At 49.0% G+C, this 144,179-nt stretch overlaps 1 protein-coding gene across 1 annotated transcript; it reads right to left on the bottom strand.

Annotated features, from left to right (window-relative positions):
• Nucleotides 1-5,950: 5,950 nt before the first annotated feature.
• EPHB1 (EPH receptor B1) lies at nt 5,951-118,471 on the bottom strand. The gene is made up of 13 exons (XM_040636595.1): nt 118,411-118,471; nt 117,991-118,326; nt 96,178-96,302; nt 89,742-89,904; nt 86,055-86,163; nt 85,156-85,220; nt 72,977-73,099; nt 60,910-61,157; nt 52,825-53,040; nt 19,338-19,487; nt 12,712-12,905; nt 10,724-10,879; nt 5,951-7,401 (listed from the first exon to the last, which is right to left on the bottom strand). The coding sequence occupies exons 1-13, from the start codon at nt 118,469-118,471 to the stop codon at nt 7,293-7,295; spliced, it is 2,055 nt and encodes a 684-aa protein (XP_040492529.1). The 3' UTR covers nt 5,951-7,292.
• Between the last annotated feature and the right edge of the window lie 25,708 nt (nt 118,472-144,179).

The following is a 144,179-nucleotide window of genomic DNA, read 5'->3' on the forward strand; positions in this document are numbered from 1 at the left end:
CAAGGCCCATGGGTCCAACCGTGGCTCTTCCGCCGTCTGCACAAGAGGCTGTGGGAACTAAGTGGCCGGCAGACTGTGGGGAGGCTGGACAGGGAGCCAGAGTTCTGCTAGGAGCTCATGCCGTCCTCCTTTCGTTCATCCTCCAAATCCAACTGGACTGCTGCTTGTTCTAAGCCGCTTCTCACTCCGGGTGTTTCCTGCCGTCCAGGGCCCACTCTCTCTCTCTCCATGGATTCTGGCTCAGTAGCTGTCAAACATACCCAAGTCTTTCCCACTAAAAAAACAACAAAACAGCAACCAACAAGAGGGGAAGAAGTCCAGCTACCTCCTGAGTTTCTTCTCCCCTTTGAAGTCAAGCATCTTGAGAGGTTGGGATGTCCCCTCTTTCCTCAATCCAGCTAGTATCTTCTGTTGCATCTGCCCCCGCCAAGGGCACCCATGACCTCCTGCAGCTAAGCACATGGGCAATTTTCAACCCCCACCTCATATTAGCCCTCCTTGGCAGCACTGGGCCCTAGGGCCACTGTCTCCCCCTGAAAGGTTTTCCTTTGGCTCCACGGACCCTGCACACTCCTGGCTTTCCCTTATTCTCTGCAGTGGCTCTATCCTGATGCTTCCATGAGCCTCCCTTTGCCTGGACATCTTTTAAATCTGGCTGTTTCTCAGGGTTCCATGGGGGCCCACTTCTCTCCTCGCTCTTACATTCTCATGCAGTAAAAACTTCCACTCCCACAGCTTTAATGGCCATCTGGATAAAGGATGACTCCCAAATCTGTGTCGTCAGCCCAGATCGCTCTGCTGAATTATAGACCCCTGTATCCAACGGCCCATGGGCAATTCAGATTCATATTGTTCTCCCCCACCCTCAATTTCTTCCTCCTTTGTATCCCTTATTTCAGCGAATGGCGTACAAAGCCACTCAGTGGCCCAAACCAGAACCTTGGGATGTCATCCTTGACTCTGCCCTCCCTCTCCACTGACAGCCGATCCACCTGCATCTTCTATTGATCTTACCTTCCTCAGGTTTCTTGAATCAGCCCATCCCCACTGCTACTTCATGCCTTCACCCAGGCTACCATCATCCTTTGCCTACATTGTCGCATTAGCCTCCTAACTAGTCTCCCAGAACTGAGTCTAGTGCCCCCCACTCCAATTTCCATTTTGTGGCCGAGTGATTTATATAAAATATACTTCCCTTGCTTCAACCCACTTTCCACCATTGCATTCAGAAAGATATCCAGATTCCTCATGCCTTCACGATCTACCCCTGTCGACCCCTCCAGACACCTGCATCCAGCACCCTGTTCTCCAGCCTTGTTGAATAGCCTGTCATCCCACATACATGCCACCTCCTCTGTGGCTTTGGAACTTTGGTCCATGCTGTTCCCTCCACCTAGAAGACCAGTTCCACCACTCACATCTCCTTTCCCCAGCTGATAAGTGCTTTCACCTGAGCTCCTCAGGTTCCAGTTTAGCAGACCCCCCTCAGGGATGCCTTCTTTCATTGCCCCTAGGACAATGGCAGTGTGTACTTTGTGTTCCCATAGCCCTATTTCCCTGTTGAAGTTATGTACAAAGTTGCGTTCTGCTATACAGATCGTAGCTGGAACTTGTCATCTATTCTGTGTCAGAAAGCCATTTCCAGAGCTACCATCATTCCTAATGTGCATGCAAATATGAATTTAAACTGCAGAAAAGAATACCGTAGAGAAGAGAATCTCTATATTGTAAGAGAACAAACTAGCAAGGGCTCAGTATCTCACTATCTTGGAAGTGGTTTATCTGTCCATAATTTTGTTTTCTTAATTCAACTTTTTTCCTCTCTTTGGGAAAGAGTGGCTACAGGAATCTTGGAAGAAGGGTGGATTTAGAAAGGCAAAACCGCTCTTGGAAGAAAGTCCCAGTGTTCAGGGAGTGGTAAAAGACACAAACAAAGTTTTCCATTGCAAGGGTAGTCCCGCCATCCTTTCTGCCCAGCTGGATAGCAACCTGGCAAGACAGGAGCCCTGGTTCGACTTTCAGAAGGATGGGCTGCTCACTGCCTTTTATTGACCTTCTTATTTTCTTCCATTGTACCAAGGACAGGGCTGCGTACATCGCTGTGTCCCCGGTGGGGACCGTGCACAGTGACTGACACTCGGTGGGTTGCTGCTTTCCCCGGCCGGTCCTCTGGGGAAGACTGTGACACCGTGTGAAAGGTGCAGACAGCGTTGAAGAAGAGTGTGTTAAACTTCACAAAACTAAAATTAGAATAGCCTACAATTGATAGCAGTTAAGAATAAGTGAGAAAGATTGCAACTAAATACCTAGGGATTAATTTCTTTAAAAGCATGCTGTTTAAGGTCATGACTTCTGTAGGTAAATTAATGATATGTAAAACTTTCTCAACTCAAATTTATTTAAACCACCAAATATGTATTGGGCACCTGCCATGTGTTAGGCAGTGTGTTGGGTGCTTGGTATAGAGGTGACTAGGACATGACCTGAGTCTACTCTCACTCTGGGGATTGCCAGAAGTTTCTGGCAGAGAACGACTGCTGTGTGTCAAGTCATGACTCCTAGCAACACGGTAACCCATCAAGGGCCTGCAATAACAAGGTCAGCCCAGGAGGGATGCAGGGGTTGGGTAAAGGAGCAGAGAGCTCTCCTTTTCTCTCAGGTGTGTCATGGAGGTCCATCCACCACTGCCCAAAGTTATCCATCCCACCCACCCTTCAATGGGACCTGCAGAACACATCAAGCCCCACCTGCCCACCACCAGGGCTGGCACTCTCTCAGAGGGACTGAGAGTTGGTTCTCAGACCCCTGTGCACGTGTTCTCATTTGGAAATCGATAGTCTCAAGAGATTCCCTGGTGGTGAACATAGTTGCCATTTGACCTCAATCAACTTGAATGACCTTCCGGTGTGATCCAGCCACCCCTCCCCCTTTGGATGACCTTTCTGTGGCTTCAGTGATTCCCCTCTCCCACCACCGACCCCCAGCCCTATTGATATCTTAGACAATACAAAACCGTTGGCTACGTTCGAAAATGACCCTGAAACTTCTATACGAACTGCAAGGCATCTCAATGAACGCGAAGCTCCCTGTCATATGGATCTTAAGCGTGCTTCGAGCCTTCCTGGTGGCCGAGAACCCTGGATGTTACCTGTTTGCTGCTAATCACGCCCTTCCTCAGCTGGGGCCAAAGCCGTTATTATCTCTGAAATGATAACGAGGTTCCCAGGCTAGCTCACAAAGGCCTTCTTAGAGCAAAACCCAGCTGTTAGAATCCTGCACTTTTTACTGGCACATGGTAGATTCTCACCCTCCCGCCCCCAGTATTCCTGGCGTTCCGTTCCTCAATCCTCACTGGTTTCCGTTCTTTTCCCGAAGGCGTGGCCAAGGGTAACTTCTGCCCTTACTTGACTTCCATGATACTTGGGGACCTCAGCAATTTCCATGACCCTAGGGGACCTCACTGACCCAGCTCTACGCATAAGTTGGTGGGCGGCGGGGGCATGGGGAGGTGGTGGGTGAGAGCAGGCGTCTGAGTTTGGTGGTATAGGAGCCTGTTTGGCATCTCTGAGCTCCAGTGATTTCCAGATGATACAACAAACATCTACTTTCCTCATCCCGTCTTCCTTTATAGGGGAGGGCAGGGAGAGAGCACAGAGAACTGTGTCATAGTCTCTAAGGCTTTCCCACAAATCGCCTCCATTCCCATAACCCCTGAGCCAGGAGCACTGACGAAACATCGCCCACCTGTTCCCTGTGCAGTCCTCACGCACATGACCCTTGGTGGCTGCGGGCGTGCCTGGCAGAGAGCCCCTCTCTGTAAGCCATATCCCGGGCTGCACAGCACGGCCGTAGATTCCCTGTCCTTAGCCCGGCTCAGAGGGCCACAGGCCACCACCACGAAGCAAAGTGTGCTTTTAAGACCCAATCTAAAGTGGAATTGATCCTCTGACAGATGCTGACGTAGCATGTCTAACTGAAATTCAGAGGCCTGGGCTGTCACTGCCAGTGAGCATTCTCCTCGGGGGGCTCTTTTGAGGGTGTGGGTAAAGCCTCCTGGTGCCAGACTGTCAACGGGCACAGACACCCACACAGAGACCAGCCTCTGCATCACTTCGTGCCCAAGAGGGCGAGGGTTCGTCCCTCTCTTTCTGGGTAGCTCGAGAACTTTAATAACTAACACCCCCAGAGTCTAGAACTTTACATGGATTACTAATTCCAGGAAGGCTGGTTAGTGCAGTGTCTCGGTTCCCAAAGTGTGGTCCCTGGACCAGTGTCAGCACCACCTGGCAATCTGCGAGAAGGGCACATCCTTGGACTCCACTCCGGATCTACTGAGTCAGGAAACTCACTGGCTGGGCCCAGGGACGTGTGTGTCAACACAGCCTCCAGGTGACGCTAATGCACGCTCAAGTGCGGGACCCACTGGGATAGTGGGCAAGAACACGGAGCCAGGTTGCCGGAGTCGAAATCCTGACTCCACCATCGTGTGATGCAGGAAAGGTCTTGTCTCTGTTTCTACATCTGAAAACCGGGGGCAGTAAAGTAGCTGCTGCTACTTTATACGATGCTTGTGAGGAAGAGAGTTCACAGATGTGTGGGACTGACACTGTGCTTGACAGAGAGAGCCTGCCCAGGAGGGTCAGACAGGCCTCATCGAAGGTGGTAACTACTCTCGGATTGGACACAAGAGGCCATGGAGGCTCAGAGAGGTTGAGGACTGACCCCGTGCCGCAGAGGGAAGGCACGGTGCCCCACTCTCTAGAGACACACTGCATTCTGGGCTGTGGGGTGGGGCAGCCTGGCAGGTGAAGCTGTGCGGGGTATCTGCAGAGAGGGGGGTACGTCCAGAGCTCGGTCACGCCCCTCCCACCGAGAACTATGCCTTGCGGTGGCCTGGCCTTGGCTCTGCTGACCGCTCATGCGTTCCCTGTGTGCACTCTGGATTCTCTCTCTCACACTGTCTCCTTTGTGGGATCTTACGGTGAAACCCAACCCAAGGGCGTGACATGACCTTCACCTTGACCTGGCTTTGTTGTCAGCCCGAAGCGGGGCTGGCCCTGGTGGAGGCACAGTGAGGATTTCGGGTTAAGGATGCTGCCTGAGAAATTTGGTGACAAGTTAAAATTCATTCCTGTGGAAAATTAAGAGTAGATTAGCCTAACTGCCTAGACTTGTAAGACACTTCATGGATTGAGGTCTTTGGGGTAATTAGCAAATTGTGCATGGAATTGGCAAACTATTAATAAGGGGAAGCTTTCTCTTCTACCTGCTACACGGCTGGGTTGGGGCCCTTTGCAACCATATGCAAATCTGCTGAGATAGTTCTGTCCATCTCGTCTTGTCCCCCAGGGGTTAAGCACAAGGGTGATGCGTTCAGATGGGGCCCGCCTGCGTCAGAGCTGTCCTCCTAGGCCCAGGAGCCTCTCTGAAGGGGCTTCAGGAGGTAAGACCTCCCCCCGTACAGTGTTACCTAGGACTAGGGGAAAAGGCTCATCTCACCTTCAATTTGTATTCAATAAGCTACATGGGAGCTGTGGCTCCTTCTACTGCCGCCCGCCCTCCCCTCCAACTGCATGTTCACAGACATACCACAAGCAAGCAGTCTAAAATAGGCTTTAGTGGCTTTTACAAAATTGGCCCGGATATGAACTTCTCCAATGCAGTATGCAAACTGAAATCAGGGCTGATAGTCTATTATTGGTGACTGTTTATATTTATCGACTTCGTAAGCTGCATTCTTGAGGCTTCAGAGCCTCATATTTATTCCGTTCTTCCTTTGGGCCACATCAGCGAGAGCAATTCTAATATATTCTGCTTCGTGGGAGTCACAAGGTTGGGACGTATTCCTTCCCTCCCATACGAGGGGAAGAAGGACAACAGTTAGGGATTCTCCTGAACTCGGGAATGGACCCGCTGGGGTCTGAGAACACACACTCTGACACCATCTATGTAAACCCAGACATGCTTCTGCTCATTTTAATTAGACAGGTAAAATTAGCAAGGAGAGTAAGAGAAAAGGAGAAATTAAAAATATTTAAATGTTAGGTGGAATTTACAAAAGCGAACTGAACAATGGGGTACAAGAAGGAATGCAGAGAAACACAGACACATTTGAAACATTCCTTGGATGCCACACGGCTTAAGCCAGTCCACAGATCAGGTAAGAATTCTCCCTTGCCATCTCTTGAATTGCAGATTCCAGGGATGTGGAAGAACATTCTCCAGAAACACTTTCCTTCTCCTTCTCTTCAGATGTTACCAAGAATAATCAGTCAGTATCATTCTAGAATGGCCCACACTGCCTCCAATTCAAACCGCTCACCTGTTTCCTGTCTGAATTTGCAAGCTCCTGAGAGTTTTTCCCCCTTTCGTTTTATTTTTCTCCCTGCTTTCTCTCCCCATTGAGCCCATAGGCCAACGGGGCCAACCAGAACACCAACCCAACAACACGTTCCAGCCCCTTTGGATTTTCCGGGGGCAAAGACTTCCCAGTTCTTCTTTCTTGTTTGCATCTGTTACGAACAAGCACAGTCATTTTAGAACACAGACACACATGTGTGTGCTCTTGCACACGGAAACAGGGTTTGTTTTTGTTTTTTTTTTCCAATTTGTGGTTTCTTTTTCCTTTTTGCAGAAAATGCAAACAAAAGAAAAACAAGGTTTTCAATTGAAGGTACATCTCTTCTTCAATATGAAGACATTAATTGAATTGGTTGGATCCCCCATGCAGTGGTCAGCAAAGTCCTTTGGCAACTGACAGAACGACATCTGGAGACTCAGGAGCTGGGGTTTGTTTGAAGGAACTTCCCTACACGAGTCATGAGCAAAGGGAAATGGATGTGGGAGAAGGGAGAGGGCTCGTGGGGAGGAGTACAAAAGGAGAAAAGAAAAGAATGTCATTGGTGAGGAAGAAAATGGAAAACTGCCTGTTTCTTCCCTCTACCTCCTTCCCTTTCTTCCTGTGGATGGGTGACTCCAGCACCCCGAGGGTGGGAGCCGAGTTTACTCTTGGTTCCCCCGATGCATACTGTTTTGTCTTCACTTCCGTTGAACATCACCTGTTTGTATTTTTATTATCACAGATTTGGTTTCCCACGGCATCTGAAACATGCTCTGTCACTGAGAAATGAAGGCTGCCTATTAAGAACAGGTCCAGTTTCTTCTTCACTGATGTAATGCATTTCTCAGCCGAGAAGCCAATCTTTCCAGAACATTCCACAGTGGTCGACCTCTGGTTCCCTCTTGAGACTGGTCCTTTTCCTTCCTCTCCTCCCCCCAGAAAATGAGAGTTCTCATGCCATTGCTGTTGGTGACTGACTCATCTGGACCCTCATAGAATGAATGCTGTTCAGGATCTTCTTCTGATGACCTGCCAAAGTGACCCCTATTCTCAGGAGGTCTCTAGGAGGGAGAAAGCCACACACAAAAAGTGCTTTAGTGTTAGGGCAGCTTTTCACGGGTCAAAACTCATCACAGAAGGCAAGCTCTTGATATAGCTGGGTAGACAAATAAAAGTGTTTAAAATCCAACACTCAAGTTTACCCAAGTCTTTGGCAAGCGCCTACCTAGATATTTTCTTGCTCAATCTCACTTGCTTCATGCAGTGGCCCTCGTCCCCGACGGCCCCTCCAACTTAGACTATCCTGGAAGTCGTGTACCCTGTTCTTCACCTATGGGTTCTGAAGCAGTCCCTTCCTTGTGTCCCTGACCCTAGGTGGACTAGAACTTTTCTCTGTGTTGTTTTAACACTCCATGCACACACTATACGGGGCTTTAGTTATGCTGTGGAGCTTTCTGCCTAAATTAGTGATCACCCACTGAGATCGAAAAGATGTGGGGTTTGCTGGGTTTTCTGATGTTTTTCCCCTGAGTTTCCATTTTCTGCCTCTGTTTGAATTTTAATGTCATGAATTTTTAAGAAGGGTGATCTCAAAATAACTTTCAAATATCTGCCCAAGCAGGAATTCAAGTAATATGTTTAGGATAGGGGTTTGAATTGGATTCATCTTTAAGCTGTGAGTCTTACTATGATCAAGTTCATGGCTTATATTTAATTTTGGAGAGACCCATGCATCTTTCCCTAGTTAGTAATAATTATGATAACAATAATATATAGCATTGCTCGAGTACTTCTCATGTGCTGTATACTATCTCATTTATACCTAATGAAGCATTTCACGAATATTGACAAACCACTCAGAGTCAACAATAATAATTTAGCAGTAATTGTTTCTCACGTGCCTCCTGTAGGCAGGCAACAGGCTAAGTGCTTTGTTGCACTATTCCATTAAGCTCTCACCACAAACCAATGAGATGGGTGCAATGATTATTTGCTCATTATGGACAAGGCAAGCAGGGCTCAGAGAAGTCAGGTAACATGCTCAAGATCCCACAAGAGATCACTGGTAGTGGAGCTGGGTTCGAATTCAAGACTACCAGGTTCTTAGCCACCCTTGCAGAGCTGTGCTCAGAACTCTTCTAAGGTCCTGACTGTATTCCCCCCCAAATGCCCCTCCCTAGCATAGCAGATGACTCCCCACGAGGAGGCTCCTGGGCTCCCCTCAACTCCCCCTTTCAGCTGGTGGACAATCCCCTCGGGGCTGCAGCTGGCTCAGACTGTCGAATTGTCCATGTCTTTTCAGCAAACACTTCGGAGAGGCATGCTTGAATTTCGAATTCACAAATTATCCTGCAATCTATTTTATTTAGTTGTTCATGTTCTTTCCCCATCTTTTATCTCTCAAGAAACGAACTAAATTGCTCCAATAGTGTGTGGACATTTTTTACTTTGAACTAAATCCTTTAATTTTTCCTTTTCCAGACTGAGGAAATTACTCCATTTGATTCCTTCAGTCATGGGGGATTAGGGGGTGATGGCCCCATACTCAGCCATATCACAGTGGGGAAGCAGGGGTAGCCCCATCAGCGTGAGCACCCACTTCTGTCCCTGAATCCAGGCTCTCCAATCATCTGGGACAGCCATGCTAGCTCTGCAAGATGGGGAAGCTGGTTTCCCACTGCTAAGTGCTGCTGCTTCTTTTTTTTTTGTTGTTTTTGGTGGAGCCTGACAATAATTCATAGTGGCAGGGAGTGCCCTTTTTAGGCATCAACAGAAAAATGAACCCACATTTAAAAACCGAATTCTGATGTTTCATGGATCCTAGGCAAGATGCACATTCAAGCCGTCTTCCTGGAGAAAGTGGAGGTTCCATCATTTCTGGCAAGAATCAACCTCAGAGAGGTAGAGTGGGGGACTCCAGGAAGACGGACTGCAAAGCAGTAGTCCAGGACAGAAGCTGTTCCTTCGGGGTTCAGCCTCTGGGGCTGGATGGGACCACCCCTCTCCCTGGGGACCTAGCAGCTGGCCCACCGCAGGAGGAGATCCCAGCGCCTAGCCCAGTGCCCGAGACATAACCCGTGACCCGTAAGTGTTTGCCAATTGCCTGGAGGACTGACCGATCCTCTAACTTGGGAAGTGTGTGTCACAGGCCACCAACCCCCCATGCTGTCCATGCACGTTGTGGGCCGGGCGGTCGATGAGGTCCCCTCTAGCAGGTTGTGTGTACTCAAAATTCGACCCTTGCCAACCTCAGTCTGGTGGGTCCCAGGCTAGGCTGCACGAGAATCACCCGGGGAGTTTAAACACCCTGACGCCCAGGTCTCAGCTCGTTCCAATCCAACCAGCAGACCTAGGAGTGGAAGTCAGGCATCGGCATTTTTTTAAAGATTCCCAGATCACTCCGGGGTGCCACAAAGTACGGGCACCCCTAGGGCGGACTGGTAGGAGGAGATGCAAGTGGCCTTCAGGAAAGTAGGCTTTCACCCCTGCTTTGCCACTTGCGAGCACTGAGGCTTCAGGCACTAACTCACCTGCCTTCCCAATCTGTGGAACGGAAGGGGCGGGACTAGATCATTATTTCCCAAACCACCGTGCCACGAAACTCTGGCCCTCAAAAATACGGTTCCACAGTATTTAATAATTTTAAATGGGTTTCTTTCTTTCGGGATTTCTCATGGTCTTTACAATGCTAATATGTGTAGCAAATCTCCAAGAGGGCGATAAAGTGTGCAATATTTCCCAAATTTATTTGACCAGGGGACCTTTTTTCCAAGGAGAACCTATTAACATTTCCCAGAACGGGTGCTGCTCAGAACATTCTTGGGGAAACGATGGACTAATGGATGTTTAAGACCCTTTCTGGCTCTCATCTTATTTGAATAATTTTAGTTTTTGTGTTCCTCCATCCTCCTGTGGGAGCTGCAGACTGGTAAATAATTGGTGGGGGATGGAAACGTCTGCTTGTTCACAAGCGCTATCTAAGGAGGGTTCCGAGCTCCCCACACGTCTGGGATGGCTGCTGAATCAGAGCAGTGCCTCTTCCCGCTATGCTGCTTGAAGTGCGGGCTGGCTGTGCTCTCTCCACCGGGATGCTCTTTTTGATGGGTTAAGTTTAAAAACTTAAACGGAGGAGAGACTCTTGATGATTAGGCAAATGACATATGGCTGTGACTTGGAAGAACTCTCATTTGGGGCCACGATGGCTCTCAGCCTCGCCGCCCAAGCCGGGCATCTTTCCAGGGCACTTCCCCACCAGGCCCGGGTCTACACAGAAATGGAGCTCTGGGGGTGGGGCCAGAGATCAAGACGGGTACCATGAGCCACAGCAGGGACGGAGCTTGGTCCCCACCCACAGGCGGCACGGAGGCGATGCCCATCACTTACTCTGATGTCATCTGGGTGACCAGCTGGAGGGAGGTGAAGCCGGCGGTGAGGAAGCTGTCCCTGTACTGGACCATTTTGATGGCACTGAGCCAGTCATCCACGGTGGTAAAGGCCGTGAAGTCTGGAATGGAGCGGTCTAGCAGGGGCTGGGAAGGCCTGTGTGGGAGAGAGAGAGACAGCAGCAGGTGACCCCACAGCGGCAGAGGTGCGTGCACAGAGCCACACTCGGGGCAGACAGCCGACTTCATGCAGGATGAGGATTCCTGCCTGACAGGATGCGGATGACAGGAGAGCCCGGCGCGGACCCTTCTTTCCTTACAGAATTCTGAGTTGGCATGACTTCTGAGGCGAGGTGGCAAGTACCCTTGCCTACGGGCCCGGCCACACATCAGCCGGCCCGGACAGACAGACTGACGCAGCACGCAGTCTGGAGGGAAGGGAAGGCCGTAACTCCTTTGTAAACTGGAATCGAAGAGCTTCACAGTCCAAAGATACTGTTCTTTTAAAAATATATAAAGTTCACTATAACCTTTTCAAATCTATTGGTAACATTTTTTTTTTCCTAGTTCCATCCTCAGCTAATTGAAATAAATGCAACAGAGCAGCCCTCTGTTGACCTCTGGCACGTTCTCAAAGCAGACACCCTGCTACCTAACCCACAAAGCAGGGTGCCACCTTGACATATCCCTCAACCCCCAACACCCCTGTGCAGTCCTTCACCAAGAATTAAAGATTTGACCTCCAAAATCTCTTAACCTCTTTCTGCACCATTACTCCGACTTAAGACCCTATCTCCTCTGTCATCACTGCTGCAACATTCTCCTGCCTGTCTTCTTCCTGCATGTTCCTTCCCCTCGACATAAGGTCCACACTGGAGCCTGGTGTTCTTTGAAAATGCAAGTGCATCACGTGCATAACCCTGACCCTGACTCCGATTCATGCCAAACCCTTCCGTGGGTGCTCGCTGCTCTGAAAATCAAGCCCAGAAGTCGTAGCAGGGCCTACAGGCTCTGCGCGTCTGGCCCTTGCCCACCTCGCCAGCATCAGCCCTGACCCAGTCCCCTCACAGACTGGACTCTGAACACACTGGCCCTGTCCTTCCCACCCTTGAGGCTCTGCATATGCTGTTCCTTGGCCTGGGACACCTATCCCTCTCCTCCCATCTTCCTTTCATTCAGTTCATGTGTTCTCTCCCTTCAGTGCTCAGCTGGAAAGAACACTCCTCAGGGCTGCCTCCCCGATACCAGGTAAGGTGTGTACCCATGCTCTCCAACACCACACGCCTCCCCGCCAAGCTGGCTACCAAGGTCTCAAGTTTGCATTTCTTTGGGTGACCATCTGGGTTTGTCCCTCCTAAAAGATTCTAAGCTCCGTGCGGGCAGGAACCATGTCTGTCTTGTTCATTCTATACTGCTAGCAATGGGCATGGTGCTTAGCATCTAATTGCCCAGTAAACTTTGGTTGAAAAGATCAATTAGTCAGTCAGCTAACACGGCAATGTAGAGAGTAACGTACAGCTGACAGTTGCTAACAGGAATCCAAAGTTGTTCTGTGCATTTGCTCACAACAAATCCAGTGGCTTTGGTGGGCCAAAGTTCCAAGTCTGCAGCTCTACCTGGTATGGTGAACAGAAAGGGTGCCTTCTGGAAACCGGATCTCCCAGAAGTGGGGCCTCATTACCACTCCTATCCCATACACTCAGTTGTTACAGAGCCCAGCACCCAGTCTATCTGAAGCCAGCAGAAGGTGGAAACCCAGACGGGTATCTTGCTATCTGTCCATAGCCCATGCTGGAAGTGGGGAATGCTTTAGGGAAGTGGAAAAGAAAAAGGAAAGGAGAAGTCTTAGAGTTTCTTCCATTAGTGGATAAGCTTAGCCACCTCGCTCTTGCTGTCAATAGATGAAAAGGGTAGCAGCCTTGCTATTGGGCCTGCCCCTGGCTGTGTGACCACCCACCCCTAGGAACAACCCTGTTCCACGAGACTCACACGGCGGTGATGGTTGCCACAGTCTTGAGACTTGCCGGGTTTCGGATCATCTTGTCCAGGGTGTTGACAATCTCTGCAAAGCGGGGCCGGCTGTTACGGTCCTTCTGCCAACAGTCCAGCATGAGCTGGTGTAGGGCAGCTGGACAGTCCATGGGTGGGGGCAGCCGGTAGTCCTGCTCAATGGCATTGATGACCTGCGGGGACGTACACAGAAACAGGCATGACGGCGCGAAGAGACACCAGCCAGTCATTCACAAATTAGCCCCTAAGGATGGAGCCTCCCGGATTCAGGTGCTCTCAGTGTGTGCTCATGTATCTCGCACCACAATGGACTGTATGTGCACTTGGCCTTTCCCCCTAGACTGTGGGCTCCTTGAGAGTAGGGACCATGTCTTACTGTTCCCTCGTGTCCCCACACCTGCAGCAAGACCTGACACACCCCGGATCTCTGGCAATGCTTACTGAGGAATGATCTGCTGAACGGCTTGAGCTTCTTCTCTCTTTAAGAGGACATCAGGCTCCATTCTGCCTTGGTGGCGGCTGGTGGCACTGGGGGTGATGAAGCACTGGCATGTGGGAAACCTAGTGAGTTTGCCAGGTCTAAAGGATACCCTCCAAAGCCTGAGGTGGCCTAGTCCTTACGCTGCTAGGGGAAGGAAGCAATCAGCATTTGACAGACAGCCTACTCCATGGCAGGGCCCTTCTAGGTGCTTCCCATGCACTGTTTGCCTTCAACTTCATGATGCAGCAGCACGAGCTGGGCTGAAGATAATTTGGCTACACAAACTGGTTAAGTACAATGACAATGGTCAAAATAACAACGTGAGCTAAAATGAATATAATCCAATCAGGTTTTGGTAATTTGCACAGACTCCAGGGGACAATTTTGTTAAGATTTCCAGATCTTTAAGTACTTTTGCCTGCTTTTTGTATGTTGTAAGAGTTGTTTTTCTTTTTTTTTTTTTTTACACTTTCCTTCTTAATTTCCAATTCATTTAAATCAATTATGCCTCCTCTGTGCTTTTCGTCATCGCGAAAATAATTGTAAACCGCCCAGTGCTATACGTGTGAATACATTATGGTACCCTCCTACCACACTGGGAGGCCTGGAATGCAATGAGTGCCTTGAAGTGATGTTGCAAAAATGTACCTATTGAAATGGAAATGTACTCACATTGTAATATTAGGTAAAAGAGCAGGCTGCATAACTACAGGTATAGGATAGTCTTGCTTTTGTTAAAAACAAAAATCAAAACAAAACAAAAAACAGTAATTATACCCATGCATACAAAAGACCTTGGAAAGATACATACCACGGTGTTAATGATAGCTGCCTCTGGGCAGGTAGACACGTGAGTGCTCTTTATGTTTCTCTTTTTGCTTGTTTGTGTTTTTATTTTCTATCATAATTATACATTGATTTTATAGTAAAATAAACAGCTCAAGCATCTTGAACAACAAAAGAAATAATTTGGAGTTCAGGGATTTTCAGGTGTTTTCGCCTCTACTTTAAAAAATGTCAGATTCATTTCAATTGATTATTCTTTTTTTTTTTTTACCTTGTAGATCAGTCAGAAATTGAATATTTTCAATCAGTATATTTTTACAAATTCTATGCCCAGTATATGGGACATGAAGTGTGGGATGTGATAATATGACCTGAAGTCATTACAGATAATCAAGGTGTATTATTCCTTCTATTCTAGGTGGTGGAAGAGCAAACAAGCACACGAACCGTACCAGTATCCGCACTGCACACCAACTGGGGACTGGCAACATCCGCTTTTGAATAATATGTTGCACCACCGACACATTTTTACCTTCGACAAACTCTCGTCGATCAAATGACCTGCTCTCCTCTCAGGAGGGCATTACAGCCCATCTTCCCCAGGAGGAAGCAGAGGCAAACAGTGAAGTAACCTGCTTGAGGACCCACAGCTAGGAAATGGTAGGATTGAGAAGACATCGCAGGGCTGTCTGATTCAAGTCTGGAATACCCTGAAGCCCACTTTCCCTAAGCCTCCGTGGGGCTGCCATTGTAATCTCAGCCTGGAGAGCAGTCCTGGGAGCTGTTCCATGTCTTTGTGGCAGCAAACAGGGGTATGGAGCTAAACCAAGTAATCCGTGAGGAAGTGTGGCCGGGCATCCTTCCCATCAGCCTGGCTCATCAATTGGCACCTTTTCCCAGCTCCTTCTAGGCAGCCAGACTGAGGGGCCCTGTCACAGAGCTCCTACTCACTGTGGAGACAAGTGGGATTACCCATTGAATGGCTTCTTTTGGGTTCCTTAAGGACAAGCTGGGTAGGGCCGGCAGGAGAGGCTAGTGTCGGTACTCAGTTTCTCATGGGGCTAGGGGTGGTCCCCAAAGTCTTCCAGTGCAGGGCAGCTTATGTTCCCCTAAACTGCTGGCATCTTCGCTCAAATTATTTGATTCCAGAGCCCAAAATAGTACGTATTTCCTCTGGCAAGTTTTCTTCCCATCTGCCTGTGGCAGGAAGGAGCGCTGGAGTCAGGGCCTTTCCGCAGGAGGCACAGCTCCATGGTGTGCCCCGCTGACCCACGCACTCCTGGCAGAGTCCCACGAGCCTGGGGGACCTGTGCATGCACTGGCTCTTCGGTCTGTGAGCTCTGGGTCAAATGCAACTTAGCTACACCTCGCTCGTCTCCTCCGCATGCCACTTCAGTGGACATGTTGAAGACTGTCCTGACATTTGTTTTTGTATTTCCTCTGTTTGTTGGGAGACTTTCTTTTTAAGAGGACATCTGAACCACTGATCCCTCCTCCCTGTAGGTCAGCCAGGAGGCAAGGCCCACACACGGTGCTGGTGACAGTACGGCATCGTAGCCAAGGGCAAAGACACCAGAGGCCTGGGTTCAAATCCTAGCTTCACTTCTTATTAGCTCCAGAAACTTGGGAGAGTCACTTGACTTCTGGAAGTTGCACAGATGGGTTATTAAAAAGATTACGTGACATAATGAGATGGCGTCGAGCAGCACACACATGAACAGTAGAAGGCATCTCTGCATCAGATGGAGGCTGTCATTCCTGCCACATCCACTACAGTAGATGTCTCCGCAAAGGGGGTTACTGTCCTACTGCTGGTCACTTGGAAGCCTAGGAAGATAGTGTTTGAGAAGCTCCAAGCACATAGTTGGGGGTTAATTAATGCCGGATCCCTATTTCTCACCTTCCAGGATAGAGGATAGCCACACTCATGTTTACAAAATGGGACTTTATGCCATTTGCTATTTCTTCTAGATAATTTTGTTGTTATTACTTGGGTTGATATTCTGGAAGCATTGATGCCTCTTGTACATAGAAAAAAAAAAGCCTTTACCCTCCACCCCAAAGAAAAAATTACCTAGGTCATTAATTGCTCTATCTGCTCAAGTCTTTCACGGAAGTGCTGTGCCTTTGGAGAAGGATCTGGATGTTTTCCAAGTTTCCTGAGTATATAACTTATAATCAAATTAAAACATCATTATTTCGGATAGGCCAGTGATGGGTATTAAGGAGGGCACGTATTGCATGGTGCACTGGGTGTTATACGCAAGTAATGAATCATGGAACTTTACATCAAAAACCGGGGATGTACTGTATGGTGACTAACATAACATAATAAAAAATTATTATTAAAAAAATCATTATTTCAAAAAAAGAACTGCGGTCCTCTAACGGGGTTGGGGATCATTCTCTGTCATGCCTGCGTTGCTAGCAGATGTGGAAAACAGGGAGGAGACACGGAGAAGCACCTTCCATCTGGCCAGCTGATGGCTGTAAACACCAGTGACCACGTTTGAATTGTATGGAAAGATATGGCTCGAGGTTGGGGGCATAAGGTGCTCTTCTGAGCAGACTTGAAAATGGGAGTGAGTCCTGGGTCCCTTTCCTCGGTAACAGGATGGGATAAACGGTTGTTGAAAACCCTGGAGATCAGAATGAGATCAGATGGCATCTCCAGAGAGAAGCGAGAGCGAGGGTGTGGTGGTAAGAGAACCAGTTGAGGCCACTGTCACCCGAGCAGAGCAGACTGCTGGCTCACTTGGAATGGTCTGCAACAACTCTTTGGGCCTCTGAAGGCCAGCACAAGCCAGTGCCCTGGGCCCTAGGGGGCTGGGCAGAGAGTGGGGAGGGGCTGCCTTTGCTCCCCTGGACCTGGAAAAGCAGGTGGGGACAGGGGCAGGTGGTCTGACCCCAGTGCCTTAGAGGAAGTGACTGGAGCTGAGCTGAGCTGAGATGAGTGGGGCCCCTCCCCGGGCCCTCCCGTCCTCAGTGGGCTACCGGCTGCGCCCAGACATGTCTTTCCCATTAGTGAGTCCGGCGGCACCTGCTCCCCCTTCCACAGGGGAGAGTGAAGTAGAGAAGCTCAGAGCCCTGGCGGAACCAGGGCAGAGGGGGTTAAGTTGAGCTCTGATGTTCCAGTAAAACCGCAGCTCCTCTCCACAGACACTGCCACTCTCATTATCTCTGTCAATCAGATCCAAGCAGCAGAACTTCCAAGTTCTCTCCCTGGCTGACAAACTCTCTGTACATGTTCAAAGACCTTCCTGGGCTCCGGAAGCCCAATTACCAGCACTCCGACTTGCCTCTGCAATTCCCTTTCTTAAAGCCTTTCAATTGTCATCTGTAGAATCCTTTACTGCCCCCACCCCCGTGGTTTCTGACAAGTAGCCACAGCCCCTCCTGGCTCTCTCTCAGGCCCGGCCTTTTCCAAGGGGGCGAAAGGCACCCCCACCTTCCACTGAAAGCAGAACTGCACTTGGGGCAATGTTTAGGGGCTTCGTGTGGGAGAAATACAACGAAACTGGAATGAACAGCTACTTTGCACATGTTCCTGTTCCCTTTGAGACCCAGCTCAACGTCGAATATCTGGAAAGTCTTCCTTACCTCGCCCTCCCAAACGGTCCCACAGCCCATTGTATGCGCCGCCGGACTGTGAACACCCAGAAACAGAAGCGGCAAGCACAATGCTTAGCAGCGCTGAGTGTTCGCTGAATGAAGGATTTGGGAATTCTGGAAGTCTAGTATCAGAAATTCCATTTGTTTTCAGCCTAGGTGAATTCATTTGCTGCGAATATCTTGAATGTCAAATCTCGCTTGTCAGACAATTTCATAATCCATTCTATGTGTGCTGAATTGTCCTTAATAGGATTAAAGTCTCAGGGAAGGGCCTGCGTGTTTCTGGAACCCATTTATTACTCCTCTCGCTGACGGTCTGGATGCAGCCGGGGTGCAGGTGATTTCCAGAATGCAGCCTCGGCATCAATTCTGACACTTTCTGCTTTGACACGCTACAGGGGCGGGGGCGAGGCGTGGATAATCTTAGGTGAGAGGGGACGCAGACGCCTCACACGGCCCTGGGACCTGGTTAGCCATGCAGCCCTGTCGCCCGCCCCGGGCTGACGCCGCCGCCCCCCACCCCCAGGGTGCGCTGCCACAGCAGGAGCCCGGCTGCTCCCCACCCTGCCATCGGGAAAGCTTTCCCGAGCTCCCAGACTGCCACCTTTCCTAATCTGAGCACCTGCCATGGCTCCAGACCTCGGGCTGGCCACAGGGCTCGCTGAGGCCAGAGGTCTCAAGTTCGCAGTACCTCAGAGCCGCCCGAGCAGGGAGCTGCGCGTGGTGCAGCCGTTGCCCAGTGAAGCAGATCCGGACGCGGATGGCCCTGCCTCTTCTTGCCGCTAGGTTGGGAAATTAATATCCGCCCCCAAGGAGATGGGCACGGGAAGCGGAACAGAGGAATGCAGGCTTTGCAATCCTCTCGGCTCCAGGGGGAGGGCATGTATTGAAAAAACAAAAGCCAAAAGGTCCAGGGGAACAGCCCAGGATCAAAGGCAGTGTGGAAATCTAGATACGACTTTCACTCGGGGCCTTAAACAAGGCAAATCGTCCTCAAAAGTCTCCCTCACCTTTTAATAGTTATGAAGCAAAGGGTCCCATCTGGAACACCTCTGCTTAAAGCATCTCAGACGACCCTTCTCTGTCCTCCCTGCCTCTGCCTTGGAGGGCAGCCTGGAGGGGTGCTGGTCACCTGCACTCGGACAGGGCCCCACTCCCGCCGGCTATCGGGACCTGGCCAGCTTCGGGAAGCCTGCTCAGCTCCTCCTTCGCCGATAGGTGACAGAGGCCCCCCCAAAGAGTAGACTCTCAGGAAAGAAGGACCCTTTACAATTCCTCCCTGTAAAGCAGAGGGGTGCGAGCTACGCAGAAGCTGCAGCTGGCGCAAGGCCCCACATCCGTCAGAGCAGACAGCACCGCCCCCTGTCACCCTCAGCGGGACAACACACAGGCTGGGGGCTCTGAGGCAGGGCCCAATCTCCTGCTTTATTTGGGCCTGCTCTAGTTCATGGTCCACAGCCTCTCAGAACCAGCCCCGGGGCTCCTGGGCCGGCCCAGGCACCTTTACGGGCTCCTGTGGGGGTCCTGGGATTGTCACATCTCCATGCTGGACTCTCTGATTAGCTGAAACACTGGTGCCGAGGGGCTCCTTGTACTCCTTGCTTGGACGCCTCAAGTTCGGGTTGTAAGGCCCTGAGCTGACACCAGATAGGAGGGGCTGGCATGCCCCTGTCTGTGGGAACCCTCGGGTGGGGGTTTGTGGCGACCAGGTACCACCGACACTCACATCTTGGTTGGACATATCCCAATAGGGTCTCTCTCCAAATGACATGACTTCCCACATGACAATCCCGTAGCTCCAGACATCGCTGGCAGACGTGAACTTGCGGTAGGCGATGGCCTCTGGAGCTGTCCATCTCACGGGGATCTTCCCTCCCTGGAAGACAGAGAAGCTCATCAGCCCAGCTGTCAGGTTTCTAGGTGAAGGCGGGAGCAAATGAACTGGGCATGCACATCCTTTCCACTCGCCCGCCCTCACGTCCTGTGAATGAGGGCAGCCAGGATAGCCTGCCCCGCACGGCAAGCCTCCATTATGCACCCGCGTGCAGGGGCTCAAGGAGGATCTGTGTGGCCCGTGCTGGTCTCACACCACTGCTGAGGTGACAGCTGTACCGAAGCTTCGTTGGTCCCCAATAATGTTACCGTTAGGGGTGGGGTGGGAGAGGGAGTGGAAATGTCATACACGCACCCCAACATGCAATTCTGTAGTACCCAAGATCGGCCACGTGAGCCTCGAGACGTGAGTTACAGCTGGCTTTGCTTCACAGTTGTCATACTCACAACACTGAGCCAAGGGGAAGCAAAACAAATACAAGGAAGAAAGTGATAAGCGGTTCTTCCTGCGGGCCTCCTACAAGATCACTCTGTGCTGCCGCCTGCCCCACTCTCCTCGTGTTCCACCTGCCAGGGGGGAAAGATATTCCTCACCCTGCAGCTTGTGGCCAGCCCTGGGCTGCACTGGGTTGAAAGGCCCAGTGCTCAGGTCTCCGTAGGCGCTGGCTTCTTTCCCTGACTGTCAGTGGGGGCTGATATTCAGAGGCTGGAGTTAACACTTTTTGCTCCTATGTCTGCTTTTCCTTCTTGCCCTCCAACCTTTCACTGGATGCTTCCAACCCAGCTCTCTGCTTGGCCCTCAGCTTGTCTGCCAGACCTTGGCCTGTTTCGAGTAGCTAAGGGATTGATATCCATCCATTCATCCATTCGCTCCGTCAACACTAGGCAGTGAGCACTGCTTTGTGCCGGGCCGTTTTTGACGAGCTGGTGTCCCAGAGATGAGCCAGCCATGGTCTCTGCCCTCAGGCTGCACAGGGAGTGGGGAGGCAGACAAGACAACAGACACTTAAAACGTGTTGTTAACAAGATGGAAAGTGAGGAGTGTGCAGCCGCGGTGTTCTGAGAGCCAGAGTAGACTCCCTAACACAGATAGCGGGTGGGGGAGGTGGCCAACAGCAGAGGGCCAGCGTCCTGCAGGGGTAAGAGCACCTGGAGCCTTTGGTTGGGTCTGGATGCCAGGACTGCCCCTATCAACCTATGTGACCTCGGGTAAGTTACCTAACCTCTCTGTGCCACTCTTTCTCATCAGCAAAATGGGGGAACAATCACACCTATGTAGTCTGATCGTTGTGAGGATTCTGTGGGGTCCTATCCACACAGTGCTCGGGACAGGGCCTGGCGTGCTGCACACGTGTGAACTGTCACTCCCCTCTATGCTCAGTCCCAGGGGACAAGCAGAAGTTAACCTGGCAAAGAGGGGGGAGGAGGGAAGCCCAGGCAGGGAGGAGCGTGCGCAGGGGCTGGGTGAGAGCAAGGGGGAGCCCGGCATGGCAGCAGTTGGCAGTCCCCAGGGGGCGTGAGGGGTGGAGGCAGAGAGCAGGGCGCGCTCTGCGGGCACCGATGCCACTCCGCTCCTCAGGGTGAAGTGGGGGCCCTCGCCAACGCTGCCCTCCACAGTTCATCAGTCTCTAGAACAAATGTGGTCCCCATCTTCATGTCTTCCTGCCAAGTAGCAGGCTCTCCCTCCCCAGCCTTTCTCGCTGACTGGGCTCTGCCTGCAGGATACAGGAGGCTCCCTCCCTCCCCTCCGCATCTGCCTCATGCCTCCGCCCGAAGGAGGCTATTTTTACTGACCACTCTCACGATCTGTTCCAATCACCAGAGATGCATGTTGGACTTTGGCAAAAATACCTTTAAAATGTGTAAGTGGTTAATCTGAGTGCGAGTGACAGAAAAAGGAGCAAGCGGCAAAGTGTATTTCTGTCTGGTTTCCTGGCCAGGGCCTGGGAGGGGTAACGGTGCCCTGCCCAGCCAGGACCTCCCCAGGTGCACATCCAGCTTCCTGCACAGAAGCCAGTCCTGATTTCCCCCAGGACGACAGCAGGCTTTTGTGGTGGGAGACGTCCTCCTTCAAATGCCAGCAGCATGACAAATGACAAATGCCTGGAGGGCAGGCCTGGGCCTCTGCGGCACCCGGGGGCTTTGTTCTCCCCATCCCCCAGAACAGCAGTAAGTTCACTGGCTTTATCTACAAGGTGCCCATGGCTGGGAAGGGAGTTGGAAAATTCAGCCAGTGAACCAGGAGTCATCAAACACCTGGAAGCCAGTGCCCACCATTCGGGTGGACCTGGCACCCGGAGGGGGCCTGGGCCCAGGGGAGGGGTTTCTGCTCTCTCAGAATACCTGGGTTAAGTGAGGCAAGAGAGAGCAGGAGTTTAATTGATGTGACTGTGTGTGTGTGAGAGAGAGAGGGAATGTGACTGTGTGTGTGTGTGTGTGAGAGAGAGGGAATGTGACTGTGTGTGTGTGAGAGAGAGAGAGAGGGAATGTGACTGTGTGCGTGAGAGAGAGAGGGGATATGGCTGTGTGTGTGAGAAAGAGAGAGGGGGAACGGGGCTGTACGAGTGAGTACTTATCAGTATGTGTGAGAGCAGAGTGGGAGACAGAGAGAAAGCTTGGCTGTGTAGGTCTGTGGGTAAGAGAGTTCGGGCTTATCTTCTGTGCGTATGACGTGAAGTGGCTCCCCTGAATTTCAAAGAGGTGGTTTGGGAGTCTGAAGGTGTCCTCTCTGCCAAGTCTGGAGCGGACCCCAGGGGCTGCCGGTGACAGCTGTTGAGTTGCTCCCTCTTGCATGTAAAGTGGAGGAGCTGGGCCTGCTGGCAAAGCGCCTGGGCCCTCCTGCCACCTTGCGCTGCCAGGCCTCACTGAACACTGAGTGTGGCCTGTCATGGCCACCTCCCCCCAGCCCCCCAGTCCCAGCAGGGAGCAGAGCCTTCCAGAAGAGCTGCCCTGGACAGACAGCTGACGGCTTGTCACGCGAGCTCTCCCACTTAGCCAAGAGAGCAGGCTATGCTGACCTCCAAGGCAAATAAGAGGAAGGGAAAGCAAGGGGGGCACAGGGATGGGTGCTTTCCTTCCTGGGAATTTTAAACCGTTCCTCTCAGCTTTTCAAGCATCATGTCATCGGTGTTGCCTTCTGATGCTCAGAGGTAATTATGGTGATGATTATTTAACTTGTCTTTGGTTATGTGAAAGGACAACTATTAATTTAGAGTGTAGTGCCCAAGCCCCACGGAGGGAGATCGGAAGAAAGAAGTTAGTGGAATGGGGATACAGCAGGCAGGGGTCTGCTAGTGAGGACAGTTCTCCCGCTGGAAGAGAAGTCTGGACCAGAAGGCCCAAGGCCAAGGCATTCATTTGATTGCAAAGTGCTCTAGGAGTCCCCGGCTCTCACCAAAGCAGGCATGAGGGAGGAGCACAGAGAAAGAGCGATTGGGAAAGAACATGAGGGAAGAATTCTCAGGGGTTGAGGAATGGATGAGGCTCACTGGGAAGGAATCTGCATCCACGTGGGCAAAGAGAAGCCGATTTGGAAATTGGGTATTTCAAAATGTGACCAAGTAAGATGAGATCATACTGGATTGGGGCGTCAGGAGAGCACTGACCCCAGCACAGGGTTTCTCCGAGACACCAGACGACTGCCACCCCCAGGGACACAGAGGCAGTCTGCATTCTGCAGGGATCCAGTTTCCCCAGAGCTGCCACGGGGTCACTCCTGGGATGTAGGGGAGGGAGAAGGGAAGAGGAGGGAGGAGCAGCTCACCACCATCAGGGCCCTCCGTCCCCACAGGACCTCATACACGGACCTTCCACGGAAAGCTTTGCACTGGATGGTTGTGCTGCTCAGAAATTCTTCAGAAGTTTGAAATCCACTGCTTCGGAATAATCATGCCTTAACTCTGGTAAAAGATAAGCTATAAAGTGTGTGTGTGTAATTTGATGAACTAAGAGAAGATATTCGGCAGTGGATTAACCCACCCCCACCCCCACACCTGCCTGCTGTGGCCACAGGTAGAAGGTCTCAGTGTAGAGGTACTTGGGTCCCTCAGCCGCAGCCCGCCTGCAGCGAACGTGGAGGCGGCACCCATGCTGCCCTGCACCCCGGCGCAGAGGGCAGTCGGCGATGAGACTCGGCTCCACTCTCAAGGATCAATGGCCAGCCCCAGTGCCCCCAGCCAGCGCACTCTCTCGTCACAGTGAGATTAAACGGCGCAGCTCGTAGAGTTCGTTCTAAAACCCAGTCAATTGTGGGGTTTTACAGGCCAAAGTCTGAGCAGAGCACAAATTCCCCTTGCGGAAGACTTATCCTAGTGATGCCCATAAAAGTAACCCTTCTGTGGGCGAGAGGCATTGGCACAGTACTTTTCCCTGCCATCCTGTGTGAGATGAAGTCTCAGTGGGGAGACAGCAGGAACCCAGACACTCATGAATACTGAGCATGGTGATAAAAGACTTGTTCATCAAATATTGGGATCATGCTGCATGAGGAATCCCCCTGAAGTCTGGAAGCGATAGGTTTATGACTGAAAGCATCGTGCAGTATCTCTGAATTTCACAATAAACAACTCTCCAAAAGGTTTACAACATAAAAAACGTATTGGGGCTGTTGTGAAGCTCCCACATGATGTATGTGTAAACCACTCAGGGTATTATTGTTACCATTAACCAAGATTTATTGGGTTGTATGTGTTGGATCGTATCCCCCCCAAAAGAAATAGGTTCAAGTTCTAACCTCCTGTACCAGTGAATGTGACCTTATTTGGAAACTGGGTATTTCAGAATGTAACCAAGTAAGATGAGATCATACTGGATTGGGGGGTGGACCCAACATCCGATCACTGATATCCAAAGAAGGCCACATGAAGACACAGAGATGGATAGGAGGGACTAACGTATGAAGACGGAGGCAGAGACTGGAATGACGTACCTGCGAGCCAAGGAATGCAAGGATGGACTGCAACAGCCGGAAACTAAGAGAAAGGCTTGGAACAGACTGCTCCCTAGAGCCTTGGGAGGGAGCACGATGCAGCCAGCACCTTGGTTTTACACTTCTAGCTTCCAGGATAGCAAGAGAATAAATTCCTGTTGTTAGGAGCCACCCAGTTTGTGATACTTTGTAACAGCAGTCACAGGAAACTAACACATCGAGTATAGGAACATCTACCAAGCCCGAGCTTAAAAACACGGCCCTGGGCTCCCAGGAGGCAGAGCTACCACCTAGGAGCTACCACTGCTAGGAGGCAGTGGGACTTGGGACTGAGAGATGCCTCTACCATTTAGACTGAAGCCAGGCAGATAAACCCCGGGCCCTCTGTGACATTGCCTGGTGCTGCTGATACCCAGGCCTGTGTACGCGTTGAAGGACTGCCCTTCGCTCAGCCACGTGAGCGCTGCGTGGTGAGGACTTCAGGAGGCAGCTCCGTGGCACTTCCCATGCTGTGGTACTGAGGACAACCGTCAGAAGGCAGCCCCGATCATGATGCTTGTTCTACTGGCTGGAGAGGCACGGCCCGCCTGCAGGACAGTCCCCCCTCACTTTACCGGAGAGTCCGCAGACCCGGCTTGGCTACTCCAGGCCTGGGAGCCACGTCTGGGTTGTACGGCAAGAGCTCAAGGCAGCGTCAATACCCATATTCTTGGCAGACCCAGAAAACCTAGCCTGGTGGTTCTCCAACCTGGCTGCCCACTGGAATCACCCTGGAGAGGATTGTTTTGTTTTGTTTTGTTTTTTCCTTTCTTTCTTTTTTTAAATGCCAGGGGGTATTCTAATTTATTTAGGGTCCCTGGTTGTGGTGGAGCCTAAGCACTGGTGGGTTTTAACATTTCAACACGATTCAGGTGATTCTAATGTGCAGTCATTAGTCACAGCCACTGGCCTGGAGCAGTGGTTCTTAAATTTGAGTGTACATAGGAATCTGGAAGTCTTATTAAAACACACATCACAGAACCCTAATCCAGACTTTTGAATTTACCAGTTCTGGGGTAGGGTTTGGGAATTTACATTTCTAACAAATTCTCAGTGTGGTTCCCACAATTCGAGAACCATGGCATAGACCAGCCAGCATAAATCATGGATTGAGTGAGGTCTCATCTTGATTACCAACTCTGGGCATTGTAAATGGCTGGGTTGAGAAGGATTCTGAGACTTCATCTGGGCTCAGCAAGGAAGAGGGCCATGACTGATGAGCGATGTCTGCCACGGGTGAGGGAATGAATGGCCATATATATGGCAAGTATTTGCCAACACTGCACTAAGATCTCAAAATGCTGGGGGGGAGAAAGACAGCAAGCTGGTTTCACCAAAGTTTCCATCAGGTATAGCTGTGGCCTAAGGGAAATGCAGGGCGAATTGCCGTGAAGTTTCCATTGCACGGAAAGTGTCCCTCCGGAGTGGCCTTTGGACACTCCCTGTGGAGCAGTGACCATCCTGACCCATGCAGCTGGCCAGCCTGGGTGAAGCACCCGCCCATGAGAGGGGGTCTGTGCAGCCCTCTGTCGAACAGTTCAGACACAGATGGCCCTGTCCTCAGGGTGCATCCATGCGACGTGCCCTTCTCCTGTTCCCAGTCACTGTCCACCGCCCTGGACCACGAGGTCTAACGTGGCTTTAACCATTAAATTAAGAAGGTATCTTAGAACGAACATCTCTATTTAAAGGCGCTCTGAAAGTACATTGACCCATTTCCCCCAACCTAATCAGCAAAGCGATTTTTCCGGATAAGACCGGTATCAGCCAGGAAGGAAAAGCAGGTTCTGCCTCAAAGGTTATCTTTCTTGAGTGTTACCAGTTTGTAACAGCCAGTGGAAATGGCTTCTGGCTGCAGAATTGCAATTGAGTCTATATAATAAAGAGGCTGTTCCTAGTTCCCCAGGATGCCAGGAATTTGCATGAAAACGGTCTCTCCATCTTCTGAGAGAGTTCATCTGGCCCTGCTGCTTATTTCTTTCCAGAAGCCACAATCTTGATGGTGACACTGTAATTTATTACCATGCTAAGGATTATGATGCAACATAGAGAGAGTCCGAACTTCAGGTGGGAAACAGGCTGCAGGAACAGGTGAGCTTGTGGAGAGGATGGTCTTATTTGTCATGCAAATGACACAAATAACAGAGAAAAGGGCTGGGAGAAAAGACAACCCAAAAAGACACACTGCGTTGGCTGCAGACAAAATTGTTTCTAAATAGAATGTTTTTCAAAGCTTTTCTTGAAGCATTAGTTGCTCCTCCGAAATGAATGACACAATGTATTTCATACTAGTAATAAAATATGTGATTTGAATAACTACAAATGGAGAGATTTACGGGCAGTGGGGTCCTTGCTACCTCTCCCCCGAGCTTTGTGAGCGCAGAAACCCTTCTGCGAGATGCTGCGAAAGGTAATTGCAGCCCAAACACCATTTTCCAGCAGCCAGAGAAAGGCCTATTTGGACATAAATTAACTAAAAATATGCGATGATAGTGTGTGTTTCATGTGTGGAGAACAGAAAGGCCACTCGGTGACGTTTCCCAGCTGGAAAAAAAAAAATCCTGTTCAACCAAACAGACGCCGTCTCTCTACTACGGCAGCAGGGCAAACAGCTGTCTGTTACTACTCACCCTCGAAATAGCCACTGATGGCTGGGATGTGGGCAGGCATTCTTCTTCTTATTTTTGTCACACAGCACTTCTTGAGTTTATAATTAAAAAGAAAGGGTGGAGAGACACGGCTAAATAATTCACTGGCTGCCTTAATGCTCTTGACAAGAAGCCATGGGTACCCTCTCCGGGCCAAGGTAGGGAACAATACCACTTCTGCCCTGAAGAGGGCACTGTCCAGGGACTCCTGAAGCGGTAATCTGCTCCGGGATGGTGCAGGCTTGGTCTCTCCTGGTGCAATCCCAGAAGCTTGGGCCTTGCTATCAACGCTCCTGAAAAGCCCGCCTCTGGAGTGACCAGTTGGATTAAGTGGCCCAGTGGGCTGTAGATTCTCCGCACTTGGCCTTCCCAGAGGGTGGGCTGCTGGTACCCTAGGGAGGGAGCCAGTCCTCATCAAGGACCTGGTGAGCAAGAATCAATCTGCCATTTCTCTGAAAGGAAAACAGCCCAGCTCTCAAGGTGGGGTGGGGACGGTGGGCCTCTGGGCCCTTTGGCTGACAGGGTTGTCAGGGAGGATCAGGAAACGGGGTGGGGGGGCAGGGTTGAGGAGGGGGCTAGGCAGCCACCCTGAAATCTACCTTTCACTTTCCTGCGCCATGTCCAGTACATATCCATGGCTTCTCTGCAAAAGGCAAGAATTGTGCTTTTTTTTGGAGCCCCACTCCCACCCCCACTGCTTTACTGCTGCCCACTCCTAGCCCCAGGCCCACCCTCAGAGGCCACAGTTCTCTCCTTTCCCAGGCACTGACCCCTGGGCTTTCCCACTTGTCCCCATGTCCCTGTGGCTCTGTCTCTGTCAATAACCCGTGAGGGCCATCCCACCTTTGCTCCTGTGTCTCCCCCATGAGTTCAGGCACCACACCCTTCTTGCATTGCATGGGCCAGGCCTGCACCTCCCATGGCAACGTGGCTTCTGCACGGACATCGCAGAGACCTCTGTCCAGCCATGTGGGAAGCCTGTGGGGTTTATTCCATTGTCCTCACTGAGTTGACTACCGCCTTTAATGTTTTCCCTCCTCTTCACATGATGTAAGCATCGAACAGACTGTCCATGGCAGCCCATTTTAATAGATATGCTGGGTATACTCCTTATTCACAGCGTAATCTTTGGTACCTTACCAATGTCCACTAGCTACACTTCTAGTCTCTCTTCCTGTCCCCACCCTCCAACAGCTATTTTAAAATAATCAGTCACATTAAATAGCTTAAGCTCTTCTGGCCTTCTGAACCACACTCCCTTCTTGGCACGGCTTCTCTCTCAAACAATCCCAGCAGTTATAACCAAGTCACTTAACCACTCTGTCTTACTGTCTCCACCTGCCAATAGGGATAATAATGCTTAATTATCTCAGAGGGGTGTATGAGGAGCTGTTAGCTGATGCTGGCAGGGTGTGAGATGTGCAGCGAGGCTGCTCTGCCTGCCTCCAGGCATCAGCCCTGTTCCCTGGGCCACACAGCCTCCTCTGGTGGGCGTGACGGGTGGCCAGGGAGGGCGGAGCCAGCTCCCAAGACCCTTCCCGGAGGCCAGCTCCTTCCCATGTACCTTGCACAGGAGTGACGTGAAGCAGGTATTCTGAAGTTCATTTACAAGCACTGGCAGCTGGCGAGGAGAGGAGGGCAGCCTGGGTCCACGCCTGATCCGAGGTGGGAAGGGCACCTGAATCTGGGTCCTCCCACTCTAAATCTTGTGCTCAGAGCGATAAAGGTATAAATGGAGGCGTGGAGGACAGGTGGCATCTTTTCTCTCTCAAATGCGGAGAAAAAGGATAGACTTCTGTTTACTTTCGTACGGCATGGAGCCCTGGACTCTCAGCCAGGGGTCCGATCCCATCTGCACTGTTCCTACCCCAGACTGCCCAAGTCCAGTAAGCTTCGGGATACAAAAGACCATGTGAGTGCACTGCACTTTTGGGTCTGGGCAACTTTGCTGAGAGATAAGACTATTAAAGTGTATTTCAGAGTGAAATGGGAAAAAGACATTTATTGCTTTCTTTTTAAAATAAAGCATTCACAAGAGAGGGAGTGTATAGGCCAGGAATAAGTTAGGAAGACTGATGGGACTCAGTGTGAGGGAGGGAATAGGGAAATGGGAGAACTCTCACCAACTGTGGCCGGAGGTAAATTGGCAAAATGTTTTGGGGAAATAAACTTTTTCTACCAAAATTTAAAATCTGCAATTCTTAACATCACCATGAGAGGCAGATAAACAACAAGGACACAGGAGCAGTTATGTAACGTATGATGCGTAACCTGGGTCTAATCAGACAAACCTAGAATGAGGGAGGTTTTATTATTTTTTAAAAAAGGATGGTATTATTTAAAAAAGTCAATATCATACAAAACAAAGGAAGACTGTGAAAATACCCCAGGTTAAAAAACTCTAAATGAACATGACACCAAAATGCACTGAGACTGAGACTGGAGGCTGTACCAGGAGGAAAAGGTGCTACAAAGGATATTTTGGGGTCAGCTAACAAAATTAGAATACAGACAGTAAAGTATTTTATCCATATCAAATGACTGAAGCTGACAGCTGTGCTGTAGTTATGTAAGAGGACGTCCCTCTTCTCAGGAAATGCAGAAGGTTGAACAAAAGTATACGGGGGTACAGAACCATGAGGAAGCCAACATTTCCTCCAAGAATTTAGAAAAAAAAAACTTTTATTTTTGGGGGGGGGAGCAGACAAATGATAAAGAAATGGAGGTGAAGTGATAATAATAGGCAAAGAATCTGAAAAAAAGGTATGAGTGTATTATTCTTATTCTTAGAATTTTTATTTAAGCTTGAAAGTATTTAAACTATGTAAAATGTACAAATTCGTTAGCCCAGGGATTTCTGTTCTTGGAATTTATTGTACAGAGATATCCATACGGGTGTGCAGAGACATCCGTGTAAGAATATTCACTGAAACTCTGTTTGAAATGATAGAACATCAGAAGCTACCAGGATGGCCATCCAAAGAGAGCTAGTTAGTTTCCACGGTTCCTTCATACAAAGGATGTCCGAGACACTGACAAGGGCGGCAGTGAAAAGTCTCCAAAGGCATGAACTAAGGTACTAAGAGAGGAAAAGGTCACGTTCATGACATGTTCTTAAGTAAGACAGCAAGTCGATGAAGAGGTGGTCTGTATAGGATGAGACCATTTTGAGGACCATGAAAGATACACACCCTCACACCGAACTATTACTAATAGTGACTTCCAGGAATCGGGAAGGGAAAGTCTGTTTCACTTTGTCCTTTAAGCACACTTTTATTTTTCGATGTTTATAAGCATTGCTTTTATACATAAAACCATAATAAAATTTAAAAAATAAGGCATTCTAGAAACTTCTCTTTTCAGATGGGCTGACCTTCCAAGTTGGGAGTATAAGCTCCCTTCTCTTTGGCTGCTCTGGGATCAGTCCTCCTCCAGATGTGGGTGGAAGGAGCGGAGTTATGGTAGCCAAAAGTCTGGTGAGTGGGGCTGGTGATAACAGCCACTAAGAGCCAGAGAGAAGGGCTCAAGTCCAGGGTTGGAGGGGCAGAGACCAAGGGGTCTCTTCCCACGGTGAAGAACCCAGCTGCCGTGGACCACCATGTTGCTCTCTGGGTACACCATTTCCCTACTTGGTATCTCAGATCACCAGAGACGTATTGTCACTCACTAATTAATTTCTTAAGTCACTTCACAAACAGTTACTGAGCAGCACATGCGAGCACGGGGATGCTGTGAAAGAAGAGGGGGGCAGGCCAGTGGCAGGGAGAGAGGAATGCAGGGCTGGCTAGAACATGAAGAGTGCGCGGAGGCAGTCGTGGTGGGGACTGACCTGCAACCAGGTGCAGGTTGGGAGAGCGGTGTTGAGGGCACAGCAGAGGCTGGACCTTGGGCCCAGGTGCCCATGGCTGTTCCCAGTCTCACACCCTTTGGCCTCGGATGCTGTTAGCACGCATAGGTCTGCTTGGCAGAACCCTTGCCTGGGGTATGCTGGGCTCTCCAGCTGATTGAGACTTTGGCCAATGCTGCCGGCATCTTCTCTGTCCTCGGACTGGTGACTGATCGATTTTCTGATACGCTTGAGGATTTACACTACATTTCCCCATTCCTTAGATAACCAACTCCTGGAGTTGTTCCCACATTCCCAGACCTAATTTCCCCCAACCTGCTGGTCTAGACCCCTGGTCTTTGCCTCCCTGCCCAGGAATAACTTTACCATATGGCTGTCCCAAAGGCAGCTGGGTTCTTCACAGTGGGAAAAGAGACCCCTCAGTTTCTGCTCCTCCAACCTTGCCCTTGAGCCTTTCCCTGTGGCTTTTAGTGGCTGTTACCACCAGCCCCACTCACTGGACTTGGGGCCTTCCTAATCTTGCCACAGCTTTGAAGCTCTGCCTAGAACTGTGGGGTCTCTGTTCCAGAATTCTCTGTAATTGTGAGAGTCATGGCAGGACCTCCTGCTGAAGTCCAAAACACCTCCTTTCTAGAGGGTTCAGAATCCATTCTATCTGGGAGCCACTACCATCCCCGCAAAAAGTCCCCAGTTACTACTTCCCCAGATTCATGGTTTCCCAAGGCCTAGAACCCATACTCACCATTTTGTGGGAGCCCAAAAGGTTCAGGAGATAACCCTCAAACACAAGTCAAGAGATGTCCTGGAAGGTTCCCAAAATCTATGGCCTGGGCATGTGATAAAAAGAAGCCTTCTTATCTGGTCTTGTTGGAGAACCTCCTGGAGGTTCTATACCCTGTAGGAACATTTCAATATTTCCCAAGGCCTTTAAGACTTTCACATTTCTCGGCCTTTCAGGGCTGTGTTTTCCTGCCTGTGGCAAAGGATGGTGTGATTAGGACACGTGAAGGGCAAGACATCCTAGCTCTGGAGCAGAGCAGGCACGAAGGCAGAGAAGTAGGAACTAATGAGCCAGCGTTAATTGTGGACAGAGAGGAGCTTATCTGTTTCCCCCTTCTTCGGTCCCCCCGTCAAATAAATCAGACTGTTTACATCGAAAGTGTGGGCAGAGTGGATAGTGATGGAATAAGACCAGGTCTGCAAGGCAACAGTCTAAAACAGGAATTGGGAACAGATGAGAATCTTAACGTTTTTAGCCAAAGGTCCTTCCAAACTTTCCCAGGCAAAAATCAAAGAGAATGGGATCTTCGGAATGTCATGGGGCTGACTTTCCAAGTAGAATGAAGGAACATTTAATCAGTGACAAGTGTGACATGGTGGCTGGAGCTGGAAAACATCATTCTGCAGCTATAATAATAAAGATTAGTTCAGATAAGAATCATCAATGGATGCTAAAACTAGGGGGGAAATTTCCACAAAGAGTAGGATGTTTGCACAGCCTGTCTTCCCACAGATTGCTTATCAGTTACCAGAGGAAAAAAATGTAATATCTACTGTGTGCAAATACACAGTGGAGAAGTGGGACGAAACCCTGACCAGGTGATCAAAATCCATACCGCCAATGAAGGCCGCATGGACCTCAGATGCCTAGAGGTGTGACAACCTAGGAAGCACACAACATCACTTACGTAGGATGGTAGCCAAGAACGTAGAACCCGAAGCTAATTATGAGGAACACCAGAAAAGCCCCAAAGGAAGATTGTTCTAGTAACGAAAAAAATAAGTGACTGTGTTCCTAAAAAAAAAAAAAAAAGTCAGTGTCATGAAACAAAGAAAGACAGTGGAATTGTTCCAGACTGAAGGAGATTGAACAGATACAACAACTAATTGTGAGACCTGACTCTAGGCTGTAGGACCTGGAGGGCATTCACTTCTAGGAGAGATTGGTTTTGACAAATTAAAATCGTATCCATTTTTTTGAGATCTTATTCAAATAAAAAAGTTTGAAAAAACCTTCTTCTTAGATGATTGGGTATCTAAAGGAGTTCTCTGACCAAACTGGCATTTCCTTTGAAGTTGTTCTTACAGAGAAGCCAGAGAAGAGAGCCTCAATGGTTCTATCATGGTTTCAATGCAGACAGTTAAAAAAAAAAAAAAAAAGTAATATGGACAGCATCCTAGCTTGAAAAGTCCTAAAATGTAATACAGTTTCCCTGGGATCTTCTTTAAAGACCAATATTTGGCATGGTCTGCAGACTCTCTTGCAGGCCTGGAACAAGTATGATCAGGGACAGAAATATCGACCACATAAAATAACCTATTATCATCACAACTGATTGCCTATAGTTTCCAAATACGATATTCGTTGTGGCAGAACCCTTGTTTGAAAGGAAAGCTTGGAAAAAGCTCCATATCTAAAATGGAGAAAACAGAAGCTACTGTGGTTGGAGCAGGGCTGTGGTCTGCAGCCCCGCTCTGCCTCCCCATCACCCAGCGGTGCCCTGACCACCCTTCCAAGTCACCTACTGTGAAGTCCTATGCACTGAACTATCTGTCAATGGACCTTTCAGACTGAGTAATGCTACATGATTTGAAATGTCATGAAAATATTGAAAAACTCCTATTAGTGTCGGACTTGGAGAGAAGAGCACTGGCCACATGGGCAGAGAGGCATTCTGGAGACTCATATGCAAGAGGTGACACCACATTTTTCCTTTCCTTTAATTCACAGATACGTACCCACATAATTGTTTTCATTTTGATCTTATTAAAGACCCTAAACATTTCCCCTGTCTCACAAATGGCTGGGCCTGCTGATGGTTCAAGCACTGATTATGCCTAAAAGGAGTGCATGCTTCCTGAAAGTGACTGAATGGGCTCTAATTTCCTAATCCAGGCTTTTCTGCTACAATGTCATATATACATTTCCTCATATTCTGCCAAAGGGCACAATAAAATAACAGAGCCTATGACAAAAAAATGACATTTGGAGAAGACCATTCAAAATGTAACAAAAACACGACACTCCTAATAAAAATGGCAGCGTGGGTAAATTACAACCTGCATTTGCACCAGCCTGTTCGTCCTTGCTTCTGCAGCCTAAGCCCTGGATTTTGTGTTTCCTTGTAGGAGATACAGGTCCTGGGGGATGGGGAGGGGCACTCACGGCCCATAGAGATGTTTCATCAATGTTACCAATCTGATCCGGAGGGTAGACGTGTTTGCCCCCAAATTAAAATTTAACACAAAGGAAAAAGTTTCCACAGTTTCCACACCTTCAGATTCACCAGGTCACAGAGTGGAAAAGACAGCGGTTCTGGAAACCACTAACCTAACTACTATTTGCATAAAAGAAAGGTCTTTCAGTCAATGTTCAACTTTTTTCTTAAGGTCTTATTATGCTAAGGCTTTCTCTTCCATTGTAAGAAACCTTGTCCCTGATTGCTTCAAGACCTAAATACCCTGGGGCGTCTGGGTGGCTCAGGTCAGGATCTCCCGTCCTGAGATCAAGCTCCACGTGGGGCTCTGCGCATAGCATGGAGTCTGCTTAAGATTCTCTTCCTCTCCCTGCCTGCTCCCTTGTTGCACTCTCTCTCTCGCTCTCAAATAAATAAGGAAATAAATAAAATCTTAAAAAAAAAAAAGAAGTAAATATCCTTGGGAAAGATCATATGAAACCACAGGACTTCCACATGATGACATCGTCACCCCATTTACCAATGACTGAGTGAGTTTGTATTGAGGGAACAGGCCCTATAACAGAAAAGGCTATGTCTCCACTCCCATTTTTTAAAAAGATTTTGTTTATTTACTTGAGAGAGAGAGAGAGAGAGAGAGAGAGAGCACAAGCAGGGGAAGGGGCAGAGGGAGAAGCAGGCTCCCCATGAGCAGGGAGCCCAATGCGGGGCTCATTCCCAAGACCCTGGGATCATGACCCGAGCCGAAGGCAGATGCTTAACTGACTGAGCCACTCAGGCGTCCCTGTCCACTCCCATTTTCATGAGGCACCTCGAGTTGGTGAGAGCAGACGGACATTTGTCCAGTATCCGCCAGGCACCAGCTGCTCTGTTGGGCACTACTGAATTTCATCCAACTTTCACAATCATACTGAGAGGTAGGTTTTTATCCCCATTTTACAGGTTGGAAAGCTGAGGCTCCTGAAGTAAATACCTCACACAGGTTATACAGTGTGTTAGTAGCAAAGCCAGAGGGTTTTGATCCCATTGCTATCCAAGTTTCTGTTCTTTGTATTACACTGGTTAGATTTTAGATTAAAATCCTGCCACTTGCGTTATTAACTGAATGGTACTAGTTCATACACTGCTAATTATATTTGGCATGTCATGTATTGTTGGAACAGATTCCTGCCCCTCCCCTTCCCTGGCCCCAAATCAGGGAAAAAATGTGTTTTACTGAAATCAAGAATAATTTATTCTATTTCATCAGCTTTTATGATAACTTTTGTTACATTTTTATAGGACTTTAGAAATTTATTAAATCACCTTCAACACAATATTTTTCCTTTGATCTTTACAATAATGTGATATAGACCAAGTATAATATACTATTCCCATTCGTCAGATAATGGAACGGGGCCTCAGAGAGGCTTACCCCAAGTTAATAATTGCCAGAGCCAGGACCCAAGCCATGTTTTCTGGCTCAAAATTCATCCTTGTCCTTATAACTGCTGTGGGGACGACCCTTCAGAATTACGTGCTGTGAAGTCCTGTGCATTGAAATTGTCATTAGAGCTACTGGGCCGAATTATGCTATGTGATTTGAAATTTGATGAAAACATTGAAAAATAAAACAAGGAAAGGATGACTTTAGTGTGTTTGTACTGAAGATAATGATTACTGGTAGGATAATGGGTATGAAAAGCCAATACAAATAAACAACCAAAAAAACTCTGAATAATGGATTTTTAAATGATAGTGTCTTATTTATTTTCTAAAATAACTTCCTAATACTGAGAATTACTGTAGAATACTAATTATCATTTTAAGATAATAGAACCATATTGTTTAATAGGAAAAAGTAATTTAGGAGGCACACCGGCCCATCTCCCTGTAGGGTTCCCCCCTCCCCCCGTTTTCACCCAGCCCCTCCCTCTTCTACCCCAGCACTTCCTGGCCAAACCTTTGCTCTTTTAATTGCTCCAGGTAAAATATCTAACCATAAAACCATTTAATACCATTTTATTAGTGATGTTGGTTTAAAAGCCCATGAGCTCACATCGTTTGGCAATTTGGGGTGGAGTCGCCCTGGATTTCCTGCCATCTTCTAGGATCCCTGGGGTAGGCCAAATTTCTTTCCAAAGGAGAAATTTCAAAAAATTCTGAAGCCTAAAGTCGGGGCCCCAAGGTCGCTCTGGGCTAAGTCATGGGTCAGAGCCCTGGGGCGCGCGCCCAAAATATGCACCTGGGATAGACATGAAGTAAGAAAATGTGCATGGACAAAAGCAGGCCCCCTTGACCCATCTGGTGAGAAGCAGCAAGATGTGAAGTTGCAGGCCCACCCCAGGCACAGCTGGGCTGAGGCTTTGCATTTTCGTGGAGAATTCTCACATGATAAATGAAGAGAAGGTCAGCCTTGCTCTGGTCAGCTGGGTCCCCTCGCTCCCCTCTCCCCACTGCTCAGCTCCTTGGCCACAAGAGAATAAAGGAATGAAGCCCTGACAGGTCACTCTGAAAAGGTAGCCAATGCCGACCAAGAAAAGAGCTATTTGCCTCCAACAAAGCAAAGAGCCGGCCACGGAGGAGAGGCGAGCAGCTTGCAACTCACTAGCCGAATCCATGACTTTGGACTCTTCTTTTTCTTTTCATCAAACACCCAGATGGCATGTATTCTCTAGGTGGCAATATTAGTCGAGGTCTATGTGCATCTTTTCATGGAGAATCTCCTTTTCCTTTTTCTTACTCTCTCACTTTCTCCCAGGGAAAGGGTTTACTTGAATGCTTTTGGGGGAGGATTAAAATAAAATCTTCACCTCCACAATCCGCCCCCCCTGCTCCCTGCAGCTAGACTATTTGTGGAGCGAGTTAGTGAGTGGCCTTCCATCAGGCGTCCTCCCAGTCTTCCCTCCTCACTCTGCTCGCTCTTCTTTCTCTCTCCCTTATACTCCCACTCTCACTTCCTTTCACCTCTGCACCTGTAAACTGTACTGGATGAGAGTGTCTTGGCTGCCTTCAGATTTCGAATTCCGCTTTCCCAGAGGAACTGTAATACGCTCGCCCTTGACAGTGCTACGGGGTCTTTAGAAAATCACTCTTGCTTCTGTGTGCTCTCGAAGGCCTGGTTTCCCTTTCCAGGATAAACACCTCACGTTAGGGAGATTTGCTAGACCCACAGGCCTCTTTGGTGAGGCGGCTCTGTCCTGCGAAGGACTCACAGGCCAAGCCCTATTAGAAGGCCCTATTAGGCTGGGGCACCTCCCCCCTCCGAATCAACTTGTCTAACAATGGTAGGACTCCTGAAGAACTAGAGGGAGGTTTGCAAAGACTCCCAGAATCTCAGGGCTGGTCAGGGCTTTTGAAACTTGAGCAGTCCCTGGTACTTAAGCCTTAGAACCACAGGTCTTTGAAGGCAGTGTTCCTGCAAAGACGCACCACGTCCCAGTGAACTCAACAACCAAGGATTATAATGTCTTTTTTTTTTTTTTTACCTTTTTCTTAATTGTCATGCAATAAGATTCTCCTGAATCTGGGTAAATTCCAGATGTACATTCAAGACCCTTCATGTCGTGTCCTACATTCCATCCTTTCTAGTCTGACTGCCCACCTGTCCAGAGATAGGGGTAGAGTTGTTCTCTTAGGACTCACAGGAGCTTGCTAGGGCTGCTGTTAACACAGCACCATAAACTGGGTGGCTTAAAACAATAGAAATTTATTGTCTCACAGTTCTGTAGGCTAGAAGTCTGAAATCAAGGCATTGGCAGGGCCTGTCTCCCTCTGAAATCGGTAGGGGAGATTCCTTCCTTGCCTTTTCTAGCTTGCGGTGTCTGCTGGAGATCCTTGCCCTTCCTGGGGTTGGAGATTCATCCCTCCAATCTCCCCTCTGTCATTACATGGCCATCTCCTCCCTGTGTGCCTCTGTCTAAATTTCCCCCATCTTATAAGAACACTGATGATTGGTTTTAAGGTCCACCTTCATCCGGTATGACCTCATCTTAACTGAATTACATCTGCAAAGACCCTATTTCCAAGTAAGGTCCCATTCACCAGTATGGGGGCGGGGGAGGTTAGGGCTCCAATATCTTTTTGGGGGGAATACAATTCATCTGATAACAGGGCCCTTCTAGGACTAACATAGCAAGATTTTACTGGCGAGCACACCCCCTTCCCAACACCAGCCAGATCAGCCTGTTCAGTGAGCACACCAGCTACTTTTTTACCTTTTCAGTTCTGATCAGGCTATTACTTCTTTCTGGAAAACCCTCAGCCCTTGAGCCCTCATAATAACCTTATCCATTTACCCATCCATCCACTGAGTCACTGAGTACCTTTTATGTGCCCAGTTTTACTGCTTAGCTCCTATCTAACTCATCTGGGCGTCTACTCCATCCCCCTTTCACCTCGGCTGAAAGACAGCTCTTTCCTCTAAGCTTAGGGCTCCACACTTTTACTTACTAAGCACCGAATCAGGAAAATAAGCCTACCTCTTACTGAATGATTTACAGATACTACTGCCAATCAACATATTAAAAATAAGTAAAGTTTATTTCCTTCTCTAGCACAGGTCCTTGCCTCTTGCCAGAAATCAATGACCCTTGATTGATTGGCTCATTGACTTCTTGACTGACTCTCATTGGAACCTCTGTTGAGAAGGTGAAGGCTGGCTCACTACCTCTGCTGGGAGTGCTTCACACCAGGCACCCTCACAGTTCAATACTGCATTTCTGCACAGGGCTCCCCAGCCCAATCCCTGAAGACAGTGGTGACTGGGGTCTTATTTCTGGTTCTTCCTCTCTTCCTAGAATCCCAGAGTTCACAGGTTGGATCAAAGCTACTGTGGGCCCACCTGGGTGGTTCACACAGTCCCTACTCCTCGGTGCTGTCTCACCCCTGCTTGCCATTTCCCCAACACCCTGCAGCTATTCCTACAGGAGCATTGTTCCTCCTTGGCCAACAGCCTCCTCTCTTCCACACTCTGTCCTTGCTGTGTCCAGCTTGGGGACAGTCCCCATGAGACAGTCCCCAAGAGGCCCTGGTCATACAGTCTGCCAAATTCTCTCCTCTCTATCCTTGGGTTTCAGCCCAAGGGTTACTTCCTTGGGGTCCAAGGATACATACTTGATACGTACTTCCCCACAGTATGTAATTATAATTACATGGCTAATTGCTTGATTAGCTGTTTCATGTCCTTTTTTTTTTTTTGCCAGGAAGGAAATGCAAGGAGCTGGGGAACTGTGTGTGTGGTTAACTGCTGTGCTTTGCACATACTAAGTGCTTCACTAAAATGTGGTGGCTGGGAGAATAGCTATTGGAGGCACTGCATGGGCCCCTCCTCTGTGATGACAGGCATGGTGACAGGCCCAGAGGGCAGAAGGCTTGGCCTGCCTGGCCCGGCACACCAGGCTCAAAGCAGAGAGATGCGCTCCCAAGAAACCTGACTCGTGCCTCACTCCAGCCCTCGGGGGCTCTGAAATCCCATCCCGATCTCACTCGTGCTAATAATATACTGGCCTTACTAATAATAATTATGCTGAGTCTTTTTCAAAAGGGCATCTCAGTCAGGGCCTGATATCCCTAACTGAGCATCTGGTGACAAAGTGACCCGGGAGAGATATCAGAGCAAGGAGGAGGCAGGACTCCCGGAAGAAGAATTATCTGAGCTGCAGACCTTGGGGTAGAATGGCATTTGAATGATTCCTCCTTTGGCTTAATTAATGCTATGGAAGAATTTCCAGGGGACCAGGACTCGGTTTTATTCTGGCTGCAATTAAAGGGTCTCCCCTCCTCCCCTTGCTTGTCTTCATTCCTCTCTACTTTCCATCCACCCAAGAGATAGCCTGTTACCCAAGCTTGATGATTGAAAGAAGAGCGAGGAATCATAATTTGAAAACGGCCTCGTGAGGGAAGACGTGGATCAGACAGGGAGGAGAGAAGCAGGATTTAAATGTAAAAACCGCCTGGAACTGTGGGGGGAAGCAGGGCTGCACCTGGGGCCGCGGGACTGAGAGCCGACAAACCTGCCTCTTTCAGAAGGTCAAAGGTGCCCGCCTGCGCTGACACTTGTCAGACAGACGGATACCCACCTAGCAGCAGAGTCGTCAAGCTGGCTCTGCCAAGTGCAGCCAGAGGGGCTTTCTCCTGCAGCCCCGCAGGAAGGATTATCTTCAAGATAATTTCCTGCTTTCTTCGCACTTTTTAAGTATTAGGTATATTGTAAGAAAAAAACAATCTAGAACAGTATGATAGGACTGAACCCACTCCTCAGCGGTAACAAAGGAAAGCGCCCAGCCATCTATCACCCTGCACCGGCTTAAGTTTGTGTCTGCGTGTGTCTGCCCCTGGGGAGTCCAGGGTGTGTACGGCATTTCTCTGTGTGTCTCCGACTGCGCCTTTGTGCATCTCTGTGTGTATACCGCGCTACCTGCGTGTGCGTGATGCGTGTGTGTGCGCATGCGCGTGCACGTGTGCCTTCCCTGTGCGTGCTGCTGATGGGAGCCGCTCAGCACGGGCTGTAGGAAAATTCAGTCTTCCTTGTCCTCACCACAGAGACGCCTAGCCCGTTTGTCCCCCGGGAGGGCTGTGAGTGGCACTGCTGGCCCCTGGTGGCGCAGCCAGTCTCGGCAGCCCGGGCAGGGAGACCCCTGTGCTCCCAGCTCTGCCCTCGGCCCCCTGCTGTTCCAGGGCACAGTGAGGCAGGCCCACCACTCCTCTGGCCTCTGTTAAGGAGAAGGAGGCTCAGACTGTTCACAGCACCACTTCTGAGCACGTCGGGCTCAGAGCCTGGCATGAGGCTGAGGCTTTGATCCCCTCCATCTTTTCTCTGTGGATTCCCCCTTTGAAAGACTCCGGCCAGTTCCCTAGAGAGATAGGAACTCTCCATCCCAGACTTGGGTGATCCCCTCGGGCGCCCTGAACTATCTCCCTTCCTTAAGTGCTTATTTACTTATAAAAGATGGGGGCTAAACAAACACAATGCAAGAAAACCCCCTCTGGGTTCAACCCCGCTTCATGCGCAGCCATGTCACTGATGACCATGACGGTGAATATGACTGAGCTGTTAATTTACATGATTTCTATTCTATGGAATGGAAGAATGTCCAGACCTAGGGTAATCATAGATCTGACTCCAACTCTTTAATACCAACTGCAGGATCTCTAGGGCCGATTTAATACCTTTTGTTTCGTTTTGTGTTTCTTCCAAAGCAGCTGATGAATGGGAGAGGGGTCCAGGCTTCAGGAACTGGGAACTGCTAAGTGGCAGGGTCAGAGTGAGGGTCTTGAGCCCTGGAAGCAGGTGCTGGCGGGGGGCTCTGTGGTGGGGAGCTCTGCCGGAACCGTGCCTTCCCCGCCTCCTCAGACAAAGGTGACACTGGGCCAGAGGGATAGGGGCTCCAGACTATGCAGAGACACAGTGTCTACATGTGGCCCTGGGGTCTTCACACTCCCCTGGCGTTGGGGTGGGAGGGAGAGCTCCAAGATGAAGGAAATACATTTCGTTTTCCAGTCTAACAAGATGAGGACTCTGTCAGACTGGCTTGGCTTTTTGAAAAGTAACTGACATTTCTTGCAATGCAAGTATGTGAAGTAAACGTATGCGCCCTCAAGTAACCTCGCGCCTTGGCTGTCCAAGCGCGGTCGCAGAGTGGTGGCAGCAGCATTATCGGGTGCCTGCGTGCATGCGCTTCCTGGGCCCCGCCTCAGACCTCAGATCCGAAACCCTGGAGGTGGGGCCCGGAAATCTGTGCTTTCACAAGCTCTCCGGAGCTTCTGGTGCACAGTGAGTGTGGACACCGCCGTGGTAAGGGACACAGTAACTCGGCAGCCTTTCCTCCTGCTCTCTCCTGAGAAGTTTTCTTCAAAATCCTTCCACGGTGATCGCATCCCAAGGGCCCTTAATTGTCTTTTTTGAGTGTCACCTTTTCCTGGGATTCTGGAGACTCTCTGCTTTATTGTTTTCTGTTTTGGAGTGACTAAGAATAGGGAAAGTTAGAGGATTTTTTTTACCAGTCATCCTTGAGGATGTCCGTCTGTGTGTGTCTTCCATGGGGTCTGGGTCCTGAGAGCATGGAAAGCACTCATGGCAGCAAGCACAAGGGTCACATAAGCTGTGACCAGGGCAGGACCTGGACTGGGGATTGTTTCCGGTTTACCACATGGGGTCTTTATTTTTTTTTAAGATTTTATTTATTTATTTGACAGAGAGAGAGAGAGAGACAGCCAGTGAGAGAGGGAATACAAGCAGGGGGAGTGGGAGAGGAAGAAGCAGGCTCCCAGCAGAGCAGGGAGCCCGATGCGGGGCTCGATCCCAGGACCCCGGGATCACACCTGAGCTGAAGGCAGACGCTTAACTACTGAACCACCCAGGCGCCCCCACACATGGGGGTCTTACGAATGTCACAAATTCTCACAAACCCCATTTGGTGGATGAGGAGACCTAAGGCCACATTTACAGAGCACAGTTTGAATGCAAGTCCTGCATTCTTCCTATCATGCCAAAGAACTATTCTGCCATGCCAGAGAGCAAGAAAGTTCTAGAGAGGGTCTTTTTGCCCTTTCCCAGCTGACATTGCTGAAGGTAGGACTCAAATGGGCAGCATAATGTCATAGAATAAAGGTAAAATTCTCTGTGAAAGCAAAGGCCCTACAGATTTCAGCATGGAACCAATTGTGGCTGGAACAGATGCTGTTCCCCAGAAACACAGGGAGGATGGAGGCTGCAGCCTAGACAGTAATTCATGGGAATAATGGGGGCAGAGGAGACAAGGTCCTGCCTCCATCATGACCTGGGGTGACTGAAATTCATCACAGGGGAACAAGGGCCTCTGCAGAGCACATGAGGGGCAGGACTGATTTTCTCCAGCAGGTTGAGGATGAGCCATGGGGCCAGGTGCTCACAGGGATTGCCCTCCAGGAGAGGCTGTCCCTTGTCCCATGGCGAGGATGGACCCTCCAAGCCGAGGGCCCAAAGCAGTGCCGGAAAGGAGTCTGACACAGATGGGGCAGATTCTAGAGGAAGTGCAACAGCCGAGCTGTCCTGAGCTAGTCCAGGCAGTCAGTGTGGGGAAGGAGGGGCACAGCAGGCGCCGCAGCAGGTACAAAAGTTCTGGCAAGGGGACAACCATCGTGGAAGGACAAAGGTGATCCCCTCGGGCGCCCTGAGAAGTCGTCTTGAGAAGATGGCTTCTGTCTCCAGCCGGGAGGGGCAGATGCCCAAGGAACAGCTCTGTTTGAGGTTTACAGAGGAGGCAGAGGGGGCAGAGAATGCCAGCAGACATTAGAAGAGAGAAAACAAGGAGAAGGAGGGACTGGCGGGCTTGGAAGGCAGAAAGAATCAGAAGCTGCAGAAACACAGGATGTGGGAGGAGCCCGGGCCTGAGACAAGAGGAAGGAGCAGCAGGAGGAATAAAGGGGAAGGGGCTGAGGGAGATCAGAGGCGCCTTGAAGACAGAGCGCAGTTCATGATGAAACAGGGAGGCCTGCGGGGAGCAGGGCCAAGGGAAGGCACAGCGCAAGGCTGGAGACTTCTCAGAGAGACAGCCTGGGGCTCTGAAGGATGGGAGAGTTGACACTACTTTGGCAAAAGGAACCTGGCTGAATACTAAGAAGGGAAGATTTTGCTCACAAAGGGACTGGATGGGGCCTCTTCCTCCTGATGAGAAGGGAAAACGAGACCTACTAGAGTATAGCTTTGGACTTAACCAACAAAAAGCCACCACGCCAAGAAGATCTGTGCTATCCTGTTGGGGCTCTGTCCACCACCGTGAGCTGAGAAAGGGTGAAGATCGGGTTTGTGAGTGTGCACGGGAGCCCCCAATACAAAGAGTTAATCCAAGATGTGGCACCTTTCCTGGTACATGCGTGCCTTTTTTTCCTCTTGGTAACAGAAGACAGGACCAGTAATAACCAGAATGTGACCTCTGAAGTCAAATCTTGAGAACTGGTCTGTAACGTAAGCATAGTTGGGAGGCTGGTGTCCTCCCAAAATGTATGTGCTGAAACCCTACCCCTGATGTGATGGTATTTGGAGGTAGGGCCTTGGGGAGGTTGTTAGGTTTAGATGAGGTCACGAGGGCAGGATCCCTGTGATGGAATCAGTGTCCTTAGAAGAAGAAGAAGGGAGACCAGAGTTCTTGCTCTTTCTGCAAAATGAGGATACAGGGAGAAGGTGACCATCTGCAAGCCAGTGAGAGGACTCTCACCAGGAACCAAATCTGCCAGAACCTTGATCTTAGACTGTCCAGGCTCCAGAAGAACTGTGACAAATAAGGGTCTGCTGTTCAAGCCCCCTAGACCATGGTATTTGGTTATGGCTGGCCGGGCAAACCAAGACATATGGGAATGTGAATGTGAACACCCATTCCAGGATTCAGAAATGTTCTGTAAGTCATACCGATATTAAAGCCCAGCTTAGCTCACGTATCTGCTTCTCTTAAAAGGCGGGGAGTTACCAGCAGTAACTCAGAAACCCTCCTTAGTTTAGTGGGTTTATTCCAACCGTAAGAAAGCACAAAGGAACAAATTCTATCTGTTCATTATTCCAGGAGCCTGATGGGAAGGAAATGATCCTGGGGCTAGAAATAGCAATTTAGAGAAGGAAGACCTGGGGAAAAGTATGGTGGAGAATTAAGACAGAATGAGAGATGAAAGCTGAGGGCCAAGTAGGGAAAACTAGAAAACTTTAATAACTATTAATGAGGCTTCACTTATAAAGTAAAACAAGATGTATTAGGAGATGATGACGTTAAAAACGTCTTGAAAGGACTGCATGAAATAGGGGAATTAAGATGGAATACAGAGGTCTTAAGGACTGTTTTACAGGACTGCTGATTCAGGGTAACGAGCAGAAGGTTCCCCTGTTGGTGTGGGGGGGGTTATGCTTCCAACAACCAGACTCTCCAGTGAGTAACAACAAAATAGAAGAGATGAGAAAAGGAGATAAGAGGGAAAACATAAAGGAAACTATCTGAGCATTCCAGCAAGTGAAAAGCACAAGGCGAGTTTCACCTTTTACAACTTTGCTCTGAGGATGGTCTGCCCCGTGGCTAAAACTCCAGTTGAAAATCCCACCCCCTTTTTGGCTGGAAGAACCAAGGGAAGGAGCCCAGGATAATCAAGGAGGCTGGAGAGTTGGGGGTTGGGTGGATGGGGACTCCCTGGAAACAAGAAAGCCAGGAAGAGGGAATCCCAAATTCTGGATATGAACTTTTCCTGATTCTCTGGCTGACCCTGAATCGTGCCTGTATGAGGCAGACTGAAAACCACAGGAACTGAAATCTGAGCTGTTGCCTGCTGCAGACATGACGGTTTGCAGGTCAAGTCTCGTCCAGTTAACTTCCGGTTAAATCAGAAGCATCAACACCGTTTGGATCATTGTAACGGCTCCCAGAGGCTCTACAACAGAACATTCATAATGTATATAATCCAAAACTACTAGACATACAAAGAACCAGGGAAATGTGACCCATTTGCATGGGAAACAAAGATGCTAACCTCAGGATGACCTCAGCTTTAAAGCAGCCATTATAGCTATGCTCAATGAGGTAAAGAAAACTATGCTTATGATGCATAAAAAGATATAACACCCCACTTGAGAATTGGAAATTATAAAAGAAAGATTAAGAAGCAATCGTAAAGCCAAAAAAGACAAAATCAGAAAAAAATCACGAGAGGAACTTTCTTTTAGTAAAATGGAGATGGCAAATGAAAGAATCAATGAACTTTAAGATAGTTGTAAGGAACAGAGAGGCAAAATTGGGGAAAATAATGAACAGAGCCTCAGGAAGATGTGGAGCAATTTCACGAGTTCTACATACAGGTGATTGTATTGTATGTGGTGTCATTGCTTTGAGGCACTCTCAGCTTGCATTTTTTCCTCTACCTCTTTATATATTAAAAACCCCAAGTTCACACCAATGCTTTCAATTCCGATTCAACAACACATAATTCATTCTAATTTTGATGTTTTCCATATTTGTACCTCCTTTTCCAACAGCTCCCATTATCTCTAATATATTTCTCAATCTCCCTGTAAATAGCTAATTTCCCAACCTTGCTGGGCTGCTAGCTCCCTCACAGATGGGTCTAGGAACCTGCTAGGGATGTCTCCCTTGTTCAAGACATCTACCTTCATTGGGCCTGCCAAGGGGTTTTTTGGGGAAAGATTAAAGGAAGGAAGCCAATCAAGAATTTTGTTCCGTTTTGCTTTGTTTTGAAAGAAGGGAGAAAAAGAGATTAGAAGGGAAAGGCAAGAGAAAAGCCAGGTTATTTTTTTTTAATGCAAATTCATCACCCTTGGGTCATGCGTATCTATGTATGCGCACACACACACACACACACAGCCCTGAATGACTTCCCATTGCTCTCAGGCCCTAAATTCCATCACAAGGGTCCAAGAGGCTGCTGCTGACCTCCTTGGCCACTTTCTTCCTCTTTTTCCAAATTCTAGGCATAGGGGCTCTCTTTGAGCTCCTCTAATGTTCCACTTTCTCTCTTGCCACAGGGCCTTTGTATGTGCTATTTATATCTCTCAGTGTTCTAACCCACTCCTTTCATTTGGGTGACTTATTCTTCAAATCTCTGCTGGAGCACCACCTCCTCTTCTGGAAGCCCTCCTTAATTCTGCTAGATAAGGTCAGATTATATTGTTATTTATTGTTTTATTCATGTTCTCACAGAACATAATAGCTCTTATCACAACTGATAAATTTGCACTTATTTGTGTATGTGTCTCTTTTCCTCATTAACCTGTGAGTGATGTGAGAGTAGTAACAATGTTTCCTTTTGGTCATGATTGTGTCTCTAGCCTGTGAGCAGTACTGGCACATAGTAGATGCTGAATAAACACCTTTCGCATGAATACATTCTTTGTATTTCTAGAAAAACAAACTGTTTGATCAGCAAACATGTTATTTGTTTCTGTTTTGGATAAAAAGCAAAGCCTGGAGAAATAATATGATAAATAGAGTGAGGCAGGTGAACATAATGACTGTGAAGAATCCTGAGAGCTCTTAGGTCTTGGAGTTGGTAAGCTTCATCATTTAGAAGAAAAGCAAAACCCACGAGAAATGACCTAACTAATGTATACAAGAAAATCATGCGGGGAATCCTCTACCTCAAACACTTGAAATACAAGGCATGTAAATGTTTGGTTCACATGATTTAGGTGATTCCCAGCCATTAAAATGTCAGTCCTTTCAAAAGTAGTATAAAGTTCCATTCAAACTCCAACTGTGAGTGCACGTGGATGTGCACAGGTTTTAGAATGGGAAAAAGTGATTTTAAATTACACATGAAAGAAAAGATATTTGAGAACAGCCAACAAAGTTCTTTTTAAGGAATAATGAAGGATAACTTACTTTATCCAAACAGTAAAACTGTTGCTAAAGTTATTATAATCAAAACAATACATATAGTAAAACTTGCACTAAAGTTATCACAATCAGAACAATATGGTTGGGCATAGGATAAAGAAATAGATCAATGGAGTGGAATTGAGAATCAAAACATAGTTCACCCAGTGCTCGTGCAACTGATGAATAACTGAACTCTACATCTGAAACTAACGGTGTACTATATGTTGGCTAATTGAATTTAAATTTAAAAAAACATAGTTCCTATAAGCAACTTAACATATGATAAGGATGACAAGTGATTCAACAAAATATGGATGATATATTTAATACACGGTATTGACATAATTATCTATTCACCTGCATGAAAACAGGGTAAAAATATACATATACATCCTAATACATACTCAAAAACAAGTTTGAGAATAGCCCTTGTGTCTATCAACAAAAGAATAGATACATAAACAATGAACTACTATAATAAATTGGAACAAATTGCTGCACACAACAATACGAATGAATCTCACAGCCTGCAGCCAGACATAAAGAGCATGTGTTGTCTGATTCCACTATGTGAAGTTCTAGAACAGGCAACACAAACCTATGTTTGTAAAAAGAATCAGAACAGTGGTTTCCTCTGAATGTCGGGTAGGGATGAGAACGGAATGGGGATGGTTACGAGGGAACTTCCCAGTGTGATGGCAATGTTCTGTATCTTGACAGGAGTTTTGGTTACACAGTTGTATGCATTCTTTAAAACTCTAAGATGTACAATTAAGACTTATTCATTTCTTACCAAAATCTCTGGGATACAGCAAAAGTGGTTCTAAGAGGGAAGTTCATAGCAATAAAGGCCTAACTTAAGAAACAAGAGAAATCTCAAATAACAACTTAACATCACACCTAAAGGAAATAGAAAAAGAAGAACCAATGAAACCCATAACTAGTAGAAGGAAGGAAATAATAAAGATCAGAGCATAAAGAAATGAAATAGAGATTGGGAACACAATAGAAAATATCAATGAAACTAAGAGCTGATTCTTTGAAAAGATAAGCAAAATCGACAAATGTTTCACTAGACTCACCAAGAAAAAAAGAGAGGGGTCTCAAATAAAATAAACCAGAAATGAAAGAGAAGTTATAACTCATACCTCAGAAAACAAAAAGTCATAAGTGCTATGAATAATTATACACCAACAAATTGGACAACCTAGAAGAAATAAAGACTTTACCATCTTCTAAGACTGAATCATGAAGAAACAGAAAATCTGAATAGACTGATTACTAGTGAGGAGATTGTATCAGCAATCAAAAACTTCCCAACTAATATAAGTGCTGGACTAGATGGTTTCACTGGTGAATTCTACCAACCATTCGAAGAAGACATAATACCTATCTTTCTCAACCTCTTTCAAAAAATTGCAGGGAACACTTCTAAGCTCATTTTACAAGGTTGGCATTACCCTTGTACAAAAACCAAAGACACCATAAAAAAAATTACAAGCCAATATTCCTGATGATTTTTTTCGATTAAAGATTTCATTTATTTATTTGACAGAGAGAGGGAGAGAACAAGTAGGCAGAGTGACAGGCAGAGGGAGAGGTCCCGTTGAGCAGAGAGCCCGATGCAGGGCTGGATCCCAGGACCCTGGGATCATGACCTGAGCTGAAGGCAGATGCTTAGCCAATTGAGCTACCCAGGCACCCCTTCCTGATGAATTCTGATGCAAAAATCCTCAACAAGATATTAGCAAACTAAACTCAATAATACATTGAAAGAATCAAACACTATGATCAAGGGGGATTTATTCCAGAGATGCAAGGATGGCTCAACATCTACAGGTCAATGGACATCATACATGACATTAACAAAATGAAGGATAAAATCATATGATCATCTCAGTAGATGCAGAGAAAGCATTTGACAAACGTTAACATCGATTTATGATGAAAACTCTCAACAAAGTATAGACGGAACGTACCTCACCATAATAAAGGCCATATATGACAAGCCCATGACTCATATCATACCCAGTGATGAAAAGCTAAAAACTTTTCTTCTATGATCAGGAATAAGACAAGAATGCCCACTTTCATCTTTATTCAACATAGTATTGCAAGTCCTAGCTAGGGGAATTAGGCAAGAAAAAGAAATAAGAGGCATCCAAATTAGAAAGGAAGAAGTAAAACTGTATTTGCAGATGACATGATACTTTATATAGAAAACCCTAAATGTTTCACCAAAAAGCTGTTAGAACTAATAACTGAATTCAGTAAAGTTGTAAGATACAAAATTAATATACAAAAATATGTTGCATTTTTATACACTAATAAAAAATTATCAGAAAAAGAAATCATGAAAACAATCCCATTTACAATGACGTCAAAAAGAGTAAAATACTTAGGAATAAATTTAACCAAGGAGGTGAAAGAGCTGTACACTGAAAACTGTAAGAGGCTGACGCAGAAAGTGACGAAGACACACATAAATGGGAAGTTACCCAGGCTCATAGATCAGAAGAATTACTATTGTTACGGCGTCCGTACTACCCAAAGCAATCTACAGATTCAGGGCAATCCTTATCAAAATTCCAATGGCATTTTTTACAGAACTAGAACAAATTATTCTAAAATTTGCATAGAACCACAAAGAAAACTCAAATAGCTAAAATGATCTTGAGGGGAAAGAAACAAAGCCAGTGATATCATAGTCTTTGATTTCCAACAACCCTGCAAAGCTAGAGTAATCAAAATAGTATGGTACTGGCATAAAAAACATAAAAACAGGAACAGAATAGAGAGCCCAGAAATAAACCCATGCCTATCTGGTAAGTAACTTACAACAAAGGAGCAAAGAATATACAATGAGGAAATGACAGTCTCTTCAATAAAGGGTGTTAGGAAAACAGGACAGCTATAGACAAAAGAATGAAATTGAACCATTTCTTATACCATATACAAAAATCCACTCAAAATGGATTAAAGACTCGAATGTAAGACCTAGAACTAAAGAACTCCTAGAAGAAAATCGATGGTAAGCTCCTTAACATTCATCTTAGCAAAGTTTTGTATTGCACCTGGCACCAAAGGCAAGGGACACAAAAACAGGAATAACAAGTGGGACCACATCAAACTAAAAAGCCTCTGCATAGCAAAAGACACCATCACCAAAATGAAAAGGCAGGCTACTGAATGGGAGAAGATATTTGCAAATCATATATCCAATAATGGGTTAATATCTAAACTATATAGAACTCAAGTAACCCACTAACAACAAACAACCTGATTTAAAAACGGGCAAAGTATCTGAATAGATATTTTTCCAAAGAAGACATATATAAAGATGGCCAACAGCGACATGAAATCTGGAAATGCATCAACAAAACAGGATGGAGTGAAGAATGGACAGAGGGACAGATCAGATAGGTAGTTATATAATAAATCAGACGTAGCACGATATTAATTCTAAAACCTAGGTGGTGGGTCAATGGCTATCCTCTGTAAATTCTATCAAGTTCTCTGTATGCTTGAAAATTTTCAAAATTAAATCTTGGGAAGAATAAATAAATTTCAGGTGTACTTAATATTTAAATATAGAGCGAAACCTCCAGTGAGAGAGTACAGAAAACTTTAAAAAGCACTTTATAACCTTGGAATGAAGAGAAATTTTTAAATAAACCAGAAAACCCAAGAAGACATAGAGAGAAGAGATGCATATTATTGACTCTATGAATATTAACCACTTTGGGAATCCAAAGGATATCACCAACAATAGCAAAACAACAACAGATGGGCGAAGAGGAACTAATTGTATCATAAGCTGAGACAAAGGGTTAACATCCCTAATATAAAAAGACTTCCTATAAATTTCTAAGAAACTGACAAACAACCCAATAGAAAAATAGGTAAAGACACATACAGATAATTAACAGAAGAGGAAACATGCATCCCAGGAACCATGTGAAAAGACAGTATAGTCGTATATCTAGCAGTTGAAACGCCAACTTAAACAAAATGAAGTATCACTTTTCATCTTTGGATTGGCAGATTTTTAAAGATTGATTACCTTCACTGCTGGTAAGGATGTCAGAAGACGGACACCATTCATTCCCGGCGGAGTGTAAATGTTCACAAACTTTGAGAAATGCGGCTGGGCAGGAAGAATGCCCATCGGGCACGCAGGACAGAATAATGAGCTTAGGATGATCCCATTTTTACAAAATAAAAATGTTCACATTTTGAACAATGAGAAAAGTGAGGTAAGAGACATACCTAATTAGTAAAATTGACGCTTCAGGACATGGGTTGGTAAACTATGGTCTGGTCACCTGGATTTTTATAGCCCATGAGCTAAGAATGGTCTTTATACCTTTTTAAAGGGTTACACTTTAAATGGTTATATATTTATCTGCGTAATATCCTCTGTGTTGCCTCTTGGCCAACGAAGCCTAAAATACTTACTATATGGCCTTTAAGGGAAAGTTTACCGACCCCTGCTTCAGGGCAGTTGTGGTGTCTTGGCTACCTTTTTTCCCTTTCCTTCTCTGTATTGTTTTTATTTTTATAATAATATATTGGGAGTGGATGTAAGGAGACAAGAGGAAAGCAGGGAGACCAGTTAGGAAGCTACTAGAAGGGACCAGGTGAAAGACAATAGGGTAACGGCTGTGGAGAAGGAAAGAAAGGCGCAGATTTTATTTGAACCTATGGGAGTTGCGGAGGGATTGGACGCGGATGGTGAGGCAGAGAGCAATCCAGGCTGATTCCCAGATTTCAGTTATGAGTTGAGTTGTTGCAACCACTGAGATGCAGAGACTGGGGAGGGAAATGGAGCAAACCAGGAGCTCTTCTTTGGACCTGTTACCGTTCTGACTGGAACTGTGTGAACTGGGCACTGGCCCTAGGTGATTGGAGCTGCTTGGACTGTGGAGGGGGAAGCTGGGCAGGAACTGCAAATGTAAGAGTACTTATCATGTAGATGTCTGTCTTCTAACTGACAGGAAGCACTAGAGAGGGAGAAGAGAAGGGCACCAAGGGTCTGCCTGGGGACACAGAACTCAACCCCATCAGCACCTACTTCTGCTGACGGACGTCTCTGATGCCACCATCCAACTGCCTGGATTGCCCCAGATCACCTGTTCCAAAATGTCCTTTTCCCATTGGTCAAGGAACACCAGGGCTTCAGGGTGAATAGCCCGACCGTTCCTATGCCCAAATGCTTGCCTGGACAACCAGCTGCTACTGTTCCTCCATCTGGCACCCGCCTCCCCCGGTGGAGAGATAAGTTCAGGTCCCAGCCCCTCCCACCGTGCCCTGCCACGGGTCCCTAGCCCAGCCATGAGCAGCCACTCTCTATTCATGCCACGCTTTTACCTAAGAATACCAGGAAGGACTCACCAAGGAGCTGGTGTAGGTAGGGTCTGAGGTGTCATCCTGGAGGTAGCGGGAAAGGCCAAAGTCAGACACCTTGCACACCAGGTTACTGTTGACCAGGATGTTCCTAGCAGCCAGGTCCCGATGCACATAGTTCATCTCGGCCAGGTACTTCATGCCCGCGGCAATACCCCTGAGCATCCCCACCAGCTGGATCACCGTGAACTGTCCGTCATTTTGCTGTAACAAGACACAAAGGGCGTTGGGATCAAGATGGGCTTCAGTGGTTCGGCAGAAGCTGAGGGACCACGGCCCTGCTGCTTGTCAGCCTCCGTCAGTGACGGGCCATGCTGCTCACTGTGCCCTTCTCCCTGCCTCCCTCCCTCCCACTCCCACCCTCATCCCTCTCCTTGAACGCTCTGCTCTCTCCTCCTTGCCAAGCCCTGTCGATTCCATCTCCAAATTACATCTCAGAGCCATCCACGCCTCTCCATCTCCACTGCCTCCATTCTAACCAAGTCACCGTTATCCATCACCTGTAACAGCCTCCCCGCACCTGCCCCCCCAATCCATTCTCTACACAGCAGCTACAGCCATCTTTGCAAGACATAAATCAGGCCATGCCACTCCCTGGCTTCAAGCTCTATAACGGCTTCCCATTGCATTAAGGAAAAGCTCCAAACTCCTTTGCATGGCCCTCGGGACCCTGGGGGATCAGCCACTGTCTCACCCGCCAGCCACAGTGCCTGGTAACCTCTCAGTCCTTTCCCAAGCCAAGCTCTTCCTGCCTTAGGGCCCCTACACCTGCCATCCCTGCTGCTCTTCCCCACAATGAACACCTCCCTGCCTTCAGGTCTCCCCTCAAGTGTCCCTTCTTCAGAGACGATGTCTCCATAACTACTCCCCTGCTCCAAATACAACTAGCACTTTCTTTCTATTTTACTGTCTTTAGTGCATGCTCTTATTTTTTTCTTTAAGATTTATCGATTTGAGGGGGGAGGGGCAGAGGGATAAGGGAGAGAGAGAAAATCTCAAGCAGACTCCCTGCTGAACGCAGAGCCTGACACAGGGCTTGATCTCACGACCCCGACATCATGACCTTAGCCAAAATCAAGAGTTGGGCGTTTAACTGACTGAGCCACCCACGCACCCCACTGCATGCTCTTATCTTTCTTCTTAGCATACCTCACAAATTTGAGGGGTGCGTGCATGTGTGCGTGCGTGTGTGTGTGTGTGTGTATGTGTATACCTGTCCGTCTGTCTCTGCTGCTTGACTCTAAGCTCTTTGAAGATAAGACCCCCTCTCTTGTGGGCACCACAGTACTCCCAGGGCTAAGAACTTGAACGTAAATAGAAAAAGCTCAATAAATATATGCTCAATTTATGACTGCTACATCTCTCCCTGTTTCCAGAATTAAATGCTTAAAGTGTCTTCCTTGGGTCCTACCAGGGATGTCAACCTTGACATTGGGATAACCACACCCACCTCAAAGGGGTCAGTGGCAGGAGAAGCACAGACACAGTGTCTGGCATGTGGACCCTCTTAGCGAATGGGAGCTGTGGCTTCTCTTCCTCAGGCCAACCTGCAGTGTTGCCTCTCTCCGCTCAGATCATTGGTAGGCTCACCGTCTCCTGGGGGGATGCTGTCCTTCATGGTTTGATGACACACCTCAGTGAATGAATCAGCCTTCCTCCCACCTCCCCAAACCCCCTGGGTCTTGGTTTCTGCACACACTGGTTAAATCAGTGGACCCTGTGCTGTGCGGCCAACAACGCGTTTTTCTCTTCTAGTCCAGCCCCAGCTGCTCCCTCAAAGGGCTACAAGTTGTATTCTGTAAGTAGAGCATGGCCCCGGCCCTGAGATGCTTTGACTGGGGGAGAGGTGGGAGGAGGCAGAACACCCTGGGTCAAGTCTAGTTACTGCTGGACACAGGGCAAGGCAGCCACGCCCCAGTGCCCCCAGGCAAAACACAGAGAGCGTAACAGTGGGCACAGCTCGCATTTATTGAGCACCTGCTGGCTGCGAGGTGATACAGAGCGCACTCACACGCACGACCTCACTGATGTATGTGTGGGACACATCATTGATGCATGTGCTTCTACAAAAGCATTTTCTATGCAACAGTAAATACGGAAAAATAGAACAGCTATTGCAAAGATACCCTGTTTATCAGAGAAAACCCCACCAACCAAAAAGTCTAATCACGATAGTACGAATGTTGAACTTCCTCATGCAAGACTGCAACCCTGGGTCTGTGTCCCAGGGTTCCGCCCCGTGGTGAATTAGAGTGAGCCAACCGACCTCCCTCCACTCCTTCCTGAGACGCCTGCCAGAGGAGAAGCCCCAAACACCCTGGCAGCGACACACCCCAGGTTCCAGGCTGTTTCTAACTCACACCTTCACCCCCTCCCAGCCTGCCTGGAATGCTTTCTCTGCAATATTTTCTTCTAACCAACTCCAAAAGGAAGTGCAGATCCGCTTTTTTGGAAGCTCCGACTGGTGTTCAGCACCTGGTGCCCATCTGCGAGAGCTGGATGTGCCTGAGTGATGCGGGTCCTCCTTCTCACTAATGAACTTCAATCACCACCTCCTCGAGAAGTTGGCCAGGCTTTCGCGAGCACCATTCATTTTCTCTAAGTAGGTCTCTGGGGACCTGCCTCCCCAGAAAGTTGTCATGCAACTTCTGTATATGAGAAAATGTATCTCAGCTGCAAGTCACAAGGGTCATATTTTTCCAATTCAGTTTGTTACTTTCTCTCTGTAAGGGTAGACAACAACGCGGTTAAAAATGAATGTCTCCCAAAAGAAGCCGGCTTGTAGACAGATTTTGGGAGGGGACTGGTGGTGATTGTAAACAACTCCGGGAAAAGAAATGTTGAAAGAATGTGCAGCAATATATCTGTTTCTACTTTAAATCATTTAAGCCTACATGGAACAGCTTTACTATCTGATTTAATATTTTGATCAGTCACCCTTCTAGTTTCTGGGGTCAACAAAGGCCAAGAAGTGGTGAAAAGTCCAGGCTTTGGAGACAGACAGACCCAGACTGGGGTCCAGGCTCTGCCGCTCTTTGGCCGTGTGACCTTGGGCAAGTCATTTAACTTCCAGAGCGTCATTCCCACATCTGTAAAACAATGACAAGGTGTCCATTCTTCATAGGATTTTGGTGAGGTTAAATGAGACAAGACATGTGAAAGGGCTTGGCTAAGTGCCCGTGAATACTAAGACAGCAGCAAGGACTGCTGGTATTATCAGCCAGGCCTTAATGTCTCACAAACCAGCTCACCCACGTACTCAGATGCCCAGTGAGAGGAACGGAGGACACCTGGGGCCAGGACTGTAGGTTCCCACAGCCTCCTATTGTGTTCGGGAGACATCTTAGGATCACTGCCCTAGGAGAACCTAGTCTGCAGTGCATTCTGAGCTCAACAGGTTGGCATCTGTAGTAGACCCCCCAACAGTCCACACCCCAATTGTAGTAGTGGGTGACTGGGGCCTCATGATGCAGGCTGGGCATTTGGGTCAGTTAATGAACAAACAGGATTTCCTCCATTTCTTGACTTTTGAATGGCAAGTCACACTTAGAGAATACGTTTTGATCCTCCTTTGTGCATGGCAGGAGGTAGTTTATTGCTATTCAGAGGAGATAAAGGAAGTCCAGAAAGTTTAAGTGATCAGCCTTAAATGACTCTGTGTGGCTCTGACTTATAACAAGAATCTAAGTCCAGAATAGCAAATTACTTCCCCACTGACATTCCATCTCTGATGGTAACCTTCCTCAAATGTGTGGAGAAGAAGGCTGCATATAAGCTTTGCAGGAAAAAAGTGACATGACTGATTAATGATGTCTGCCATGGTTCTAGAAAAAGAAAGTAGAGGCATGTGTACCTCAACTATGCTACTCTGATTTGAATCTTTTAAGTATTGTCCGGGGCCTTTTCCATGTAATATGCTGACTTTGCAATGGCAACACATTTTCTTTAGAACCTATTCTTTACATAGAATCACATCTCGCGATAAGACAGGATCTTGCCTGTTGAGTTCATAATCTTGGTGAAATGTAAAGACGTAAACATATGAAGATCCCCTGCCATGTTCAACAGTTTTACGTTCAGTTCATTGGTGTAAATCCCCCAGAAGAACTTCCAAAGATAGGAATGCCAGCATCCAAAGATAAACAAGACAGAAAAAGCCCAGTTTTCCAAGTGACTTTGGAAAAGGGTCAGGCTCCACGCTGATCACATGGTTAAAACCCTGTATAGAGAAAAAATACAGGCCTGGGTGAAGTGATTTAAACTTTCTTTCCTTCATGAAGAGCTTTCTGCAGAAATTGCTTTTCAGCAAATTCACTGAAGCCACTTGCTGGTCCTTTTATTAGGCAGGAAGGATTTAGGTATTTCAACTTTCATTGACAAATCCACTTCAGGAAATGAAACCCTTATTTGATTTGTTTGAAGAGAATGAATCATAGATTTTTTTTTTAAACTGTAAGAGACCTATCTTTCAAGATCATCCAGCTCAAAGCCTTTAGTTTATAGATTGGGAAATTGAGTTAACAGATTTGCTCAAGGCCACTGGGTGACTCACAGTGGAGCCCTAAGCAGAACCTAGGTCTTGGTTTGTCCAGTCTGGCATTCTCCTCCTGACCTCTGGGTTATGGTCATCTAGCTCCAGCCCATAAAGGAGCCTCCCTGATACAAAATGTCCACATTTGACATTGCTTAGAAACTTCTAAGAGTCTTCCCGTTCTGACCATCGGCGGATGAACCAGCAGTGACCACAAGGCCAAGCCAGGCAGGACGGCCTTCCAGATCATGTTGAACCTTCTTGGCTGTGGCACGGGAGGGACGCTGATGAGGGCCACAGGGGGTGTTCCTAAGGCTATACAAGAGCCACCAGATTGAATCCCCTAAGTTTGAGTGCCAACAAGGAAATGTTTAATTACGGATTTGCATGCCATATAATCCATGGTGCAGATATTTTCAAAAACAGACAATAATGAACCTATTGAACATGCAGTGAAAAAATAAGGGTGCTCCTAATCCTTCCAGAAGGTGAAGGATTCTACATCCTGCCATGGGGAAAGGAGCAGTAGGTGGGCTAGGAGAAGCATGTCCAATGTGCTCACCACATTCCCCGAAGCCCACAGCCTCTTAGATGCTGCCCCGGAGCTGGAGCTGCAGCCACTCTCTAAAGCTGCCACGTCCAGGGTAAACCACCACAACCATTGTGTGGAGTGGTGGCAGTTGCACAAATTGAGGACTCACTCTTTTCCTTTCTTCTCTGAATGGGGATCCTAAAATTATACTGCCTCCCAGAAGAAGGACCCTGCAAAACTGAACTGATGACCTACTTTTCAATTTTACCAAGCGGCAGATACATCAATTAATGTTGCTATGCTCCAGGGTTGGGTAGTAAGGCTGAAATTAGATTTATAGATTACCTGCCTCCATGCCGTGCGAGGAGTCAGAAACGCTTCATTTCCCCTCTCCTCCTGGAGCTGCCTGCTCTGGCCGCTCCTTCCTTGCCATCCTTTATCCTGTTTCCCTGTGTTCCTTGCTCGCCCCTGGCTCTTCTCCCACCACCTGGGCCTCATCATCATGAAAAATACCGGCGTCCGACATGCCCCATGTCCCGCGCCCCACGCGGGAAGAGCCCCGTGCGGAGTGTCCGTGCAGGGTTTGATTTTCTGCAGGCTCCTGAGAGTGAATCTCCTCGTTCCCCTGTACGTTCCGGGGAGAAAGTCTGATCACAGTCCTCAAATCATGTTGTGACTCTGTGAAGTACAGTCAGGTGACTTGTAGGAAATAAATGGCTCCTAAAACGGTCTGGAGGCTGGTTCCAGAAAATACTTTGTCTCCTAACATTGTCTTCTATTCACTTTTATTTGGCTGTCTTCATGAGATCTCTGATCATGAATGAATGCCCCCAGGAAAGCACAGTCTGTACCCCACTCTGACGTGAGGGGTCTGGCTATAAGAACAAGAGACCATGCACACTCAGGATGACTCCATTTCTCCCGCTATCCCAAACACTTTGGTGCCAGAAATGGCTTTTCATGTTTTTCATTCAACCAGCACTTACCGGGTGCTCCCTGTGTTAGGGACCGGGGTTTCAAAATAAAGGGCATAAGCCATACCCTCAAGAAGGCTGTACTAGGCAACGTACGTCAGCTTCATCCGTTGTCATCCCATGCCCCCCACCAAAAATAAGCCACTACCGTCTAAAAACCCAGAGGAGGAAAAAGTGTGCTTGGCTGCCAAAGTAGCTTCAGTCTGTACAAATGTAGTGTCTAGAAAAGCCCCGCAGCTACCCTTCCACGCTGCAGCCCCTCGGCCCTGCTTCGGAGCTTTGGAGCCACCACAGAGCTGCAGAAAGATTAGCAGATAGGCCATGCTGGCTCTGGCCTCTGAACACATGGCTCAGTTGTTCCACGGTACCTGCCTGCTCCCCTGCGTGCCTGGCGAGTGCCTCATTCTCCAGTACCAGATAATTCTCCCTCCTCTGTAAAGCCTTCCCTGGCTCCCCCAGGAAGATTTCTGTTCTTCTTGGCTCATGATACCTCTTCACACCACACATGGAAACAGAAAGAATCTGGTCAGATGACTGCTGGACGCTCTGGGCACTAAGGTCCTCAGAGAAGGGACCACTGGGGCAGGTTGTAGTCTCTAAGATGGCCACAACAGGACCTCCCATCACCCATGTGTAAGACAACATCATGTTATTGCCCGTCAAAATGTGGGGCCGTTTCCCACCCTTGAATCTAGGCAGCCTGTCACAGTGGTCGAAGGGTACTATGGGACTTGAAGCTAAGTTACAAATGTGGTCCAGCTTCTGCCTTCTTCTCGTGGGACCTTTGCTCCTGGGAGCCAGCTTGCTGTGAGGAAGCCCAGGCAGGCCACCTGGAGAGATGCCAGGCAACACCCAGCATCAGTGAGTGAGTCTTTGGATGATTCCAGGCCCCAGATCTTGAACTGCCCCAGCTGACACCACATTGAACAGAGATGTCCCCAATGAGCCCAGATTGCAGACTCATGAACAAAATGAACTGTGGTGAGCCACTGAAATCTTGGGTGATTTATTACTTAGCATTAGAGCAATGTCTCTTTCATGTCTATAGGCCCAGAACCCAGCAGAGGGCGTGACCGCAGCCGTCACCCCATGAATATTTCAAGACCAAGTATCTGAATGATCCTTTGATCTGCAGCCACAGCTACTGTTAAGTCGCTTTGGTGACACGCATAGCCTGCCAGTTGGTATTACCCTGAAGTCCTTGCTCAGCAGACCCTGCCCCATCATGATGCAGCCCATGCACCCTCTGCTGTCAGGCTCCCTCCAGTCCCCAGCTCAGGCTTTGGTCCAAGCCAGGACATGCTGATGACCTGTGCTCCACCAGCTGCCACTCCCCAGACATCGGCATCGTGGCTGTGCTCGCCCACCCCTGCTCTGAGTCACGCTGTGATGTCCCACAGAAGGCAAGCGGTTCCGGCGTGGGAGCATGTTCGACAATGGCCATTCACAGATCTCCCAGCCATAGGCCTCGAGGCACCCCCCCCCCACCTCTGCTGCCGGCTGGTCTGGGGTCACAGAAGAGACCTGTGAATGCTTGTGACCCTGTCTCTTTCTTTCCTGCCAAGGAGCGTCTCCTTCGAGAGCAGGTGGCCCGGGCATCAGGAAGGGCAGCCTGTTTGATCTCTGAGCTGCAAACGAAGGGAGCGGGCTGGGCGGGCTGTGCTGGGGAAATGGCAGAGATGGCCAGTGGCGTCTGCGGGAATCACACAGCGCAGTGTAGCCGCTGGGAGTCTCCTCGGTCTCCGTGATTCATGCAGACGCCGATGGCCATTCCTCACCCGCCTCTATTCATTCGTATTCATCCAACAAGCATTTATCACTGGCCCCCCTCCACGCTATCCTCCTACCGGGGGGTCCACAGGCTCCTCTTCGTTCTATCCTTGTAGAAACAAATCTGTCAGCCTCGCTACCATTTCCACCGCCCACCCACATTTCATCGGGCGGGCGATTCCTAAGTGGCGGGTTACCCTCATGCAGACACTCCTCCCCAGCATCCGACACTGCTGACGTCATGCACGCCCCCGAGCTGCTCTTACCCTGAGGAAAGAATCCAAAGCCCCGTTCTCCATGAACTCCGTGATGATCATGACGGGCCGACTCTTGGTGACCACGCCTTCCAGGCGGATGATGTTGGGATGGTCAAACTGGCCCATGATGCTGGCCTCGCTCAGAAAGTCCCGACGCTGCTTCTCCGAGTACCCGGCCTTCAGCGTCTTGATGGCCACATAGATTTCCCTCTTGCCCGGAAGTTTCAGGCGCCCCTTGTACACCTCTCCGAACTCCCCTGCAACAAGAGCGCAATCATTACCCGTTTCCGTCTCAGTCTGCGGAACCACAAGGGCACAACAGTGGCAGGCACGGCGGTACTCAGAGTGGAATTGCGGTCAAAGTGACGGAGATGGAAACGGCGTTCTCTTGTTGTGACTACGGTGTCCTGGCCCCAATCAGTTCATGGCAAACACAGAGGTTACACTAAAATACTAAAATACGTTCCTTGCCTCAGTTCTTCGAAATAGTTCGGGTAACTAAAGTGGAATTTCAGAGTCTATATGAGTTTGTTTTTCCTCACGTTTGGGTTTTCATTTGTGTCCCAGCTGAATAATTGAAATGAAACGGTCACTTTCACTTTGGCAGACCATAACTCATTTCTAGCAGAGCCTGGCGCAAGAACGTCCAGGCGCTTCGGGTGTGTTCAGGTTTCTTAGTGCTCTGAATGAGGTGGGTAACGTTTATGTTCCTACACTGCACTGAAAGCTGTTGCATTGACTGGGACCCCCAGAAAGCAGACACTGAGAAGTCAGGAAGGAAGTTAGCAGACACCGTGCAGGATAGAAGGGGAGGAAGCAGGATTGGCCAGAGTCCCAGATCATGCTGCAGACCTGACCTTATGAAAAGAAAGGAGGAAGCAGGCATGGATAAGGAGAGCTCCAGATCGCCATGCAGACCTGGCTGAAGCAGGCCTGCCCGTTTCCTCCACCCCTGGGCTGCTCCAGAGTACAGAGCACCCATGCCAGGGAGGCCCGGCCTCCGGCCTCCCACCACACTCTGTCACTGGCCTCCGCGGGAAAGCTGAGGCAGGTCCTGAAGGCAGGGCAGCTGGAGGCTGGCGGCTCCCTGCACCCCCAGCAGCTGAACAGGAGGTGGTTTCTCCGAGCGAACATGAGCGGCACACCTCCACGGGTGCCGCGGCATTTCAGCATTTGTACGGGAACATCACCCAGAGTAAAAACAAATCTGGTGGCACTATTTCATAGCTGCTTTACAAAATCTGTTGAATCCTGTTAAATGTGCTTTCAAGAGTTATTCTATGATTTTGCTTGGCTTCGTAACTTCTAGTTCTTTCATGGGAAGCGGTTTAGTGTCTACTTGTAAGTGCATCACTGACACGTGTGTCAAAGGCCTGACGGGAGACAGGGCCTGACGGCTTTCTGCTGGGGGGACCTTCTCTTTCACCTTTAGCTCCTGGAAGAAAATGATGGAGGAGACTGTGAGCAGATCAATGACTGGCCGAATCAGAAAAGCAAGTTAACATCTCCTCTGTGATTTGTTTGGGAGTTCCCTTTGTTTTCTACTGCAGAAGTCACTGGAAGGAAGCTGCAGGAAAGGGCTTTTCATGCAAAACTGCTCCAGAGTCGGTAAGATTTGTCGGAAGCTAGGGCCGGGGTAGAGGTTGGCTCAGGCACCATTAGCTTGACTTCACCGTGGACCTTAGGACATAGATTATGGGTGACACTGGTTTCGACATGAATCAAACGCTGCTTTGCTGAACTGCTCGAAGGCAGATGGAGTCTCATTCACGTTCCTAGCTTGTAGTGCGCACTATGGTTCCCGGTTCAGGGTAGGCACGCCCATCAAAGGTGGGGAAGTGTATTTATTGTTACCTGCTTGGCTTCTGCTTTGTTTGCTCTTGGGTTATAACCTGCTGGAGACTCTATCCCTGCTCTATCCAAAAAAAGTAGGAGGTATTTACATTTTTATAAAAGACTGCTTACGACAGAATCTTCTTCTATTGCAAAACACTGTACGCCCAAAACCACGGGAACGGCTGGAAAATGACACATCCATCCTGTGGAATGCCATGAGCTCCTGAAACTAGCAGATGAGTCACATACCTGGACTTCGAAAGATGGCCGCACTGTATTGTTCAGTGAAGAAGAAAAGGAAAGGAAGCCACAGGATGTGAGTGCAGTATGTACCCAAATGGAGTGTGTGTGTGTGTGTGTGTGTGTGTGTGTGCGTGGATGCAAAAGAAAAACAATGGAAAAAATCCACATAAAATGTATTTCAACTTCAAATTCTTTTTAAAAATGGTTGCCTACAGGGTGGGAATAGGAGTGGGGAAGTAAAGTGAGTCAACTTAATCCAGTTCCTTTTATGTTGTTTGAATTGTTACAATAAGCATTACTTTTGTTGTTCAACTGAGTAAGATTTTTTTTAATGTACTGCACAACAGGGACCTGTCGTATATGTGTGTGTATGTGTGTATATGTGTGTGTGTAGTATGTGTGTATATGTGCATGTGCATATATTTGTATGCATGCAGACATGCGACTAGATGTATGCATATATATGTCTATGTGTATGATCTATAATATGTGTGTGTATATAAAACTCATCCTTCTGACACCTTGACCTAAAAAGTATTCAGTAACCATAAGCTGAATGAATAGAGATTGCACATTTGATAAGTATACTAATTGAAGAATATTGGTTGGTATTTCTTCCTTGTTGCTATAATAATGAGTTACATTTTCTTTTAGTAAAAAGACAGGAGCTGAAGGGAAAGATACGGTAATATTTCTTCTTGGAAGAGATAGGACACCAATATCTACTGACCACCTACCAGGTGTCAGGCAATGTGCTAGGCTCTTTGCATATCTTATTTAATGCTCACAGCACCCTCGTGAGTTGGGTGTGTTTATGCTCATTTTACTAGTAAAGAAACAGGGGCACAAAGAAAACATGTCCCAAATTCCCCAGCTGCGAGTCAGAGCCAGGGTTGCTGTCGGTGCCCAGCCCCTTTCTCCACCATACTGCCTCTGGGTGGGTGTGCTCAGCAGTGTGGCTATGAAGTCACAATCCAGGGACCACTGTGCCCCAACTGTGCAGGTCCTAATAGTTCACGTGCCATCACTGTCACAGCAACTCATATGTAGGGAACTGCAAATACAGTGGGCCTAGCTCACAGACAGATCTCACGGTCACTGAAACTTCCTGCCTGGGAGTCGGGTGGGGTCAGAATATTTAGGAATTGGAATTTTCGGCAATTTCTACATCAGTGTGTGGAGTTGGGGTAAGTGTTCCAGGTGAATCTGATGTCCCCTACGACACACACACGAACACCCCAGTTAAAGACTTCTCTTCTACACCAGTGGTTCCCAAAGCTGGCGGCCCACGGCAGCACCCTGGGGAGCAGGTGTGCTTTGTACAAAGTACAGAGGCCTGGGTCCACCACCAGGAATTCTGATTTGCTCGTCTGGGTGCACCCTGAGCCTGGACAGACGTAAAAGCTGCCCGTGGGATCAGCTACGTAATTTGTGGGTCAGACCGAGGTGCAAAACGCAACCGCAGGACTTCTTGTTCAAAAATTATGAAGGCTTTATAGACGTGAGTGGAAAGAAAGAACAAAAGAGGGAAGAGACCAATGAAGGTGTGGCCTTGGCAAGTTCTATCCACTAGAACCTGCGGCTCCCACTACCTTCAGAACTGACAACTGTCATCTTGCTGTTTAACCTTTGTGGCCGACTGCCTTCCAAGTGCAGTGCTTCTACTCCTTGAACTTGAACTTGTATCCTCTGCGGGGGTTGCATCATACAGGTTTTTTAAATGGTAAACACGGGCTCCCCTGAGAGGATTTCCAGGGCAGTGAAACCACTCTGTCTGCAACGGTCACGGTGCTACGTGTCATTATACATTTGTTAAGTCCATACGGTATATGACCCCAAGAGTGAGCCCGCCTGTAAAGCATGGACTGGGGGTGCTTATGATGCATCAGCGTCGGTTTACCCACCAAGGTACCACTCTGGTGGGGGCTGCTGAGCGTGGGGGGTGCCGTGCATGGGAAATCTCTGTACCTTCCCCTCAATTTTACTGCCAACCTAAAACTGCCCTAAAACAATAGACTTTCAAAACACGTGCTGTCCCTGGGTAGGGAGACCGGGCCATGTGGTCAGTCACTATGGCGGGAGCAGTGTTACTGCTCTCAGGAATCCGTTCTGCAGGCATGGGAAGCAAGCGCTTCATACTGATTCTGTAAAAACAGCTCCTTTCCTGTCTGGCAAAGAAATGACTTCATAGTCTCCAAGCCCAGAGGTTTTCAAAGTTCCCACTGCAAAGGAAGCCACTCAGGCCACCGTCCTCACTCGGGGGCTGTGCTCCACCCTGTCATTACGTGGCCCCAGTGCTGGGAGAGGAACTCGGGCAGGGAGTGGAGGAAGCAGCTCATGTCCACGCCAGCACAGCCACCTGACTTGGGGCATGTTGCTTCCCCAGGCTCAGCTTTCTCAGCTTTACACAATAAAAAGAAAAGATCGACCACCGGGGTTTCCTAACGGGGTGTGGAGTCTCTGAGAAGGTGCTTTGTAAACTACACACTGGGGGCGACACATGTGGGTGCCGATTTAAGACAAGCCAGGGGTCGGGGCATGAGCGGGGTGCCACGGTGGGGGGTTGGGCTCTGGGAGAGAACGAAAAGATGAAGAGCAGGTTTCTGCAGACTAGTGGGACCCAAGACAAAGCAGGGCCTTATGCCGAGGGGTGGGGGGAAGTCCGGCTGCCGGGTATCTGGGTGTGGAGGGCATCCCCAGGTCAGCCTGGGGTGCCAAAGTGCGGGGGCTCTGGGCTTCTAGCACTGCCGAGGCTCACAGGGAGTGGGAGTCGGCGGGCATACGGCCATTATCAGTAACAGACCACCAAGGCCTTATGTGGCTTACGATGTGAGAGGCTCTGTCCCCTTGATCTTCGACTTCGGGTTCACATACTATTCTCAAGAAACTATTTTTGCCCGTCCTCAGGGCCAGAGCTTGGCTATCTGTGAGGCTTTGATTTACCTCGAGCTGAGCTCTAAAGTGCTTCCTTTCACATGAGCTCCAAACCACGGCCATACATTTTGCAGTTTTTGATAAAAATTCATAATACCTAAAAATATTCTGCACAAATCAAGCATTAGCAGTATATTTACAGTAGATGCTTATAGGAAACGCCTGGGTCGTGGTTACGGTTCATTCCTTCTACGCGGACCCCTCACTGACAGTGACTGCAGCCGGCCTAATTTCGGTCTGGCTGGACTTTGACTGGCCTGCATCTTTGCAGCTGACCCTGGAGCCTCTCCTACCACAAACCTCCCTTTGGCTAGGACCTCGCTCCTGCTTCAGGCCAGTCTGGGGGCCAGGGGCTCTCAGCAGCGCTTCTCAAGGTGTGGTTGCCGCCCTCCCACATCAGCACCGCCGGGGGCCTTGTTAGGAAAGGCAGATTCTCTGGCGCCAGCTGGACCTTCTGGTTCAGAAGCTCAATAGGTGGGGCCCTGTGACATGAGTTTTAATATGCCACCGAGAGGATTCCGATGCCTGGCTCACATTTGAGGACCACGGCCCTCCAGGCTGTCGGCTGAGGGTCATTTAGCCAGTTCCCGCGACTGGCCTCCAGACAGCTCCTGAAATTATCCGCTACCAGTGTTCAGCTCCTTGCCAGTGCCCCTTTCCTCCTTTCCTTGACAAAATGAGGAAGAGAGAAGAAGTGGTTCGGCAGCATTAACTGCCTCAACTATTATATATAAAATCAGAAGCAAAGAATTTTCAATTTTTGAAAATGAAACATCCAACCCGCCAGCAGGTATTTCGAGTGCGGGCTGTTGGCTGTGTGCAGTGCGAATCGGCACACAAGTGCACTCTTTTTTTTTTTTTTTTTTAGCAGCATTCTGAAGCCACAAACTGCCTTGGGGAAAAAAAGGAAAGCAGAGCTTCTAGTTACTAATTCAAGCTTCCACCAGAAAAGGAACTTTTAAAGAATAAATTTAAACTAGGTTTTAAAGTATGATTTCCAGCCAGTTTTATCACTCGAGCCTGGGCAAGGTAAGTAGGTTATGGCTAAACCAGGCATAGTAAAGCCATGGCAGGCAGTCTGCTACCTCCTGACCCCGCACCCAGGACACACATTCCTGATGGATCACAGCCCTATTCCTCCTTTTCGGCAGAGCTCCCCAGGTCCCCATTACCGGGCCACTGGAGTTAGCAGATGAGATGGAACCTGCTGGACAGCCACAATACTTAACACCTACACGGGGAGAGCAAACGGATTTCCTCTTTTCTTACGGCTGTTTGTGGTCATTCGACAAACACCCACCTATAGATGACATTATTTTCATAATGTGAGCAAGCCCATACTGAAAATGCTACATATCTTGGTCCTCATCGTTATCCTTCTTAAGGTAGATAGCTGATCATATTAGAAGAGGAGGGCTGGAGGACGGAAGAACTTGCTCTCCCCAGGAAATGTGGGGTGTCTACCCCCCACGGGCACACTGGACTCTAGGACAGTATCATCACTGCCAGCAAGGAGGCTTGCAAATTCCAAACTGCCAGACAACGTTTACCACCAGAAGTAATGTCCCTGTATACTTAAGTGCTCTTTTCCAGAACAGTACTCAAAGTGGGGGGTTACGTTCGCCAGACCTAGATGAGCCGTGTCTGGGTCTCAGTTCTCACTCTATTATTCACTCAGTTGGCAGCACCATCTTTGGCAAGCTGTCCTCTGAACGCTGATATCCTCACCAGTTTAAACACACACACACCCTACCTCACATTAAGGGAGTGACGTGAGACAGAGCTTGTAAAATGTGTCCACGGTGAATGTTCAGTACATGCCAATTATTTTACTTATGATCACTCAAGACATCTATGAGATTTCCTCTTCTGGAAACCCTTCCTGTGAGTGACTCTTGTCCAGTACGGAGGCCACGCTCATGCTCCCACCCTCACTTCGAATAAGCCCAAGAGGGTCAGGCTGGCAGGTGGCCTTTCTACCAAAACACCCCCCCAAGAAACCCGTCTTCTTCTTCAAAGAGAGAACTGGGGGCCTTGCTGGCCCCATTCCTAATCTGTCCACATCACAGATCCCCCTCCCCAGCTCTCTTCACCCAGCCCTCTCCCCATAAGCCTGCCTCTCTCTCACAAAAAGTCATCTGTAGAAATGCTGAACTGGCAGCTGCTGGAGTCAGAGGAGGAGATTCCTTAATAAAATACAGTGGCCCTATCTTCCTCTGGAAGCCGCCTCCTGGTGTCACCTCCACCTACATCTTCATGCACTTGCCAGTCATGACCAGGGCTGCTGCATGTAGCTTCACGGGGTACACACAGCACAAGCCGGACAGCCATCTGTGTTTGTTGGGCCCAATTACAGAGGCCTCCTGCTTTCTGCTCTGGGGGAACCGACGGATCGAACTGATCACAATTAACCAATCCACTGGAGTTGACCTGAGAGATGGCTCCTGCAAGTCGGACTCATGGTCCCAAAGAGCTGATATTCTCCAAAGGCTCCAGAAGGCCTGTGGCCCTCTTTGAAGAGACCAGTGATATACATTATCTGTAGTAGGGGAGAAGGCCGGCCTTTATCTCCCTGGGCCACTTCCGGAGTGCCTGGTGAATCAGGACACTTCACCTCCCTCTAGGTTCTCCCCATTCTCCTAAGCTCTGCCCAGTTCCCCAAATTTTCCTTCCCACTCTACTCTCCCTGCCAAGGACCTACTTTCAACCATATGCAACAAACATTCAATGGAACACTGAATGCCACACCAGGCCAGGCTGGGACTAACAAAAACCCTGACGACACGTCGCTTCCATGGAACTTTGAGCATGTTGTTGAGAGACAGGTGGCTTGAGAAGACCCGCGCAGTTGCTGCAACTCGTCAGCCTCGGTACCTAGACTTGATTCTACTGCCTTCACTCACATGCATGCCCCCCCCACCCCCAGGGCCTGGCAGCCTCCCCTCCCTTCAAGGGATTTAACCCTACGCCCTACATTTCTGGCCACACCCTCCATGATGCACGCCACCCCCCAGCAGCTCCATTCACCACGTTTGGATCATTCCGGTTTAGATCCGTTCAGGTATTTGAGTGCAGCCTTCCCTACCACCTCCATCCCAGCAGCAGCCATCTCAAACCCTCTCCACGCTTCCAAGCAAAGCCCCGTAACTGGTCTCCATGCCTCCAAGGCCTCACTCACCCTTCCCCATTACCTCCTTCCAGTCCAACCCAGACACAGCATCTAGCCGATTTGTGTCCCCAGAGCCTCATTCCTATCACCCAGCCTGCTCAGACACCTACCTGAAACTCACCACCCTCCACAGCATAAAATCCGTACCCAAGCCTCCAGAATGCCGGGTCTCTGCCTGATTCCCCAGACTCAATGCTTGATACTTACTGTCAGGAAACCCCTCCCTGTCAGCCTTCTCCCCTCCTCATTCTCACGATATGCCATATGTCATGTCAGTCCATCAAAAGGCTCCACATCCACAGGGGCCCCTACGGCCTCTCTTCCCTGGATTCTCTCCTGCCCTCTAACCTCTCCCCTCATGTCCAGGCCTACATGTTCCCTGGGCCCTCGTCTTAGCCGTCAGTGGCCCACCGTCCTCTTGTGGACTGGAGAGGTACGTGTGTTAGACCGTCTCCCCTACAGAGCAGGGCTTGTTAGCGTCATGCATTTCCCAGCATCCAGCACAGTCCAGGCACAAGATCAGTGTTCAATGAATGAGGATCTTCTTGAACTCTAAACTGAATCCCTCCTGCAACAATCACGACCCACTCCTCGGGCTGCACACTCAGCAGGCACAGGCAGGCTCCTCTGCATCTTCTTGAAATAACCTTGCACAGTCTGGAAGGCTGGGGTGTGCCGGTAAGTGTTCAACTACTAGCTCTCCAGAAAGCAAAGAAACAAAGAAACAAATACCTCCCAATTGTAGCATTTGCCAATTCCCACCGTGTAAATACTCCTGCTGGGGCTGATGGGGCCCTACCAACACGCGTCACTGAACGGGGGCTGGAAGGAGATGTGCACGATCGGCTCTTGTGAGCTGGTGCCAGCTGGCTCCAGCATCCCGCTGTTAGAAGGTCATGCTTGTTTCTCTTGTTAAATCATGCAATTTTCCTCTTCTGTCATTGTGTCATTCTCTAATGAGTTTCACAAAAAAAAACTTGCTCCTTCTACTAGTTTTCATCCTTGAAAGCTCAGGCCAAAGGTTATCTTCTTTGTGAAGCCTTCCTGATGCCCCTGCCCATTCCCAGAACATGGAACTGAGCACTTCTCTGTTGGTCCAACACTTTGCACACGCCTGTGTCGCGGATGGTGTGAAACAGCGAATACGTGACTAGCCTATTTCCCACTAAGATTGTCAGACCTGTGGGGAGGGGAGAGGGTTGCTCTTTGTCCATCTCTGGAACCCCACACCCAGCATGCAAGAAGTATTCAATAAGAGCTTGTTGGGGGAAGGAAGAAATACACAAGCAGAGAAAGGACGAACGGCTTCTGAGTCTTCTTTTCATGTGTCATTACCATCTGCAGCCCAGTTTTTGCTCCCTGCTCCCAATCAGCCAGGAGGCTAAGAGCAGGATTGCCAATAATACTGTATAAACATTACCTTACAAAATTCTTTTCTTTTTAACTTGACCTTCACACCAGCTCTTTTAGCACGAAGTGAAGTGAGTCTCAGTGAGGCGGGTGTGGGAGAAGCAAGAGTGGAGAGAGAGGAGAAAAAGAACTGGAGAGCGGGGACTGGTGCCAGCTAGGAGTGTCTTCCATTAGAAGTGCTTCGAGTTACACACAGTGAATTCATATCCATAGGGATTAGCCCTGGAATTTCTGAATCGTGAGGAGAGGAGCGTCTGGTAGAGGGCGGTCAGCAGCGACCAGGCGCAGGTCTTTAGCGGATGCTGCTGGGCGTCTCGTGAAGTGCTGAACGGATCAATCCCTCCCCACCGCCGCGTGAGCTGCGGAGAGGACTGACCTCCTCTGAGCAAGATGCACCAACAAGCGGAGGCCCAGGCTACACAGAAAGGGGAAGTGAAGGATGGAGCAGGGCCATCGATTGTCCCTTTATAGGCATCCGGCAGTTGGTGAGCTCACCCCCAATCGTCACTCACCGGCAGGGTCATAAAGTGAGAAGGCTCTTTACTCTTCCCCTGACAAAGGCGGGAGGGGTCTGATGTGTGCTCTCTGGGGTGAAATGCAGTCCAGAACACATCGCTCGAAGCACATGACATAAATAACAACATTAAAATCACGAGCACCATTACCACATGACATAACAACAATTAATAATGTGGGGAAACAGGGTGCAGGACTGAAAGCACGCCTCCCCGACACTCTTTCAAGTTCACTGGAGAAATCTGAGCCCCTAGGAGTAATCCAATTTATCTGGTATCCAGCCTTCCAAGGCATGATCCTCAAATATGTCAGCATCTAAGGAGGAAGGGAAAATTATCTGCACGGAAGTGAAAGTCGTGGTTCAGCAACATATTTAATGAAAGTCAATGGGAAATATGTATAGACTTATGTGGCTCAGATACACGGCCAGCCGGCTGGGACTCCCGAGGGGCTGGTGAGAGGGGAGAGGTGTGTCCCGATAGGGACGGTCCCAGCGGCCCCCACAGGGATGCCATGAGGGTGGAGCTCTTTAAGAGAGAAACCAGAGCATGAAAATGGTGGCCTAATGGGGCAAGCTTTCAAATGTGACTTCCAATTTCACAGATGGCTTTGTGACCCCTCAGTGCATTAAGAGACGCAGTGAATGGAAGGATAGTGACTTTCTCCCTAAAGATAATATACGAAATGGCTGTCTGTAGGACTTTGACTAAGCATATCTTATCGAGTTAAAATGTTACAGGAAGAGGCAACTCCATGGCTCTCCAAATATTGACATGAATAAAGGACTTCTAAACGTAGGAACTAAAAAGAAGACGACAGCATATGAGTAAAGAGAGCTTGAGCAATGGCCAACAAGAATTGGAGAAGAAGAAAAGACAAAGAATGTTGTAGAAGAAAATAAAACTAGGAAAGAGCACACAAAGCAAACACAGGTTTCAGAAGATTCAAAACAGGCAGCAGAGGAGGCATAAAGAGATGACTTATAAAGGGAGGGTATTTCAGGATATTTTACTCCTTCACATTCAAAAGGCTGGGTCCGTTGCCAAATTGACTCAACTACTGATCCATTAAGGAAAGATGAAAATTCTAGGTCAGTCTTTAAGTAGGATCTCCTGAGAGCATCTCAGGTAGCTAGTCCTCTGCTGGGCTGAGTTTCTATTCCAGTGCAGTAAGATGGATGAGACCACGCGTGTTTCTCGGAAGTGAAATCTGTCTTGGGTTACCGTCCATATCATAGATCTTTTGCAGGAAATACAGTTAGGGGTGGGTTTTCTTCTGGAAATAGTGGTCCCTCTTCAATTCATCATGATCTGTCTCCAAATGTGTGTGTAGGGAAAGGGGAACTGAGAGTTTGGGAAGAAATCTTTTTTTTTTTTTTTTTTAAAGATTTTATTTATTTATGTGACAGAGAGACAGCCAGCGAGAGAGGGAACACAGCAGGGGAGTGAGAGAGGAAGAAGCAGGCTCCCAGCGGAGGAGCCCGATGTGGGACTCGATCCCGGAACACCGGGATCACGCCCTGAGCCGAAGGCAGACGCTTTAACGACTGCGCTACCCAGGCGCCCCCTGGGAAGAAATCTTGATCCAGAGCCATGGAGATATTATCAGTGAGTGAGACACTATGTCCAGCTTCTAAAAATTTCTGCTTCTTTAGGTCCTTTCAGCTGTGTAGCCTAGATCTCTCTCTATCAGCATTTGGTAGTCCACTTCCAAAGCTATGTCTGAATCTTCAAAACCACAGCTGACTTCTCTGCAACACCAGTCAAGCGTGGCCACCATGATCAAGGTCCCCAGAAGACCCCTACACACACACTGTAGATGATTCAGACACATCTTCTGGGGAGAAAGATGTTAGAAGCTCCTTTTCCAATGGGATGACTTTTTATGCTGAAAGAGAACACCTAGGACGGTGGGAAGAAGATGTTTGGACACCAAGAGAACAGAAACGAGGGGAGGGGAGAGCCATACCTGCTCCGATGACCTCTTCGATTTTCACAAAAGATACATCAATCTCCTTGGCAAACTCCCGGACAGCTTCGTTGGGGTCCTCATAAGTGAAGGGGTCAATGTAGATCTTCATCCCTGGGGAGCCTTATTAGAGGAGATAAGCAGGGTTAACATCCCAAAGAGGACACGGTGGTCACTAAGTCCTGGCTGCTGTCCCCAGCAGTAAGGCTATGGCCGTGCGGGGCCCCCCTACACACCAGACTGCCTCTCTGTGCCTGGCTGGGCCTTCCCATCTCCCTTCCCTCCGGGCCACACTGGCTTGGTTCTCTGTCCTCTACTTCTCCTCCATATTTTCTTCTCTTTTTGAGCTCTTGATGAAATGTGGAGCAGATTACTTATAAGTGACAGATCGGGACCAGTTCCCACACTGAGCGCTCACAGAAGGCGAAGAAACTGATTGATGCCAACCAAATGCATTAGCAGAGAAGCGGTGGTAAAATGGTAGGGTAGATATCAATATTTATCAACTTGACAACTCTTCTGAGTGGAGGCCACTGTTAAGGTTATAACTGAAGGCTGTGGCCAAGGCTGCAAGAGGGATGAGGATGGATTAAAGAGAGAGAGAGAGAGAAGGAGAAATTGCGATTAGAAAAACCTCAAGTTAGAAGTGTCAAGACAGAATACCAGAAGAGACAACGTGAAGAGAAAAGCTTAGAAAATACTGATAGAGAAAAGCGCAAAGTCTCCAGAGAAAAAAATGAGGTGGAATGAAAGAAAAATGGTAATGAACGCCTATGCCCTCAGACACACTGAAGTATGAAAAACGAATAAAATGGTGAATGAGAAATACAAAAAGGAATATAGACTTTGTCACTGATGTTCACAGTGGCAAGATAAATAGGTGTGTATGGGGACAAAATAGAGAATTGTCACTGCAGAAAAAATACATTCAAAACGTGGAGGAGAGGGGACAAAAAAGGAAATGGAACCCAAGAAACAAATGGATTCCCTCACAATGTAATTTTCAACATGTCTGATGTGTCATTAGGCAAAGCATAGACACTGTTTTCTTGGTGGTGGTGTGGTGGGCAGGAGAGGACTTTGAAAGCGAAACCACATGGTCTAGCATGGCATCCTTGTGAAGGGGAGACATTGTGCCTGCCCGCTGTTGCTGTCTGGTCAGTGGGAGAGTCAGATCAGCAGGGCAGGCAGGTCTGGAAAGGCACAGGTGCTAAGCGCCCATGGTCGGGACCCAAGTCTGAGGCAGTGCCTCAGGTTCTCTGAGCACCGCCCCCCCCACCCCGTGCCTCATCTCGCTGACTCCCGGCCGCATATGCAGGGGTTAGTTCTGACGTTTTTCATCCAAAAAACTCTGAGGACTCTACAGCTTCAAGTCATCATTTGGGCAAGGATTCAAAGTGCTAGAGCACAGTCCAGGGGAGAAGGAACATACAGCAAGGAAGTGAAGAGGGATTTTTTTTTTTTTTAAGTCAGAGAGAGCCAGGTGCCATGCCCAGAAGAACAACTCTTTCTGAAAGATGGTTGATTCCCAGTCATTAAATAAAATCACTCCTAGCATGCTAGACTGCTTGCTTTAGGATGGTCAACACCATGCTAGAATGCTCCTTGGAAACCTGGGAATGACAACATTGACTTTGGCATCTGCCGACTGAGATTTGGACAAAGCAAAAAGAGAGATCCTCACCTCTATGTAGAATGTTCTAATCCCTGGGGAATGTAGGGGCAGGGGGGAGAAAGAGAGAGAGAGAGAGAAAGAGAGAGGCAGGTGTTTTAGTTTGCTAACAGTGGACTAAAAGGAAAGTAGGCATGGGGTTCATCTCTTTCTCCTTTGGTGTGAAGAACGAGAGCAAGAACCATTGAAACCAGACTGAAAGTGTCTAACGAAGCCAGACCGGCATCTCTAGGCAGCCGTACTTTGGGTTCCACCAGAAGCAACCCTTGGGACAAGGTTCTGAGAGCCAAGTGGCTTATCTGAAAGACGATCCCACGGCAGTAGGGGCAGGTGAGTGGGGAAGTAAGATCGGGCAAGGCAGTCAGCCTAGAAGGTGTGTTCTCAAGCCACTTCCCACCGTGGGTAGCCGAAGCAGGCTTAAGCCCCCCAGGGAAGCTCTGGGAGTTGGTGTGGGTGACCACATGCTTCACAGTTGGCGCACTCTGGATGGAGGGAACTGTGCTATGACCACCCATGCTCCTATTAGCCTTCAGTGGGGGCTGATCAGCCCACCGTGTAGGTGAACAGGGAGCCTCCATGGCCAGAGAGAGCTTTTTGGGGAAGAAACACAGATGAGGCAGGTGGAAGTTGGCCAGTGTGAGTTGAAGGGGGGAGGGCAGGAGGTGAGGCAACCACAGACCCATTCAAAATGCCAAGTGGACAGCAGGTCGGTGTCACAACCTGTGACTTTTCCTGAATTCTGTGCTGTGTGGAGATGAGAGGAGGCTGAGACCCAAATGCTGGGGCCAATAGGTGAGGACAGAATCCCAAAGCCTCTTACTAGCCCGGCATAATGCCGCAAAACCACATCCATCTCTTAGGACAGGACTCTCCCCACCAGTGGCGAAGCTAGCACCTCCCTCCCATGGTGACTATGATATTACAGAACATATTGTAAGTGACATGCCCAGCACAGCACCTGATGGACAGGGGGAGGGCTCGCACACTGAAGTACTCATGGTGATTATCAGCAAATGGTTCTAGGAAGTGTTTGGGGAGGTAGGAAGAGGAAGCAAGGTGGGGTGGCCAGTGGGGGATGTCAGCCACTTAGAGTTATATTAGTTACTTTAAAAATAACTACCTTGTTATTTTAGATCAAGGGCTTTTAAACGATGTATGCTAAGCTGTCCTACAGGAACTCTTCCACAAAGACTAATTAGAGAATCTAGAATGTGCAGTAATGAATGGTTTGCAAGTACAGACACATATAAGGATGAAGGAGAAAGGATTCTGAGTTAATGAGCTTTACAGATATTAGCTCCCATCCGTTCTGGGAAGGACCTACTCCCAGAGGGCCACAGCTCATCTGATGGGGCTGGCATCTTCCAGGCCAGCAATAGGCGACCAAGTGCCCCAAGGTGGGAGCAAGTTCACAGTTCGACGATGGGTGCCGTTTACTCACACGGAGAGGTTTGCTACCTTGCTGGCTTGTAGGCATGGGGGTGGGGGGGGCAGGTGAGCGATGTCACAGCTGATCTGGGGCCAGGGGTTCTGACTGTCAGTAAAGTCCTTCACAAGCAGCCGAGGGGGCTGCACGGAGGAGCTAGGAGGAGAGACGCAATGTGCCCGTGAAGTTCTGCATCTGTGTGATAGTAGCAATCAGGACTTGTTTGCCCTGAAATTGAAGATGCCATTGTCACGTTGAGGAAGGGAAACTGGTCAAAAGTCTACCAAATGGTTCAGACTCGGTGCTTTTCCTCTGAGGAGGGTGTGAGAGGGCTGCCCTAGCAGAGGGTCCTGGCCTAGCTCCTCCGGCTGGGGGCAGAGACCCAGCGATCAAAATCGGGAGTGATTTGACCGAGCCCGTGCCCATCACGGTGCCCCTGCATCTGTCTCTTCCTGGAATAATACAGCTCTCCAGACCTCTCTCCTGCACTACTGCTAGGCTTTCTCAAGTCCCAGAAGATGATGAGAAAAAAAAAAATGCCTTTAGCTAGGCGGAACAGGTCATTTGTCTTTTGGCTCATTTTGTGTTTCTGCATAAATCCTGCATCAGCCTGTTCCTGCTCCCACTTGCCAGTGAGCAGTTTTTAATTATCAGGAAAATGGTATTTAGTGCAATGAATCACCAGACAGTGAACAAGGAATTCAAGTCAGCTGCAGAGTCAGGCGCAGCCAAACATTTGGAGACGGGGCTCCGAAGTTGTTCTCAGATTACGAGTGTTGGGGAAATATTATCAGTGGTAGTAATAATAATATCAGATGCAATATAGCTCATAATATCAGGCATTTTATAATGCTCTGTACGGTGTTTCACATTATTGTTGTTGTTAATATTATATATTTATACCATCTTCTAGTTACCGATGTTTTCCTTATTTTTAACATATGTTACATACCTCTGGCACAAAACTAGTACCTATGGATCTAAAATTCTGATTGCTAGTGCCTTGAGACGGAGAAAAAAATCTTCAATTTTATGATCTTCTAATTCACTAATTTCTATTAAAGAACTAATCTGCAGGTATGTTTGTTCTTTGACCTCAAAACCCATTTATGCTATGGCTAGGGGGTGCAGCCTGGACTGCCTCAAGCTTTAAAAGACCATAGTCCCAGGAAATTAGCCAAATCTTATCCATCAACCCATGCTTTAGGCATAGAAGTCTGGGGAGAAATGACTTAACCACCACTATCCGGAACCTTCTAGTGTGGCCCAGAGTGCTCCTGGAAGAAGAAACTCCTGGCTGTTGTTAGAGACCCTACTCGACTGCATCAGGGGGCTCTCAAAAGTGAAGTGGTTGGGACAAATTTTGGGGATGCTGGCAGATGTGTGGAGTGTATCTAAAAAGTCAGTCAGACCTATTGCAAGTGCCAGGGTCTCAGCAGGTTGGGAAAGGGCCAGTTCTAAATGGTGGGTGACACAGGAGAACTGAGAGCTGAAGGAGAAGACGGAGTGCTCCTCTTCTGTCCTGTCATGCAATCGGAAAGCACAAAATCAGTGCCACAGACATCTCGGGGGTCCATGCAGAGCACAACAGCCTGGGAGGCTTCGGGGGTGCCAGGAAGAGCCTGCGGGCCTCCGGCTGGCTGAGGAGTCCTAGAAGCCCACAGTACAGCTCCGGAGGCGCAATGACGTCACTTGTTCTCAGTCACCGATATCTTGTGTCCCAGCAGGTTTGACGGAGCCATGGGAAGAGTGCAGTGCGCTTCCTCGGGCCCCATTCCGGACCCAAGGCAGACTTTGTCATCTTTGTGACTCACCTAAATTTGGTTCAGATATCTAAGCACAAGAGGGAAGCGGTTTAGGGATCGGCACATAAAATCCAGCCCCGGGAGGGACTTCATCCAATGCTCTGCCTCAGTACGGTGCTCACCCCTCATTTGTCACAACGTTGATAGGACACTGTTCTAGGGACTATGGGAGCTACAGCAAAAGCAAAGCTCATGAGGTTCTTCTGACGATGAAGACCTGAAATACCTGGGGAAGAGTGCTGGAGAGTCTAGAATCGGGAGTCCACACCTGATAATGAGCTATAAATGCTGCAGAAACTAGAGAAGGCAGACGGCTATGGATGCCAGCGTTCCAGGTCACAATCCTAGAAGGATAGGTCCCATGATCATGCACTGGGGAGGGAGAAGCCTGGGGTATCTAAGGCAAAGCTCAGAGAGAAGCCCACCATTGCATGAATGAGGAGAGTGTGACCAGCTTCAATGTGGCGGGAAGGGGCGACCGAGGTGGCAGAGCGCTCGTGTACTAGCCCGGGAGGGCCTTGAGCGCTAAGCCAGAGGCGTTAAGATCAATGCCATCGGCCACACAGAGCTGACAACTGTTCCATCCGCAAGGAAGGGACGCACTGAGAGCAAGGCATTGGGGAATTCCTTTTGCTGGCAGGCTGCCGCCTTCACATGGGTGTCGTGGGGAAGGGGCTGGAGGCGACAAAACAGCTATGAGGTTGTTGCAGTAATTAAAGCACAAGATACCGAGGTTCCAACCAGAGTGCTACGATAAGAGCAACAGAAGAGGCGAGAGCGATTTCAAAGGGAGGATTGATAGCACTTGGTGAGCAGTTAACGATGAGGAATTAAAGAGGGACGAGAAGAATCCAAAGTTATGCCCAGATGTGTGGAATAGGCGGTACTGTTAACCAGGTAATGGACTTGGGGCGAGAAACCCCGTTGTCAGGGAAGTCTGCACACGTGCTTTCACACTTTGAACGCACACGTGCACTATGCGAGTGCCTAGAAGTCAATCCTAAGACTCAGAATGCAAACTGAGCCAGACGTCTCAATCTGGAGTTGTGGACTGAGGGGGCATATGGGTGGCGGTTGAAGCTGTTGACGTGATGGGCAGTTTCTCGGAGCAAACATACCAGGAAAGATGGTGGAAACCACAGTCCGCTCTGCCTGCTTCCGAGGGCCAAGAAGAGGGCAATGAGTAGTTGTTTTTTCCAGGAAGGAGCAGAGGTCTTGGGTGTGAGGAAGAACCCAAGAGGGGAGCCCCAAGGGAGGCAGCGAGCCTCGTGGAAATGCAGGGGCTCTGAGGGGGATCTTCCTCCCTCCTTGTATTTGGAGGTTTCACCACATTCTAAAGTTTGTTCTTAAAACCAAGTAATTGCCTCATACGTGTGTCCAGGAGAAGGAAAGTAGGCCACAGGCTACTTGCTATTGAGGAAGGTACTTCAGGAAAAAGGGTGGAACATCTCCCTGTTTCTTGGCGTCAATGACCAGCACAGGCAGGTCTGTCCAGACAAGGCCCGCTCGTTCTGGGCCCTCGAAGTCCTGCTGGGAAGCCAAAGGCAACAGCCACGGAGGTGCTCATTAAATTTCCTTGACATTTAATAAGCACCCACTGACAACTCTGCCAGCTTTTGCCCCTGGGGGCCTTGCCTCCCCTCCTCGTTGGCCTTCATCTACTCACGACCAGTTACTAATGCTCCTATTACCCCCAGAAGGAGGCAGCCAAAGTATCCAGTCTGTCTCCTCCTCCAACGGGTCCACCTGCCCTTCACCCCCGTGCCCAAGGTGATTCCCAGTGGGCTCGCTGCTGTTCCTCCACAGCTCTGGAAGACATCTACCACCCAGAGTCGGGAAGGCTGGGTGTGCGCTCTGGGAGTGAGAGGGCTTTCTGGATCTAATCTAGTCCAATCTGCCACCTAGAGCAGCAGTGGGCCCCACAACAGCCTTTCCCGATAGCTCTCCAGCCAGTGCTTGAATGCTTCCAGGAGCAGAGAGCTGACTGCCTCACAAAGCAGCCCGGCTCTGGGTTGGAAGCTCCAGCTGTGGTGGGTGTTCTCTACTGAACCAAGTGTCTGCCTACTCTGATCCTTCCCTCGATGGGTCCCTTCAACCTCACGAAGCACGGCAACATCCCCTTTCCTTTGCCCTACAGGTGTCCTGCTTGATCCCTGCCCGTGTTTCTCCAACCGAACGGGGGTTTCCAAGTCTCTAAGGTAAGAGGTCAGGACTTGCCACTTTCCACTGGCAGGCTGTTTGCCAAAAATGTTCTTCTTGAAATGGGGTCCCCAGAACCAAGAACCTCACTGTAGATGTGTTCTTACTAGCACAGAGGACAGCGTGTCTGGGCATCACCTCCTCTGATCTGGGGGACCACAGAGACAGACCTGAGTTTAAAACCTTGTTTTGCAAATCACTAATTCCAAGATTCTGGACAGGTCACCTGTTCTCTCTGAGGCTGGTTTTTTTTTTTTTTTTTCCGCATGTAAAATCTACCTCATGGGACAGTTACGAGGCTTAATTGAGTTAACAGAACTAAAGTGTTTACCACAGCAAGTACTCAAAACTGGACATTATTTTTACTATTGTTTTGCATCGGTAACAGTGCTCGGCTTTTCATTCTGCCGTATACCACTCATACGAAGCATGTGGTAAACTGAATACCTACACATTTTCACACAAATGAATAGCAAGTCAGGTTTCCTCCTTTCTGTGTGGCTTTAGTTTTGCTTTAACCTACACACTAGATTCTAGATTTATCCCTCTAACATTTCATCTTGCAGATTTCAAATTAGCATTCAAAGCTGTTGGATAGTTCTGAATTTTGATTGTTTTAGACGGTGTTGGTTGTGCTATCCAACTGTTACCTACAAACTTGATAAGCAACCCTAGGCTTGCTTGCACCTGACTCATGAATTTAAAAAACAATCAAACGAACAAGAGATTGAATTGGACAAGGACTAGAATAAAGCTAGTGACTTCCTTCCTGGCTGACAGAGTCACTAACTCACTTTCTCTGGGTATGAAGACAAGTTCTGTACTCACTTCACACTGCTTCGCCCTAGGAAATCATCAAATATTTTTGCCAAAATAAAAACTCACTACATCTGCAATTCCTCTTGAAATTACTAAATGTATAACTCTAGTAAATAAGATGAGGTCCTCATTCTTTTTTCTTAATAATCCTCTGTGTTTCCCAATGATCACTGAATTCAGTTGTAAGTGCCCAGGCCCCACATGCTTTGGTCTCTGCAAGCATTTGGCGGGGATCAAGCTCACACTCCTGTTCTGTCCTCTCAGTGCTCTGTCCTCTTGCCCTAGCTGGAAATTAGAGCTTTAGTCAGTCCCTGGGCACATACTCTATTTGGTTTTGCTTTTTTCAAGGCTTAAGAATAGCTCTGTGATTGTATCTGCAGTTGCCGGCAACATGGAGATGGTTATGTTAGGGTTGCTTCCTAAAAGCCCTTGACCCCTTACCAAACTCGTTTCTTCCTCTCTCCCCACCCTCCCCACTCCACGCAACTCAGAAATAAGTGAGGCATCAGCTGCTATCAGGTGTGTCGTTACATAAGCCCCATAAATACCCAGTAGCATTTCCCAAATGCAGAATCGACCGGAACTTTTCTAAGATAGATTCTCAAGCCTCCCCTGGCCTACCTGGATCATTCTGTCCAGGCAATTTTTAGTCAGCCAGCAAGCACCTCCTGTGATCTTGCTCACAGAAATCATGAGAACACACCATCTGGCTGCCTTTCCTTGGACACGGGAAAACCACGGTCCCACCCACCCATCCTTGAACATGAACCACAGGCTTCCAGGCTCTTCATCCAAGCATCCGGCACCACATCCAGCAGATTCTCTTCCCAACTTGCCTTCCCTCTAATCTCTCTAACCCAAATCCAACCTCCCCTTGACATGCTTATTCACGTGCTGCAGGCTCAGAAGGGGGGCATAAACCAGTGCCCCAGAGAGCACACTGCTCTCAAAGCAAACAGCTCCGCCGTGTCCGGATGGGCTAGAGAAGGTATTCCGTCTGCAACGATTCCTGTTATTTCTCCTTCAGCCTTTGCAGCAGCTTGCGAGGAGGGCCTGGGAGGGCAAGGGCCGCCGGCCTCTCTAGGGAACCCTGTGCCCTGCCCATGGGGAAGAGAGGTGGGGCTCTGCTGAATGCAGCTGGGGAGCTGCTGTCGGCTCCCTGTCGCTCCCTGGGCAGGAAGTCAGAGCCGCAGCTGCTGGACACATCACACTGTGAGGGGCGTGCATGTGGACGGTTCAGGTAGAGTTATATGCACGATGCGGATTAGACACGATTGACCTTTCTGCCTCTACAGTGGGACTGGGGGTGGGGGCACCAACAAACCACCAACCAGAACCCCTCCGATTAGCCTTCACCCCGTTCGCACCTGCTCCTGACCACCGGGCACCTTGAGCCTCTGCAATATGGTAAGAGCATGGGCTCCGTAGCCAGACTTAGAGAGCATGCTGTCCCCTTCTGCCACCTAGGAGCTGTGTGACCGGTGTAAGTCACTTAACCTTCCTGCATGAATGCCTGCCTCCCAAGGGGTCGTCAGGGGTGGATGAGTCGAAGTGAGCTGCCAGAATAAAGTTCCCAATTCATGGCACAGAGTGCGCTTTCCATGACTAAATATTCCCACTCCTTCCCTGTCTTGGGCCAGACACGTCCTCCATCAGAGCCGGGAATTTTCTCTTCTGTTACAAGTGTGCTGAGCCTTGCCCCCGCTCTACAGTCTTTCAGCTGTGATTCTCTGACAGTAATAGCTTTGGTCAGAGTGATGGATGTGCATGGCAGGAAAAGCACGAAGGCAGTTCACTGCACGAGACTATGAGTTTAGGGAACCAGGTTGCAAAGAGGAGCCAGGTTTCGGGGACTAGATAAAAAGAACGGTTATGAACAGGGGCAAGGACACTTATAAAAGGTGAGCTGAATGAAAAAGAAGACAGCCTTCTAAAGCAGCCAAGGAAGTGAACTCTGGTTCTGCTAGGGATGGCGACCGCGCAGCTCATCACATGTGGCGCCCTGTGCTCGGCTGCTCTCACTGGCTGCCGCAGGGCACCATTCCTGCGGACTGGGGACTGGTTTCTCTGTGCACCCTAATGACGAGGGAGGCCTCCTTCTGTTGGCCGCAGAGGTGACAGAGTCCCCCTGAAGGGGTTCCGGGTATGTGGAAGCATACCTCCTCCGTGCACGTGGGTGCCACGTGGTGGGCCAGCAGAGTCCGCCCCTCCAGAGCGGGAGGATGGCCAGATCTCAGGTTGAAGTGGCCCAACGGGCACCAAGCTGCACCTGGACTCGATGCCTGGGGACCCTCTGTACCCTGCCCAAGGAGTGACAAGGCTTAGCTTGCCTGCCTTTTAAAAAGGGGAGCTCCTTCTTAGGGCACCCCAATTTCACCCTAGGGCATCTCTAGTCTCCAAAATGGCATTCCTCCTCTTGAATCCGATTTTGCATCCTTTGCAACCAGGCTGACAGGGCCATCTCTAAATGTTGCATCAGAAGAGCTCACAGCATGCTAAATCTGAAATGGACTTCACAGTGGCTCTTAAAAGGGCCGGAGGCAGCCCAGAGTAGGGGTGGGTGGGGGCAATGTCAGAATCCTGAGGCAGAGGCAGGGAAGCAGAGGGTGGGGGGGTGGGGGGGTGGACAAAGCCCTTCAGGTAATTCTGATGTTCGGTGAGTGGGGGAGTGGGGACCTTCACTTGAGAATCAGGGATAAATCCAAGTCTTTGTTTTTCAGCTGGGGAAGCTAAGGCCTTGCCTGGAAGGGCAAATGCATAGGTTAAAATACGTAAACGCATAGATTTTGTAGTGAGGCACAGAGTCAGGACATAGGAAAAGAGAGACAACACAGTATAAGGTTTCCCCTGTGAGACCAGTTACAACTGGTTAAAATGGAGGACCAGCATGGTCTGGACAAGGAAAGGAAGGCAGGTAAATGTGACTGAGTGTTGCAGGAACTTAGCCCATAGCCTTAGAAGGGGGCCACTTTCCCAATCCCCCATGCTCTTTGTGCTGCTGATTCGACCCCTGTGGGACAGTCTCAGGGCCTGGGAGCCCACACTGAGGCCCGGGCTCCATCCTCTATAAACCCTTGGCCATTTCTTGGTCTTGGGTTGAAAGCACCTCCCCCCCTCGGCCCCCCCAACTCCCGCCCCAGCAGCAGAGAAATTTCTATAGAGTGGCCTTCCTTCGTACAGCCCCAGCCAGCAGTGGCTCCTCTGAGGCGGAGCTGCTGGGTGAAGTTCCTGGCCTCACTATCCTGTCTCTGGGAACCTTGGAGAAGGAGGAGTTTGGTCCACGACAAATTTTGCTTTGAGCCCATGTTCGCTCCAGGAACTGCCCGGCGAAGCCATGCTGAGGGGGTGTGTGTCCACGAGGACTGTCTTCCATGCTCACTGCTGACTGAACAGGAAGAAAGGGGCTGGCATTGCACCGGCGGGGGCGGGGGCAGTTAGGTGAGATGAGGCTTCCAGAAGGAGCCTGTGACAGAGCACTGCGCAAAGTGCTGGTATGGATTTCTGAGGGCATGTGTGGAATTCGAAAGGAGTTATTTAGAAAGAGAACATGGCCGAGGATCTAAGCTTTCTGGAAGTGGGGAGGTGGCCCAACTGACCTAGGGGTTACTTTTTCAGATCCTGCAATGTTGTAATGACACAGATAAAAGAATCATTTTGACATAGGACTTTACACAGTATGTTGGTGAGGAGAAATTTTAGTTAGAAAAATATTATATATAGGTTTTAAAAAAAGAGATGGGGAGGATAATGAGTGAGAAAACTTTTAAAGGTACTGCTTAAAAGAAAACACTTGGGAGATATCCCAACACGCCGGCCTCTTGGGCTCTGCTATCTTTTTAATTCCTACATTCACGTTCTCCGGCTTATCTGTGAATTTGGTTAACACATTCCCCAGCCGCTCAGCTGGATAAGATAAGACAGAAGATGTTAAGAGAGAACCCTCCATCTTTTCCCGCTGAGTCCGATTTCAGGATTCATTGACTTGCTAAACCCAATCTTTTCCCTGCATTCTGTGTCCTATATGACCTTATCAATGTGGCAGATAATCTACCCGCCGGGCGCCCAATGAGTGCCCACCATGGGCAGACAGCAGAGGGGGCAGGCAGCCTGCGGCCCGTGGGCACCTGCAGAGAGAGGCCGCTGCATGGGCACTGGGACTGGAAGGGGTCCTGTGGTTGGGACCAGCCAGTCTGGCTCTAGGGAGCACTGCAAGCGCTCACCTCGTCTACCAGGCAGTGGGTGTGTGCTTTCTACTCACCTCGGCCGGTGCTGTAATGCTGGAGCTTATCGCTGTACACAGCCTCTTTGCTGTAAGCCCGTTTCCTGCAAGGCAAGCAAGAGGAGCTCTTTCAGCCGGGGTGCACGCTCTCTGCTCCGCTCCAGCGATGTCTGCCCACCTCCCCTGTCCCGATGGGGGCTCACTCAGGCATCTCCCGCGTCTGGGAACTGGGCAGCTCTCACTTTCGCATTTAGCTCCTGTCCTGCTTCCTGGCCTGACCACCACCGTGGGCAGCAGGATCTGCTTTCAAGTCAAGGTCTTTCAGAGGCCAGGCAGGGCCGTGGGTCCCCCATCAGAGTCGGGGGCAGAGATGCTGGGACACCCATCAGCATGCTGGCTGTACCGCGGAACAGCTCTGCAGAAGCCAACTACGCTGCTTTACCTGGCAGAATCTGGGCTAAGCCCCAAAGGCAGTAGCAACCCTATTAAAAATTCACAAGGCCTCAGAGCCCGCCCTTCTGCGGACTTCCTGTTTTCCTCGGTGGCTCCCCTCCTGCCCGCCTGCCTTGTGCCCTCTGCCGCGGGCCTTGGCTCTCTAACCAGGGGATGGGCTGCGGTACGGCGTGTGATGCTGTGCTGCGTCAAATGTGATTTGGGAACTGTCACTCCGACGGTGAGGAGGTTGGAAAACGGATGCTGTTTACTCACAGCCTTACCCAGCTCTTATGGAGGATTTTATCCCAGGCACAGAGCAAACACATAATCTGGCAAATTCTAGGCTGTCCGTGGATTGAGATGGAGGGATGACCATGAGCTTGCCAGCGTGGCTGTGAGTGGTTAGGCCCCATCCAGTCTGCATGTCCTGGGAGGGGCCTGCACACAGAGAGGGTCCTCCGGGGCCTGAGGTGAGCTGGCGGGAGCAGAAGCAGAAGGCCTACCTGCTGCACACGATGGAGATGGCCACCAACGACACCACGAACACCACCCCAGCGGCCGCCGAGCCAGCAATCAGGGGCAGCTGCTCCCTCAGCTCGGACTTGTAGTCATCTAGGTGAAGAAAGAGGCATTAGAGTCCTTCCTGTGTACCCTCTGCATTCCGCTGGGACCCAGTGCATGACCAAAGACGTTACAAATATACACGCACATGTACGTGTAGAGTACGGCTTCTCTGCGTCAGAGCCGGAAGCCAGCTGAAGCCAAGAGTGATCTGCAAGTGACAAATAGACAAAAACAGCTCAAACCACATGACAGCAGTGACGGAGAGACGCTCAGAACTAAATGCTGATGACAGCCCTCCCACAGCAAAGGTGACTCCAGTCTACATCCCCTCATTTGGAAGGTCTCTCTCGAAGGCCAGTCAGTCATGTTCGGGGTAAGTCTAATGGGAAAACCGAAAACCCCTGCGGGAGGGTCTCCTGAAACACAAAGGTGTTGAAACGCAGCAGAGCGCACAGATTCACGGAGCAGATATTTCCAGAATATCTGCGGCCAGGCAGCCCTGCACCAGGTGCTGTGGGGGATAAAGAAACGGCCAGAAATGGCCCAGCACTCCACAGTTCCCACTCAAGAAGAATGGGATCAAGGCCTCTGCCAAGGTTAGAACCGTGCTGTATGACGCAGGGAGAGGGGAGGTCCCTGAGTCACAGAGGCCAGCGGAGCTTGCCCAAAGCCTGGCTTGCCCGTGTGCAAGCCCTGTGCTCTTGGACGAAGACTTTAGTCCCTCTGTGCAGCAGACTCCTTTCTGCAATAAATAAATAATCAAATTATGTGAGGCATATTTCACAATGTCTGCACGATCACAGGTGCCCCAAATACTAATACTCTTTGCCCTAATCCGTAGAAACCACTTAGCCCGGCTGGCACAGTAATAATTGTGGTTCTTCTTTCGCCTGGCACTCAGGATGGGGGCATGTGGAGACCGAGCTTTATATGTTCTGTTACAATGAGGCTTGCCAGGTACGGTAAAAGAAATATGGGCCCACCAGTTAAATTTGATTTCAGGTACACAATGAATAGTGTTTTAGTCTAAGTGTGCTCCAAACATTGCATGGGAGATACCTGGACTTAAATATTGTTGGTTCTTTGTCTGAAATTCGAATTTTTTTGGCCGTCCTGTATTTTACCGGGCAGCCCTAATGGCAATAGTTTCTGAGGCGAAGCTTCCCATGCCCTGCATCAGAATCCCCTGAGCCCGATGATTCACCATGACTGTTTCCAGGCCCCTCCTCAGACCTACCAAATCGGAACATCGGGGTGGAGAGCAGGACGTCTGCGTATTTACCAAATACGCTGGGTGGTTCTCACGCTCCTCAGAGTTTAAGAACCACTCTTCAACTCTGTGGGTGGAGAAAGAGATTTCCAAAGACAAGGATGTTGTTCTCCAAGCCACTCCACAGACACCAAGTTTAAAGACTGAGGGTAGAGTTTCAGTTTCCCTCAGCTGAGAGCTTTCTGTAACATGCGTTTAAAAAATAATAATAATTTGGCAAAACAAACAAAAAAAGGAAATTCAAGGAACCACAGTGAAGAGTCCACAAAAACATCCCTATAACTTAAAAACTTCATCAAGCAATGTGACCTTTAGTCTTTAAAACTGATTTCTAAAGAGTGAGAAGCTTCAAGAACCAACCTCTTTATCTGTACAAGTGTCTTCTTCCGCTCACAGAGTTGAAGGATGACTCTCAAAAGTTGGGGAGCCTAAGAATCACCTGGACTAAACATGCAGATACCATACTTTATGAATGGGTTTAAAAAAAAAAAAAAGCAGCTAAATCAAAACTAGGCACACTGTAGCTAATAGCGGCCCGGGGCCACGGTGGCTCTGCTGCCATGTGGTGGTCCCCTGCCCAAAGCGTGGTCTTTGACTCTGGGCAGAATCCCACAGGTCCTCCCTGCTCCAATGACCCTATCACTGATCATCCTTCAGACTCACCTCTGTGCTGAAGACAGGGCCCGAAGCCTCAGTGAACTTAATTACTACCGATGTGCAAACCTCAGTCATTAAGATAAATACTCCTGAATTTGGCCACTTACCAAAACTCTGTTACATTTAGCCCCTCTTGGGTTTATAAAACGTAACTGCCAAATGTAAAAGGAATAGTCTTCTTGGGAGAAATTTGTTACTTCTTGATTTGTCTAGCAGAATTGCCAAGAGACCAGGGCTCAGAGCATTCTGAGTTTTGGGTTTTTAATCCTGTGTACTTCCTGATGCCAAAGTGCCCATAAATCGAGCGGGTAAGTGAGGTGCAAAGAGGGGACAGAGTCCTTCAGGAACAGGAGACAGCCTGCATTCCTCTCATACCGGCAGCATTATTAATCTGAATAAACTGGCTTGCCTTTCCACCCCAACCCACCATCCTCAAAATAGTGAAGATTCACCTAAAAAAATAAAAAACCTCAAAACGGGCTGTAAACGCCAATCCTATAGAAACCAGACAGCTCATGTGAAAGCATCCCGGTACAAATCACTGGGAAGGCGCAGACCCTCCATGGGGGCAGCCCCCTCCCAGCTCGGGGGCAGAGCCCTCACGCCACAATGCCCACCAGCATCGGCTTCTTCGAAACTTTTCCCAAGAAAAAGCACATTATGGTTTTCACATGAAATCATCTGATTTTTAAAATGCTTCTGGTGAATTTTTAAATTGTTAAAAATTGTGAGTCAATATAAAACCTTAAGTCCTACCACGTGCCTAGTCAGAGAGTGCTGGCCTAAGATAAAATGTTCTGGAAGGGAAGACTATTTTCTATGTAGTGTAAATAATAAGTGAAAAATTAAAAGGCTTGCAGTTGAAGAGGGTGAGAATAGACTGATATTTGGAAAACTATCAGGCAACAGCTCATAAATGCATAATTAAGGTAGATAGTAAGTAGATAAACAGAAGCATGCGCATGGTAAATGGCTGGCTAGGGAGGGAGTGAGCACAGGCAGGTACCCCACGCTCGATGCTCAGGCTCCAGGGAAACCAGATTTTCATAACCATTCAAAAGGACGGTCTCAGAGGACTGGGAGAGATCGTTATAATAGGGAACTAACAAAGCCCAAAGGTGGAAGTATTTTGGGTGACAGACTTTCCGGCCTTGGGGACGGTTTGGAAGACAGTGTCTGTTATCTCTAGTGACACATGAACAGAACCTACTGGAGTCCCATATGAAGCTGCTTCAAATGAGCTGAGATGCTGGGTAGGAGGGACTGCTACACCCCCAATGTTGCCCCTGTTTCCTTCCTGGAGACGTTGGCTCCTGCAGTTAGGCTCAGCTCCCAGTCCCCCAGAAGAAGGGGTGAAGTGGGAGTGAGGGTAAAAGAGCAGAGGCACCGGGCCCTGATCCAGAGGCAGGACGGCACATGGCCCCCGAGATACGTGTGGGTCTCACTGCCGTGACCTCTGTGCATGTGGTGCAGAAACCGTTCGAAGGCAAGCCCATGAGATGCTAGGAGAGAAGTAGGCCAGACTTCAGACAGATGCCCTGCCTTGTGAATTACGTTGTGTGCAGGGCCGCTCCGGAGGCCAGGGAATGGCACCGGAATGCAGTGAGAGGTTGGCATTGGGCCGCGAGGACAGCCTCTCGCGGCTTCTTCCCCTCCCCCAAGTGCTGGCCCTGTTCCAGTCTCCCGGCCCGCCTCTTACCATCCGTCAGCGTCTGGAAGCACATCTTGCCGCTGAACTTGCCGTAGCCGGCCACCGTGCGGGCACGCACCTGTACCACGTACACCATGCCGGGCCGCAGGCCATCGATCCGTGCCGTGTTGGTCTGGCTCCTGGCCATGGAGGAGTTGAACTCATTGTGCTCCTGAAAAAGAGCAAGAAGAATTTGCAGCCTGCTCCTGAGAGCCGCATCCCCACCTGCTGCTCCCTGGAGCACCCAGGCCCCATCCGTTAGAAGCCATCACCAGCCCCAGGCCTTCTCTCTGAACGGGGGACAGTCTGGCCTGGACCAAGAGAACGAAGAATCAGCTCCGTGTCGTGAGGTGGTGGTGCTCTAAAAAGAAGGCTCTGAGCGAACGGCTGGGCTCTCAGGGCCTGGCTGGGAGGCTGTCATTCTCTGCCCCTTCCCCTCCAGGGTTCATCAGAGAATAACAAGGCACGTGCAGCTTTGCAAAATGCTGTGGCGTCTCTGAGGTCAGTACAAGCGAACTGGACAACACTTGCCCTTTGCCTTGCTCCTCCCGAGGCCTCATCTTTTCTCTCCTCACTCAAGATCTCCCAGTCACTCCTCACCATGGCTGTTCTAGATCACCCCTTAAGCTCCCTCAAGTCCTAGTCCTTAGCTGAGTGACTTAGTGTCCACTCTGCTACAGAGCCTGAGGCCACTCTGGACTACCTCCCTTATCTGCTCTGCCTTCACTGGGGCCTGTGTCTGTCTGTCTGGGTTGGGAGGGCATGCACCTTCTCCCTGGAGAGCAGACCCTGTCCCTTCACACCTATTCAGGGGGTCAGGCCCCTGCCCCCTTCACTCTCTCCGGCACCTTCTGCCCTGTCTTCTGCAGTCCCTGGTATCCACACATGACTGTCCTCTGGTGTGTACAAATGTTGCTCCTGTTTCTCATCCTTCTGACTCCTCTGCCCGTGGTGGGTGCCCTTCAAGCCTGTTGATGTTATGTAACCTCTGGTTTGTGCCAAGACTTTTGTAGCCTCTCATTTTTCTGCTACTCCCACCCCACCAAATCCCAACTTTTTTCCTAAAAAAGATCTCTGACCTTCCCTAAAGCTATTACCAGATAAAAACAAAACTCCTAAATCTAGGTTGACAGGCCCATCATAATGAAGCAATTCTAATCTCACATCCCCCAAATCGCCATCTCGCTGTCCCTCTAGGAACCACACCCACTGCCCCAGGGCCTTCGCTTAGGCTGTTTTCCCAGTCTGAAATGCCTCTCTCCAGTGCTCCTCTGCACCCTGCAGGTTACCTATGCCCAGCCCTCTAAGGCCGCCTCTTCCAAGAAGGCTTCCCCTGGACTCTTTTCATTGTTCTTCTTTATCACTACACCCTACCTTCAGCTCCCTCGTATATACCAGTCCGGCCTCTGGTCATTTCCATGGGCACATCTTAGAGATTATGGGTTATCTCCAAGTGTGCAGGAACAAAAGTTTGAGTCTGGGCCTGCCCCTGTCTGTACCATCAATCTTAGAGAAAAATGGGGACATCAGTGAAAATGAAGAGCCTGGGTCACTGAGAGGGAAGCCCCCAAGTCCAATGTGCCCATCTGGGGTTCTGTGATCAGTTCTAGGCACAATGTTTTAAAAGGCATGGTGACAAATGAGGGGAAAGCTGACGGCAAGAGGTGTGTAAGCCACATCCTCACACAAGCCACAGAAGTTTGGGGAATTGAGCCAGGACAGAAGAATACAGTGCAATGATTTTTTTAAAAAAAAAAAATAAAGGCCATTGTTTTAAAACATGTAAAAGTCTACTTTCCAAAGACGAGGGTGACCTGATGTGTACTCACTCAATCATTTGGCCAGGCAGGTGCATTTATGACACACTACCATGTGCTGGGAGCTATACACGGGCTGCAGGGACCAAGGCATGGGCCCTCTCCTTGGGGACACGACATCTTGTGGGACAGACCAGCAAATGAACAGACGCCGACAGCAGTGCTAACTGAGTGACTAGGCAGAAGATGGCTTGGGGGGGCTGTAGGGGGATAGCAGAGGGTCACCCAGCTCAGGTTGATAAGGAGATTGACTCAACATTGGTTGAGTCATGACAGGTGAAAGAAATTGGCCACATGGAGAAATGTGGAGAGTGAGAACTGAATAGAATGCGTGAAAGCACAGCCTAAAGAGATTCAGGAGCCTGGAAGCAATTGGGCCTATTTGGAGTGTGGTGATACATGGGGTGATGACAAATGCTTCAGAAGCAGGCTAAGGGACCACAGCTAGAGGCCAGCTTGAAGAGACAGTAGAAGGTTACATGCTTGTCCTCACAGAGTGGCGAGCCATCAGCCTCTGGGAAGGACTGCTGGGAAGGGACAGCCCCTCCATCATTTGATCTATTTAAAAAGGAGGAGGATCCCCCCACCCCCACCACCAATCAGGGATCCGGCAGAAAGAAGGCCGTCCGCTATAGAAGGAATATCATCCAGAACTTTGGTCATTGCTATCTTGACACACTGGAGATCTGAAACCTGAAGCTATAAAAATCACCTCATCACCTTGCAAATTGGGACAAAATCCCATCGCTACAAAATCCAGGTAGCGGGCAGCTGTCTGGAGTCTCTGGTTTCACTGGAATCTGTGGCATTAGGCGCTGCTTGAAAGAAGAAAACACTGACTGGGCAGCTCTTTGACTGAAAACTGTCTGTTGGTGTATTGATATCTGGGTTGTGAGAACAAAAACATTACCCCATAATCACTTTACAGCCCACACATTCTTCAAGAAGTTCAGTGATTAAAATGAGTATTCGTCCTTGTTCCCCTTCAAAACCATTAATCAACTTTAGACAAATGAGTGAGAGCGAAGAGCATGGTTGCTTGCTTTTCTTTCTTCTTTTTTTGGTCCCATGATTGATGTTATAAGCATGTGAGAGGTAGCGACCAGAGCTGTTGAGGGCAGACACCATGGTTCCCATTCCCGACAGGCAGCCCAGGGCTGGCACCAAACTGCCTGGGCGCTCAACCATTCAGAGCTAAATGAATGAATAAACACCACACTTCAGACCAGTTATTTGAACCAATCGATCGAGCACAAGATATTGCCAAGGTCTGAAAGAGTTTCTAGGAGAAAATGATCCTAAAATGTGAAGGGTAGAAATTCCCAAGGCCTGAACCAGCCCATTCTGGCCTGGACAGTTATTATGAAGAGCGAGTAAACATCGAAACGCTTAATCATGAAGACAGCTGAGAGCAGATGCAGATGCCCCTCCCATGGTTTGCCTACAAGCGCTGACACCAGGAGTGAAAAGTGCTACAAGACAGTAAACAAGAGAGAATGATGAATGGAAGCGTATTAAAATGGGAAGGAGATGAACATGGAGAGGCTCTGGGAGTGTCATCAGCCCGATGGCATCTGAGCTCTCTATTAATGAGCTATTGGAGGAGGCGAAAGCCTCACTGATTCTATTCACAGAGCTGAAATGGAAAGGTGTTCCAAGTGCAAATCGAGAGGGTCATGTGAGGTGGGAGACCCAGGGAGGGTTTTCAGGGGTTGGAAAACTACTGGCCAGCTCCTGGTTTTTGTAAATAAAGTTTTATTGGAACCCAGCCACGCCCACCTTCTGATATATTGTGCATGGCTGTTTCTTCTACAACGGCAAGTTGAGTAGTCGGGACAGAGACTATATGGCCACAGACTTAAATATTTCCTATCTGGCCCTTTATGCAAAAAATCTGCTGACTCCTGGCTTAGAACAAGTGGTACAGAATGGTTTTGTTTCTTTGGATCGAATCCAGGATATCTACCAGGGCCGGGTTCTCCTGTGTTTGCATCTTCGAAAGACAGGATTCACTGGCCTTGTTGGAGCAGGGAGGCAGATCATTCTGCTTAGAAGCATTTGGATTTAAATGAAGGTGCACTCTCTTATTTCGGAGGCCCTCAGCGTCAGCGTGATTGTTATCCAGCTCCACACTGAGCTCAGGAGTTTGCGCCATGGAAATACAATAACAATGTCCGTACTTCTGGTTCTTCGTGGTCACAGGTAAGTCAGTGGACCTTCCTGGGACTTAGTGCCATCATCTATAAATTGGTTACACCTGGCTTGCAAACATCTTTCTTTTATTTCGTTTAAGGATCAGAGCTAATGTATCGGTGACTATCTGGCACATAATAGGTACTCAATATACGATGAATTATGATCTCTGTGGTTATTTCGAAATACCCTCACAGGGTAATGTCTTTTTCTTTATTTGCATTAGAAATGGCCCGGGCAATGTAACATCTTACAGTCAAGCACTTTATAAGTGAAGTCTAGAATTCCATAGTAACGTACTGAACTAACCAATGCTTTGGCAAAGAATCTTCCGTGTTCCCAAGGAAAGCATTCTCTCCTCTGGAGTGAGGACAATAATATGCTTCACTGAGGTGTGGAAGCTGCCTCAGGCATTGAGCTGCCATGCGTGTGTGTCTGTTAATAATTAGTATAAATTACTGAGAAGTAGGGACGTGGTCTGAAATGGGAGAATAAGCTTCCTTCATAGTGTCAGAAGTTGAAGTTAATTACCGTGTTTCAAAGGAGGAGGTCTGCTTGTAAAGGGAAAAGTAGCCGAGGAGCTGGGGAGTGAGGGTCCTGCTTCCCAAGGCAGTCATGCTCTGCTCTTCGACACCGCCTCCATGCCTGAGGGCTGAGGGTCTCCACCCCTGATCGTCTTTCTATTTCCAATGCCCTGCTGAGTGATTCCGCTGGCCTCAAGGATTTCATTCCATTTATATACTGACAACTTCCAGATGGGCCTGTCCAAGCTGGTCCTCTCTCCTGAACTGCAGACATGGACATCTAGCTGCCTGCTCTCCTTGGCGATCTCAGAGGTGTTTTAGGCATTGAGCTGAACTTCTGTCCCTTCCCTTACCCCAAGCATGCTCTACCACAGCAAGCCCCCTTCTAAGTCAATGATGGTTAGGGACATCTTCCAGCGGGCCAGGCACAAACCTTCCCACATCTGAAGTCCAACCTGCTAGAAATCCCGCCACCCTGTCTTTGGTTTCTGTACCTGGAATTGACTCTGTTTTCCTGGCCCTCTCCTTCCATCCCAATCAAGCCACTGTCGTCCTTGTTCTAGCTGATGGTAATCTAGCAAGTTGGTTTTTAATGGGTCGGCTGAATGATCCTCTTCAAACAGAACTCAGATTTTGTCTCTCCTCTGCGGCTAACCCTGCTATGGATCCTCATCTCACTGGGTGGGAAAGCTGAAATTCTAACGTCCGGCACGATCACCTCCCCTGATCACTCTCTCACCTATCTGCTACTTTCCCATTGCTTGTACCGCTCTGGTCATGCTGGTCTTCTTCCTGCTCCTAGAGTCACTGGTCATGACCTTGCCTCGGGGCCGTTGCACAGGCCAGTTGCCCGGTTGCCTCTCTCTCCCCTGCTTCTCCACCTCTTTCAAGTCTTTACTTGGAACCTACCTGCTCCAAGAGGCCTACCTTTACCATCCTACTTAATTCTGCAACCTGCTCCTCCCCCAAACCTGACCTTCCTGCTTTTTCTATCTCCCTCTACACGATTCATTTGCTAACATACTATATGATCTCCTTATTTGTGGTGCTCATTTTCTGTCTCCTTCTGTTAGAAAGTAAGCCCCGTGAGGGCAGAAATCTTTCTTTAGATCATTATTATATTCTAGAATAATACTTGCCAAATAGCAGGCACTCAGTAAATACTTGCAGAACAAGTAAATGAATCTGGTGTTTTTACAAACAATGTGTTGGGTCAGTATTTTCCTGGGATTTTGCAAATGCTACGGTTTAACATGGTGCTTCCCCCACAGAGACCCAGGGGACCAGCTCCATAAGGCCCCATTTCCCTTCTCTTGGCAGCGTGTGGCCTGCTGCAGGCCCCCAGAACAGCTGCTAAAGAACAGTCAGTAGATAATACACAAATTTCTATTTCTAATACTTTCTATCTCATCCTTTTAAATTTCCATTTACATATTTTTAATCTCTATAAATATACTAGCATGGCAGTACAAGCATACGATTTATAAATAAACAGACTTATATTGGAAGAACATGATCAAACATTTTGGAAAACACTGGTCTACAAAACCACAAAGTCTTGGGAAGTTTAGGGGACACCCGGCATTTTCTTGGCATCTGCGTTAATACAGCAAACACGCAACTGGGAAAACGGCATTGGTTCTGCCCATACCAGCCCACTGAGCTGTTCAGACAGCAGGTGGTAGTTTGGAAGATTCTCTCCCGAGTTGGTCCAGAAGGTGTCCAGACTTTGGAGAGCTTTGCCAAGGAAGACCTAACAAACTCTCCCAAGGAGCCTCTGGCCTCCATCGGCCGATTCTTCCCCACCTCAGGACTTCCTCCAGCCTGCCCACTTGTGCCCTCAGCGGGCCACCGTTAACTGAATAATAGCTGGGCCCGTGTCATGCAAGCCTGTGGGCAGAGCTGGCTCACCTTCTCATAGTACCGGATCTCATAGTCCAGGATGATGCCATTGGGCTGCTCCGGCTGTGGCCATGACAAGGTGATGCTCCTCATGGTGGCGCTGACCTGGTGCATGATGGGAACAGTGGAAGGGGCTGTGGAGAGAGGAAAAGGCAGGGCAGGTGAACAGACCCCCGATTAGATGGCAGGTGTCGTCTTTCAGACATAAATGAGGAGAGGTGTCTCTGGGTTTGAAGCTGCCCTTTCTTTCTCACCAGCGGAGCTGATGTGCAGAACTTCCTGTAGGTTTTGCAGAATGAATGGAGTACAGATAACAAAGGAGAGAAAAGGTGATAATTTAGGACAGGGGGACATATACGAGGGCAGGGCTGCAATGTGCACGGTGCTTTTGCGCAGGGAGGAGAAAGGCTTGACCAAAATGAGATGGCTGGAGGAATCCCATGAAAACAGTGTGGCGTGGGGAAGCTGGAGCCATTTAGGGAGGGCGTGACAACTAGGGCAAGTCTAGGCTTCTGACAGACAGTGGGACAAGAGGGACAAGGGAAAGTTTTTGAACAGAAGGTGGTGAAGGAATCTCAGTCTTGTGTTAATAGGCAGAGCTGCCGTAGAGAAGAGAACCTGGAGAGAGGGATGTTAGTGAGAGACTAGAACTGGTCAGTGCAGAATTACTGCAATAGAAAGGAATGTTCTAGCAAACATCTTTCTGACACTGCATGCAAGATTTTGCTGCACTTCAGAAGAAAGAGAGGAGGCGTCTCTTAAAAAGACATGAACACAGACCAACAACCGAGTTCATTGAGACTTCTGTCAGAGTTTTCCAAATGAGGACATTTGCAATAAAGAACTCACAAATATAAATGAAGAAATGATGCCCAAACCAAACATTTGGAAACAGGATAATAATTCCACAATCTGTGAAGTGATTCCAAAATCTCTGTTCAGAAATAATATTATTTATTTCCCAATTCAACGCTTTTCTAGTAAAATGAAAACAGTCTGGAAATAACAAATGAGGGTTGTCTTTCTAGGGGAAGAGGCGGGTAATGGATGAGGCTTCTGTCTGCGCTCTGCTCAGGGGCTGTTCCGTTTAGTCCTGGCAATTCTGCAGCCATGAAGGTCATTTCCTCACGCGAACTGCACTTCACATGGGTTTCTCTGGGGACTGGGGCACAGTGACACTATCTTCGCTTTAAGTTAACGGATCCCCCTCCAGGGCGCGGCTAAGTGTCTGGGTGCGGGGGTCACTGTGCTCTCCACTCGCTGGGCTCTCAGGGAGCACCAAAGACAGGCTGGCCCCTAGGCTGGGGTGGGGGTGCAGAGCACTTGTCGTGGACAGGCCCACAGTCCCGGGAGCCACAGGAGAGCACAGTGTGAGACGTGGTGTTAGGATGGTTTGGAATCAGACATTCCACTCAGGACCTTGCACAGTTCCCATTCGGGGACCTTGGGGTGGCCCTGAAAACGCACCTCTCAGAGCTCCCACCCCTGGGGGCACAGCTGACTCATGGCCCCGGCTGCTGTACTCGGAAACCACCACCGCATCCACACAGAGCCCCGTCTCCCACAGGCGGCTTCCAGCCACTGACTGAGAGAAGTGAGCATGCTTCGAAAGACCCGTTCCTGACTCTTCTGCTGGGCGGCTTTTGCCCAAAGACTACCCATCGGACTCACCAATGTTTCTTCGTACAGCATGGCGGTCTAAGAGTCTTCCCATCTAATCCTCCTTCCTGCCCTCTCTCCTTCATGGTGATGGCTCTCCCGGCTTCCTCTGGCCTCCCTTCCCATTTCCCCAATCTCTGGCACCTCTAATCCCATCTTGGCATCTGCTTTGTGGAGGACCTGATTTTATGCAGGCCTGAATCCCCCTATCAAGGATTCTCTGCTGGGCCCTGCTGCATCCCCAGGGACGGGCTGCTCGCTGAGTCTAGGAGCTGTGGCTTCATACTTGGGTAGCTCTCACCAATTTGCATGTCTTCCTATCCTTATCCAAAATTTGTCTTCTTCTCAACGGTCTCAGTTCCACTGACTAAAGTAATAGAGAATGTTCCTTCTTCCACAGAATGGCTTGTCAAATAGCTAAAGAAACTAGTTAGGTCTCCCCTGAGTTTTTCCTGCTGAAAGGAACGGCCAGATACTATGAACATTTCTCCCATGACATGCTGCCACCTGAAGTGGCTCTTTTCCAAATGGGGCTCATGTTGTCTTTTTAGGCATGTGGCCCAGAGCTGAATCCAATTCTCCCACTGCTGTTTAAGCAGCAAGTATTAGGGTAAAACTAATATCTCCCATGATCTGTGTACTATGCCTCTGTTAACATGACCATCAGCCTTTTTTGCATCAAGAACACATCCCTGCCATTTGATTCTGAAATCACTGTTAGATATAACCTTTAGGTTTTCTCATGATGTGCTCCTTCTCTTTTGTTTGTAGAGTTGGCTTTTGGCTTTGACTACAGGGATTTACATGTATGTTTTTACCTTTATGGTGTAACATTTGCTTTGGCCTATGAATCTGGTAAACTGAAATAATTTTTTATCCTGATTCAACCACCAAATGCACCTTCTCTTCCTCCTAACTTAGCATCATGGCCCAGGTCCATTAATGAACTAATTAAACAAATGTTCACTGAGCATCTGCCATGTACCAGTCACCGTTCTGGGTTCTAGAGATTCCATAGTGAATGAAAGAAAATTTCTTGTCCTCATGGAGTTTATTTTCTAGTGGAGGGATTCAGAGGCCAGATGTAATCAACCAATCACAAGGGATGTTAAAATATTAAGTAACAAAAGAACAAATGGAGCAGAGGAGAAGGGACAGAGAATGCCAAAGTGTAGGAGGCCGGCTGGAGAAGGCTGTAGTTCTAAATCACCGATCAGCAAGGCCTTGCCTGAGAAGTAGACGCAGAAGCACAGGGTAGAAGGAGGGGAGGGGGCCACGTGGACACCTGGGAGAAGAGCATGTGAGAGGGAAAAGCCAGGGCAACGGTTCTCACCTGGGAGCAGCTGGTGTTCCAGACGAGCAGCGAAGAGCCAGTGGGACTGAAGCAGAGACGAGGCCGCAGATGATGGCTCCTACCCTGAGTGAGAGGGAGCGCCACGGGTGGGTGGCGAACAGAGGGGTGGCATAATCTGACTTACACCTTAACGGCATCACCCTCTGCTGCGTTGCAAATAGCATGCAGGGGCCATGCCAAAGCGGAAAGTTCTCGCTTCACACTATTGCAAGGATCCAGCTGCAAGACTGTGGCTACTCAGACCAGGTTCGGAACGGTGGAGGTGGTGAGAATGGGGGTGGTCAGATTCTGAATACATTTAGCACATCTCACTGGATGTGGGATGGGGAAGAAGCAGAAGAGCCCAGATGACTCCAAGGCTTTTGGCCTGAGCAACTGGAAGAGTGGGGCTGCCATGAAGGGAGACGCGGCAAGACAGCAGAAGCTGTCTGAGTAGACAAATGCACGGGTAGGGGGTCCAGACTGGAGACACCAGTGCAGAGCCGTCCGTATTTCAGAGATACCGAAAGCTGCAGAACAGCCAGAGATCCTCGCGGGAATGAGAAGAGAATACAGGAGCTAAGATTCAGGAGAGGAGGAGAAACAGCCAAGGGGCTGGAGAAGGCAAGGCCAACGAGATGGCAGGAAGCAGGGGAGTGTCATTACCTAGAAGTCAAGTGGCAATGAATGTCCCCAGGAGGACAGAACGTGTGAAAGGCTGCCGCTAAGTTATGTAAGAAGAAACCAGGAACCGAGCTCGGAGTTAGCAGCAGGCTGGACGCTTAAGTGGGGATGGCTCATGGCCGGCATTCCCGACCTCGAATGCACCGTGCAGAGCCAGGGAGAGGAGGAAGGTGGGGCAGTTTCTGGAGTCCGGCCAGATCACGGGGGGATCCTTGTTGGCCCACCAACACAGGCGGTCCGGGGAAGCCTGCTTCTGCCCACCCCTGCCACGCTCACTGCCCAGCTCCACGCTTCCCTCCAGCCTGCGTGGAAACATGATTTATATGTTGCCAGCCACATCAGTGCCATACGGGTTTTCGGGCTCATCCTCTGTCTCTAGAGCTAAAGAACTATGGATGAAAAACTGGAAAGATGAACTCTAACGGCCTGAGGATGTTAATGGACTCGGTTCTTTTCTTTGCCTCTAATTCCTGGAAAACCATCATTCAAGACTCAATGTATTTGCCAACCATTGTGTCAGGCTCTTGTTCTAATCACTGGGGACAGAAGGATGAGTAAAAAAAAAAAAAAAAAAAATGTCACAGCTCTGCCCTGAAGATCCCTGGCATCTAGCTGCTGTTAGTGTTAAAGAGGTAATCATAGTGCAGGGTGATCCAGAAGCAATCCAGAGCCAAATCTGAGGGGAACGCCCCTGTTACACAGATGGTAAAGACCTCCGAGCAGCCAATCAGCACATGGACCCAGGAGAAGCTGCCAGAGGGTAAGGGTCACCACTGCCCACACTGCTCAGATTTATGGTGAAGACAGACGTTCACAGGTCCCCTTGCAGGCTGTGTATCCTCACGCAAGTCACTCTCAATGTCTTACGTTTTAATTGAGATGGGATTTAGCACATGGGGAAGTAAAAGAGTAAAAGAGTGTTACTCTTCCTTCCTGAAAATCAGGGCAGCTTACATTTGGTGCTCTGACATCGGTGATCACCTATGGCGACAAATTTTTTTTTTTCTTCTCCAAGTGCAAATGCCACCTCTAAATCTGGTGTTTTGCATGTTATGAAACCTTCCGACAAAATAGAAAATAAAAAATGAGCTCAGATATCCACGCAAACACCACCTTCTTCTAGCAAAGCTAAGGCAGATTAAAAGAGGGATGGGAAGATTAATTCAAAGCAGCAGCCCCCAGGAACCCCGATTATGCTGGTTTCAACAGCAGGTCCTGGCCCGTTGTCTTTTCTCCATACACTTGCATGCTCAGATGAAGGAATAGTTATACTGAATGCTTGACAGAGTCTCTCCGTCACAAAAACGCTTTTGACTAAATTAAACATTCTATGGAGAGAAGAAAATGAAAATAAAGAATTCACAAAATTATTAAAATTTAACAAAGAAATAAATACGGACCATCCTTTAGAAAAAGGAAGAATAAAGCATTAGCTTAGGGGTTATTTGGGGAAAAAAAAGGGGGGTCCTGAAGGCTCAAGAAGGATGTGTTTGGGGGCGCCTGGGTGGCGCAGTCGTTAAGCGTCTGCCTTCGGCTCAGGGCGTGATCCCGGTGTTATGGGATCGAGTCCCACATCAGGCTCCTCCGCTAGGAGCCTGCTTCTTCCTCTCCCACTCCCCCTGCTTGTGTTCCCTCTGTCGCTGGCTGTCTCTATCTCTGTCAAATAAATAAATAAAATCTTTAAAAAAAAAAAAAGAAGAAGGATGTGTTTGTCCTAAAGAGGAGATGCTCCAAAGACCCAAATATGACCAAAATTGCCCTGTACCCCTTCTTAGCACAGTAAAGGGGCTGGACCTGATAAGAAGTCGGGATGCAAAGGAAAGACTGGGGAGGCGCAAAGTGTCCCTGTCAGGCACTGAGGAAAACCAGCTGGGTTTGGAAAGAACCAGGGCCGGGAGCGTCTGATAAGAGAGGCTATTGCCAGTAATAAGAGGCCCTTTAAATGTGTCAGAAGCAGCGAGAGACTTAACCTCCACTGGTCAAGGGGCTCAGGGATGGAGAAAATGCAAAGACGGCCTGAGTCAGTGCGTCACTGTCTCCTTTTCGCCAAGGAAGACTTTGGGGAGATCATACTCCCAAATTGCTTTTGAAGCAGGCAGATCCAAGATAGTATGTCACACACAGCAGAGAAAGCGTACAGAATGTTCTCGCCTGAGCTGACAAACGAGATGTGGATAAATTGCTGGGACACGATGGCCCCGGCTGCAAGTTATGAAAGAACTCACAGCTGACACGGGGCAAATGTGGGCCCAAACTGGTCACGGGCCACCACCGCCCATGACCTCGGGGCTGGCCCTGACCAGACACCACCCAGCCCTCCATTCGTAAGGAGGGCTCCAGAGGAGATCAGAGGGTTGCTTGTGGTCTGGGAGGGTGGCGTGAATCTATCTCAGGAGTTAACCCCAAATCCGGAACCTTGAGTCTTCATGTGTGGAAGACGTGCCATCCTATCTCCGGTTCACCTGGACGATATATTTTAGGTTTATGACATTCCTTGACCCTTTAACTTAGTTACCGACTCAGTCATATTCAAAGTTTTCCTCTTACTCATTTTGTTTACCTTATTTAATAAGGGTATTTTCACACCCCCCCCAACAATTAAGCATCTCACATCCCAAAATATGAGAATGAGTTGATGCTTTTTTTCTGGGACAATTACTGAGTTCTAATGCGTTATCTTTGCTTATTAAAAATTGCCTCCTAATGTCTTAGTTGATTTTCGTGTCAAAATAATTCTTTCAACAGCTTTAACCATAATCCATTTGGGGATATAATAAATGATATAACAGTTTACTGTATTAAAATACTTCATTTAAGACATCAAAAGTACTCAGTTTTAAAGAAAAATAGTAGCAACACACACACATTCAAAATTAAGTTGATCTATTGGAGTAAAAAGCCTGAAGAGTTTATAAAAAATATGAAACTTGGATTTCACGTTTTGGCAGGTTTCATCTAAAGGGAAAACGGTGCAGGTAGAAATTACACCAGGGACAGCCTGACTCTGAGGTCACCTCTCACCCACCTCAGGAGCTTGGCTGCAGGTCACAGCTGAGTTCCTTTCACCTTGGCTCAGGTGACAGCCCTCATAAGTCTCCTGGAAGAGAAATGACCTCCCCACTTAGGGATACTTTTATGTGTGAACTGTCCAAGGAGGCCCATAGAAGGAGCCCATCCGCATTCCACATGATAACTCCTGCTGGGCGGGGGGGGGGGAGTATTCCCTGGCCCTTCCGTGTGGTTTGTAGCAGAGGGAAGGTCCCCACAGTGACCCCTCAGAGAGGTGCTGTTGCCCCACACCGAGCAGTGTGCCTCTGAGCTTAGTAATCTCGTCTACCTTCGTGGGCATTGCTTTTTCTAGGACAAATATCCATCACTCGATGGGCATTTGGGTTGTTCACACATGTTGGCTACTGTGAATAACGCTGCTAAGAACATTCATGTACAAGTTTCTGTGCAGACCTATGTTTGCATTTTTCTTGGGTGTATGTCTAATTGTAAAATTGCTGGATCGCATGGTAATGCTAACCTCTTCTAGTCTCTCTAGAATAGCATTTTCCAGCCAAATTATTCTTGGACTAACCACCCGCAGTCTGTATACTACAGACCCCAGCTATGAGGAAAACAAGGCAGGGTGAGGAACAGTCAGGATCCCAGGGCCCAGCCCAGGGCAGTAGCAATTGGAAAAAGAAGAACTATGGGCCCTACTGTAGATGAGATGCTGTAGAGAGATGTGGATTCCTATTCTGCCATCTGCTTACTGTGTGATCTTGGACCGAGGTCACTTAACTTCTCTGGGCCTCAAATTCGTCAAGTGTAAAACAGGAGTGTTAATCCTTATGCTATGGATTTTTCAGATGTTCTGTCGATGTGCCCTGTGTAGTCTATTGCTCCTTCCACCTAGATCTAGTCTGCCAGGCCAGGGGGCTCAGCAACCGCCTCAGAGTCTCCTTCTGGGTCCACCCTCTTTACGTACGCAAAGCGATGCCTGGGCATAGTTCCGGACGTAAATGTGAAAAGCGCAACCCAGTGACAGTCGTGGGTACTTGAGTGATAAATATCTCTGAGGGGATAAATGAACATGTCTACCCAGTCAAGATGGAAGTGATGGAGAAGAATGAGCTTGGAGAAGAGGCAGGTTAACAGCAGGTTTCCCTAGAGGTTGGTGTGATAAGACGCTGCAGAAGACAGATGGTTTCCTGCGACATCTCACGATGACCTGAAGTTTTTCTGGGCAGTCATCTAGGATGTAAACAATAGGTGCCGTGTCCTTGAGGACAAGAAGACCTTGTGACTCTGAGGAGGGGATGAGCCATGGCCCGTCCATCTGACAGTGTGACTTAGGCCCAGGTGTCATGGATGCTTTCTTCGCTCTGTCCCTGCCTTTCTCCTGGTCTTGTCACCTGTATCTCCTTACACCTAATATCCTGTCCCACCTCCCTCATACATTTCTGGGCCTCTTCACTTCAAATTACACTGCAGCCAGATGACTCTTTCCAAAGCTTGATTCACACATGTTCCTCTGGTGCTCAAAAATCTTTAATGCAGGGCGCCTGGGTGACTCAGTCAGTTAAGCATCTGACCCATGATTCTGGCTCAGGTCATGATCTCAGGGTCCTGAGATGGAGCCCCGAGTTGGGCTCCATGCTCATCAAGGAGTCTGCTTAAGATTCTCTCTGTCCTCTGCCCACCCTCCCCCCTTCCCCACTCACGTTCGCTCTCCCTTTAAAATAAATAAATAAATCCTTAAAAAAAAATCTTCAATGGCTTCCCATTGGAAAAAGTCCCAATGTCCCTTCTAACATTTAACAACATGGCAGCCACTGGCCAGTCCAGGCTGCCCCCCATTGTCCCCTAGAGGAGCCCACTGCTTTCTTTAAAAGAAAGCCCATAGCTCCACACGCAGTGTCCCAGCAGAACCTAGCTTTGGAGATCTCTGACACATCTCTTCATAACCCAGTAGCCTTCAGAGGCACAGATCGGGCCACACGCTGCCCTGCCTTAGCCCCTCTTGACCATGTCCACCAGAGCACCCCTTCTCCCCTCCTCCCAACTCACAGCCCTTATTTTAGTAACTCTCATCGGCTGTAATTCCCACCTTGGGACAGTGCCCTGTGATCTAACTTTCCAGGTGCTCATCTCTGCTCTCCATCGCTGGAATAAACTCTTTAGGGCATAAGTCATGTCTTTAGCCTCTTCGCACCGAGTTAGCACATAATAGACGTTCCATGAAAGTTTGCCCTTACTGTAGTGATTGCAGACTTTTTTCTAAAGACACTGGAAGTAAAAGGGTCAGAGAATCATGTACTGGTACCTAACACGGATAGTGGCCCTTCAGGGAGAAAGGTGCAGGGGGGAGGGGCGGCAAGGGTGTGAACTGCCTTCTGTGGGGCAGGTGGAGTGCAGCATTGAGGAGCCTGTACCCGGGGAGGAATACAGAGGGGGTCTGAAAATAGCAGTCCTGGGGGCCCCGGGACAGGAGTGCTTCTACGTGGCATAGAGGCAGAAGCGGGAGGCTAGGGCCATCCCCACCTCACTGAGAGGTTTTAGCTGAAATGCTACCCTAATGTTAGTAGCTTTCCAATCAACTTTCCTTCTTTTTTATGGGCTGTAGAATCCTTTCTCCCAACAAAATTTCCTTGAAGCATTAAAGAAGAAACAGAACAATTCAGAGCTGCTCTGGGTGAATCAGAAGCAGGAGTCCCAGAGCCCTGAAGCCAGTCCATTTCCTAGCTCTCCAGCCCAGACTCTGAAGGGCTCACAGAGAGATCCAAAAATTCTGGGCAGCCTCCAGAAGTCCCCGTGAGGCCTCAGATTAAATTATGGGCGCTCCTAAAAGGCATGGGTGATGAGATTGGGAGTGAGGAGTTGGGGGCGGTGGGTTATCTTGTTCCTTACATGAAACACATTTTTAAGAAAAAACTAAAATCTAGATTTAAATGTCAGCGAAAGACTTCAGGCCCACCAACACTGAAGACAAAGAACGGTTTGCACACAGATGAATTGTGCAAACGATGAATTGTGTTTCCTCTGACATTTCTATTCTGGGAGATAACTTTGTCGAGAAGGTATTGCTCAGATAACAGGTTCTCCCTCTGATGATGAAAACTCATTTCATTGCACAAATATGCTTGAATTTTACATTAGGAAGCCTGACTCATTAAATATTTTTGGTGCAGTAACACTTCTGGCCAAAGTAGATTAAACAAATAAGCAATTAGTTTGGAGACTGGGTATGAATACAGAAGCAGAATTAATTATTTTTCTAATTGTTTTCCCCTATTGTGGACATTGACTTCTTGGCTTTTGCTCTGGGCTTGCCTTGAGATGACACTGACACCCCCTTCCAATCTCCCTCTTTACCTTGGAGTCAACTAAGGACGGAGGACTGCTCTGTGGGGGGTGCCATCATTTGATTCTGTTGTGGAATAGTGGCTGAGTCTCACCATGGGCTCAGTGATGCAGAACGTGGGGGCTTTAGGCCCGGGTGGCTGAGTCAGCCCTATACCCTGGACAGGTGCTTCCTTCTGGGGTCCATCCACGAGGGTCCTGGTTCCAAACCAAGGGGCGGGTATGGCAGCTGGGGGTTGCGGGTTGGGGGCTGCTCTGGGGATGTAGGTTTAAAGCAGAGGCTCTCATTTATGGTATCATCTCTGATGGGGGGGGGTCTTTATTGGGGTCATCCAGCTGACCCTGCTAGTTCTCAGAATGTGATCCCAGATCAGCAGCACCTGGAAACTGGTAAGAAATGCAGAATCTTGAGCCCCGCTCCAGACTTACTGGATCAGAAACTCTGGGGGTAGGGCTCAGCAATCTGTGTTTTAACAAGCCCTTCAGGGGATTCTGATGCACACTTAAATTTGAGAACTATTTGTCTAGAAATCTAGAAATCAGAATATAAAATGTTGAAAGGACATCTGAGGTCATTCAGTTTTCTGCCAATTCTTCCAATTTATGGATTTGAGCACTGAAGACCAGAGAGGAAGTGACTTCCCTAAGTCCTCAGCAGGTGAGAGCAGAGCCAGAAATGACGGGGCTGGCCATCTTTCCCCTCACCCTACACCCAGACCTGGGGATGCCCAGCACGAGGGAGGGCAGGTCCTCAGGCAGAGAGGGGGCTCCAGACAGGTGGAAGTGTGTGGAGCCCTGTGCCAGAGGAAGGGAGCATCTGGTTCATGGAGTCCTGGGCACCCTCCTAGGTCACCGTGCCTGGCTCCTCCTCCCTGCCGGGGTAACCAGAAGGCGCACCGGGAAATGGCCCTGTGCTGTGGAAAGGATGGCAAACCTGAGCGCCGTGGCCCCGAGGCAGGTGGGAAACTCTGAAGGGATATGTGAGTGTACAAGGGGCACTTGTTGGACGGTGCCTGGTCCCAGGGCAGGGAGGCCGAGAACAGACCCATCAGCTCCGCCTTTCACAGGCCTGTCAGCCTGTCCAGGTGTGGGACAAGCACGGCGGCCGCTCCGGTTTGTTGAATGTTTGATCACAGAAGGCAGTTCACAGAAACCCTGGCCCTGGCGAGGCCATGGGAGAGAGCAAAGGATACCCTGCAGCAGACTGTGTGTCCCTTCCTCCCTGGCTATCACCCACACATTTCAGCAGGGCACCCCCACATCGGGGGAACCTACCACCACCACCCTAAGGCTGACATTGCCACCACCGATACCAGGCAGGGTTGCTGTGTCTGCAGTCTCTGGGACTCTCCTCCCTGATCCTGGAGATGGAAGTCTCCAGGCTGTAGGACCCAGAGCCCCAGAGACCCAGAGCCCCTTGTGCTGTCCTGCAGGCAGGTTTCCACCCTGCAGTGCCCAGCAGCGAGCCCGTCTCTGCACGCCACCCTCCTCACGACAGCATGGGTCTCCCTCCCCTTGACTCCTACTCCCTGGGACACCTCTGCCTCGCACCCTCTGAAATGTGGCGGTGTGCAGTTTCATGCCCAGCACACCTCAGGGTCGGGAAGTGGGCTGTGTGTCTTCCTTGTCCCCAGTCACCACCTCCACACCGCTGCTCATCATCTCCCGCACCCTCTGTTAAAATGTCACTAAGCTGGGCTGCCGCTCTCGAAGCTTGGGAGCGCTGTGTACTCCCTCCTACCACCAGCCCCGACTCATTGAAGACTTGGGCTTCGGTCTGCTCCATCCCAGGACTTGCCCTTCGGTCCATTGGAAGAGTGCACTTTCTGTCCCCTGACCCCACGACTCCCCTACGTCCGCCCATTCTCAAGGTACACTTGGATTCAGCCTCACCTGAAGTGGCTCCATCTTCAAAGCCACAAACTCAAGTCTTCTCCTTCCTCTCGGCAACCTCTGACGAGCCACTGCAACTTTGGCTGGCTCACCCGGCCCTCCCGGCCTTGACTTGCACCCCACGCATCAGCCCCCTTCCTTATGCGCACCCCTCGTTATCCAGCCCAGTTCCATCTTTGCAATAGCATAACTGGCAATACTCCCTCAACCCTCAGGCGTGAGTTGCCTTTATCTTTTCTGAGGACACAAAGCAGAACTCATCCCGAGAGAGATCCACTATTAACTTCCTGTGGGGTCAGCCATGCATTGCTGAGACAGTCACATAACAGGGCAGATGGACAGCTTCATAAGCACGCGATCACCGGCTTCCAAGGAGCCCCCAACGCTTTCTGGAAATGAGAGCTTTCTCTGCTCCATCCCATCTCCCATTCTCTGCAATGGCACTGCCAAACTTGCCATTCTCCTCAAACCTTCGACCCCAATACTTCTCCATTCACCCTCAGTAACCAAGCTTATCTCCCACATTGTGGAGAAGATATCCAGCTGCGTAACTAATACCTGGCCTTGGGAACTCAAAATCTCCACAAATTACACAGCAGAACTGAACCCCCCTCCCCTTGCCTCTGTTCCTGAGCACTTCCAGGAGCCCCTGGAATGTGTCCTTTGTATTTGCAAACCATCCGCTCAGTCTCTTGCTTTGTTTTCTCTGTTCTCCATGTCAGCTGTCCTAGGAAAGCTGCTGACTGAGCCACATTTCCAGTCCCCTCCCTAAGGATGTGTGGCCACATCCAGCCCGACCCCCACAACCCGACAGCCTTCCCTCCCTGCCGAACTGCGGCACCTCATCACTGAGCCTCAAGGCTGCCTATTGTGCTCAAACTTCACCCTGTTCCTCCCGCAAAGCTGCCTTCCTTGCCCTTCCAGTCCTTGTCCTGGGCCCTCACTCTCTTCCGGGGCATCAGATAAGCCAACAGACGCCAGGAGGTCCTGTGCCCGCCCAGCCCTCTGCTCTCCTCACTTCCCTCCCCACGTGCAAACGCGTGCCTGCACACAAAAGCCAGCCGGCTGGTTTATGAGGCACCACAGACCATGAATGTTATGTAAGGCCGCAACAGAGGACACTGTGTTGACGCACAGGGGTTAGTGGAGGAGTGAGACCTGGTCTTTTCCCTCGGGAGCCATAAAGTCTACCAGGAGAAATACGGCCTATGTGCCTGAAAAACCAGTGCACGTTCAAGAACTCATTGTGCCATCCTTATGACTAGTACAGTTTAGAGAAGGGCAATACACACATCAGGATTTTCTATGGGGCAGATATGCTCACAGGGGGCCCTTGTGCCCTTGAGCTCTTCCGGACAGATAAAGCATTTGCTCTGTTCGGAAAGGAAAGGAAAGGAAAGGAAAGGAAAGGAAAGGGAAAAGAAAAGGGAAGGGAAGGGAAGGGAAGAGGGGAGGAGAGGAGAGGGGAGGGAAGGGGAGGTGAGGGGAGGGGAGAGAGGAAAGCAGAGGAAAAGAGAAGAGGGAAAGGAAGGGAAGGGAAGGGAAGGGAAGGGAAGGGAAGGGAAGGGAAAGGAAGGGAACAAAGGCACACACATTTTAAAATCCTAGGGCTCCATTCTTTCGCTGATGTCCTGCAGCTCGGGTCTCAGAAGGAAACTGATCCCAAGGCCTGAGGGTTGGCAAAGAGTCTCCCTTGAACCGGAAAATATTTGTGGTCTGGTGTTGCCTTTATTTACCCAGAACATTTAATGTGCCTTTTTTCTCCATCTTTCACATCCGCTCAGAGAAGATGTTAATTTTCTGAAATTAAACACTTAGCTTGATTACTGTTTTGTTAATTGCGGTATTCAAAAACCCCTGGTGCTCCTGCCTGTTTAACATGGCTGGTGCTGTGAAAATGATAGGCACGGAGTTGGCACGCCGGTGGACAGACAGCGCATCCGAACGCCATTGCAACCACCCCCAGCTATGCTTGCTCCAGCTGCAGGGGCCTTGCCGGAGGCCGAGGGGCAGCCCGGGTCACAGCCCACTGTCCCTCACAGGGCCATGTTTGGGGAGGACAGCGCCCCCAGGAAGTTCCAAAGCTCAGCAACATCTGGAAGGATGTAGGGGCTTAACCACAATCCCAGCACCCGCCCAAAGATGCTTGAGGAAGGAAAGACCACAGAGAGAGCTCAAGCTGCACCGTCTGCTGATGCCTGGGCTGAGTCTAAGAAAGACTGAGGCACTCATTCATACATCTGCTTGATAATTTATTAATCCATTCAATAAACTTTTATTGACTTCTACTATTTCAGGCATCTAGTTAGCCACTGGGGAACAACAGCTAATAAGATGGATACAGGCACACTGTCCCGAAGAGTATAGTTGTGGCTCACGGAGCCGACATTGGCTGGAGGAGCGCAGGGCAGACACATCACCAGGACAACTCCTCTCTCTCACCTCGTTTGCCAAGGCCACAGGGCGAACAGCACCTAGCTCATAATCCAACCAGAAGTTCCCTCTGTGAGGTTCCCTCTATGAGGAGGGTTATTGCAATCTCATTTGTACTTGGAACAGGGTAAGGAACATACTACAATCTCACTGCCAGCAGTCTGTCCCATTTGCGTTTAACAAACCACGGACTTGAAGTGCCTGGCCCAAGCTGGGGTACAACGCGCAGATGAGCCCCAGGCCCCACGGGGCCCTCTGGTCCTCCCGCAGGGATGCAGGGCAGGGCATTCTCAGCTGCTCCCCAGCTGTTAGCAGCATCAGCAGGCACTGCCCAGGACCGGAAACACAGAGAATACCCACGCGCAAGCACTGAGAGGTCCAGCAGGTGATATCTGCCCATGAGAAGTCCAAACTGGTCAGTTAGTGAGCAGTGAAACAGCCCACCCCACACTGTCCTGTTCAGCACAGCCACTGCAAAACCGAGATGCTCTCTCTCTCTTACATGTGGCTGCCTCCTAACTTTTGGAAAGTGGACGTTGGCACCACAGCAGGCTGTGGGACCAAGAGCCCAGCTGAAGGGCCGCCAGTGTTGCTTCCCAGCTAGTCGTCTGCTCCCTTGGGACTTGTCTGGGCCTGTTACTCCAGTCCCAGGGAGTGCTGTGGACTAGAATGTGAGTTCCGCAAGGCACAGATTTTCATCTGTGTTGTTGGCTGCTGTGTTCCTGGTGCTTAGAGCAGTGCACGACGCACAGAAAGCCTCAATAAATATTTGTTGAGAAAGCGAACGAACGGGAGCCCCTAGAAGCAGGAACCCATGAGTCAGCCTGTGGAAAGCAGTCACAAGACCGTGTTGAATGAATGAATACATTCCCAAAGTTAAAGTTCTTAAATAAATAAATAAACCCCTTGGAGTAAGGCTGAATCTCACTGTGCTCCTCCAAGTGGATCAGGGCTGCTGGCATCATCCTAAGATTGCTCCTTTCAGTTTTCCTTTCAGGAGCCACCGAGGAGGGAGATACCTGGACAGCCGGCGATCACCACACCCCTGCCAAACATTTATGCACTAACTCCTATGTAGGGACTAAGGGATCCTGGCAAGTATTTATCAAGGTTCCCTGTGCCCAGCACGGTGTGGTCCCTCCCTCAAGAAGCTGAGGTAGGTGAGAAAGTCTGATTTCCCATGGAGCTCACCATCTCATAGGGAGCCCCAAGGCTGGGGGGGGGGGTCAAGCCATGGTTTTGATCAGTGACAACACAGCCCTGTTTGCAAATATGGCCCGGACCTTTCTGAGACCACTTAAAATTACCTTCGCAATGTCAGGGCTTAAGAAACAATAAAAACAACCTTTTTAGAATTAACAATGGGAAGAAAGCAATGAAATGAACTATGAAATTGAATGAAGAACAGTGAAAATTTCATTTACTTAAGGTTTTTAAACTTTTCTTTATTAATTTGAATGAAAGTTTTCTTTAAAGTCATTCCAGTCTTTTTAAAGTTCTGACTCAATCTTTTCTCTACTTCGGAGCAAATTTCGCCTACTAATTTCCAATGAGACCAACCCCTAAAAATGAACTGGTTTCAGCATATGGATCTTAACACTCTAAATTTTTACAGGCAGCACTGTAATATTGTTTTAATATTTAATTTTGAGATTTACATAATATCTTTCCTCCAAAGAGCTCGATATATTGCAATATCATAAAATTCCTTTTCATATTCAAAGATTATTCTTTATGCATGCAAATACTATATTTAACCAAGGAATAATGCAAATTAGGTGATGTGTTCAGAGGAATTGGTGGCCTAGGTAATTCTTTTGTGGGAAAAGTAGCATCTCTGAGTGACTTTAATTGTCTAGGAGCTTCAAAAACACCTTAAAAATGGACAAACTATAGGGACTTATGACCATTAATGGAAGTAATGCAGTATCTTTTAAACAAAATTAAGTAATGGGTTGTGTCTGTGGGCACAGTGAATATGCTAATATCCCACATGCAGGAGGCACAGTGGGCCACACGTGGACCGTGGGTAATATAAATGTCAGATATAAATACTGCTGATGGCGTCATAAAAGTAAGAGGGCAAGCGCTGCTTCTCTGAACGCACGAGGAGGAAAGACGGACAGGGTCCTGTGAGTGGCGGCATCAGCCTGGCTCAAGTACACGGTTCTGGCTCCACGGCCTCATCAACTCCCTGGGACTTGGCCGCTCGCCTTTCTGGTGCCCACTCCTCCCTCGAAGAATGGCCAAATGGAGACCTGTCATTTCTCTGATGGGGATGACATCAGTCCCAAACAAAGAGATGGAGGGGCCTCGGAAGAGAGTCCAGCAAACTGCCATCTGGCTTAGAAATGAGGCTCATCTCCCAATCCGTAGCCTGGTTCACAAAGTGACTTTCTGTCCCATCTCTTTGCTTGTCACAACAGCTCTAGGAAGCAGGGGTCATTACTCCCATTTGACAGTTGAGAAAGGGGGGGGTCATGGCACAAGTCATGTGAAGAGCAGAGAGAGGGCCCAACTGCAGGATCCCCTGCTGTCCCTCTGCCACACTGAGCACAAGAGGTGAGAAAGGTGGGGGCACCTGGGTGGCTCAGTGAGTTAAGTGTCTGCCTTCAGCTCAGGTCATGATCCCAGGGTTCTGGGATCGAGTCCTGTTTCCAGGTCCCCACTTAGCATGAAGTCTGCTTCTCCCTCTGACCCCCCACCCCTACCCCAGCTCCTGCTCTCTCTTGTTATCTCTCTCTGTCTCTCTCTCTCTCTAAAATAAATAAATAAATAAGCTTTATAAAAAAAAAAAAAGGTGAGAAAGGTGACTGTCCCACGATGGAATAAGGCTAGACCAACACAGCACCCTTGCCATTCAGGCTTGGGGTAAATCAGATTAGCCCTCTGAACCGGAGGTTACAGACCGCAACCAACAGGTCAAATCTAGTATTGGATGTGTTTGGCTCTCAAGTGCTTTAAAATTTTCTAATTAGTTGTCAACATTTTATTATTTATTTATTTTTAAAGATTTCATTTATTTATTTGTCAGAGAGAGAGCACGAGCAGGGGGAGCAGCAGGCAGAGGGAGAAGCAGGTTCCCTGCTGAGCAGGGAGCCTGATGCAGGACTCGATCTCAGGACCCTGGGATCCTGACCTGAGCCGAAGGCAGACGCTTCACCAACTGAGTCCCCCAGGTGCCCCTAGTTGTCAACATTCTAAACCTAGGTTTTCAGCTTCTAAGCTCTGGCAGCGCGGGTTATGGCAGCACTTGCTGGAGCCGAGCAGAGGCTGGCCCTATTCTCCACGGTTCTCTGCGGCCCTCACCACTCCCTACTGCCTGACACTTGGCCCTGCTTTGCTCCTCTCCATTGCCGGCCAGGCCTCCTGGGCCTTGGAGTTTGTTCTCTCTCGCTTACCTGGTCCCAAATTCACCGACTCTATTTTATTTTGTGGCAAGTTGATTTTTTAGATGTGCCGGTCTGATTTGTCTTATTTATTTTTTCCAAGATTTCCTCTGAGGTCCCCTTCCCTAACTCTGACATTCTGAATCTAGTTGGCAGAAAAAAGAAGTCAAGTTTGTCATTCACTTTAATTCTCTCTGACAGCCAGATGATCCGGCCATCAGATGAATCTGGGGCCAGGCGCCACAGAATGGCTGCAGGAGTTAGTGGTGATAACAACCTCTCTGCAGATCGCTTGGCCACTGGAACAGAGAGTTCCACCTGATCTGGTCTATTTTAAACTCAAGGCAGCTGTATTCAGTGCAAGGCTGCATCCCTGAAGACCTCACGTAAATCTGAGCTTGCATAATTCATGACCAACCCTGACCAAAGATGATGGACATTTTTTTTGACAGCTGAAGTGGCCCAGCTATGTGGCAATAGCTTAGAGAGAGCTTACAACTTACCCGGCTCACCAAAATGCAATTTTTGATCAGTCGGAGAATAAAATGGCTGCAAATCTGAGCATGAAACCTAGAAACATCATTGCTGCCTGTGAGATGCTGAGGAGATTCTGAAAGCACTCTGACCCCGGGTTTCTTCATCTGATCCACGTCAGCTCAGCATGGGCTTGGCACATGGGAGGAGCTCAAAATGGTGGTTCTCTGCCACTGCCTGTTGCCTGGGTGAGGATCTGATCCTGCTTGATCCTGCTGCTCTCCAAGTGATACAAGACCCTTGAGTTGCCGTGACTATAGACATGACTGGGGCAGTCACAGAAGGAGATGGAAGACCTCTGCATCTCAGGACCCAAGAGATTCTTCAGTGTCCCCCCAGTGATGCTTGTCTCTGTGTGCCCTATGGACCAAAGATGATCACAAAACCTCCTAGGGTCTCTTCTTAGATCGCAGCCCTTAGGGCCAAGAAAAGCCTCTCGGTAACTCTGGTGGACTGATGCCAACCATAACCCTTTTTAGTGGATACCTCCATCAGCCACGATGAGCTGCCTGCTTCCACTGGGCAGGGCTCATGAGAGCAGCAGGACGCAGCGTCAGCAGGGCATGTCTGGGCAGCCCGGAGGAAGAAAACCTGCCCATCCGTGTCTGCAGAGCAGTACGAGCTACACGCCCAGCCACGGACGCGGTCTGTGGCTTCTGAGCAAAGGAAGAACCAGCCCAGAGCAGCAAGCAGCCTCCCAGGATGGAGTCTGGTAGTCAGGAGCATGAGACTTCCAATCAAGTCCAAGACCACTTAGCAGCCAACTTATCGAAGCCCTTCTCTCATGCGATCCTTACTGACTCCCACGGCCGAGCTCCAATTCACCTTGGGGCACCTCGGATCCCTCAACAAACACACGTTCATCTCCATCCCGATCCAGAGGCAGGGAAAAGTCTCTTAGGGTTCCGTGTCACAGAGACGTGGCACGACTTAGGGACCATGCGGCCGTCTACCTGGGCCCTTAATGGATCTGACTGATATGGCTTTTATGACACCTGCTATTTAGTCTCTCTTTCATCTATTCTAAAGTGTGTCACTTAGGGACGTGTGGGTGGCTCAGTTGGTTAAGTGTCTGACTCTTGATTTCGGCTCAGATCATGATCTCAGGGTCGTGGGATCGAGCCTGACGTCGGGCTCTGTGCTGGGCATGGAGCCTACTTAAGATTCTCCCTCTCTCCCTTTTACCCTCTCCCTCCCCTGCTCCCCAAAAGTGTCACTTCCATTTGTGTTTCTAAACTGTTCTTGGAGAGGTACAAGCCCAAGTGTTTATTTTGTGAAGGATCTCATCTTTTAAAAGAATGATCTGTTGGTAAAAAAGAGTTTGCATTCACATGTGGCTCTGCCAAAGCAACGAGACAGCGCCATGTTCCTCAGAGCCGCACAGCCCACAGATTAGGACCCATGGGTCACTTGTCACTTGTTTCTTAATAACCACATGCCACCAAGAAGCATCCTTCTCTCATTGATTGTAAACTTTCTAACACCCAAATTCCAGACTCCCAAAAAGAAATCCCAGATTGGAAGATGTTGATGGGGCTGGGACTCCAAAATCGGGGAAGGATAAGAAAAAAGGGGCTGTCGGAGGGGGAACCAAGGGCACGAGAAATCCACTCCTGGAGGAGCAAGTGAGTGAGGATAACAACAAGTATTTGGAACGCTGGCGATGCCGGGCCCCTTGCAGGAGCCCCGGTCCCTCGGCGCCTCTGCAGCCTGGGAAGGTGCAGATGGCGAGACAAGCAGGTGGGCAGGTTCGGGACTCGCGGGGTAAGGAAAGGGAGGGCCGGAGTCAAAGCAAACCGCTCTAAGTGGCAGGTTTGTTCGCACATTCTTAGAGAGAGAGAGCAGACAGCCAAGCCCAGCATGACATGACAGCCTGGCAGGATTATTAGTCCCAGAAGCTGGGACACTAAAATATTTCAGCCAGTTTTCTGCCTTAAACTCTCCAAGGGAAACACTGCTCACAAAGGCTGCCCGTGTTCCGTGCTCAACGTGATCCAGAAATTACCATCCCCTTTTCTTTGGGTAAGACAGACTGTCACAACCTTTGTCTCCATGGCGCTGGGGCTGTGGTCACCAGCTGGAGGCTCCCACACTTCCACGCCTGTTTTCTCACTGCACACGCATGCATGCAAACACGTGACCATACACATACATACAAACACGCACACACGAACACACACAGGCTCACGGCAACAACGCAGCCATCTGGACAGCCATGTTCTCCCACAACACCTTTTTTTCTCCTGAGTTCTGACAGCTTAAACCCAAGAATCATCTGTCATCAAAAATGCCTGGTATTGAAAGAGGCAGAAGGAGCCCGAGGATGGGGAGGTGAGGAGCAGATGAGGACAGAGTAGGGAAGAGGAGGTTAAGAAGGGGGAGCTACACGGAGGGAGAGAGAGAAAAGGGACGTGCTTGGCTCCAGCTATTCCACTAACAAGCTGTCCTTCTAGAATCTGTTGATTGAGAAAAATCCATAATTCCAAATAAGATCACAGTCCATTGCCCACGACCCCCACTGCCTATAGACGTTCCCTCTGCAGTCTTGCGCCGTCACCCCAGGGAAGAGATTGCTCATTTCTCTCTAAGGCCCCGGGTATTTACCGCATATGCACCGTGCACACGCCTCGCATGCACCATGCTGCAGATTTGGACTGTGTGTCTATATCCTGCAAATTCTGGGAGGAACAGTGGTGTCCAGGTCTCACCGTATCCCTCACAGTGTCTGGCCCACAGCGTGTCACACATCGGATGCTAACTAAGCCTCTCTTAATAACGAGTGAGGAAATAAATAAGTGAGTGAGTGCATGAAGGGGCTGGTTAAATGCATATAAAAAGAAATGGATTGTTGCAAGAGGTGTAAAAAGTAATAAAGAGAAAAGGTCAGAAGAGGAAGAGATACAGAAATAAAGAAGAGAGAAGCAAATGTGTTCTGAGCTGTGCATGCCACAGGGATGTACGGGCTATCAGGAGTGATCTATTGCCGACACTCTGAGGTCTCCATCACAGTGCAGCATTCATTTAAGCAAGCCGTACAGGAGAATGTGCTCTTGAATTACATGGTTTAATTGAAAAATAATCTATGAAGGCAATACTCCCTCGGTCACATGATTCCTGGGAAGTTTCCTTCTTTGGGTTTTCTGATAAAGCAGCACTAGTGTTCTTAACATCGTACAGGGCTTCCGCCCACCCGCCTACCCCTCTGTCTGTCCATCTACCACCCATCTGTCTGTCTGTCCATCTATCTTTCCAAAGGCATTTGTTGAGCCCCAGATGGATGAAGAGTACTGGCTTCTACGCTGACTTGGATAGACCTCTTTGCTTTCCTGCTGAGCTCGAGAATATCCCTCGGAATCCAGCTCACTCTCAGAGGTGAAACACTACACCTGTTCCCTCCATGGCCACAAATGCCCATCACCTGATGCCTTCACTCCTGGGAGGAGGCCTGAAAGCAGAACGGGTGTGGCTACAGCTTTGTTCCTTCAGAGATGGACAGGGAGCCCCCGCGCAGACAGACAGAAGGAGCACAGATGCCTTCAGACTTACCAGCTTGGTTCGTGGTGATGTTGACGGAGACATGCTGTGGGGGGAAGGGGCTCTTGCTGGAGACTCCGTTGACGGCCTGGATGTCAAAGGTGTAAGGGGTGTGGGCCCACAGGCTGCTGATGGAGACTCGGCACTCGGTCAGGCCCAGCTGCCTGGGCACAAACTCCACGTTGTCGTCACAGCGGGAGCAGCTCCGACGATCTGCGCGGCACTTTCTACAGATGATGTTATAGGTCACATCGTCCCGCCCGCCCGTCTCCCTGGGCGGATGCCACTCCAGAATGATGGACGTCTCGTTGACAATGGAGATGACATTTCGGGGGCCTGATGGAACACCTGCAAGGAGACAAAGGGCCCAGTGAGGCTGGGCAGAGGCTTCCTCCTCCAGCCTCTCTCCATCTGTCTTTGGTGTGCTCCCACCCTTGTCACAGGCACGCATCCTCTTCTGTCCCTCATCCCCAATCTCCACACTCCAATCCATTCCGAGAAAATGCGGTGGACAGCGATGACAACTCGCCGCAAACTGCCCTCTCAGTAGTCCCCACTGGGACTTTCAGTCATGTGTGCCAAAGGAGAAGAGGGTTCAAGGACCTGGCTTCAAGCCTTTTTGTTCTCAGAACTACGCCATTTCCCCCAGCCAACCTGAGCGTGTAGTATGTATGTATATTAGACACTTAAATGGATTCCTGTCTTTTCTTAATTAGTGTAGGGGGGGTTGAGGGACATGAGTGGCCCATCTAAGGCCCCAACAGATCCTGGCATCCTGCACGAAACCTCACACAGTTTAGGGTCTGTGTGGTGTGTGCACGCTGGGGTGTTTGTCTGCAGGACAGGCTTCCAGATTGCCTGCACAGATGAATATTCACGGTGCCCAAGCTTTGGTGCTTGAGGACAAGAAGCAGAGTTGGGTGGCAGGTTCAGACAGCCACCATTTTTGACCTCATGACATAAGAAGAGAGTAGAGGTTTGTTCCAGACACTGCTAGCTGCTTTACGCGCATTTACTTGGGAAGATACAATGATTAATTCAATTTTATAGAAAGGGAAACTAAAGCGGGGCATGGAGCCTGGCTGTAGATCATGTGGTCTATAAGAACTGAAACCAGTATGGAGACCCATGTTTGCCTGATTCCAAAGTTCGTGCTCTTAATGATAGCCCTGTGCCACCTGCTAGTAAAACCGGCTCTCTTTCCCCACTAAGGAAAAGCTGTCTTCCACTCTGGCCTTACACTGGGATGGTACTCCAAAGGCTGATGGTCAGATCTGCTCACAGATTTGAACGGCCTCTCTCTCCTACAAACCAGCCAGGCTCACTGGGAGCCAAGGAGGGCAGCCCTTTCCCTCTGGACAGCTCTGTCTACAGCTGCTCTTCATCCTGTGGCAAAGGTGGAAATGCCTTGCTAAATACTAAATTCTAGAAAGCCTGGTCCTTTGCAGAAAGGCAACCTGTTTCTGAATTACCAGCCGTGGTGCTGGACATTTGATGAAGTCGGAGAACCCGCTGCCCAAGAACAGAACGGATCACAGCCTCAGGTTCCCCAGCTGAGCATTGAGGGTCCTCGATGTCGAACAGTGAAAAGGAATCCGACCCAGAAGCCCCCCTTCTGAACGGTGGGGCTGCTGGAGCAGCCGCTCTGGATAGTAATGCATTCAGAAATCACGCACGTGACTGTCGCCAGTGGAACGAAGACATGTGTAAAGTGGTTCACGCTGAAGACAGGAATCAAATGCCAACAAACAAAATGAGGGAATAACAACAAGGTCGGGGGGCGCCAGGGAAGGATTCTGTGCTGAATCAGTCAACAGAAGCAGCTAGAGCAGAAAGCAAATATTAAATCGGATTCTATTAAAATGTGAAAGAAAATCAGTACTGTACTATATAAAGCCCATTAGGCCTGAGCTAAAGCACAACATTCATGCATGCTCGTGACAGGGCAGGATGCATGAAGCATCTTTACTGAAGTCTTGCAAACAGCGTTCGAGAATTCCCCACCCATCTGCCCAGGGATAAACATCCATCTCTTCTCGAATCAGCACGCAGCCAGGGCTGGGAGGGGAGTGGGCACGGCCGTCGGCGGGCTCTTACTGGGCCAGGCCAGCTTCACCTCACGCTGCACTATTCATTAACGTGCATATTGGCCAGTGCCTGGCTTGGACACGTCTGTTTGCTCAGACGGATGAGATTCAGACCACAAGCTCCCCGTGGTCAGTGTCACCGCTCCCTTTCTCCGCAGACAGCCCATCCTCTGCCACAGGCCACCGTTTCTTGTACTCATAATAAATACGTTCATCGAGCACTCGCTCCTCTGCGAGGCGTGGGGTGAATCTTCTAACAATGTTATCTTACTGCATCCTTGGGACATCCTGAGGCTGTCACTGGAGAGCAGCCTTGGGCGACGGGGCAGGGACAGGTACTGCCTGGGAGACTGACCACCCATCCTTCCCACCCTGTTGAGGCCTCTCCATTTCAAGCATCTCCTTTCTCTCCTGACCTTCAACGTCACCCTCTCCCTGACTCCACCTTCTCCACTTAAACGCCCATAAATTTTTGCCATTTTAAAACCAAAGCACAATCACTGGCATCTTTCTACGTTGAACATCCTCTCCTTCACCCTCCAGCCAAGCCCTTCAAAGTGGAGGCTCTCCTCCCTCCTCGCTCGGCCCAGGGCAGCCCAGTTACTTCCACACTCCCCACCACATCTGCTTTTCTCGTGGCCTCCTACCTGACAAATGCAGGGAAGGCCCTTCAGTCCTTCCCTTCCTCGACACCCCGAGTCCTCACCAGCCAGACCCTGACAGTCACGTCTTCTGTGTCCTCCACAGACGGACTGACACCACAGTGAGGGCCCATCTTTTCTTCCTCAGAATGTTCTCTTCCTCAGTATCTCCATAACCTCTGAACTCTGGGCCCTGTGGCCTTTTCTGCCCTACAGCAACAGCCTGCTCGTGAACCCGCCAACATTGCTTTGCATCCCTCCTATCCATTCTTGCCCGCCGGAGTGCGGGTTCCAAAACGTACATGGCATCATGGTGTTCCCCTGCTCAAACCCCAGCTGCCCAAAAGGTTACCCTCCATCCACATCCTTCACAACCCCGTGCAGTTGTGTTGCTCACGGTCTCATCCTTTGCCACTTGACCCTCACCCTTACATTGTGGCTAACAGGAACAATAGTGTGATTTCCTGTGCACACTCAACTCCCTTCATGCCCCCCAGCTTCTGCACCGTGCTCTCTGTTGTCTGGAATTCTTTTTGTCCTTATCTGCTTGATGAACTCCTGGACACCCTCCAAGATCTAGCAGTCATCCCACCAGGAGGCTTCTCTGAGGACTGCAGTCATGCAGCCCCCACCCCTCGGTTTCCGTAAGTCCATTTCTAGACGCTAACACCATCATTGCATGGTGATGATCTCTTCCTCTGTGCTGTCCTCACCGTGCTGTGGCCTTCTGGTGGGCAGGAGCTTGTGGCTGGCTTGTGTCCGTGGTTCCCGTGCCCCCGCTCTCTGCCCAGGGGAGGCAAAGCCCTTGCACCTGGATTGACCTCTGCTTAAGGTGCATGGCTTAAGATCACACGTGTGCACCCCACTCCAGTATGAGAGGCCCTGCTGTGGGGCAGAGGGAGGATACAGATGTGGTAACAGTGAGGACCCACTGCCTGTGGCCCTGAGTGGCAGAAGCTGTAGTGAGATAAAGGTAGCAAGTGAGGAGCTGGTTTGGAGAGGCCTTCCCAGTCTCTTAATGCAATGATGTCCGTGGCAGCTGGGAAGACCCCAGCTGATGCTGCCCCATGTCTGCTCCCCACTCAGGGAGAAAAGTGGTGCGTTTCCAGGAAGATTTTTTCATGTTTATTTAGAAATAGCCTTCATGTAAAGCAACTAATGTGCCCTTCTCATTCATGGCTGCATTCCAGAGAAATGCATCAGTGGGGGCATGAATGGGGGCCTAGAGGGCCCATAGTTACTGAGTCCAGAACTGCATGTAGCTGAATATTTTCCTTTCAAAGAGAGCTGGGAGAACCAAATTTGTCTTGTTGTGTGTCCTCAGCCGTAGGGGTGTGTCTTGTTATCTCAGAGCCCAGCACAGTGCCTGGGCTCACAGTGTCCATCTGTGCAGGTGGCTCGAGACTGGGCCACCAACAATAACAGGGATCCTGTTTCTTACTCATTCATTCACTCATTCATTCCTTTAACAAACATACCTGTGCTGTTCTAGGCACTCAACGGTTAGGAAAAAGCCAGACAGATAAGACTCTGCTTGAGTGAACCTTACATTCTGGTGAGAGAAAACAGACAGGAAAGAAGGACACCTCGAGATAAATGAGATGACTCAGATAAGAATAAGTGCTCTGAGATAAAACAGCCCCCAGGTTAAGATTGCCTCCCAACAATGTTTAGCTCCTGCTCCCTTTCCCAGAAGGTCTTCTCCCCACAGGGCAAGCCAGGGCCCAGTGTCTGCGTGGCTAAAACACCAGTGGTCCCTGGTCTCTGCTCCACTGGCCTAATGATAAGAGCCATGTCCCCACCAGCAGGCTGCCCCACCTCTCCCGTGGTTGGAGAATCTGGCCAGAGCAGGTTTGACCCCTGAATAAACCTCCCTAGAGGAAGGTGCTGGGCTACCCCTACCCATGCAAGCTGCACTCCCTGGGCTTGAGGCCTTCCCCTGCAGGGAGCATCTGTCCAGAACCAGAGCTCCCAGCAACAGCCCCAGGAACGAGGCCAATTGAGACAACCACACAAAAATGTTAAAAGGGGGAGTGGAGAGGGAAGTCAGAGGGAGAAGAAAATCTGTCATCTCCGTCAGCAAAAGCCCTCAGTGCGTGCAGTGGCAGGGCTCAGAGCCACAGTCTCCTTGTCTAAGCTCCCTGCTCTTGCGTCCATGTCCTCGTTTTTCTTAATTACATACAGACAGGCTTTTTGAAGCTTCTCTGATCTGTTGCCACGGTTACTACTGATGAAAGCTTCCTGTGAAAAGGGCTAAAGAAACTCAGTCCTTTTAAAAGATGGGAAAACCACTGAGCTGGTTTAAGTGTGAGGGGCATGGTAGGTCCTGGGTTATGAGGATGGGGCTCCGTGTCTTGCAGAACGTGCCCGAGAGGTTGGCTCAGCCTGCATAAATACAGTTGGTATTGAGACCTCCAAGAGTTAAACAGAAAATATCCTTCTAGAGACACAGGATTGGCCCAAGTGTTGCCATATTGAGATAGAATCTCCTGCTTCTTAATGTGATTTAGGCCAGATGATTTTTTTTTTTTTCAGAAGAATGGAAAGACAGGGTGGGTGGGAGATAGTGGGTGAGTACATTTGCAGGCATTAAGCTGGAAATAAGAGCATTCCTGAGTAATCAAAGGGAAAATCTGCTGAAGATAGGTAAGCCCTGAAAGCCAATTCCTTTAACAGGAATCTTAATAAGGCCAACTTCCTGGTCTCAGAACTTAGATGTGAACTTCAGCCTCGTCCAAGGTGCCAACCCGGCAGGGTCTCACTAACTGTATATTGCCGTGGCCAGGGTCTACAGCCTTGCATCCCTCCCCACAGAGGGCTGGTAGGTGACAGCGGTGATGAGGTAAAGCTTTCCAGGGAGACCCCGTGTGCAGGCTGCGATCGTGCTGCTTTGTGCCAGGCCAGAGATGGGCTTCTCCACCTTGTGTGCACAACCCCTTGAAGAATCTGATGAAAGCAGCGACGATTTTCCCCAGATAAATGGGCAAATGTTTGAACACACACATGATTTTTCAGAGACTCCCAGGGATTCATAGTTCCTTGTAACTAATCTGTGAACCCCCTAGATGTTCACAGCAACAAAGTCAAAAAATATTCTCTTATTGGTGAAGCAGGAGAGGATGAACTTCTAAGCTCATCTGTGAAAAGTGGTAGTTTTGAGGATATAATGAGATAATATACCCAAAGAGTTTAGCTGTGTGTCTGGCACACAGAGGAACTCCATAAATATCAGCTGCTATTATTAGTATTGTCATTATTAGATGATCTGGAACCCTGAACTGCTCATCCAATTAAGACTGATCTTGTGCAGCCCCTCATTTCTTGAACAGAGATCCCATGCCCAGGACTGGGCTGGGCACTGTGAAAGCCATGAAGATATGGAGGTTACAGATACTGGGGAACCCAGATGCTTTGTAGTGAGGTGAGCCCCCCTACTTATGGAGTACTGGGAACTGTGGACACATACAGGTAAGGATCAAAGTAAGTAATACAGACACAAAGAGTTACAGATGTCTGGGAAAAGGTAAGATCAATGCAGAACAAAATATTCAGGGATGGTGTCTGGAGCCTTGTCTGCAGGCTGGGGCTATACAGGAGGAGATCACCTTGAAGGCTATGTGCTCCAGTCTATAGACTTGAGGTCCCCTAACCCCTGCAAGCACATCCAGGAAGGGGAGAACCCCAATCTTGGGCATGGGGATATATCTCCAGAATGGGTCCTGCTCTTTTTAACCTCTTTGTGCACGTGTATATCTGCTCCCTGGCATCCCAAGAGGTGGTCTGGCTTTGACATGGTATCTTGGGCTTCCTTGTTCTCCCTCACCCTCTGGTCAGGGAAGGCCCTCCTTTACTCCCACAGCAAACTATGTCCTCTAGTCAACCTTCCTTTAGGTGGAAGGGTTGAGATAGGGTCTGGGAATGAGCCAAGAAAGACAGTTGATTCTCAAGACTCTTAAATATTGTAACTCAAAAGAATAAAGAGATAATGTTCTTGTGACTGAGAAGAGTCAAGATGGTAGTGCATACCTTAATGTGGGCTAAGGGTTAAGAGAGGATAGAGAGGGAGATCAGAAAATGACATCAGGGGAAAGGATGGTGCAAAAAGCATGATGTGGGGGCCCAGGAAGACATGGGTGGGGTGGTCCAGAGTTATCAAAAATGACAATACTATTGGGACAACTCTTTACTTATTGCTCACTATGACAACTACTTAAGGAACCATGTCTGAATAATTGGAAGGCTTCCTGGAGAAAGGGGGGAAAGTCCTTTGAGATTTTATGGAGGGATAGATAGGAGTCAAGCAACAGAGGCAGACCTGGAAATGGGACTGTAGATGTACAATGAGGTCTTCTACGGAGGCAAAATATGCAGAAAACCAGGTCAGGCTGGTTGTTATACCTTTGCCCTCAATACAGCATCAGGGCTGAAAGCAGGATAAATTGAAAGGTAACATAAGCCAAAAGAAGGGAAATTTTGCAATTATCAGAAAGGTGATAGAATTATAAAATAAACATGAAGTCAGTTTCATGTTCAGTTGTGGTTCTTTCTTTGATAACTGGTTATTTGAAAACAATGCCAAACAAAAAAACCCTCTTGTCTTTTTAGGTGCCACGTGTACCCATGACACGTCCCAGCCTAAGTTCAGCTCTCTCTCTCCCTCTTTCTTTCCCTCCTGAGACATCAATTCCTCTCCCATCATTCCTGCACTAGGTGTAGAATTTCTGGGAGAGACTGGACAGGAATGACCGCTGTCCTAGAGGAAAGGGCTGTGATGTGGCACGCCATGCTGGTTCAGAACCTTGGAGAGGGGCATGTGCCTGCACACTCCCTGTGCCCTTCACGGAGGCACCATGGATGGCTGTGGGGCAGTTCCTGAGATTCTATGTCAGGCACCACAGTTAACAGGAGTCAGTGGCAGCAGGAGTTGTCAGGTCTTCTCATTGGGGGTTGTGGGGTGGCTGTTCGAGGCCATTTCAGAAAACCACAAATAATTTATCAGAGACCTGGAGCAAAGTGGGGGCATTGAAAGGGACTAGTGAGGCATCCTCCACTCAGTAGAAGCTAAGAGAGGCTTGGGATCCTTACAAGAAGACAGACCAAGGACTGTCTACAGTTTGTGAGTGATGAGCACCAGACATTTAGAACCATTTGCTTAATGTGAAGATGGTAGTGTGTAAAGTTCTGAGGTGTCCCTTCCAAAGAAGCAGTTGTACTGGAGGCCTAGGCAGCAGGGCTAGAGAGCTGAGAGGTGCCTGTCCCATTGCAAACAAGGCATCCTGGTTGCTCCCCTCAAGATGCAGGCTGTCCTTCTGGGGCAAGGAGGAGAGGTTGTTGAAACCTGGGGAAATCATTGCTTTCTTTTCCTAATAGCTCTGGATCCCAATATTCCCAGAGACAATTTTATGTCACCTTTGGAACCGGTTTAAAATGAACCCAGGGACGTAGGCTTCCTGTGGACAGACACCTGTGCCACCTGCACAGATGTCGGAATGACAAGACATTGATTTGGTGGAACTCGCTCGCTTCATTCCACTAAGTGAGTGATTAATGCTGGCTGGTCTCCTAGAGTAGATTTCTACAAGGACCATCTGAAAGAGAAGAGCTTTCGTTTCCATTTAGTGGTGCCCTGTATGGAATTCCAAGTTTTGTTTTGATAACAAACCCTATATGCAAAGGATGATCTTAGGTATTTTGGTCTGTTCTTTAATGAAATCCCATCTTCCCAACATTCGTTGAGGTAGAAACAATTACCCCCATTTGACACCTGAGGAAACTCCTGCTCAGAGACATTAAGGAGCTTGCCCAAGTCACGTGGCTGGTGAGTGGTGGAATCAAGCCTTGAAGACAGGCCTGGCCAGTCCCAAAGCTCACCCTTAGCAACTCGTTCACTCAGGGTGGAGGCACCTAAGGGCATAAGGTGCAGGAGTGATGGATGCACATGCAGCTGGGTGCTGGGGGCAGGGGGTGGGTCTCTCAGGGTGCCAGGAAGCTCTCGTTCCCGAACTGTTCCAGTGGCTTCCTTGGAGAGGCAGAGCAACAGTGGTTCCAGCACAGTGCTGAGCAAGTCTGCACGTGTTGCTCATTAGGGTCTTGGAAACACTGGGCCTGTACTCAGGCAATTCTCCTAATCATAACAGTTAGTAATAAGGAGAAATGATTAGTCAAAACAAGGAGGGACCCTGCTGAGAGGGATTTCAGGAGCATCGGAGAACCTAGTGTTATACATTTCACCAAACACCAATGTTGGTAGAAAGTACTCCTTGTTTCTCCTGCTTCGACAGAGCTAATTGTCTGGGAGAGAGAGGGTGGATTTCACTTTCTGGGAAACAAGACATCCCCTCTACCTGGTCTGAGCTGGAGCCCGAGTGTCTAGTTGCTACAAGGCTGCAGAAGCCCTGGGAGGATGGCTGAGCCGCCCAGACCTGGGGAGGCAGCTTGTTTCAGTAGGAATGTCTCCCATCACTGCCCATGTGGGGGAGGTATATGAGGCTGAACTTCTATTCGTGGTCAGAGGTGAGGCCGGAGAGAGGAAAGCATTGACATGACTCCCTCCTGCAGAGTCCTTGGGAACACTTCAAGTCAAGGAAAGCTAGAGGTCATGTCATCCTAAAGACATGGCCTTCGAGACCTCTTTCCTAGCCCTGAAATGAGGCTCAGAGGCCTTGTGGAGGCATAAAAGATGTGCTGGACTCACAAAGAGAAGATCAGCGCTGAGGGCCAGCTTTGCCACAGTGCGACCTTAGGCAGGTCACTTATACTCTCTGAGCCTGCTCTTTCATTGATTTGTAACTGATCGATCGAGACTCGTTTACGAAGACTCCAGCATGTGCTATGCCCTGTGTATAAGATTGTGCTATTCATAAATTCACTGACATCTGCCCTGAGGAGCTCAAAATCTGCAGGCAGGCGGGCACCTGTACAAACAGTCACACTAACTGACAAGGCCGCTGGAGATGCACCCCCCAGATTCATGGATTATTCATTTAATTTTCCTTGGGAATACACAGAAGACTCTTCCAGCCATTGTCCCTTTCAGTTCTAAAAGAACCTTGCGCTGCCTCTCTCCAGGTATACAGGACAGATCCACGTTCCAAAGACAACAATTCAAGGTCAAGGGACAAAAAAGGAAACTGAGTAGGTAGATATTCCTCCCAGAAAGCTATAGGTCATCCAAAATCAAGTCCTCATTCTGACACTTTAGTTTTAGAACAGGAAGAAACCTTGCAGATCATGGTGTGTCCCTGGTGGTGAATGCCCTCTACAGTCCCTATGTGGTTGGCCAGCCTCTGTTTGATTCTTCCGTGATGGGAAGCTCACTACTCCCACCACTAGGGAGTCATCTCTTAATGATAACCATAACCTATTTAAAATATAATGAAGGAAAGTACCTACTCACAATAGCCACAAAACCCATAAAATACCTAGGATTAAATCTCACAAGGCCTGTATAGTAATACCCACATGAAGACAACTCTAAAACTTTACTCTAAGGGCACAAAAGTAGACCTGAACACCATGCTCCTGGATGGAGAGGCATATCATAAAAATGAGAGACCTTCCCAAAGCAATCCATATATTCAGTGTAATCCCAATCTCAATTTAATAGGATTGCTTGATGAAATGCGCCAAGCTGATTTCAAAGTTCATCTTGAAGAAAAAAATGTTTGAGAATGGGCAAGACATTTTTGACAAATGAATAATATGTAGGGGTCTGATTTACAAGTTATTGAAACCTTTATAAAGCTACCATCTTTAGAATAGTTTAGAAATGATGTCAGAACAGAACATTCATTCAATGGGAAAAAATAAAGATAAGTATATACAGGCATTTAGTGGATAACAAGAGAGGCGTCTCACGAACATGTGGACAACTCAGGTGGAACGAATGGGACGTTATTTTTAATAAGATATAAGAACACCAGTATCTCATCCTACACAAAAATAATCTCCAGGTGGAGGAAGGAGCTAAACATAAACACTATATAAAGAATTGAAAGAAAATATAAGAGATTGTTTTTATACCTTAGAGTGGGAGGACATACACAAAACCCAGGCAAAATGTCAATACACAGGGGCGCCTGGGTGGCACAGCGGTTGAGCATCTGCCTTCGGCTCAGGGCGTGATCCCGGCATTACGGGATCGAGCCCCACATCAGGCTCCTCTGCTATGAGCCTGCTTCTTCCTCTCCCACTCCCCCTGCTTGTGTTCCCTCTCTCGCTGGCTGTCTCTATCTCTGTCAAATAAATAAATAAAATCTTTAAAAAAAAATGTCAATACACAAATCCCCAAAACCAGAAAGAAAAAGATGGTCAGCTTTGAGTTTAAAGATTAAAAACATCACTATGATCAAAACGTAAACCAAAACCAAACACTATACCCATAAATAGAGTAAAAATCAGTGGGGGGCTGGGGGGGCAGATGTCACATATAATTAATGGGCATCTAGAAATCAATTTTTTTAAATAGAAAAAGGACAAGGGTTATAAACAGTTAATTCCCAGAAGACAAAATAAATTGGTCAAGAAGTGTATGAAAAATACACACTAATTTATAATTAGGGAAATACTAGTCAAAATTACTAGGAGATCAGTCAAATTGGCAAGAAGTAAAAGCTGGCCCGAGTGTGGAGAAGCCAGACGAAAACCCTTGCTAGCGGTGTAAACGGGTCGAGTCCTTTGGGAGAGCACTTGGGTAATACTGAATGGCTTTCTGAGTGCATGTGCCCACCTACCCAGCAATTTTATTTCTAGGTGAATTTCCTCCACAAATACCAGCGTATGTGCCCCTCGAGGTATGTCTGAGCATTTCTGCGGAAGGATTGTTTCTATTAGGGAACCGGTGGCGTCAGCCTGAACGCCCACCCGGGGGGTGCTTATAACACAGCAGAGGGCACTGGTGCCTCCCCCGCCCAATTCTCTCCGCCCCCGCCTCGCAGAAGACAGGCTTCACGGGCACCAGCATGCAGACCACAGGACGGGACGAGTCTGAGCTAACGAAATGCGATCCCTCTCTGTCTCGAGTGGGGTGTCGTTAGCTTGGTGCCATGCCACCTCAGAGGCAGAGGTCCTCCTTCCTGAGGGAAGCAGCCTCGCCCTGAGGGAAAAGAGCCCTGAAGCCAGCCAGGCAGGCCTGGGTGGAAATCCGGCCCGGCCACTCACTCCCGTGCAAGGCCTCTGGGCCTCGGCTCTCTCACCTGTAAATGGGGAAGAACAGTAGTACCTAGATTATATTCTGTGAGATTGATTGAGGGGCTCAGCTCCGTGCCTCACGTGTGGAGGGACCTCAGTCAGAGCCCGCTCTGACCTCCGTCTGCTGAGGCACCCACGTTCCCGATCTAATCAGTCACAGTGCAGTGCCAGGGCACACGGCTCGTGAGGTCCACTCAGAAGAGGCCTCGGCCCAAGGCCGGAGCAGTGGCCGCAGGCAGGGGCCTGGCCACCCTCATCAGAGCTCAGCACAGACCGCTTCACCGAGCGCAGCCACGGACACTGCCCTTCACTCGCAAGGGGAGCGAATTCTCGCCTCACACACAGCTCCCCCTTTGCTGGCCAGCAGACAGCGTGTTCTTTGCGGGAACCGAGCGGCCCTCCATCTGTGCTCACTGAGCACTGTCAGGGCTTGGCGGTGACCAGAGTGTCCCACTGCCCACGGCCACTTGCCCCCGCCGAACCACCCACCCTCTGCCCACGTGTGGCCCAGCACAGCCAGCCTGTACTGAGCTTCATCTCGCCACGCAGATGCCACGAAGGTCTCACTCCAGACGGCACAATCGAACATCCTCTGTCCCCATTTCCAAGGTGAACAGAGCTCAGCAGTGACCCAGAGGAGCTGCTCGTAAGGCCGCCTTGGGCATCTCTTGCAAGTCTGAGCCCACGGCCATGCAGAGGGCAGCACACCGCTACCACACGGCCCTGACCTTCTCTCTACGGAATGGGGCGGGAGGATGGAGGGACCTTTGTGTCCAGGCAGCCTCTGGCCCTCCTCCCCGTAGCCTCTAAGACAAGCCAGCCTTCCTGATGTGACTTCAGAGTCAGAGCGCTCTTGATTGAGGGGCATGGAGGTGGCCTCTGGCACAGGCTGCAGGGAATCCTGGCCTCTCCACGGGCTGACGTCAGACTGTAGTCTGCTCTTTCTCTGCAGTCATCCGTGAGCTAAGCCCACAGCCAACCCCATATCATACTAGTTCTCAGGTGTCTGGCTCGGACGGGGCACTTTCCAGCCAATTGTGTGGTAAGTTTCTCGGAAGACGAGACACACAGTTTCAACATAAATCACTACAAAATGCTGGCATCCCAGTCCTATGCCACGCATAATGCAGAAAGTATGGGCATACCCAAACTTACTAGGAGACCCATTTTTGCTCACTTCCCCCACCTTCCCACACAATCCAGAAGCCTCTTGGCAGGCATCACAAGCACCTCTTTTGTACACTTGCAATTAAGGGGAGATCTCTAATTAGGTGGCTTTTGTTCCCAGGACAATGTTTGTACACCTTCACACTAAGTCGAAAGTGGCTTCCTTCTACATCTTTGATGACAGGCAAAGACACCTGGTGTCCTGGTCTTTGTCACACACCGTGATGCCGCGGTCATGTATGTGGGTCTCTGTTCAGCTTCCTTGCCACATTCACGGGTATTACCGAACCAGGAAATCTGGAAGGTCACGGTTCTGGTCCGGGTAAGGACTGGCTGATACCAGGTTTGTAATAGGGCAACTGGAGGTTCAGGGAATGAAAGGGGGGTAGAGTGAGGGACAGCATTCCCGCTTGCCCATTATGGGGTTGAGGGTAGTTTCAGAACCTGACTCTCAGATAGGGTCAGTGGTCAGTAGCGAGGGGGTGTGGTGGGGCAATATGGGTTCCAGGCCTGACTGACAGTGGTGACCTTGAAAGGTGACCATGGAGACAACAGTGGCCAGAAGTCTAGGAGTGAGATACATCTGAGACCCCACTATGAGACTGGGGCTTGGCCTATGACTTGGTGTCAGAGTGGATCAGAGTCTGATACTGAATTACATGGATGGAAGAGGGGTGACTAGGAAATCCGGAGGCCATCTGGAGAGCACTTGTGAGGATCTGGGGACCAAGGTGGTCTGCACAAATGATACACACATTTGTGACCACATCATGATGGGGTGGAGACAGGGGGTGACGGTGTCACAATTCAGCCTAGGATGGCTCTCCAGGAGTATTTGCTCTAAAATGCCCATTTCCCCCCACTTTTGTTCTGTTCTTATTTTGGACTGTGCAGTTTAGACATGACCCAGACTCCTCTCTTGTCCTGATTCATAGCAACCAAAACAAGGACAATCGTTTACTGAGCATTTACCACATGTCTGACACTGAGTTAGATATTTCACATCCATTTTCACAGTGGGGACAATAACAAACAGTATCTTCATTCGATGGAAAAGAAATGGAGGTCCAGAGAGTTTCGGTAATCTACTCAAGGCCACACTGCAGGGAAGGGCGGAGCCAAGAGTCAACACCGCTCTATCTGCTTCCAACAGGGGGGCTCTTACCACTTGACTGTGTGGTGCATCTACCGCGTCAGAGAGGGGGAAAAAAAACTGGATCAGCATGTCAAAGAGCTTCCCGTCCAGTAGACAGAGAGAGCCCTATACCCGAATAGCTCTGACCAGTGTAGAATATTCAAGAGTGTGCAGAGCAAGACATCTTCCTTCCTTCCTGGGGATGAGGTGAGATGGTGGCAGAGGACCAAGGATGCAGAGCCACTGATTTCTGAGCGTCTTCTCCCCCGAGATGGAGGACTGGAGCCGGGAAGATTTAAGAACCAGGAGCTGCAGCTCCCATCAAGTTCTAGCATGCATCCCAGACTAGCCCCGCCTGGGACCAGAGCTTGCAAATTTGGCATCACAGCCATTGCTCGAAGAGCGCCAAGGAGCAGCCATGACACCGCAGGGTCCTAGAGCCACAGCACGGGCAGTATCATTCCGCATTTTCAAAACAGAGAAGAGAGCGGGTTAGATGCATACATTTTAGCGCAATCCCTTCTCCTTCGGAAACTTCACAGTTAAAGCAGTGCTTTGTGAGCCCCATGCAAAGAGTGACAAGAACCAGCATGTGTCTCTAAGTATAAGTCAGGCCAAATGACATTGTTTCTTTTTCCAAATGTTCATGAGCCTGCAGAGAATGAGGGTATAGACAGCATGCCTAGGTTTCAACAATAGTAACTGAAAAAAGTACACAAATCCTTGTGTACCGAAGGAGGCCATGGTAGCCAAATGAGAACATCACTGCTTGGGTTTTAGCTGCTTTGAAAATAGCGTCAGAGTAGGGTAAGCGACTCCACTAATAGTCATAAAATAAAATAGCTTCTTTTCATTGGGTGCTTCCTATATGCCAAACCGCATTCTAAATAGTATTAGACATGGAATACACCCTTGGCAACACGGTGAGGCAGACACCGATACTCTACCTTTTATGGATGAGAAAATGAAGACACAGAGATGCCACGTCACTTGCCCTACATCACACAGCTGGCAAATAGCACAGTAGGACTGGAACCCCAGGCACAGACTCCAGAGCCCACACTCCTAACAATGATGCTAAGACTTCTCATTTGATAGATGACAAAAATCAGTATTCAAAATAATCTAGACTTGAAAAAGCCCTATGCATAGGTCCACAAAACAAAATTTCTGAAGTCACGTTCAACAGTGCAGAAAACAGGGGCGCCTGGGTGGCTCAGTCATTAAGCATCTGCCTTCGGCTCAGGGCGTGATCCTGGCATTCCGGGATCGAGCCCCGCATCAGGCTTCTCCGCTGGGAGCCTGCTTCTTCCTCTCCCACTCCCCCTGCTTGTGTTCCCTCTCTCGCTGGCTATCTCTCTCTCTGTCAAATAAATAAATAAAATCTTAACAAAAAAAAAAAAAAAACAAAACAGTGCAGAAAACAGAAGGTCCAAATGGGCAGCATTTCCTGAAGGGACAAACAAAACCACCGGATGTTGGTGGCTGAACGTCTGGTAGGAGCTAGGGCCTGAGGACTGCACCCTGGTAAACAGTCAACAGTATCCCAGGTCAGAAGCAGATCCATCACATTGCCACAGAACTGAGCTCTCAGGTGAGGGTCCTGTGGTTCATTCTGGCAACCACACCACATGTTGAGGGCTATCTTGATAAATGCGAGAGGTTCAGAAGGGCCAGCTAGATGGTGCAGTAAGAGACATCCTGTGTTTTGGGGAACACAGAACATGACGGGTGTTTAGCCTAAAGTGGGTGATTCAGGAAGGATGAGGAAGTCATCCTTAAACACTGCAGCTGCTGGCCTGCGGGACACTGGTCCTCAGCAGCGGACCCGCGGTGACAAGGGGAGGAAGGCAGTCCCCAACCCAGGGGCCAGAAAGCTCCTCAGTGATGGATGACGGCTGCCTGGCAATGGAGCAGAGCCGTCTTGCAAAATCTATCAGCTGTCATCACAATATTCAGGTTGTTGGAGAGAGAAGTTGACACTGAGGACGGATTTGGGTGGCAGGACCTCGAAGGCGGCCCCGAATGTTAACAATCTATGACTCCAAACACCCTCATGATGAAAAGCCCACAACAGAAATAGCGCGTCCCCGGCTGTCAGCTTAAAACTTTGAGATATCCTATGCCTCCTGAGGGTTAGACCCACTCGGGTCAACAACTGTGAAAGGAAATTGTAGATGATAGAAGTGTGAAAGTGTGTTTACACAGGCAGCGCTGACCCTTCCAGAAACGGCAGCGACAGTTATAAATAGCTTTCAGCTGGCTGTCACAGTCCCTCAAATCTGCACCCAGGTGGATGAACCAGGCAAATCCAGGCACCTGGCAGGGCCGGTTGCCCTACGACTCTCGTTCATCTATGAGCCTTGTCGGAATTTTACCTCAAGGAAAGCACAGTCTGCCTCCCCCACAAAAACACAAAGGATGTATCTTCATGGGCAACATGGACCATGTATCAGAGTAACATCAAGCAGCCCTTTACCTCCAGAATGGGATACACGGTGTATCTCTTCCTAAAGCCCTGGTCAGCAATGGGTAAAGCAGCCCTCCTTCAATACTCTGCAACTCCTAGATTAATAGAGGTAGACACTTTCAAAGATCATCCCCGAAGCGGCATGCAGACGAGCAAGCAGTCCCCAGTTGATAAGACTGGATCCTTGTCTCAGGACATGTGACTGTGATCCTGGGGGGGCCTCCCTGCCCTGTCGGTCTGCAGTGGCACCCCCAAAGGTTTCCTCGTGGCCTAGCTCCTGCTGGATGGGGTGGGAGACCAGCTGAGTAATGAGCCATCATCCATTTATATCCTCTCCCTGTGCAACCCTCTGTGCTCACGTGAATGAGCCCCACCATTCACTTTCCTTTTGCCTCAGTTTCTCTCTCAGCCCTCTCTGAGCCCATTCTAATCAGGCCAAGCTTCCTCTTCCATTTCCCATTAGCCCCAGCTAATGCTGTGCCCTGGAGGTCTCTACACTGCTCTAACCACCCCAAAGTGAGAATGATGCAGACACTGAGCCAGGAAGGGTGGGGGTGTTCTGAGAACTAGTGAGACCCTCCCTTGAAACACATAACCACTGACACACACTCACACACTCACACTCCTATCCCACCCACCCCAGCTCTTCTGCAAGCAGGTATTTGCAGTCTCTGTCTCTCTTTCTCCAGCCTGATACACAGGGCACTAATGGGGAGGGGCAGGCACTGTGGTTCCAGTCTGCAGAAATTCACCCGATGGCCTTTCTCCCCCAGGATCCATAAAGCAGAGGACAGAGAAACTCAACCTAATTCTAAAGCAATGTTCTCAAAATTTAGCATGCTTCAGAATCACCTAGAGGGCTTGTTAAAACTAAGATCACCACCTCCCCCCACCCCTACTCCCTGAGTTTCTCATTCAGTAGGCCTAGGGAAGGGCTGAGAATCTGTATCTCCAAGCAGCTGTTGAGGCTGCTTGCCCAAGAACTGCATTTAAACAGCACTGCAGTAAAGAAAAAACCATCACAGGTGATCTTGGGGAGCGTGGCCTAGCAGGACTCAAGCCTGGTGGGAGAAGGTTTACAAGCCTCTGTCCTCACAGACATTTCACAATGCCCCGAAGGCCATCAGGCCTGGCTGCAGAGGACTTCCTTCTTTTTCTGCCATTCCAAGGCTCTTCCCACAGTCCGGGGCCTGGCGCCCTCCTCCAATCCACCCAGCCTGCCGGGGAAGACAAGGGTCCGGGCAATGCCACACTCCTGGGCAGTCCATCCAAGAAGCATAACCCCTGAGACAGAGGGATCACCCTGCTGCCCTGGGATGGTTGGGAAGAAAGAGGGGAATACCTTAAAAGATAAAGCAGGAGCATAAGAGAGAGAAAGTGGAGTGTGCAGAGACTGGGGAGGGAAGAATGGATTCCTACCCTTCTCTGGCGGTGGTCGATTCAAGAGTGAAAGCAGATCACCACCATTGCCGTGGCCATCAGCAGCAACCACCTAAGAACTACCAAATTTTAGCTCTCACGGCATGTGAGTTTTTGGCATTGGAGGCAGACAGACCTCCAGTGTACATCCATCATGTAATTCTCACAAGCTCCTGTTGTGGGTTCCACCCTGCCGGGTTCTGGCCACGAGAAGCTCCTGCTCGCACCGGCTGTGCTGGGCACCGGGGCAAACGGTCAGGATCCTCAGCCAGAGCCCCTGCTTCCCCACTCAGCTTCCCGGCCAATCTGTGCGAGTCACGAGCGGGGTCAGGGTGGTCCCCAGAGGACCCCAGCGGGCTCACGTGAGGGGACGGCAGAAGGGCCCAGAGGACAAGACAATGATCTCTGAAGCCCCTTCTTCATTACATTTCTATGATCGCTGCATTTGAAGAAGAAATGAAGAAACAAGACAAGCACTAGCTTGTCTCTGTGATCCATCAAAGTTTCTTCCATGTGCGTGACAGAAAAAGGGTTTTGTGGTCAGAAATGTAACAAGGAAATCATTGTTACACCAGTCCTTCTGCATAGTTGTTCACAGACAGCAATTTTATAAGGCATAATTATCTATTTTCACCTGCCTCATAAATTCCTCCTTTCCATTTCGTCCCCCAGTAAACTAGAAATTATTTAAAACCAAAGATGTGCATTTTGGTGTTCGGCTTCACACTGCTGTGCACGTCCTCCCGTGCCCCCGGCGGCTCCCTCTCCCCGCTGACCCTGTCACACCTGCCGAGCCGTCACACCCTCCCATGAACAGAAGCGTGTCTGATGCTGAGGAGGGGAACGAGCCCCTGAAAGCCAGTCTTGCTGGCCACCGCTCCTGCCCAGCTCCCTGGCCCCCGGGGAGCAGCTGGGGTCTGGGATGCTCGGGCTGTGCCTCCCGCCTGCGTCCACAGTGCATCCGGTCCCACGGGCCAAGGTGACTGTGCAGTCTGGGGCCCCGCCGTGGATTCTGCTGCGATGTCCGGGGGAGGTGTCCACCTGGACTCTCCCTGAGAATGTCACTTGTATTTTTAGAGCTCCAACATCCTCGCATGCTGGAAGCTTCCACGTCTGCTATAATCTTCACACTTTCCAGGGATGTAACCAAAGCAAGTTCTAACATCGATTGAGAGTTTACTATGAACCAGGCATTGGGCCAAAGACTCTATAAAACTATTTTGCTTAATCCTGGCAGAGGTGTGAGGATGATGGAGAAGGAAGAAGGGAGGTGTGCGTCCCTAGAACTGTATCAGGAACATCACAGGAACTCTGAGGCACAGGGCCCATTGGGCCCCCTCCTCTGACTTCGCTCAGAGCTCATACCAGTCCCTGTGACACTGCCTTGGGGTGCACCCAAATCCCTGCCGAGTCCATGAAGCTCATCAAGGACAATGCTGGACACATAGGGCTGCCGCCAGGGACTCTCAGAGGTCAAGGGGATCCTAGGCTTTCCCGGGAGAATAAGAAGAACATGAAGAAATGTCCACACAAGCCTACACAAGTCATCAGGCACTCTAAATGTTTACATTAATTGAGAATAAATTAACACTATAAAACTACTATGAATATATATGTGCTGGTCCCAGGAGACTAATAGGATTCATTAAAAAATACTAATTTTACTGCACTATAGATATTTCAGCTTCGTAAAAGAACACATTTTAAATCATGAGATTCCTTATAAAATCTTCAATGTTGTCTGGGAATGAGTATGACTGATGATATAATCTCCTTTAAAGATGATGGCAATGGGCCAAAACTGGGGCCTTCCAGGCTTCAAGGCCTGGGCTCTTGGACACTCCCAACAGTGTCTCCTTTCCCTGACACCCACCTAGACATTGCAGAAGCCACTGAAGGACAGAGCTCTCCCTTACCTCGGTCTTCCCTGTGCCTTGCTGGGCCACAGTGGCTTCCTGGTTGGATGGATGGAGAACCACACTTGCAAAGCGAACAACCACCTGTGCCCCCGCCCCCACCCCCGCCACCTCTCGCAGGCTGGCCCGGGCCCATGCCTGGCTGCCTTGCTCCGCCTGAGGAACAGGTCAGGGCCCCCAAGGGTATAATGCAAGGCCATGCCTGGCCTCAAAAGCTCCAGATATGCTTCTTGTATCTGAAAAATTATTTACTGTGGTGATGTGCGATGCCTTTTTAAGAGAACAGATGGCACCTCCAATTAGAATGCTTTAAAAGGAAACCCTAATGAGATTATAAAAGCCAACAAATTGACTTTTTCATACAGTACTTCCCTGGCACACAATAAATCAAATATATAATGAGGCTCAATAAAATAATAGGTTTATTTACACTTGTTTGGCCTACTATTGTGTTTCAGCCCAGCTCGGCCTCCAGGTGCCTCTTTAAGTACCTGCCCCTGCAGGCCAGGACCAGGGGCTGGAAAATGCGTCCATGAGCTGCTCTGGGACCTGGCCTCCACAGACAAGTGTGGCTTTGATCTGGCAATTTCTGGTCTGACCCTAGGGTTCTGTATCTAGGGGCAGAAGAGCACAGAACTATGGAAAGGGTGTGGGGAAACATACAGGCAAGTCTAGCACTCATCCCCACTCTGGACGGTGGCAGGTGGGGGGTGTGTGGGGGGGGAGATTTTAGTGGAGCCACAGGGGGCGAGGAAGGTGTGCCTACCGTCACAGGTAGCTGGACCAGAGATGGGAGAGAAAAGCCTGTGAGGTGTGATTTTCATGAGGTGAACTCCGGATATGGGTAGGCAGAGCAGAATGATGGTCTGCAATGTGCAGACTGAAAGCTTTGGGACAATACTATTCATACCAGGAATTAGTCCTGTTGGTTCAAGTGCATCAGGTTAGATGGCTGGAAGATCAGGCTTCAGAGGTGGACGGGAGAGGGGCTGTATAGCCAGGAAGACAGCTCCCGTCGGCATCCTGAGCATTTGGTCATTGGCCTACCATCCGTGTAGGTGACCTTCGGCAGGGGCTGGATGGATTTACAGGGTGTGTCTGCCGAAGTGGGAAGCTGGGGGCCCAGACTTTTATTTGCAAGAGTTAATGTACAGAGACAGACCAGCCAGCAAAACGGAGTGCGTGGCAGAGGCGAACGGGAATGGTTTTAGGAGGGGAGCTGTGAGGCCCTGGGCATTTGCTTTGGCACTCATGGAGACTAGTCTTTGGTATCAATGTCCAGGCAGCAGTGATTCAGCTTCGAAAAAGGAATATTAAACTATGTTTCACATGCTCACAGACACCCACAGGGGAACCTCAGAAATCAGTGGGGATGACAGTACCACAGGAAGATAGGGACTCCAGTGAACAGAAATGGAATAATTTCTGTTCATATCAAGCACCAGAGAGGGAGGTCTGGGGAAAATCCTCTTACAAGAGGATGAACTTTTCCTTGGTTCAAATCTATAAGCATTGATCGATCTAAGAACCTTGATCTAGAATACGCTTTCATTCCTCTTCTTTCCCCAGCAAAGGTTACATACACTGCAAGGCGAGAATGAAGAAATTCTTCTATTCAGAGCTGAGTCATTTTTTTTCTGTCCATCAAATTGCAAGTATGTATGAAACATTCCCTCTGTGCCCTTCTATCCTGGGGGTGGGAGGAAGGGATTTGATTCAAAGAGGTGAAGGGAAGTCTAGGGAATCAGGCAACAGCATCTAATGAAGAAGAAAGTTGTAGCAAAACTAGAGGCTGACCTGGAACACTGACTTCCAAATACAATAAGAATAGTTGAAAAAAAAAAAAGTCATCCCTGTTTCAGGGCTACAACACTTAGGGGAGTGGGACCAAGTTCTCTAAAGCACTGTGCAGGGAGAATTAGTGCTTTTTATCTCCCCATGATTGTGGGGGAGAAGAGTGAGACAAAATTCTCCCCTCCCCAACTTCCACCCAGGGAGTGGAGTTGCCCCCTATCCACTTTTGGCAAGATGACTGTCCTTCCCTCCACAACAGAGAATGGGAGAGCAGTGAAGCTGATGCATTAGCCCCAGACCCAGAATTTCTGTCTCAGAGATGCATGCTGTGGCCAGAACTCTGGTCTTATCATTTGGCAGGGGCACAGGTTCTGCACACTACTGGGCACTGGAAGGGACAAAGGGAGATGAACACATGGTCCTGGCACACGAAGACTTTCATTTGATAACTGAGAAAGCAAATTCCAAAATAATTGGGCAATTAATAAAATTATTAGACTTTGAGAAGAGCCTGGACACTGAGACACAGGAAGTGCAGTGAAGGTAGAGAATATTGTCAGCTGTCAGGACCAAGGGGGCTTCCTGGATGAGGTGACTAGGAATTGTTGCAATAGCCTAGTGGATCTTGATTTTGCACTCAACAACTCTCGAGGCTGTCATTTTTAACACCTGGTGGGCAGAAATTGTCTTGCTCCGGTGGGAGGTGCACTTTCCCATTTTTTAAAAAAGATTTTATTTATTTGACAGAGAGAGAGAGCACAAGCAGGAGGAGCAGCAGAGGGAGAGGGGGAAGCAGGTTGCCACTGAGCAGGGAGCCCAACGGGGGGGCTCGATCCTAGGACCCTGGGATCACGACCCGAGCCGAAGGTAGACGCTCAACTGACTACGCCACTCAGGCACCCCAACACTCTCCCATTTGAGAGGAGGAGGTAGGAAAGAACATAATAATCTTGATCCTGGGCTATTAAGCAGAGGGGCTCTGCATGCCCAGCCCAGGAGCTGTCCGCTTCAGCACCACAATCAGCATTTCTGCTCTGTACTGCAATCTGGTGTTTTAGTCTCCCCTGCCCACCACTTGCACTGTCAGGGAACCAAACTCCACAGCCCAGAGTCCTTACTAGACACTTACTAGTGCATGCCACTTCTGGGGGGTCAAAATCCGCTCTGTAATAGCCGGTCCGACAGGTACAGATGGGAGATGCCTCTGAAGGGGATCTGCTGTTGGAGGGGCAGTGGGAGCACCCCTCAGCTTCCTGGCTGGCCTTGAACATCCCGGCGGGGCAGGCTGGAACACAAAGAGACCATCTGAGAATTAATGGAAGAGTGGCAGTCAGAAGCCCTTTCTTGGATATGGAAAATGAAAGGTCCTGCCCCCTTGAAAAGGACATTGAGATACCTCCTTGCACAAAGTGAGCATTTCGGATTGCGGAAACCCCTATTTAACACTTCCTATTCTTTAAACATCCTTAGTGAAATATACTTTCCATGGTACCAATGGCCTCTCTCACTTGAACAATATGAATAATGATTCTTCCCTTTCAGGTGTGTCGAAAGATTTAATTGAGAAAATGAATCTAATGTATAGCTCAGTGTCTGGGACATAAGTGCTTTATAAATGGTTATTCCCTCCCTCTTCCACCTGGTTAACAGCCAGGGCCTCACCCTGAACCACTCATTGAAAAAAAAATCTCTCCTAATATCCTCGGATGGAGAGGGTTCCTGGTTTATAAATGGATGGGACACATGGTTCTTAAATGTCATGTTGCAACACACATGAGGGTCACTGTAAGCTGTGTTAACAAGCACTTGTTATGAATGATGGTAAAGAACTGAAATTCATGAGTGATTCTTTAAAAAGAAATTAAAGTGATTTCAAGGTTACTGGCTTAACAACATCATTCTCCCTTAATTGCATTATGAAATGCTTCTGGGGGTGTGGCAAAAAAAGAAAAGAAAAAAAAAGAAAGGATGGTTTTGCAGGCAGTGCACCAGGGAATGTGTCACGCACTTGGTGTCATCTATCATGTATATGGCAGTGGAGAAGGTTGGGAATGCCTTGGACAGCCCAATGCCCACTAGAGGTATCCTCAGACATGAGGCATGTTTTCTTAGTCCTCTGTGTGGTCAGGCCATGAGGAGCCATGCCCCAAAAAGCCTAGGTCCAGGCCATCCCTCAGGCTTTCACCATGTTTCATCTATAGAGACCTTCTACTCCAGACATCTGGTCTCCTCCTTGCAGATTCCTCAAAAGACTGCTTCTGCCTGTCCTACTTCCCTGAGGCCCTTCCTCACCATTACAGCTCTGGACTCCTCTTGTCCCTGGGAAACCTGCTCTGACTCAGCCTCCTTGGAGGCAGAGTAAAACTTACTGCATGGTTAACTTATTTGACTTTCTCATTAATTCATTCGAGAAACATTTATTGTGACTCTTCTGAGAATCTGACCCAGGGAATTTAGAGAACAGAGCCTGCCCTCAAGGAGCTCTTGGTCTAGTGTAGTCATACAATTATAATACAGTGTGGTTGTTGCTGTAACAGAAGTACCATTATAATGGCTTCTACTTACATAAAGCTCATCTTATCAAATACATTGTTCCCTCTGGAAAGTACAGAATATTTTTTAATAATAGCAGTAGCCACCATCTGTTAAACATTCTTGTTAAGTGCCTTGCATGCATTACTCTATGGGGTAGCTATTATTATATCTATTTTGCTAATGAGGAAATTGGGACACTGAGAGGTTAAAAAAGTTGCCCAGAATCACACAGTGGGAGAAATGATAGTGATGATATACATATAAACTATTTGAAAAATACCCACAGCTCTTTTACTGAGACAAGGAAGGACAATTTCCTATGTTGGGAAATTTTTCTCAGCTCTTTGCTCACTTGAAGTGAAGTACAGGGTTTCAGTTACTCTGGAAATGCCCTGGGGCAGGAGCTCATCTCTGATGCAAGGTAATTTCCGAAATGGAATGCTCTGGGACAGCATAACCCAAGGGGTTCCATGAAGTCCATGTTCTTTGGGTTGTTAACACCTGTCACTTATAAAAGGGTTCTGTGGCCAGATATTTTGGAAACGTGTATTGAAAAAGTTAATCTCACTTTTTATTACAGAATTTCTCAGAACTTCCAAAAAAATGGATTACAGAATGCTGTTTTCTCACCAAGACGCCCTATTTTGTAAGAGCATCCCCTGAGATTCAAGTTCCACGGAACACACTAGCATAAATGTTGTCTAGATGATCCAATAAGGTTCTTAAAGATTTCTGGTTGCAACCCACATAAAAATGGGCCACTTGCTGACCCACCTCAGCACGTTCAAAAGCAACTTCTCAGCGGAAAGAAAAAAATTACATTTTTACTAAAGACTCAACAAATAAAATATCAGCAGTGTCCCTGAGTGGCAAACCCAAAGTAGTCTAGAATTTGGCTTACTGATCTGTCTTTCCAAGCCCACTCAGTAAAGCCTCTCTCTCTTTCTCTCTCCTCTTCCCTTCCTTCTTTCTGCATCTCTTCCTTGTCTCCTGTGAGAAGCATTTGACCCTTTCCATTAAAAATCACCCAGCGTTGCTGGGCCATTCAGTTCTGGAGCTAAAGAACACAGAGAAATCCCAGGCCTGTGCTGCCCAAACACAGCAGAAGCCTTTTCCCTGGAAAGCGGGGGAGGAGAGAGTGGTGAATCGCATGCATTCATTGGGTCTTCTGTTACACTGTAATTTCCTTAACGTATCAGTCCAAGAGGAACAAGGTGTTTTCACTTTCTTTCCAACATTTAAAAGCCGACTTGCTTTACATTTAATAAGTTAACAGCATAAACAATCATCCTGAGATCCACAAGTAGCAGGGGATTTAGGAAGCGCCTTCCTTTGAGATTTCTGATGGGGGAAGCACAGAACTGGGTGCCCTGAAGTCTCTAGATGCTACAGAGGCCGCAAGGAGAGGAAATGAAGGAAAACAGGTCCAAGCTGAACTTTAGGGAAAGAAGGTCAGAGAAAGGTTAGGGAGAGAGGTCCCAGGAGGGGCTGTGACTCCGTCCTTTCCAGGACAATGAACACCGGGCAGTGATCAAACAGCCTGGTCCCATTCCTGGCTCTGCTGGGTCCTAGCTGGGTGACCACTGGAAAGCTATGTAATGCCTCAGAACCTCAGCCTGCTCATCTGTAAAACGGATCTATAACAAAGAAACATACACTTCTCACACTTCCCACCAGTCATTAGAATTTAATAAACTCAAATATGAGAATGTACCTAGCAATAATAAATGCTAAGTAATACTAATTTCTCCCTACTGCTTACCCATTCCCTGTTGAAAAACAAGTTTTCTTTGCAGGAACTTTCAGAATTCAGGGTTGGAATATAAGTTTTGAGGGGCGCCTGGGTGG

This window comes from Ursus maritimus, unplaced genomic scaffold (genome assembly GCF_017311325.1).
Source record: "Ursus maritimus isolate PB19 unplaced genomic scaffold, ASM1731132v1 scaffold_20, whole genome shotgun sequence".
Taxonomy (NCBI): domain Eukaryota; kingdom Metazoa; phylum Chordata; class Mammalia; order Carnivora; family Ursidae; genus Ursus; species Ursus maritimus.

What these genes read in the sequence shown, in the direction of transcription:
- EPHB1 (XM_040636595.1), bottom strand. Translation starts at nt 118,471, where the DNA reads ATGGATTGGAGTGTGGAGATTGGGGATGAGGGACAGAAGAGGATGCGT. An exon ending in CTTCCAGACGCTGACGGATG is followed by an intron (nt 86,164 to 89,741) that starts GTAAGAGGCGGG and finishes TTCTTCACCTAG; the next exon opens with ATGACTACAAGTCCGAGCTG. An exon ending in GTGGCAACCATCACCGCCGT is followed by an intron (nt 10,880 to 12,711) that starts GTGAGTCTCGTG and finishes TCTCCCACACAG; the next exon opens with GCCTTCCCAGCCCCTGCTAG.